The sequence below is a fragment of the Myotis daubentonii genome, chromosome 13 (assembly GCF_963259705.1).
Source record: "Myotis daubentonii chromosome 13, mMyoDau2.1, whole genome shotgun sequence".
NCBI lineage: Eukaryota > Metazoa > Chordata > Mammalia > Chiroptera > Vespertilionidae > Myotis > Myotis daubentonii.
Genome location: NC_081852.1, coordinates 6,410,960 through 6,535,167, shown reverse-complemented (window position 1 = coordinate 6,535,167; position 124,208 = coordinate 6,410,960). Strand labels below are relative to the sequence as shown.

The 124,208-nt window shown below is 42.6% G+C and overlaps 1 protein-coding gene across 4 annotated transcripts; it reads right to left on the bottom strand.

Moving 5' to 3' along the window:
* Positions 1 to 4,073: 4,073 nt before the first annotated feature.
* Positions 4,074 to 123,472, bottom strand: MAPK8 (mitogen-activated protein kinase 8). 4 transcript variants are annotated; one of them, XM_059662069.1, is made up of 12 exons: positions 123,304 to 123,442; positions 54,927 to 55,097; positions 49,504 to 49,633; positions 44,238 to 44,296; positions 44,010 to 44,148; positions 32,784 to 32,949; positions 29,661 to 29,732; positions 27,260 to 27,442; positions 26,848 to 26,972; positions 25,926 to 25,989; positions 22,095 to 22,172; positions 4,074 to 8,407 (listed from the first exon to the last, which is right to left on the bottom strand). In XM_059662069.1, the coding sequence occupies exons 2-12, from the start codon at positions 55,046 to 55,048 to the stop codon at positions 8,262 to 8,264; spliced, it is 1,284 nt and encodes a 427-aa protein (XP_059518052.1). In that variant the 5' UTR covers positions 55,049 to 55,097; positions 123,304 to 123,442; the 3' UTR covers positions 4,074 to 8,261. The 4 variants fall into 4 exon arrangements, with proteins under 4 accessions (XP_059518052.1, XP_059518051.1, XP_059518054.1 ...); XM_059662068.1 differs by lacking the exon at positions 29,661 to 29,732 and adding an exon at positions 29,238 to 29,309; XM_059662070.1 differs by lacking the exon at positions 29,661 to 29,732 and adding an exon at positions 29,238 to 29,309 and having other exon boundaries at positions 8,260 to 8,412.
* Between the last annotated feature and the right edge of the window lie 736 nt (positions 123,473 to 124,208).

Sequence of the window (124,208 nt, the reverse complement as noted above, 5' to 3'; positions counted from 1 at the left end):
CCTTTACTCAGAAAATTATAGGATGCTGAAAAAAGAGATAGAGGAAGATATAAACAAGTGGAAGAATACCTTTTATGCTGTGTTCATGGATTGGTAGAATTAACATCATTAAAATGTCCACACTACCCAAGGCAATCTATAGATTCAATACAATCCCTATTAAAACACCAATGACATATTTCATAGACCTAGAAAAAACTCTTCAAATATTCATATGGGATAAAAAAAAGACCCTGCATAGCCTCAACAATCTTGAGAAAGAAGAACAAAGTTGGAGGGACCACAATACCAAATATCAAGTTATACTACAAAGCCCCTGTAATCAAAATAACCTGATACTGGCACAAGAACAGGCATATAGACCAATGGAACAGAACAGAGACCCCAGAAATCAACCCAAACCATTACATTCAATTAATATTTGGCAAAGGAGGCAAGAGCATACAATGGAGTCACGACAGTCTCTTCAATAAATGGTGCTGGGAAAATTGGACAGATACATGAAAAAAAATGAGACTAGATCACCAACTTACACCATACACAAGAGTAAACTCAAAACGGACAAAAGACTCAAATGTAAGTCGTGAAACCATAAACATCCTAGAAGAAAACAGGCAACAAAATATCAGACATCTCATGTAGCAGAATTTTCACGGATATATCTCCTAAAGCAAGAGATAATAATGGGACGACATCAAACTATAAAGCTTCTGCCCAGCAAAAGAAACCAGGATCAAAACGAAAAGGAACCCACTGTATGGAGAACATATTTGCCAATGATACATCTGATAAGGGGTTAATTTCCAAAATATATAAAGTACTCGTACAGCTCAACAAAAGGAAGAGAAACAATCCAATTAAAAAAATGGGCAGAGGACCTGAATAGACACTTCTCCAAAGAGGAGTGTCTATTAAAAATACAGATGGCCAAGAGACATATGAAAAAAATGCTCAACAGCACTAATTATCAGAGAGATGCAAATTAAAATGATAGGGAGATATTACCTCACACCTGTCAGAATGGCTACCATCAGTGAATCAACAAACAAGTGCTGGTGAGGATGTGGATAAAAGGGAGCCCTAGTGCACTGCTGGTGGGAATGCAGACTGGTGCAGCCATTATGGAAAACAGTGTAGAGTTTCCTCAAAATATTAAAAATGGAACTCCCATTTGACCTAGAAATATATCCTAAGAAGCCTAACACACCAATCAGAAAGAATGTATGCACCCTTATGTTCATCGCAGCACAATTTATAATAGCTAAGATCTGGAAACAGCCCAGGTGCCCATCAGTAGATGAGTGGATAAAAAGCTGTGGTACATTTATACTATGGAATATTATGCAGCTGTAAAAAAGAAGAATCTCTTACCCTTTGAGACAGCATGGAGGGACCTGGAGAGTATTATGCTAAGCGAAGTAAGTCAGAGAAAGACAAGTATCACATGATCTCACTCACATGTGGAATCCAATGAACAAAATAAACTGATGAACAAAATAGAACCAGAGACATTAAAGCATAGAACACACTGTGGAATCTCAGAGGAAAGGGGGGTGGGGTGAGCAGGAAGGGATCCACCAAAGAACTTGGGTGGAGTGGGTCAGTGGGAGGGAGGGGGAACGGGACATGTGTAATACTTTCAACAATAAAGATAAATTAAAAATAAAATAAACTTCATGAAGTCAGTTTTATAAAACACATGAAGTCAGCCATTGCAATAGCCCTGGGAGGGACTATCGCCCACCTCACCCGACAGGAAGCAGCCTGGGTTTGCGAGTTGGACTTGCCCTGGAGGACCCAAACTCCCCTGAGCTCGGCTGACCTGGGTCTGCAGGAATCAGCAGACCCCGCCCTCTAGTCTAGGACCTGTCTGGCCAGGGCTTCTTATTCTCCTTTCAATCTGCTGACCCCTCAGCCACCCCCACTTTTCTCTCAAGACATTGTGATGTTTTATACTGCATGTCCTGCCCATGTTTCAAAGCTTTTCACCCCTGCCTCCCGGCCACTCAGTCCTTAGCCATCGGAGCTTCGCCCTTGGTGCAGGCGGCGCTAATCTCACACGGGCGACACCGCACAGGTGTCCCCTTCTCGTTTCCGCTGTCAGCGAACTGACACTGCAGGGCGCCCGCAGCGGCGGGACCTCACGAGGGGGAGTCGAGGGGGAGCCGAAAGGCAGGAGGAGGCTCTGAGCAGGTGACGCGCAGGTGCCTGCACAGACTGCACGCTGGTCCGTGACCCGAGGGGACATGGGAAGCCTTCTTCCCGCACAAGCCCTCCCAGGGCCAGCACCCCCTCCGCCTGCTAACTGGTGCGTGAGCTTAGCCAGGGCACCGAGCCCCTTCCCATCTCAGGCGAGGACCGCTGTCGGCTGGGCCCTGAGGCCCCGTCACCACCTTCCAGCCCACTGGCGCCCCCTGCCAGGCACCCTCCCAACCAGAGGTCTGCGCAGAGCACTCATTCTCAGGACTACAAGTTCCTCTACCTTTAAATGAAGACAATTCCTCCAAAACGTTTCATTTCCGGCCCCAGGTTTTAGTTTTATTTCCATTCTGTTCTCGCTGCACACTCCGTGCCCATGCTGGGCATGGCTCATTCCTTGCCCATCCACTTTGAAAACCCTTGCCTGTCCCTTAACCTGGGAAACGCCTCCTCTCCAACCTTCCGTAGCCAGAGGCTCCAGCAGCTTCCCGAGCGCACAAGGCGTCCCGTTAGTCCCTCCCCTCTCTGCGCAGGGCTGGGCCTGAGCGCGCTCACTGATGAGATGAGATTGGATGAGATGAAATGTTAGAAACCCAACATTTACAAAGTGCATTTGAAGTAACTTTTAAGTTTAAAATAAAGTCCAGAGACACACTGGTATATTAGTTATAAAAGCTAAAAAAGTTTTTTAAGCACAAACCAGTGCGATGGAACTTCATTCCCATAAAGCCAACGGGCCTTCCCGGAACACTAGCTAATGCAGCCCCGGAGCGAGACCGGTTCCTCCTCACTCGGTGCCGCGCCTCCCAAGGCCTGGCAGTGGCCGCCGCGGCCGAGCGCTCGGCCATGCCGGACGGTGACCTGGCAGTGGCCGCCGTGGCCGAGCGCTCGGCCATTCTGGGCGGTGAATTGGCAGTGACCGCTGCATCTGAGCGCTCGGCCATTCTGGATGGTGACCTGGCAGTGACCGCTGCATCTGAGCGCTCGGCCATGCCGGACGGTGACCTGGCAGTGGCCGCCGTGGCCGAGCGCTCGGCCATTCTGGACGGTGACCTGGCAGTGACCGCTGCATCTGAGCGCTCGGCCATTCTGGACGGTGACCTGGCAGTGACCGCCGTGGCCGAGTGCTCGGCCATTCTGGACGGTGACCTGGCAGTGACCGCTGCATCTGAGCGCTCGGCCATTCTGGACGGTGACCTGGCAGTGACCGCTGCGGCAGAGTGCTCAGCCATTCTGGACAGTGACCTGGCAGTGACCGCCGCGGCAGAGCGCTCAGCCATGCCGGGCGGTGACCTGGCAGTGACCGCTGCAGCCGAGCGCTTGGCCCCTGGACAGTGAGCTCACCGCAGGGCCCATCTGCCTTTGCTCAGCGCAGAGGTGCGAGTGCAGGGCACGGGGCAGCGCGGATGCGGGACCATCTGAGCAGGAGTTGAGGGAGATGGAGCGTCAACTCCCAGAGCCTAGGCACAGGCAGCGGTGACCCGCCAAGCAGCCTGCCCACTGGCGGCAGTGGGAATGGACGGGCCAACCTGAAGCCCGGGTTTGGAAAGAGATGCTTTTTAAGTATTTATTCCCACTAAGTGGTCATGATGGCTGTTCTCTTACATGATTCCCAAGAACTAGGGCAAGGATGTTGAAGCAAAGTCCCTTAAGCAAAGGTTTCCGCAGTGATTTCAAGCACCAGAAAAGCAAGCGCAGATAAACCAGGAAACCGGAAAATGGTTTAGGCTCCTCAGTCTACACAGAACCGAACCTAGGAAACCTGCCCCGGGGTCACCCTTGCATCCCACCTACAGGGCATCTTAAAATCACCCGGGAAAACTTTTCAGCAAAAATTCAGATAATTTTCAATGAAAACACTTAATTTCATAGTGTTCATACCACTTTTTCTTTTTTATTTAAAATATTGTAACCAATGAACATACTAGATAACATTGTCTACATCCAGTGGTGCATGTTTCATGACTAGGGCATGAATGATAAAAACCACAATGATCTCAGCATTCCCTACAAAGTGCCCCATTTGTTTGTCTAGAGGAGGGAATGGAACAGGGGGAGGAACGAGGAGTGGTGTTGTCCAGGGAAAACGCAAATGGCAGTTACCATATTTGGGTTTCAGGCGGTAACGCCTGCTGAACAGGATAAACTGTAATGAGAAAATAGATGTCACAGTTCAGGTAGACAGCTAGTTCAATTTAAATTCATCATTCGGCTAAAAGTTTAAGAGCTTCTCAAAAATATACCAAATATCGGGCCTACAAAAGTAATTTATTTCTTCGTAAAGTTTAGACTTAGTCCTTTTGTAAAATGTGAAGGATGGACTGATGTCAGGAGCAGGTTTCTACTTGCAAAACAGACAGTAAAACGTCCGACAAGCACACCCAACAATGCCGAAGCTACACAGCAGGAGGTCTGACATGGAGTCTCTTACTGATGCCAGTATGTATTTCACATACTTACTGGTATTGTGTCAACACTGACCATCAAGTGTTTCACACACACTTATACTCACACCCAGTAAAGAGCTAACAGCAAGGGCTACGGCTTACTTGGGAAAGCATAGAAAATTAGTGTGAGGTAGTTCAATACAAACCTAATTTGTACGTTATTGTGAGAATAAAACATTGTGCAAAACTAATCCACAGGTAATAGTTCTTAAAATTCAGTAATGAAGAGAATCTAAACCAGAAATGACCAAAAAGTGTTACTCTTACTAGACTCTCCTAAGAGCACTTAACTAAGAGCAGTTAGTTTGAAATTAATTAGGACTTGTTTTCCTTATGAGTTTTCTAATCATACCCCAAACTATACATTTCTGTTCAATGCCCTTTACCCCTTCATCTTTCTTGCTATTAGGAAAATTAGTTTTCCCTGATTCAGAAAAAAACCTAAGAGAGATGAGTGGAAACACACTCTATAGTAACAAGTAAAGGACAGAGTTGACATTGAGGCTGCTAATGACAAGATGGTGGCTTGTCTTCTACCTGTCAGTTTACTGGGACCTGGGGCTTCATGCGGTCATTCTACAGCTAATGCGACCAATGGACACTCACAAGCTACAACCGTGTTTCTGAGAACAGACTATGCTTTCACCTCAGTATGTGCAGGCTTTGCCTGGGCCATACCGAGTGGCTGGTGTGACCCATGCTGCCTGCGACCCGGAGCAACTCCCTGGCCTGCCGCCCACTTCACTCTGACACCGTCACCTTTTCGGGCAGCACAGCAGGGTGAGCATGGGGGAAGCTGGCTGCTGTACACACAACCCGCTTCTCTGGGCGGCCAGGGGCTGGGTGGCAGCTGCGTTTCTCTGGGGAAGTCTGGTGTGATGCGTGTGCCTCTACCCCCCTGGGAGAGTGCGTGCCAGGAGCCACAGCCACGGAGGGTGCGTGGCAAAGCGAGAACTGTTCAGCTAACAGTAGGAATGGGCTGAGATGCTCAATGTCTGTGTAGTGTAAGTAAGCAATCCCAACAATTATTTTACAAACGATCAATACACATTAGAGGGTAACAGAATAGTAAGCAGGAAGAAATATGTAGAGAGAATTATAATTAGTGTCTCTTTCCTAACCTATAAAGTTGAGTAATAGATCTTGGTCAAAATAACTCTGACAGTAAGAAGATGGTACATTAAGTGTATAAAATTGAAAAACCAAAGTTTAAGGTAAGGTGGCTTTACATGAAGTACTGCCGGAAAGAAATCTTATTTGTAATTTCTGTTAAACAAACAAACAAACAAACACAAATGTTTAAGATATTTTAAAGGTTCAAAAAGTTTTAAAAATAAAACGAACATGTATATCTATACCTTAACAAATTTAAGAGGGAACGCTGTGTATTTAGATACTGCATTTTAAAACCCTAGGCACACAACATTTAACAGACTTTGTTTTCAAGAAAGAATTTAAGCATTTTTGTCTCCATTAACTAATGAGTTCATTTTCTCTGGATCAACTGAAACATGCTGGTTGGCAAGTGGGAGCTGGCATTTACAACAAATGATACAGTAACAACACCTGGTTTTCTTGCTTAACCAACATCTGTATCAACAGAGATGGCTTGTTAGCAATCAAACCTAAACTATGGGGAGCTTCTGAAAGCATGTCAGTTGTTAAAGTGCAATAGTGAAATGGTCTATCCTAGAAAATAGAGCTAGTTAACTGTCAAACTCATATACACAAAGGACACACTCATGCTTAAACGTCTCCACACATCCAATCCTGTTTCTACAAATCAGGGTGTTACAGTCTCAAAACTCTAATTTGCTAAATGAAATTAATGCACCATGTTGTATGAGTATTAAAGGGACTGATACAAAGGTTGACAGCTTCTAAAGAGACTGGAAATCATGACTTTAAACCATCAAAAACAAACTTGCTATTTCAAATTATATAAAAAGGTTAATGTATTTGAGTCCTAAATATTGCACAGTAACAATGATCACTCAAAGGAATTTTGCACTAAATGTACAAATCACATGCCAGGCGAACTTGGAGACACTGTGTTGCGCTGCACCAGTGCTTGCTCCTGTTGGTCACTAACTCCAATGAGCTTTCTGCTAGAACCTTGCCACGTACCTAAGTGTGCACTTCCTAGTTCATGACATGAAATCCCTCTTGTTCCAAACATGACAAAAGGTCCTGGGGCATCACAGACAATGCATTCAGAGATGAGACTTCAATGACATTTTACTTAAGAAAAATTCCGTTGTAAAGAAATAATTCTGCAGATATAAAATGTAAACAGTTACATCACTTGTCAGGAGCAGCACCATTCTTACACTACTCAACATCCACATTGCAGTTTTACTGAAAATCAGATATAAACAATGACAGTCTCAGACTAAACAATCACCATTTATGCCTGCTCTGCTCAGTGTGGAGAAACGGTCCTGGGAAATGACACCTTGCATATGGCTGTGTGCTACTATTTTCAGATGAACGGTATATTGCTTACTGGATACCTCGCCTACAGAAACCTAGAGAGGCTCTGGAACCTCCGACAGCCAGTGGAGACAGATTTGCTACAGGTAGAAGCAAGTGGCCAGAATCACCAGGCTGGTGCTCAGCTGACTGCCACTCCAGCAGGAAACCGAGAGGCCCAAGGCCCCACTGCGAGAGAGGAAGGGCCAGCTCCAGGCCATCCACCACTGGACCTGCAGCCTGAGGAGCTCAGCTCAGTGTGTGCAAGAGCAGGCTCACAGCTACAAGTGAACCATCTGCTTATCTGCACTGAAATGTATTACTCATGAAGTATCCTTTTGACTTTATGTGACGGTGAGGTTTGAGCATGCCACAGACTTGCAGGAAACACCGTATTCTTTTCACTTTACTTCTGTTGGGTAAGGGGTGGGGGGAATAGAAGGGTGGTGGTGGATGCCCAGCATCTTCAAAAACATGCTCAGAGTTCTTCTGCCATTTAGATGATGGGGCTTTTGCCAAAATTCATGTAGGATTACTACCAATAGTTGTAACTAAATTAGGATTGGCAAGTAGCAATATTGGAGGTTTTTTTTTTGTTTTTTTTTTTAACACGTTCATCATTTACAGTAGTTATTCCTGAATATAACTGGCTATAGGTTACTTTCCCTCACTCCTCTGTGGTTATTTCATTGATAAGCACATAACCCTGAAGGATAGCATCATGAACAAAACATTTGAAATAATTTCTAATTAAAAAAAACTATAAAAATCTTAAATAATTCATGATATAGGCAAGTCACCACATAATAGTTGCTTTGATAAACAAAATCTTACAAATTCAGTAAAAAAATCAGCAGCATAAGATAAAGCAAATATGCAAAAATTTAAACCATGATAAAATAATTAGGTTTACATTATACAGTTAATTACAGCAAAAATACAATACAGTTTTGTTGCTGTTTTAAAACAACTTAAGTTTTAAATTACATCACTTGAAATTAAAAAAAATAAACTACTACAAAATGAATTCTACATTTTTGAAAAATCACTCAAAATAAGACCACTGACTTAGTTCTCAAAGTAGTTCTATCAATGACTAAACGAGTCCCCATCCCTCCCCTCCCACCCCCCAGGCCCAAGTAGTCATCTACAGCAGCCCAGAGGTCCAGCTGATGCTTCTAGGCTGCTGTCGGTATCCGAGGCCAAAGTTGGATCTGTTGACATTGAAGATACGTCGTTGACAGATGGCGATGACGATGGATGCTGAGAGCCATTGATCACTGCTGCACCTGTGCTATGAGAAACAAAACAGCAAATCAGTTGCAGACAGAGTTGCAGACCCAGTCACTTGTACTATATTGGCTACCTCCAGTGGTCAATGACTTTTCTCTTGGCTTTAAAAGGCCCACTAAAAATAATCACAAGTGAAATTCGGAACAACACTAATTTATGAGCTCTTTTCATTACAACTTATGAGGTGAGAATTTGAACATGTCTTGAAACCCAGTGTCCTGTCCTTTCCACAAATTTGTTTTCAGTTCAAGATAAGAACTGTTAAGTTCAAGACACATTTAGAAATGGTCCTATTGCAAGATTCATAAATGGGCTTCAGGCTGTGTGAGAATACTGATGTTGTTATTGTAGACAGTAAGGGAGCACCAGGGAGTCTCCCCGACTGCCCAAAATGGTGCAGGGGGAGATTCTTACACTGAGCACACCAAAAGATAGAAATATGAGTGGAGAAGGCCTGAAGGCGCCAAGAGCTAGAAATAGGAATGGGCAGGGCCTGAGGGCACCACACGCTAGGAATATGAATGGACAGGGCCTGAGCCACCAAAAGCTAGCAAGATGAATAGACAGGGCCTGAGCCACCAAAAGCTGGAAATACAAATAGGATCCAAGCAGCCAAAAGGTTGGGAAGATAAATGGATATGGCACCAAAAGATAGCAAGACAATTGAATAGAAAAATAATAATAATCCCTTCCCTTCCTTTCCTATCCCTAGAAGAACCACAGGCTTGAGCAGGAAGAGAGACGGTCTCTGAGATGGGAGTTCGCTGTTCTCTAAGGCAGTGTGGCTTCTGAATAAAACATCTTTTCTTTTGCACAAGCACCTGTCTCCTGAGTTTGGCTTTCATTGCAGTAGGCAGCAGAATCTCTGCTTTGTTATTTGGTTATTTTTTTTTTGGCAACTCTGGTGGGACACCATGGACCGCACAAGTCCTGGAGGGCCTGGGCTGAGGCCCCAGCTGCCTGGGGCACAGCAGGCTGACCCTGACTCAGGAACAGGTCCGTGGGGATTTTCCAGCAGCTACCAAGAGGTTTTCCTGGAGAATTTCTTTGCACTTCCTCTCAATGCATGTTACTAAAATGCAGGCTGGCGAAAGGAAGCTGGTTTTGGGGAGCAGATGAATCACTACAAGACCGGGTAAGTCAAACTGCATGCACACTGGGGTCCTTTTCTTCCCGCCACTTGGGCTTTATGCTATCTGGGTCCCGTCAGGGCTGCTTGTGCTATCAGCTGGCAGAGTATAAGACCTTAGGACTTGTTTGTATTTGTTTGTATTAATGGAATTATGGGCCCAAGCTTTGTTTATATGTTCCCATTTCGTCTGGGGTCTTGCTGTAGTTACAGTTTTGGCTTTGTACTTTTGTGCCATCAGGGGTTGTTCTGTTTCAACTCCTGAATGAAGGCCATTGGGTCCAATTTTAAAGATTAATCCATGTACAGCTATGATCCAATGACTAAGGAGGAGTTGGTTTTCTATTGTAATAGAAATACTTTCTATTTCTATAGTAATTACTATATATACTTTAAACCAGGGGTCCTCAAACTACGGCCCATGGGCCACATGCAAATACAAATATTGTATTTGTTTCCATTTTGTTTTTTTACTTCAAAATAAGATATGTGCAGTGTGCATAGGAATTTGTTCATAGTTTTTTTTTTTAAACTATAGTCCGGCCCTCCAATGGTCTGAGGGACAGTGAACTGGCCCCCTGTTTAAAAAGTTTGAGGACCCCTGCTTTAAACTATGGGGAAAAAATGTCCCCTAAATAGTTCCCTAAATTACTACACCATCATACAGTTGGAATTGTTTTGCCAAAGGTCAGAGAAATGAGATGAAATCCCTTACATCCAGATGTTTATGTCTTTACACAACAAGAATTTGGCAAAAAAAAAGGGGGTGGGGTGGGGGGTGGGGGGAGGACCTAATGACCCAGAGAAGGAAATTGGCTTCAAAATAGTAAGACACAGGGAAAAACGAGAAATGAGGAGATAAGTCTCTTTAAGACCCTGAACCCAGGAGACCCAGGATTAGCAAGAGGAGAATTTCGCCACCATTACCCCAGCTGCTGGATGCCCCTGAGATAGGTGCACATCCGAGGAGTGACATCCCCACTCCTATATGATGAAGGAATGGTCTCCCCCTTGAAGTCCTGGCAGGGCACCCAATTCGGCCGGGGAGCATCCCTAGCCAGAGAATCACAATTCCCTCTGAGGCAATGCCCTATAGATGGAATAAACCAGGAAGGCCAGCCTGCTGGTCACTATTGGGCCTACACTCCATTTTCAACTTCAGATTTACTGAATTGGAAAAATTTCAGCCCCTCATAAAGGGCGAATCCTCAGAAAATGGCAGATCTCAATACCTCCATTTTTTGTCACTCACCATCCAAACTGGGCAGATGGGCAGGCTCTCCTTAACATCCTGCTAACGACAGGTGAAAGGCAGCTAGTTACAGATAAAGCTAATGAAAAGGCTCATCGTCTGCATGAAGAGAATCCTAATGGGACCCCCAACCCAGCTGGGATGACTCCCTTGACAGAGCCCTCCTGGGAAGCACACAGCGGGCACCTAGCATCCCGGGAACATGACGGAAGGGCTGAAGAAAGGATCTGTTGGGCCTACCAAAAGCACACTGGTGCTGACCCACAGGTACCAGAAAATGTCCGGAGGGGAAGCATGACTTTTTCTGGGCAAAGTGCCCAGATATCAGAAGGAAGCACCAACATTTAGATGGGGTATTGGGAATGAATCCCTCCCAGCTGGTGGACACAGCCTTGAAAGTTTACCATGCCTGGACCCAAGGAAACTAAAGCAGGGCAATGTGTTCTTAGAAACAGTGTGGGAAATCAGAAGGGAAAGGGAAAGACCCACTAGCACAGGGGTGGGCAAACTTTTTGACTCGAGGGCCACAATGGGTTCTTAAACTGGACCGGAGGGCCGGAACAAAAGCATGGATGGAGTGTTTGTGTGAACTGATATAAATTCAAAGTAAACATCATTACATAAAAGGGTACGGTCTTTTTTTTTTTTTTTTTTTTAGTTTTACTCATTTCAAACTGGCCGGATCCGGCCCGCGGGCCGTAATTTGCCCACGGCTGCACTAGCATCAATCAATGTGCCTGCTGCAAAGTGGAAGGCCACTGAAGAAAGGACTGCCCAGAACTCAAAAAGAAAAAGGACAGAAACCCTTGCCAGGAAATGTGAGAAAGGAACGAGGAATCTGATGATGAATGAGGAGGTCCAGAGGCTCCCCTAGACACCTCCAGACCCATTACTATTTCCCTGCAGGCGCCCCAGGTACAATTAAGGGTAGGGAACAAGCTAACTGAATCACTGTAGCGACAGGAGCTACTTACTCAGCACTAAGTACAAAACTAACCAAGAGAAGCCCAGCTGCGGTGATGGTTGCCTGAGTGACCAATTACAAAACAGCTGTTCCTGCGACCTCTGGAATGCCAGCCTGAGGATCAAAAACTTGTGCATAGTTTTCTCTCCTGCCAGACTGCCTGGTTCCATGGCTGGGCCAACCTTTACTGTGCAAACTGCATGCACACATAACTTTCCCCCTGAGAAGCAGCAATTACGTATCAAAGTTCTGCTGGAACGTGCTCTCCAGCTCCAGGTGCTCCTGCCCTGCCCAGGAGGAGCCAGAGGTGAGCTCTTCCCACCGGAGATCCACACGCCGTTGATGGAGCCGTTTGGGCTGATGGAACCCAAGGTAGAGCAGTTAACATCCAACCATAAAAATTAACCCTAAAGAAAGGGCACGGATCCCATGGAAGAAGCAATACCCCCTGAAAAAGGAAGCTTTAGAGGGAATTCAACCAGTATTGCAGAAGTTGTTAAAATCAGGATTAATTCAGCCATGCCAGACCCCCTGTAACACCCCATTTTGCCAGTGAAAAAGCCTCACTCTGATGAATATCGATGTGCACAAGATCTTAGGACCATAAATGATGTTGTCCAGGACATTTATCCTACGGTGCCCAACCTTATACTTTGACAACCACAGGGCCAGGGACAGCAAATGATTCAGTCCTAGACTCGAAGGATGCTTTTTTCTGCATCCCAATAGACGAACAGGCTCAACTACTATTTGCCTCTGAATGGAAGTCCCCAGAAACTAAAGCCATGCCAACACTGTTGGACTGTGTGGCCACAGGGATTTAAGGATTCCCAGCCCAAACCTGGGGAAATATTAGCAAAAGATTGAAGGGATGTTCAATTTAAATCGAGAATTCTTCTACAATATGTAGATGCCTTACTACTAGCTGGTAATACTTACAAAGACTGTTTGCTCAACACCATCACAGTCTTGGGCAGGGGTCCTCAAACTTTTTAAACAGGGGGCCAGTTCACTGTCCCTCAGACCGTTGCGGGGCCGGACTATAGTTTAAAAAAAAACTAGTCGGCTGCTAAGCAACAGGCAGCGGCGGGCCGTAGTTTGAGGACCCCTGGTCTTGGGTCATTTGGCAAAAAGAGAATATAAAGTATCGCCTCATAAGGCCCAGTTTTGCAAACAGGAGGTGGCATACCTGGGATTCCAATTGAAACAGGGCACTAGGAGCTTGATGGTTGATGGAAACCCAGCCATTGCTACAATAAAAATCCTGGAGAACTCGAGGCAGCTTCATGGATTCTTAGAATTATGGGGTTTTGCCGAATTTGGCCTTAAAATGAAACCACTGTCTAATTCTTTGAAAGGACTGGACTCTGAACTTCCTGAGTGGACAAGAGACTGTCAGGCAGCACTGACACCTTAAAGGAAAAACTAGTTTGGCTCCTGCACTAGGATTGCCCAATTTACAGAAAACTTCTAAATCATACATTCATGAAAGGCAAGGAATTGAACTTGGGGTGCTAATCCAGACCCTGGGGAAACCACAGCCTATTTCTCAAAGAAACTAGATCACCAGACAAAGGGATGCTACCAGGCCTCCCGGCAACAGCAGCTCCCTGTGACATCTCACAGGAAGCAGAGACATTCACTCTGGGCAACCTACTTGTACTACACCAGGTCCTAAAAGGGATGCTTTCATGAACCTAATTAGACCACATTTGAAGGGTCCTCATTTATAAAGAACCAAGCCCGTAAATACCAGGCACTCCCTACGGCCTTGCTCCACATGAGAGTAGCACTCCGAAGGGGGCTTAAATTAAACCCTTTTGAAATAAGGGAGACCCTTCCAAGTTTCTGTTTTAGAACCTTCTCCTTTAGATTTAGAACATGAATCAGAAATCAAACAATATGTTCAACATTTAGGGCAAACACCAACAACCTTGCTCATTGCAGGTCTATCTACTCATCTGATGAGCTTTACACCCATTCCAGCAGGGAGACCCGTCTTACTAAAGACCTGGGAGACTCAAGATCCTGAAGAGCAGTGAGTTGAGCAATGAACCGCCCTGTGATGCCTCCTCAGAGCTCACGGGATCAGCCCTGGCTCCTCCACACAGAGAAAGCGGCCCGCCTGCGGAGGACTCGGTCCGGCTGCTGCTGCTGCTCCTGAAGGAGGTGTAAGTTCCCCGCTCGGAAGGGACAGCACCCCCATGGCTATGACAGTGTTACTTCTTCTTCTCTTACTATTATTTGAGTTGCTGTACTTTCTGCTCATGCTTGGACTGACGTCTTTGTCCACATTTCCCAGACAGAGGCTTCCTCAGCAAACTTATTCTGTTGTTGGGTGTGCCACCCCAACCCCACTCAGGATTAGATCATGGGGATACTTCAGTCTCTCGTTTCTGATTTAACTGCAATTCCCACTGCACTACTAGGCATACCCCTCACTGAGCACCTGATTGCTTGTCTGAACAACAGGTCTCACTCTGGAAGCCCATTGGCAGCACTGCCTCTTGAAACATGAAGCAGCCTACCAGCTTCGCTGGCTCAGCAGTGCCACCCTAGACGCCACATATGCCGCCCTCTGAAGCCAGCGATCCTCCTCCCTCCTGTGAAGGCTTCTCTCCATCCTTAACCCCCTTCTTCCCTTAGTAGATAGTAAGAGTCTCTGGACCTGGCGATAGGTAAGGCTATACACCCTCTGACAGCAGGAAGAAGCTACAGATGAGCCCTCCATCCATTCCAGGGGTCCTCAAACTACGGCCCCCGGGCCACATGCAAATACAAATATTGTATTTGTTCCCGTTTTTTTTTTTTTCTTCAAAATAAGATATGTGCAGTGTGCATAGGAATTTGTTCATAGTTTTTTTTTAAACTATAGTCCGGCCCTCCAACGGTCTGAGGGACAGTGAACTGGCCCCCTGTTTTAAAAGTTTGAGGACCCCTGATTTATTTACCCTGTATGATTACAAGGCTCCAGTGTTTTGAAGCGGGGACTTGTTACTGTAGACAGGGAGCGCTGGAGCAAGAGTCTCCACCATTGGCCAAATGGCTCAGGGGGAGAGTCTTACACTGAGAGCACCAAAAGCTAGTGATATGAGTGGACAGAGCCCTTGAGCACACAAAAGCCAGGAAGATGAATAGATAGAAAAATGCCTTCCCCTTCCTACCCCTATTAAGAACAGTGGGCTTGAGCAGGAAGAGAGATCGTCCCTGAGACGAAGGGGGGATGGTCTTTTGAGACATGAGTGCACCATTTTCCCAGGTCTTGTGGGTCCTAAATAAAACTTCTTTCCTTTTGCACCACCACCTATAATGAAAGTTTAGCTTTCATTATAGGCAGCTGAACCTCTGTTTCTTTGTTCAGTTACAATAATACATGCAAAACTGTCTGTCTTTCATTTTGTTGGAAAGAGGATTTCAAAGCGAAGTATGACTCAAAAAGGTAAAAACTACTGCCCTAAAAATAGTGCTTTATGATTATCTTCTCACTATAAAGTCCAGACAATACTTCTGGTACATCTTGTTTTAAGCAAAAGCCAAGACAAAGACTGAAATCATTTCACTTGAAAGGGTCTTTAGTTTGCTCCAATTTACTTGAGGTTATATGACTTGTAAACTAAGGTCTTATAATTTCTATTCTAATAAATACTTGATAAATGCAAATATGGATTTATTAAACAGATAAAGTTGTGGAAGACTGTTTCCTTTACTGAAAGTATAGCCTATCAAGCATTTCCTGAATTTTAAAAAACAATAGGAATACAGGCATGTCTTGTGTTACTGCACACTACTTTATTGCACTCCATGGACGTTATATTTTTCTTTTAACAAATTGAAGGCAGGACCCTCGACTGGCAAAAAGATTACAACTTGTTTTATTGCAATACTTCTTTTGTTACAGTGGTCTGGAACCAAACCCGCAATATCTCCGAGGGCTGTCTGTACTTAACCTACAGAAAAATCCTCTCAAGGCCAGGGGTGGAGTGAATGACACTGGGGGTAGGGAATGTGTTTCAGGTGATTCATACACTTGGTAAGTACTTAATGCCCTTCATGATCACTAAATAAGGGTCATTCCAAATTTAAGTATACCAAACCATGCAAGTTGTACAAAAATTCTTAAGAATACATTTATAGCCAAAACCGGTTTGGCTCAGTGGATAGAGCGTCGGCCTGCGGACTCAAGGGTCCCAGGTTCGATTCCGGTCAAGGGCATGTACCTGGGTTGCAGGCACGTCCCCAGTGGGGGATGTGCAGGAGGCAGCTGATCGATGTTTCTCTCTCATCGATGTTTCTAGCTCTCTATCTCTCTCCCTTCCTCTCTGTAAAAAATCAATAAAATATATTAAAAAAAAAAAGAATACATTTATAGATCAAAGCAATGGTTTCCAAAATTTCTAGGAGTCAGTTTCAGGCACCCAATGATGCTAAAAACTAAGTAGGTTTAAAACTGCTGCTCCAGAACACAGAATCTCTGTCTGAAATTAGCCCTCCATTCTGTCTAATGATGAACAGTAAAAACTTAAACATAAAAGGTTCTCTGAGAGCTTATCTTCAAATACAACAAGGCAGTAGCCAGGAGGGTCAGGTGCTGGGGCAGGGGCTGGGAGACAGGAAGGAATGGAACCACAGAGACAGAGCAGGTGACTAGAGGTGCAACAGGAAAAAGGAAAGCAGACTGATTACTTCAGGCCTTGACAGGAGAGAATAAAAGGAGAACTGCGATAATCTTTTAGACCCAAGAAAGGTCCATTAGATTCCCAGCCAGAGTGAAATGAAGATACTATTCTTTTAAAAAAGTTCAATCCATACGACACCATTGGATTTGCTGGTTGCGAAGGAAGAGAATACAAATACAATGGCTAGCTTTGAAGACTTGTACTGAAACATTCAATTCATAAAAGGGTTCCACTATATATATTTTTTCTTGCCTCTATTTTTTGATTGAAATTTCCTTTTGTCCAAATTTCTTAATGATTCATTTTTTTTTAAATCAAGTAGAAATGATATTGTGGTTATCTGATATTTTTACATCAAAGACTGTTCCTTCTTTCTCTGTATATAACTGAGAATAGAGTATCTTATAAGTACCGCATGCTAACTGATTGTGCCACTGGAGCTCCGAGAATAGAGTATCTTAATAACAGCTTCACTAAGGCTCTTCTACCCAAGCAATGAGAACCCAGAACACGTTCAGAAACCTGACATCCTGTCCTTTCCACTGACTTCTCTTGTAACCACACTTAAGTCGTCTAGCATCCAAATTTTTCACTTAACAATTAAGAACAAATACAACTGCTCTAATGAGCGTATTAAACTTACTCAAACATCCAACACACCGAGCATGGGTCACTCCCTAGGACAGTGTGCTGCGTGTGGAACTCACAAATTGTGGACTTTCCAATCCCACCTGAGCACTAAGTTATACCACTACTGTTTATCAATACAAGCCAATTAGCTGTGTTATTAAAGCATTTACAACATAGTTTTGCTACAAGTAAATTCTAAATAAAAGTCGTTGAAACCAATTTATGTTTTCAACAGGATCTATATTATAATTTTGAAAATTGCATTTCTAATCAAGGATTTAACAAAACATTTAAAAACTTTAAAATATAACCAAAATGTCATAGGAAGCTACAAAAATGATTTAAACAAGTATGTTTACAGCAAAACAAAATGGGCACCTGAAGCTATAGTTAAAATTTTTCCCCATAAACAGATATAATATACAATTTTTTCTTAGAATGTGGAAGAGTTTTCCAGGGATAACTAAAATGGCATAGTTTTAGTCAACTTTAAGACCCATCTATTAAAACACTACTCAGTCTTCAAGGCTCAGCTCAAATGTCACCTCTTCTATAAAACTGCCCTGCTCTCTATAGTCAAGAAAGTCTCTGTTCCTGGCCAGAGGGCATATGGAATGCTGGGGAAACCACTCCCTCCAAAGTTATTGATAAATGTGGCTTCAAGTATTACCTTTTCTATACAATAGATTTGCAACCTTATGTCACTTAATTTTTCTGAATTTTAGTTCCCTCATTTGTAAAGTGTACATAAAATCCCTCTTTGGGGTTTTGAGGGCTGAATGAAATACAAGTAAAGTACATAAACAACAGTATTTGTCATGTAGATATATACTTAGTATGTATATGCTGCCTGTCATTAACTGTTCCTTCATTTCTTTATGCTTTTACAAGTACTAAAATGAAATGAGCTTATCCTATATAATAAAAGCCTAATATGCTAAGTGTCCAACGCTTCGACCAGTCACTATGACGCACACTGACCACCAGGGGGCAGATGCTCTGACTGGTAGGTTAGCTTGCTGCTGGGGTCTGGCCGATTGGGACCGGGTGAGATGCCCTAGAGCCCTCCCGTGATCCCTTCCTGGCCCCGATTGTGCACCGGTGGGGTCCCTTGGCCTGGCTTGCGGGGATCAGGTCAAAACCAGCTCTCCAACATCCCCCGAGGGGTCCCGGATTATGAGAGGGTGCAGGCCAGACTGAGGGACCCCACCAGTGCACGGATCTGTGCACTGGGCCTCTAGTGATAAAATGCTTAAGTCCTACAGATCAGGTTCCTTCTTAGAAATAGAAGACTTACATTTGGTTCCACTGATTTTTTTTTTTTTTCAGAGAAAGTGGAAGAGAGGGTGAGAGAGAGAGGGCCAGGGATTGAACCTGCAACTGAGATATATCTCCTTGAGCAGGAATCAAACCTGGGAACTTTCAGTCTTCGGGTCAATGCTCTAATCCCTGAGCAAAACTGTCCAGGGCGAAACAGAACACTTTCTAACGGAAGTTTTAATGTTACTGCCTTTGATCAACAAATCAAAAATACCAAAGGGACAAAGAAAGACAATAACTTGGTATCACACATGTACCAAATTTTGCAATGACGCTTTAGCTTACTTATACAAAGTAAAAGACTGTTAAAATCATAGAAAAGTAAGTATACTGCATTGTGAGAAATTTCTTCTTTGAAGACAAGACAATAATGCCAACAAAAAACTTTCTGTTCTTCAGTGGAATGTCAGTACCATAGAAATCGATTAAGTCGTTTAATTAAGTCATTCACTCATATGTTAATATAGTATAGTGTTATTATAGTATAGTGTATTATAGTATAGTATCATGCAGTATAGTACTAGTATAGTGCATTATAACATAGTATAGTGCATTATAGTATAGTATAGTATAGTGCATTGTAGTAAGGTGCATTGCAGTATAGTATAGTGTACTATAGTATAGTGCAGTATAATATACTATAGTGCATTGCAGCATAATATAGTGAAGTATAGTATAGTGTATTATAATATAGTACTAGAGGCCCGGTGCACAAAAATTTGTGCACTGGAGGGGGGGGTCCCTCAGCCCAGCTTGCCCCCTATCACATACTGGGAGCCCTCAGGGGATGTCCTACTCCCTGCTCCCTGCTCCCCTTGGGGAGCGGGCCTAAGCCATAGTCTGGCCTCCCTTTTTGGGAGGCGACCGGGCTGGTCAGGGGAAGGCACCAGCCCCATCACCCCGCTGCTGCCAGTCACCGCAACCACCAAGGTGTTTTCATCAACACGGACTCCAGTCCCTTTACCGTGAAAAAATGACAACTTTCTTTAGGCATTTTCAAGATGTGTCTTTCATAGGATATGACTTTTCTTTATTATATTTTTTTATCCTCATCTAAGGATATGTTTCCATTGATTTTTAGAGACTGTGGAAGAGAAAAGTGAAAGACAGAGAGTAACATCAAAGTGAGAGGAACACTTTGATTGATTGCCTCCTGCATGAGCCCTGACCTGGGCCCGGGCCAGGGAGGAGCCTGCAACCTAGGTACATGCCCTTAGTCAGAATTGAACCCAGACCCAGCAGTGGGCAGGCCGAGGCATTATCCACTGAGCAAAACCAGCTAGGACAGGATATGACATTTCTTAACCCTCCAGCAGCGGACCTTCCTTTTTTTCTCCAGGAGTGTGGTAAAAAACCCTAGATCACCTATTTGGATTCTTATTACCCAAGTTACTAAGAATATTACCAGTGGCATACAGGGAGCTAAGCCAATGAGTGGTCAGAAAAGGTGTTTCCTCTGTAGTTCACACCAATTGCCGGCTTGGCCCCTGCCCAGGCCTAACGCCTCTGGCCGAGTCATTAGACCTGGGCAGGGGACCTCCAGCTCCCTCAATCCTTGGCTCAGCCCCTGCTCCCCATGATCACTGGCTCTACCCCTCTCCCCGCCATCGCCAGCTCCCTCCCTGCTCCCCACAATCGCTGGCTCTGCCCCTGCACAGGCCTAATGCCTCTGGCCAAGGCCTTAGGCCTGGGCAAGGGACCCCCAGCCCCCTGCGATCTCCCGCTCTGGCCCTGCCTAGGCCTAATGCCTCTGACAGAGGCGTTAGGCCTGGGCAGGGGACCCCCAGCTCCCACCATCGCCGGCTCCGCCCCTACCCAGACCTAATACCTCTGGCCAAGGTGTTAGGCCTTGGCAGGGAACCCCCAGCTCCCCACGATTGCCGGCTCTGCCCATGTCCTGGCCGACCGCCTCTGACCAAGGCATTAGGCCTGGGCAGGGGACCCCCAGCTCCCATTGCCGGTTCTGCCCCTGCTTCCTGCGATCACTGGCCCGGGGCGGGCAAAGGCACCCGGTTCTCCGATCACGGGGCCGCCTTTGCCCTGCCCCCTGGCTCTTGGCTGCCTCCTTGGTTTCTGATCACCGGCAGCGGCAGGCAGCTTCTTCCATCCTTCCCCTTTCGCCTCCCAGCATTGCGCCTATGTATGCAAATTAACCGCCATATTTGTTGGCGATTAACCACCATCTAAGTTGGCAGTTAATTTGCATATCGCCCTGATTAGCCAATGGGAAGGGTAGCAAAGTTACGGTTAATTACCATGTTTGTCTATTATTAGATAGGACTAGAGGTCTGGTGCACAAAAAATTGTGCACTGGGAGGTGGGGGGGGGTCCCTCAGCCCAGCCTGTGCCCTCTCGCAGTCTGGGACCCCTCGGGGGATGTCCACCTGCTGGCTTAGGCCCACTCCCCGGGGGGATCGGGCCTAAGCTGGCAGTCAGACATCCCTCTGGCAGCCCAGGAGCCCTCGGGGGATGTCCACTTGCCAGCGGGGAGCAGGCCTAAGCTGCAGTCGGACATCCTTAGCGCTGCTAAAGAGGTGGGAGAGGCTCCCACCACCACCGCTGTACTGGCAGCCGTCAGCCTGGCTCATGGCTGAGTAGAGCTCCCCCTGTGGGAGCGCACTGACCACCAGGGGGCAGCTCCTGCATTGAGCATCTGCCCCTTGGTGGTCAGTGTGTGTCATAGTGACCAGTCATTCCCAGTGGTTCTGCTGTTAGGGTTAATTTGCATATTACCGTTTATTATATAGGATAGAGGCCTGGTGCATGGGTGGGGGATGGCTGGTTTTCCCTGAAGGGTGTCCTGGATCAGGGTGGGGGTCTGGTTGCGGTGCCTGGCCAGCCTGGGTGAGCAGCTGAGGGCCGTTTTCAGGCTGGCCACACCCCCTTCAGGTGGGGGGTCCTGCTGGGGTGCCTGACCAGTCTGGGTGAGGGGCTGATGGCTGTTTGTAGGCTGGCCAAGCCCCCCAGCGGGGATCCTCACCCCATGGGACTGTGGCCAGCCTGGGTGAGGGTCTGATGGCCATTTTCAGGGTGGCCACAGCCCCTTCAGAGTGGGGGGCCCTACTGAGGTGCCTGGCCAGCCTGGGTGAGGGGCTGATGGCCTTTTTCAGGCTGGCCATGGCTGCGGGCTGGAAGCAGGTATCTGGGATTTATTTATCTTCTATAATTGAAACTTTGTAGCCTTGAGTGGAGCTATGGGCTGGCAGGGCAGGCGGGAAGCTTGGCTTCCTCCATTGCCGGGGGCAACTGAAGCCTCCTGCTCGCTCCAGCTCCGTGGCCGTCACCATCTTAGTTGGGTTAATTTGCATATTCGCTTCTGATTGGCTTGTGGGCATGGCTTGTGGGTATAGAGGAGGTATGGTCAATTTGCATGTTTCTCTTTTATTAGATAGTGCAGTATAGTATAGTATAGTATAGAGCAGTATAATATACTATAGTGCATTGCAGTATAGTATAGTGTAGTATAGTATAATATAGTGCAGTATAATATAGTGCAGTGCACTGTAGTATATAGTACAGTGCACAGTATAGTGCACTGGTACAACAACATACCAATGCTTCCAATTTAACCACCTCAACTGTACTTCTTATACTTATTAAACTTTGAATAGTAATGGTAGTAAATATGGAAAGAACTGCAGGTTTCAGGCCACTGAAGATTACAACACAAGAAGTAAACTGTAATTTTAACCAAGCTTATATTGTAACCAACCTAAAGGAGAGGGCTGCCCCCGTATAACTCCATTCTTGGTTCTCTCTTCCAAGTCCATAACTTCCTTGTATATCAATTCTGAAAAAGAGGTGAACAAAAACAAACTTTTTAAAGTCTGAAAGCCAACCTCACAAGACATCTGTTTTAAATAAATATTTTTACACAGATTAAGTACTTCAAATAGTATCCTCCAAAGGTAGAGGGTCTGTAAGTGTCAGTCTAAGATTCAAAGATGTTAAAAACAATTCTTTGATCCTCCGCCAAGAATTATGTTGTAAGAAACAAAATCTCTGCCTTAACTGGTGTTCCTAGAGGTGGATTAAAGATAGAACTGTGGTTAGAAACCTTGTCTTTCCCACTCCACCAGCACTCTGTACTATGCCATGTCAGACTACATTTCACACTGTACTGCATACACTTGTTTAATGCTGTCTCATAGAGGGCTCAAGTCATCTGTCTTATTAGCGTCTATTTCCTGATAGGTCCTGGAACTTGTAGGTGCTAACCCAGATACCTGTTAAAGGATTTAAATGAAAGAGTGTGTGGAAGAATGGTATAAAAATACATTTTTATTTAAAAAAAAAAAAAAGAGGCAGATGGCCACACCGGAAAACCTTAAAAACTGCAGCCTGACATGCTATCACTGTCACACTTTCTCCATGGGACCCTGCCCTTTGCTGCTATGGGCAGAGGGCTGCAAGGACGTCCACCCAAGCAGTTGCACCAGATGCTGCCCTGCATTCTCCTCAGTGGCCTGACATTGTGTGATGAGCCCTGTGACTGAACATCTACTAAAGAAGAACCTTCTGGTAGAAGCTACAGAGCCATTGTTCCTTATCATTTTGGGGTCCTGGAATAATTTAAGAACTGCATAAAAGCAATGTACCCTCTTCTGAGAAAATGTGCAAGCAAAAATGTAGCACAGGATTTTAAGGAGTCTTTAATTCTTTAAACTTCTGATAGAGAATCTGTGATTATAGGGTATGACAATGTTTCTGTTGGTAATAAGGTCAACAAGTGGATGTGTTGAAATGAACAAGCGCGAGAAACACCTAAATTTGCTGGCTATGGTGACCTTCTTGGACTTGGAAGGAGAAAAATAGGAAGTCTTGACAGAGGAAAGAATGGGAAAAGCTTTACTTCAAAGAAACAAAAAGGAATGATAAGCATTCCAGGTAGGAGGATTTTTTTAAAAACGAGAAAACAGCACCCCTTTATGAAAAGGGATTAGGTAGACAAGCAAGAGCTAATCAGCAGTACTAACTGGGCAAAGTGATCTGCAGTTAATGGCTTTGGCAATGGATTTCTTTGCGTTATGATGCTAAAACTTGTCAGCAGATCTTGAAAGAGGCAGTGAGCAGATAATCACGGAAAAGCACGTGGGGCTAAGAGGAAACGATGCAACATAAAGGCGAACCTGTCTAGAGTTCTCACAAATCCCAGGTATGTCCTTATGCAAACAAAAACACCACGTGCCACTGATTTTAAGATGCACTTTCTCTTACAGTTTAATGTCTCTGAAATTGGGTTGTATAACCAGTGGCACATTATGGTGTGTTTTACAATTGGTGGCCTACTAAGATTTCATGAGATATAAGAATATCAGTTTAGATATTTCTATACTACACACTCTGGCCCACAGTTATATCCTTGCATATTACCTATTACATGTAAAAATGTACTTGGTTCTACCCAATTATATCATTCTGGTAGATTCTACAGAGTTTAACTACATGTCTCCCAGATTCAACTCAGAGAAAACTAATCTCTGGTTACACTCCTAAGAAGAAAGAATCAAATTCATTCCTCCCAAATAAATTTATAGCTGGATTACCTGTCTGTTTATACCTCTGCAGTCCATTTTTGCTTTCCCAATATGTAGGCACATAGTTCTTAATTGCCGGGAGCCGGTCCATCCTTGCTGTTTCAAGGGACCTGGCATATATGGCATACGGTTCTTAATATGTTTGCTCACCTTCTTGGTGCTGTGTTTTAACCAAGGTCACCTCTCCGAGAAAGGTTGAATCCCCAGGTAGGGATTTTCCCCTGAAGTTAGGGAGGGAATAAAACCCCTCAACTAAGTGCCAGGTGGGTAATTAATCCCTTTAACTACGAACAATCATGCTTAAACTACATAATCTTTTCTCCCTGGAATGGAGATAAGAAACGCCCTAACCTTTGTAATAGAGATTGATAGGATTGAATCAACTGGTATAAATACAGTTGTAACAAGACAGAAACACTCAGAACTTAGAACAGAATCAAGAAGACAGAACCTACACGGAGCCTAGAGACAGAAGAACTTTGCTGGAGAGAGCATGCCGGAGGATCCTGGAGAGGGACTGGCCTCGGAGCCTAGAGACAGAGCCTAGCGGGAGAACATGGCAAGGGTTCCTGGACTGAACCTGACTACAGAGATTGGCAGGAGAACCTGACTGGAACCTGGACACTGAACCTGACTGGAGAGCCTGGACAGAACCTGGCTGGAGAACCTAGCGAGGGAACATGGCTACAGAACCTCGCTGGAGATCCGAAGCAGAACCTCTCTGGAGATCCGGGCTAGAGATCCTGGCTAGGCTGCTGATCAACTGAACGCTGTCTCCGTGTCATTCCTTCTTCGCCGACTCCGTCCACACCTTTGGGGACCCCTGGACCCGCTGGGGTTGGACCCCGGCATTAATAGCAAGTCTTCTGTGCCCAGTTATTTAAGTTCAGGTAAAAAAAGGGATCAAGTGACTTGCCCAAAGTCATGTAGCTACAAAAGTGGTCTAAACACCACATAACAACAACAGGGTCTAAAAATTACCTGGCCTAACTATCCCAGGGAAGCTTTTTTTTAAATTTGTTTATCCTCATCCGAGGATATTTTTTTCTGTTGATTTTTAGAGAGCGAGAAACATCGATGTGAGAGACACACATCAATTGGTTGCCTCCTGAATGTGCTCCGACCAGGGTTGGGTACTGAATCTGCAACAACTCAGGTGCATGCCCTTGACCCGGAATCCAACCCGAGACTTTCGGTGCACAGGCCGATGCTTTAACCACTGAGAGCAATACAGGCCAGGCGACCCCAGGGAATCTTTTAAAGAAAGAAATATTTCCATGACTATCAAAGCATTCTTATTAATGTTCAACTACCTTCATAAAATAAAACTACGATATTAGATTTGCAAAGATTACAAATGAACTCTCTCTGTTGGTGATGAAGGTGGGGGTAACGTAGACATTCCTATTCAGTGCTGACAGAAATGCAAACTGCTACAATTTCTTTGAGGGTAATCTGGAAATAACTGAAAAATATCCTTTGGCCCAGCAAATCTTATAGGACTTTTTGATTGGCATGTTCTCACATATGCCATAACAACAGACTGGACACAACTTGAGTGTTCTGCAAGTGGGAGCGGGGTCCAGAAACTGACACAGCCGGACCGCGGGTATCCGTGCGCCAGCATGCGGAGCAGAAGAGGGTGATCGCTAACACGGATTACACCCACAAAGCACATGCACAGCATGTACCACTGGCATCAAACGGGTGGGAGAGAGAAGGGGAGACCCAAACACACAGGCTTGTGTATTTGTAGACTATGGAACAACAAAATATTTTAAAAAGAACAAATGTTTCTGTGTCTGGAGAGGGGATGTGAGAGATCAGAATTAAGGGAGGAAAAGAGACCTACTTTCTATTTTTGCAAAAAATACTACTAATAATATTACCAAATATGCATTATGAATAATATAAAGTATCTTTCGTTTCCTCAACATGATGAATAAATCAACACAATAAGCCAGAAGCTCTCTCAGCTCCATCTCTCAGGATCTGGTGAATGTTACCTTTCCACTCTTCTATTGTATGTTCCCGTTCATCTAACTGCTTGTCAGGTATCTTTGGTGGTGGCTGAAAAACAAAAGGCAGCAATAATTGAGTCAGTTTACTGGGAGTATGCAAATCCATCACAATTATTTGAAATGTTATCCAAACATCAAGGGCTTGTAAAAATACATTATTAGACCAGAGTGATGAGTCATCTTTGATGTAGAGACTAGTTTTGGAAGAATCCTTCCTGACAGGAAAAAGATGTCTAACTATCTTTTTCTTTTCTTCCAGCTTTTGAAATGGTCAGTTTATTTACATCATAGAACTGGGCTATGCTTTGGACACAATAATTTGTATTATAACTGAGTTAGGATGTCCTCCCAAAGCATTCAGTGTCCTAGCTCATCAGATCAGATATCAAGACAAGAAGGCAAGAAGCTGAGAGAGGGAACTTTATTTTGTGTAGGAAGTGCTTGGATAAGCTCATTAACTTAAGGTACTTTAAATGCAAAACAGAAAAACAGCATCATCATTTACCTATATTTTTATTTAAAACTAGAGGCCCAGGGCACGAATTCATGCATGGGTGGGGCCTGGCCTGCCCACCCTGATGGTGGCAGATTGGGCCAGGTAGGCAGGGGAGAAGGGATGCAGGAGGTTGGCCGGCCGGCTCCACCCCTTATTGGGGTTGGGGGGGGGTGGGTGTCCAATTGGGGCGGGGCTGGCCAGGGGGCGGGGCTGCGGGCAGTTGGAGGGGGGCCAATTAGGACCCCCCAATCGGGTCAGTTGGCCGCCACAGTGCGCATCATAGCCACCGGTCATTCTGCCATTCTGGTCGCTTGGCTTTTATATATAGAGATTAAAATGTCTCCTCCAAACCCAACTTTAATTCTAACTGTAAGGGGTATGACTTCTTCAAACATGAAGAGAAGAACTTACAGCCTCCGCCTCGGAAGGGTCATACCAGACGTTGATGTATGGGTGCTGGAGAGCTTCGTCCACAGAGATCCTTTTGGATGCGTCAATCACCAGCATTTTGGATAATAAATCCCTCGCCTGACTGGCTGCAAAAATAATGATGTGAATGTACACGTACCTCATAAAGGTTTTTAAAATTAGCAATACATTTCAGAAACTTGAAATGCTCATTTTTTAAAAAGTATGTGTTTTATAAAAATATTTTACTATAAAATCAGGTCATACATATGATGAAAAATTATAGTTACAGAAAAAAATGACTAAAACCTTACTTTGTTCCACCACCCAGAAATAAACTTAGTGTATGCTCCATAATAATATGAAAACACACACACACACAAATAGGATTAAATAAATATATTTATAAAAGTACCTTTAAGTTTGTTGTGTTCTGAGTCAGCAGGAAAAAGCACATCAGGGAAGAGTTTCTCAAAGCTATATCCAGCATATTTAGGTCTGTTTTCAACGTAAGTCCTTACTGTTGGTTGTAGTTTCTTCATGAATTCAGGACATGGTGTTCCAAGCTGTTCAATAACTTTATTCCACTGATCAATATCTAATATCAAGTAGCTAAGAAAAATACTCCGTATCTAATGTTCAACACATAGTCATAGCCATATTAAAATAACAAGAAAATAACAATTATAAAATTCTAAGAAAGAATGTGGCAGTTACAAATCTTTTATCTTATAGCCACCTTGCAAAAGGTGGACAGAAATCTTATTGAGAGAGAGAGAGAGAGAGAGAGAGAGAGAGAGAGAGAGAGAGAGAGAGAGAGAGAGACTGTGTGTATGTGTGTGTGTGTAATATTCATTTTATCATATAAATGAAAGCTTAGCCCAACTGGTGCGGCTCAGTGGTTGAGCGTCATCCCATGTACCAAGATGTCACCAGTTCTATTTCCAGTCAGGGCACATGCTCAGATTGTGGGCTTGATCCCTAGTAGGGAGTGTGCAGGAGGCAGCAGCTCGATGTTTCTCTCTCATTAATGTTTCTATCTCTCCCTTCTCCCTTCTTCTCTTTCTAAAAAATCAACAAAGACATATTTAAAAAAGTGAACACTTAAACCAACAAATTCCAAATACAAATGACTCAAAGAATAATGATAATTACTACCCACAGGGACTCTAAATGTAAACTGTACACAATTCTAGAATACAAAAATATTTTTTTCTGGCTCATCTGAAAATGTGAATGCATATCCTAGAGTAGTGATGGCGAACCTTTTGAGCTCAATGTGTCAGCATTTTGAAAAACCCTAACTTAACTCTGGTGCCGTGTCACATATAGAAATTTTTTGATATTTGCAACCATAGTAAAACAAAGACTTATATTTTTGATACTTATTTTATATATTTAAATGCCATTTAACAAAGAAAAATCAACCAAAAAAATGAGTTCGCGTGTCATAGGTTTGCCATCACTGTCCTACAGGCTAAGAAATATTGCTTATAATCTGTCCCTTTTTTTGAGAATTTTCTACACTAACAGAAAATAAAAATGACGGCTCTGGTAAAAGTGGTGTTTTCTTTTGCCATGCTTTGTTTAACTTAGGTAATAAACTCTGTATGAAAGCTCTGAAACCTGTGAACATGAATCAGTGTTTGGTAAGTTGTGAGGTTAGAACTCCCTGTCTCCTTCCTCCTAAGTTTTCACACTGCCAGTCCTCCCTGGGACCAGAACCAAAGCTCTCTGATGAACCTAGTGCATATGGCTTTCCCATGCCTTCTCCTCACGTCAGTCTCAGGGTGACTAGCTGATAAACACATCACACATCACTCGCTGGTAATGTAAATATTAAAATAGATGAACAAAAAGCATGACTCCAAATCTACTTACACCATAATAAAACTATTACTGCTGAAATTCTCAGATGAAAAGATCAGTATGTTATGTTAAGAAATCAGACAACCCAAAGACACAAAACACAAAGAACATTAACAAAAAGGAAGGTGGGGTGGGGGGAGGGGGTAAAACAAAAGGATGACCAGAAGCAACAGACAATTCCAAAATTCATATTCAAGTCCTAAGTACTTCTAGACTGAATCAAGTGTATACTTATTAAAATTTTTTAATGTCTGCCATGATTTTTGATTTACATTAAGTAAATCTACTCAAAGCCAGCAAATAATTGTGGATAATTAACTTGAGCAGTTCTCAGAAATAACATGATACAACCAATACATGGGGGAAGGGAAGTCTATGTCAACTAGCAGGTGGTATTTTGAAAGAGTAGAGTAATTTAACAATATTATTAGGGAGAGACAGAATACATTATACTTGACATGGCTGAAGTGCTGTCATACATTTTGACCTTTAGAAACTACATTTTGGGCCAAAGATAAGGATACGATCTGTACCTGGGAACAAAACACCACCTTTGATCATTTCTCCCATGATGCACCCAACTGACCAAATGTCAACTGAAAACAAAATGCAATGACATTAACATAAAGAATTTGGTTAAAATAAAAAATAAAAAAACATTAAAAAAAATCACGCACACCATGTACACTTTAAAATTATAGAAAGCAGTACAAAATAAAAATGAGTGACAGTGAATGTGCTCTAACTACCAGCAGAGACTGTATTTCCTGCTGCCGGACGCAGCCTACGAACATTTCAGCTTCTCATCTCAGCAGTTTTTGAACTGTAATAGCCACAAGCTATCTGTTTAAAACCCCCTTGTAAGAATGAACCATCTTCATCCCCATTAGCGAACATAAGGAAGTCCATCACTAACTAATTTCACTGCTGCAGCAGCACAAGGATACAGTCCCTTCCTGGAAAGAGGATTTTGTGGCAAACCATTTCTCCCATAATGCACCCCACAGACCATAAATCCACTATATGTTTGCAGCACAAAAGAAGGAAAAGCAAAGCAAAAGGTCATTAAAATCAAAGAAGCATAATATGACTGCATTATATAAAAACTACAAAACATCACAAAAAGAAAAAAGTGATTTTAATTTTAGCTAATGGAATAATTTAAAACACAAAACATTTTTCAAAAGGCTTTGAATTACAAAAGCAAATGGTGAAGTGTGGCCTTTTAACTATATATCTAATTTTAAAGTGAGAGCCATGCACAGAAATAATGTAGTTAAAAATCCTATACATTTTGTCACTGAAAATTTGTTTATAAAATACAAAATAGCAGCAAACTTAAACTTTGTAAATAAGGTTGAAAAAGTACACGAGGTAGCAAAATTTAAAAAATGAAATCTTGACAATATTTTGAGTTTTAACTGTGCATTATGCTCTCTCTTTAAGTCAACAAAAAAGCATGAGCAGAAATAATTTAGCATGTTAAATATTTAACAGAAAGCATGTATTTCTATGAATAATTATAGTTAAGAATTAATCTGAAGCCCTTTAGAAATTTTCAAACTGGATTTCATAAATGTATTTGAGTAGTGCTATATCTATTTTGAATTGAAAATCATTTGTTCCCCAGCAATGCTGTGCTACATCTACCCTACTATCCCAACAGGAACAAGTGCATGGACAGTGGATAAATGATCAAGTCAGGAAACTCAGTAAAAAAGCATATATCATGTTTTCTACCTAAAGCCTTTAAACCCATAAAACTAAATGGCTTTGGTTGAAGACGTTTCGTTTTGGCTGAATACAGTCTGAGAGTTCCCACTTCAACGAGACCTCTAATCAATTCTGAAGAGATCTGCTAGACCAGTGGTTCTCAACCTTGGCTGCACATTAGAATCACCTGGGAATCTTTTTAAAATCCTGATTTCTGGGCCTCGTCCTCCGGAAATTCTGTTTCTTTGTTATGGGGTGGGGCCACAACATTAGTAACAAAGAAACAGAATTTCCGGAGGATGAGGCCCAGAAATCAGGATTTTAAAAAGATTCCCAGGTGATTCTAATGTGCAGCCTAGGTTGAGAACCACTGCCTTAGAAGCTTTCATTTTTGAAGCTTTAAGTTCTAAATTCTTTAAGGGCAAAAAAGGAAAAAGGTAGAAATTGATGTGAGAGAGAGAGACACCCTTTACCACACTGGAGGACTTAGGAAATGTCACTGTACTTTCTGGGACACACCCTTACAGGAGACTGCCAGTTCACCATAGACTCATAGGAGCTAAACTGGAAAGAAATTTTGGAAAACCTTTGGAATTAAAGTTTCTCTAAAATTTAATATTAAAATAAAGGCAAATATTTTTTATATGTATGGTAGGATTCAACTTTGAAAGACAAGAATTTAGGAAAAAAATTCCAGGGTTTTCATTTTTGGTAAAAATCTATTACAATAAAATTTCCCTATAGATTATAGAGAATGGCAAACTTTACTTAAATATCCAGGACACAGTTATGTAGAAAACTTTAAGAAATCACATAAACCCATTTTTAAACAGACTATGAAAGTCGCAAGCATGTGGGTTCGTGTCTGGGTCAGTGGTTCATGCATAAAACTTCTTTTAATGGGTCTATAGCCAATTAGGCAGCTTATATATATTCCAGTATATTATACTTTCTACAAAGCTTTGAGGTAGCTTGCAATAAGAGGCAACATTAAAGACAAAGTTGTTAAAACAGGTGAGGGTGGGTGGAGGAAGTTCTTATGTTTGCCCTTGATGGCTAATGCAGTTATTGTTATTAAGCATTACATTTGACTCTGTTTCCTGAGACCAAAAAAAAGAAAGAAAAGGTGATAAGGTCATCTGCATAACTCTTAATCTATGAGGAAAGCAAGTCAATTCTTAATATGTTTTTTTTTTTTTAGTGCTAATTTCTGGCAGGGAGCTATCTCCCCAAATCACATTTATAGGCCACAGAGTGACACATTACACAGTAGCTGGGAAAGTAAATGGTTTTATAGCAAATGCAAAAGCAATCTTCATGTTGGTCACTTGTATCAATTCTAAAAAAAAACCCTAAAAAACAACAACAAAATCTCAATGAGTCTAATACTAAATCGAACTCACTAGATCTACAGGGTATAAGACAATTTTAGATAGTAAGAAAACAAAACATCCTGTTTATTTAAGAACAAAAGAATAATAGTAAATGTTTAAAGTATTTGTTTTTAATTAGCTCAGAAAATAAAAGGAAGTTAAAATCCTCAGTTCAATATTATCTTTTCTAAAAATGATTCAAGAAGACTGACTTAATACAGTTTCTTAGTTCAAAGCAAACTGCTAGGAAAAAGTCCAGGCCCTATTCCAGGCAGTACTTTGGATGAAGTTACCACAAGTCAATAAAGGCCTGTGCACTTTCACCCCTGTCTGAAAGTCTACAACATTTCTTCTTAAATATATGTGTATGTTTAATTTTTTAATAATTCATGAACTACATGCCTGACAATTTTCTTCAACCTTGATTCTAATGCTGATATATGTAACTGAATATACCCACACATAATATGCCATCTCTTTAAGGCTGGACACAGGGCGTTGATGAAACAGCAGTTTCCTACAAACGGTCACCTTTATTATCCATCAGCTTTGCAGATGGCTTTATCCTGGCTCTTCAAGCTTACTAAGTGCTATTGCTGGTAACTCCTGTCTCAGGGGGTTGGAAATAGGTGCAAATGTCACTAACAGCAAACTAGGATTCATACAAAAGATAAACTGTCAGTCCACTATATATACTCCTTGAGCCCATGTTAGAAATATTCACTGTAAAGTTACAGGAAAGTAAATTTCAGGGGCCATGGCAACAAAGTCCTTATCCAAAGGTAGTGTTGATGGTTAGGTATTTGTAATTAAATAAACAGGTACCCTAATTTTCCCAAACATTTATGACAAAATTTAGAGTTACTTTAAAACTCTTGACACAACGTTTCAGTGACATATATTTAACTATGCACTTCCGCTTAACTATTTACATAAGAAATCTCATAAAACAGAACAGTATTTCAAGTAAATGTGTTTTCTGACCGTTTTCTTTGTAGCCCATCCCTAGGATGACTTCAGGTGCTCTGTAGTAGCGTGTCACTACGTAGGGTGTCATCATGAAACTAGTTCCTGCAGTCCTGGCCAGTCCAAAGTCAAGAATCTTCAAAGTGCAGTCTGATTTTACTACTATATTACTGGGCTTTAAGTCCTTTAAGAAATAAAAAAATAAAAGAATGCTATGACATATACAAATATTTTGCAGTTCACAAGTTATCAGATCACTGATAAAACAATTCATGCAAACTGTTTATTTTTCTCACCATAATCGATATCACGGCATAAATTCATTATATTGGGCACATTTGAGGAATTCACTTGATGGTATTTAACTTATGAATACATACAGTTATTAGAGAACTTAGTAATATTTTATTTGCTAGAAATTATGATTAGCTAGTAATTTTTGATCAAGTGGAGTAAAGTGATTTGGAACTACAACTAAAAGCTCACATAAGCCCTAGCTGGTTTGGCTCAGTGGATAGAGCGTAGGCCTGGAGTCTGAAGGATCCCGGGTTCAATTCCAGTCAAGGGTTGCGGGCTCAATCCCCAGTGTGGGGCATGCAAGAGGCAGCCTATCAATGATTCTCTCTCATCATTGATGTTTCTATCTCTCTCTCCCTTTCCCTTCCTCTCTGAAATCAATAAAAAAATCTATAATAATAAAAGCATAATATGCTAATTAGACCGGACATCCTTCCAGATGAAGCTGGGGCTGCAAGGGAAGCCAGTGCCAGCAGCTGGGGGAAGGAAGGCCTACTCTTGCATAAAGTTTGTGCATCAGGCCTCTAGTATTTAAAAATAAAAAAGCTCATATAAAACGAATATGGTAAAAGAAAGAGAGAATCATAAGTTAGCATTTATATTCACTTGTATACTAAATTACCAGCATAAGAAAACCTGATTTTAAAGACACAATGGAGTTTGTGTAGATAATACAGATCAATAATTGGCCATTCTATGTCAATCCAAGCAGGTGTCATTTGACCTCTCTCATTGGCAGATGGCCAAGTATAATGACGGAAACAGTCCTCAGTGGTCTTTCCATCACTGACTGCTGTCCCAAATCACACAAATTTGTCCGTAAAATCTCTGTCTGCTCACAGAGGTAGGACAGCATTGTCTTGGTGCCACTAATCTATATAATTACTTGCTGTTAATGCTACTAAATAATGTCTTCGTGAAGAATTTTCCACCTGATCCCAACTTTAAGCAATTCCATGCTGTGGTCATTAAAAGGAAGGCAGCAGCGTAAGCACTCATGGCTTCAAGTTCAACACATTTTGCCTGTTAGCTCCCATGAAACCTATTGTGAACCAAGAGACCATAGAAAGCAAACATACATCCATGACACAAACACACTCCGTTATGGCCTGAAAAGCATGACTGCTTTTTCAATGTCTCTATCCAGGAAAAATTGTATGTTGTCTTTAACATCTTTTCATAGGCAATCATGGATGGTTTTAGAAGATAAATAACCCAAGGGCTTTATCAAATTAAAAATAGAGATCAATAGGTGTAGCGAAACAGAAGATGAAAATTTTCATTATTGCTGTTCCATAAATATGATATTGGCACTATTTCCAAAACACAATACTCAGCCAAGTAACTTTGCATGTTCAAAAATATAGCTTACAAGCTTTGATACCATTTCAATGTCTACTCGGATGGGTAAAGGCCAATGGCTCTTTACACTACTGCATTCTCATCTAGAAATACAATTCTAATTTTAAACATTTTATTTTGGAAAATTAAGAGTAAAATACACTTAAAAGTAGATTTTTTTTAAAGAAAAAACTGTCCAAAAATGCCTCAAATAATATTACCTGAAATCTATCCTTCTATTTATCAATATGTACCTTTCTACCGGTGCTAGAACCATATGAGAAGAACAACTGAATTTGCATGAATTTGTAGCAGAGTGGAACTAAGCTAACATTATTCCATCTTCTCTCAGAGTTTCTAGCCTCCTCACAATTAGGTAGGTAGTCAGGCAAGCCTAACTGTGATTAGTTCTGTGAAGTGGGATGTGAGTGAGAACATATAGAAGGGCATCCTGTTGGTGACTGTAACATTCCAGATGATGGACCCTCTGTCAGTCTGGGTTGCTGAGCATTGAGGTAAAGCAGAGCCCTCACCCGTCATGACCTGCACTGGACATGCGATGCGGGAAATAAACCGTAGTTGGTGAGCCATGGAGAATTCAGGGTTTGGTACCCAGCATAGCCCAGCTGTGACATTGTGATTTATAATTACTATATATTTGGTCTTTGTCTCAATTACTGAGACAGAGCTCCAAAAACCTTAGAATTTCTTTCTTTTTTTTAAAAAAAATTTTTTTTATTCATTTTTTTTTTTTTTTGAGAGAGAGAGAGAGAAAGAGGAAGGGAGAGGGAGAGAGAAACGTTGATCAGCTCTCTCTTGCACATATTCTGACCCGGGATCAGACCTACAACCTGGGTATGTGCCTAACCTAGAATCAAACTTAATCCTTTGGTGCACAGGACAACACTCAACCAACTAGCCACACCAACCAGGGCAAGAATTCCTTAATTGATAAGAGCAATAAAGGTGACTGTTATTTTTAAAGCCCTTTTCACTGACCCTGAGTTTATGTTAATGAGCTGACTTGCAAAGCCCAAAAGGATGGGGCTGGTTGCCAAGGGAACCAACATTGTGATTTGAGCTTCAACTTTCAGCTCCACCCCCAGACCTCAGCTAGCTTTCAATTACCAATGGTCAATGATTCAATCAACATGCCTAGGAAGGAAATGAAGACTCCATAAAAACCACAAAAGACAAGTTTTGGTGCTGAACATGTGAAGATCTGAGGAGTGGCACACCCAGAAAGGGCATGGAGCTCCACACCCCTTTCCACATACCTTGCCCTATGCACCTCTCCATTTGGCTCTCCCTGAGTTAATGTCCTTTGTAATAAACTGGGAGTCTACTAAGTAAAATGTTTTCCTGAGTCTGTGAGAAGCTCTGGCAAATAAATTGATCCTGAGTAGAAAGATGTGGGAACCTCTGAATTATAGCCAGGAGGTCAGAATCACAGTAATAACCAGGGCTTGTGATCGGCATCTGCAGTGGGGGCAATCTTGTGGGGCTGAGCTTTTAACCTGTGGGATCTGAATCTGTCTCCAGGTAGAAAGTGTCAGAACTGAATTAAATTGTAGGACACCAGCTGAAGTACAGAAAACCTGAAAATTGTTTGGTGAGAAAAACTGACACACGTGGTGTCACAAGTGGTACTGTACTACAGTAAACGCCGAGCCCTGCTCTTCCTCGTCACCGGTCTATTCTGATAACCAGACACGCGGTGTCACAAGTGGTACTGTAGTGCAGTACACACAGCCTGCTCTTCCTTCTCACCGGTCTATGGTCTATTCTGATATCACTGAAACTGGTGCCAGGTAGGGTGCTACTCTTCCATACACACATGATCATAGCTTAGCAGTCGAGTAGCAGGCAGCAGGGAAACTAATACCACAGTTGGAAAAGTGATCCAGGTTATATAATAGCAACGCCTTCGAAGACACTGTCACTTGCAGGAACTCGGCAGGCACAGCCCTGCATAATGAAGCTGAGGCTCTAGAATAGGGTTGGCAAAGGAAGGCCTACCTGTGAAGAAACAGCCACACTCATTCAGTTGCTTATTGTCTATGGCTATTTTTGTGTTACACTAGCAAAGCTATAACAGAGCTTGTATCATCTGTAAAGCCTAAAATACTATCTGGCCTTGTCTTTACAGAGTAAGTTTGGGAAGAAGTGATTAGAAAGTAAAATTTTAGTAGTGTGTGTTGGTGGCTACTGGATAGATGTGAAAGAATGTAGTACAGTAAACGTAACACAGAGCACGTAATACAGTAAACACAATTTACTGCCACTTTACAAGCAGAAATGAAAGGGAACAGAGTTTAGAATATTTCAGGCCTTGCCATTCTGGGAAAACTAAAAGTTACTAGACACTTACAAAAAAAAGCAGTGTATATAGCAGATATCTCCTCCTCCCAACCCTGTATACCTCTATACCTTTTCACCTTCAGATGACTTGTCTCAATCAAGAGAATGTGAGAGAATGTGATGTCCACCAAACCTGAAGACGGCTGTAAATGAGCTTGCTTGATTTAGCTTGGTTCTCCTGTCTTTCACCATGAGAAAAGGAAGAGCCCAACGAAGACCAGCAATTTCCAAACTTTTTAATCTCATGACACACATAAAGTGGTTGCTAAAATTCTGCAGCACACCAAAAAAAGTATGTTTTGCTGATATGACAAAAACAACACCACCACCTAGGTGTAATTTTATACACAGCATGGACTTCCTCTTCTCACACATGGTGAGACCGACTACCCGACAGCGGAGCCTCACTCAGCCTGGGTCTCTGAGCGACCCTAGGGAAGCCCAGCCCCACCCTGACTTTCACTGAACCCCTACAGGACAAAAGTTCAGGTTATTTAGCAAGTAAGCACTCTCAGCCCAGCAGAAGCATTAGCTTAGGCTGCGGGGACTTTGAATGAGTACTAGAGCAGAGAGAGGAGTAAATTGTGGCCTCAAGACCAGCTACAGAATTGAGTGCAGTAGTTTATCCCATTAAACTTCTAGTAAGATACTCAAGAAAAGGAACAGACATCAAATAAAACCATGGAAGAACAGTTTCCAGAACTTACTGCATGAAGAAAGTGGGAACAAGGAGCACCAGGGGTGGCCTACCGTGGGTGCTGTGCTGCGAGCTCTGACTCCTGGGCAGCACGGAGCACTCATTCTTCCAGCTGCTGGCCCTGTAGGCTGCCGACAGCTTTAGCAAGTCTCTCCCCAGGAACTGCCTTCAGCGAGGTGCCTCGTTTTCCAAGGTCCTGCTGCCCCCAGGACAAAGGCCCAGTTGAGTTACCAGCTGAGGCCCCTGGAGTGACTGCATCCAATTCACTTTCTCCCTCTGTGCACTTTTACTTCCTTAACTCCCCTCAGAGACCCCATATAAATCTTATTAGTTCAAATTTATTATGTAAATTTTCTATTGTACTGTATTTTTAATACTTTATTGCCTATATACTAAAGGAATATGTATAGTATCCCAGTACATACTATTGTATTTGTGCAGTTATCCTATTTTTTACAATTTAAGATTTGTACATGGCAACTCTATTCCATGTCAAGTTCTTGACATTATTTATCCAAATAAGTGTATAATACCCTTCATCCTTATAAGTAACTCTTTTTCCCATTATAATCACTTCACTTGATTAAAAACTTATTCTTGTGTTGTTGTTTTTTTTTTAATTGATGCTTAGAAAGAGAGAAAGGGAGAAAGAGGGAGAGAAAGACCAATTTGCTGTTCCACTTATTTATGCATTCACTGGTTCATTTTCTGTATGTGCCCTGACCAGGGATCAAACCTTGGCGTATGACGACGCTCTAATCAACTGAGCTACCTGGCCAGGGCTCTTTTTTTCAATTTTAATTTTTATATCAAATCTATTGGGTGACATTAGTCAATAAAACCATATAGGTTTCAAGTGTATGACTCCAAAACACACCATCTGCACACTGCATCATGCACATACCACCCAAAGTAACGTCTCTTTCCACCACCATTTATCCCCCCTTTGCCCTTTTCAATGCCCCCGCCCCCCCCCCCCCCGACCTTTCCCTCTGGCTACCACCATGCTGTTGTCAGATCTATGGTTTTCTTATTATTAATCCCCTCCCCTTTTGAGAGAAAAAGCAAGAGAGAGAAACATCAATTTTTGTCATTCCACTTGGTTACTTCTTTTTCTTTAAATCCTTACCTGAGGATATTTTTTCCATTGAGTTTTTTAGAGAGCGTGGAGGGGAAGAAGAAATGGGGTTAAGAGAGAGAGAGAGAGAAACATCGATGTGAGAGACACATCAATTAGTTGCCTCTTGCACATGACCCTGCTGGGGCTGAGGATCAAGCCTGCAACCGTGGTATGTACTCTTCATCGGGAATTGAACCCAAGATCCTTTGGTCTGAGGGCCAAAGCTCTAACCACTTAGCAGCCCGGCCAGGATTTGGTTGCTTCTTCTGTGTGCCCTGACCTGTGATCAAACCCACAAACTTGGTGTACTGGGAGGACACTCTAACCAACCAAGCTACCAGTCAGGGCTCAGAAGTTGGTTCTTTAAAAAGAGCAACAACATTGATAAACCTTTACCTAGACAATGAAAAAAAAAAACACGGTGCAATTAACTAAAATTATAAATTAAAATGGGGACATTACTACCAACTTTACAGACACAAAAGGATTATAAAAAAAAACTATGAGCAAGTGTATACCAACAAATTAGATCATTTAGATGAAAAAAAGAAGTTCCTAAAAATACACAATATTACCACAACTGACTCAAGAAACACAAAACCTGAACACACCCAGAACAAGTAAAGAGAGCGAATCAATAATGAAAATCTAAAAAAAAGGGAAATTCTACCAATCATTTAATTAAGAATTGACATCAATCCTTCTTAAACTCTTTCAAAAAACAGATGAGGAAAGAACAGTTTCTAACTCATTCTGAGGCCAGCATTACCTTGATACCAAATTCTGACAGACATCATTAAAAAATAAATCTACAAAGCAGTATCACTTATGAACACAGATGTAAAAATTCTCAGCAAAATAATCCCAAGAGCATATTAAAAGGTTTATACATTATGACTAAAGTGGGATTTGATCCCAGGAATGCAAGTGTTCAATGTACAAAATGAATCAATTTAATGTATCACATTGATTCAAGGAAAGCCAAACATGATCACTTCAATTGATGCAGAAATGCATTTAACAAAATCCAACATCTTTTCATAATAAAAGCACTTAAACTTGGAGTAAAAGGTATGTGGTAAAAAATTAATCTTACTGTAAAGAGAGGTCTGGCTTTGGCCCTCAGTGATAGGTAACCTCTCGGCCCTGAATGTCCTGACTGATAGCAGTGTCTTTGTTCGCCTGGGGTTTTGGCCACAGGAAGTCTAACAATGTGAGACTAAAGGTATTAGTGTAAACCTTAGGAAGGTGGAGACTAAAGGTCCGCCACCAGGAAGGCAATATGTGATTGAGCAGCCAGGAAAACTCTGGATACCAAAAACTTGGGTGAGCTTTCCTAGCCAGCAAATACTCTGTACTTTCAAACTCTGAGGAAAGAATGACTGGCTGGAATCTCCATGTTTGGACCTCTCTCAGATTATGCCCAATGCATCACCTCCTTTGATTGGTTCAAATTTGTATGCTTTTACTATAATAACACTGTAATCATAAGTACAGTGCTGTTTGGAGCTGAGTCCCTCTAGTGAATTATTAAAACAGAGTAGTTTTGGGGACCACAAGTTTGTAGCCAGTTGACCTGAACTGAAGGCAGTCTTGTGGATCTGTACCCTCTGACCATACAATTTGCATATAATTCCAATGCAAAATGGAACTTCTTTAAAGAGATCAAGGGCATTTATGAAGACCCCACAGCTAATATCATACTCCTAAGATCAAGAACAGGGCACAGATTTCCACTTTGCCACTTCCATTCAACATTTTGCTGGAAGCTTTAGCCAGAGCAACTAGGCAAAAACAACAACAACAAAACAAACAAAAAAACCCCAACAACAAACAAACAAATAACAAAACACAACAAAAAACCCAACCAAAACAAATCGGAAAGAAAGAAATCAAACAATTGGGCAAATGAGATGATCTTACAAATAGAAAATTGTAAAAATAAAATAAAAAATCTCCACTATATTTGAATGAATTAAGCAAAGCTACATCAATACACAAAGACCAGCTGTGTTTTAATACTAGCCAGTGGGCAAACTACGGCCCGCGGGCCGGATCCGGACAGTTTGAAATGAATAAAACTATTGAAAAAAAAAGACCGTACCCTTTTATGTAATGATGTTTACTTTGAATTTATATTAGTTCACACAAACACTCCATCCATGCTTTTGTTCCGGCCCTCCGGTCCAGTTTAAGAACCCATTGTGGCCCTCAAGTCAAAAAGTTTGCCCACCCTTGTTATACACTAGCAATGAACAAATTAAAAACTAAGAAAATAATTTCATTTACACTAGCTTCCAAAATAAAAAATATCTAGAGAAAAATTTAACTAACGAGGTGAAAGACTTGCACACCGAAAACTGTAAAACACTGCTGAGATTTAAGAAGAACTATGTTATAGACCAGTGATGGAGAACCTTTTGAGCTCGGTGTGTCAGCATTTTGAAAAACCCTAACTTAACTCTGGTGCCGTGTCACATATAGAAATTTTTTGGTATTTGGAACCATAGTAAAACAAAGCCTTATATTTTTGATATTGATTTTATATATTTAAATGCCATTTAACAAAGAAAAATCAACCAAAAAAATGAGTTCATGTGTCACCTGACACGCGTGTCATAGGTTCACCATCACTGTTATAGACTGAACTGTGTCTCCCCCAACCCCAAATTCACATGTGGAAGCCGTAACCCCTGTGTGGCTGTATCTGGATATAGGTCCCGTATGAAGGTAATTAAGTTTTTAAATGAGGTCATAAAGATGGGGCTCTAATCCAAAATAACTGGTGTCTTTGTAAAAAATACCAGAGCTTGTGCACATGCCCTCCAACACCCCCTCTTTGGCACAAGCCAGGAAGAGAGGTATCACCAAAAACTGAATTTGCTGGTCATGCATGGACTTCTAGCCTCCAAAACTGTGAGAAAACAAATTTCTGTTGTTTAAGCCATCCAGTGTATAGTATTTTGTTATGGAGCCCAACTAAGACTAATATAATCTAAGTAAAAGAAAAGACACCCTGTGTTCATGAGCTGGAATATTAAATATAGTTAAGATGGCAAAATTACCCAATCTTTAGATTCAATGAAATCCTTATTAAAATTCCAATAGCCTTTCCTGCAGAAATGGAAAAGCTGATACTCAAATTCATACAAAATCACAAGGGGTTCTGAATAGTCAAAATGATGTTGGAAAAAAAAAGAATAAAGTTAAAGGATTCCCACTTTCCCATTTTAAAACTTACTACAAAGTTACAGCGATCAAAATAATGTGGTACTGGTATAAGGACAGAGATACACAGATCAATGGAAGAGCACTAAGAGTCCAGATAAAACAATATATGGTCAATTTTCAACAAGGGGGCCAAGACCATTCAACTAGGAAACAATAATCCCTTAAATCAAGTGCTGGAACAACTGGATTTCCACAAGCATATTACACATCTGCACTAATAAAAGAGAAACATGGTAATTGGCGTACGACCGCTACCCTTCCCATTGGCTAATCAGCGAGATATGCAAATTAACTGGCAGCCAAGATGGCGGCCAGCAGCCAGGCAGCTGATGTGAACAGGGAGGCTTGCTTGCCCCAGCATGAGGAAGCCAAGGTTCCCCGTCTGCAGCTGGGGGGCTCTGAGCTCCTGAAGCAACAACTCCAAAAGATACAATGTTTCAATTATAGAAGCTAAAAGATGGCGGTTAATTTGCATACTCAGGCTCCAAGCGGAGCGAAGCCAAACAGCCCTGAAGCGGCAGGGCAGAGAGGCCTCAGGGCCCCGGGAACAGTGGAGCAGACAGGCCTCCTGGCCCCGGGATCAGCGGAGCCGCGAGGCCTCAGGACCCCGGGATCAGCGGAGCCGCGAGGCCTCAGGACCCCGGGATCAGCGGAGCCGAGAGGCCTCCCGGCCCAGGATCAGCAGAGCGAGAGGGGTCCTGGCCCCGGGATCAGCGGAGCAAGGAGACCTCCCAGCACCAGGATCAGCGTGACAGGGGGCAGCGACCAAACCCCTGATCGCCCTGCAGCTCTGTGCATGACAAGAGGCGGTGCCCCAACTCCCCAATCAGCCCTGCTCTGAGCCCGACCAGGGGATGCACCTAGGGATTGGGCCTGCCCTCTGCCACCCGGGAGGAGCAGGCCTAAGCCAGCAGGTCGTTATCTCCCTAGGGGTCCCAGACTGCGAGAGGGCACAGGCCAGGCTGAGGGACACCCCCCCATCCCCCGCCCCCCCCGTGCACAAATTTTTGTGCACCGGGCCTCTAGTTTAATATATAAAAATCAACTCAAAATGGGTCAAAGACCTAAACATAAGAGCTAAAACTATACAACTCTGAGAAGAAAACCTAAGTGTAAATATTAATGATTTTGCATTTGACAATGGATTCCTATATATGACACCAAAAGAACACACAACCAAAGACAAAATAAACAGAATTTCATGAAAATTAGAAACTTTTGTCAAAGGATATCAAAAAAGTGAAAAGACAACATATAAAATGGGAGAAAATATTTACAAATCACATATCTGATAAGGGTCCAGTATCTGAAATATATAAAGAACCCCTACAACTCAATAATAAAAAGCAAAACAACCTAATTAAAAAATGGGCCAAGGACTTGACTAGAAATTCCTCCCACAAAGGTATGCACATGGCCAACAAGCACACATAAAGATACTCAACATCATTCGTCATTAGGGAAATGCAAATAAAAACCACAATAAAATACCAGTTCATATGCACTAGGAGGGTTAGAATAAAAAAGTCAGTAAACATTGGCAAAGATTTAAAGAAATTGGATTCTCAGCCATAAATTGTTACTAGGAATGTAAAATGGTGTAGCCACTATGGAATACAGTTTGGTGGTTCTTTAGAAAGTTAAATATAGGTTTACCATATGACTCAGCAATTCCACTCCTAGGTAGAATTGAAAACAAGAACTCAAATAAATACTTGTACATGAATGTCCATAGCAGTGTTATCCACAAAGCTAAAACTTAGAAATAACCCAAATGTTTATCCATGAACAAAATGTGGTAAATACATAAAACAGAATATTAGTCATAAAAAAGAATGAACTACTGATACATGCTACAACATGGATAACCTTGAAAACGTTATGCTAAGTCAAAGAAGCTGGACACAAAGGTCACATCATTGTGCGATTCCAAGCATATAAAATCCAGAAGAGGTAAGTGTATAGTCACAGAAAGCAGACTGGTATGATGCTTGGGGCTGGGAAAGAGGGAATGAGGAGTGACTACTTCATGGGTATGAGGTTTTCTTTTGGAGCAATTGATATGGGTGGTGGCTTCACGTTTTGTGAATGTACTAAATGTCACTGAATTGTACACTTTAAGATGATTACTCTTATGTTACATGAATTTCACCTCAATGGATAAAAACAGATTATGATGATAGTAGTTTCTACTAACCCGATGAATAATTCCAGCAGAGTGAAGGTGCTTGATTCCACACAGCATCTGATAGAGAAGGTAGGACATTCTTTCATGATCTAGTTCCATCTGAATCACTTGGCAAAGATTTGCATCCATGAGCTCCATGACTATGTAACTTCATGGGTGAAAAAAGATGACAGCTAAAGTGTACAGCAACAATCTAAGAATAAGGCACTAACATAAAATTTTAATTATCACACTTACACATCTTGAAATTCTTCTAGTGATTTCTGTGGTGTGAAAACATTCAAAAGGCCAATTATCTGCAGCAAAAGCAGAGAGATTAAAAAATTAGAAATTGCTACATGGGTTAAAAAAATCCAGTTTAAAATTTTCTAAATCTTATTTTCTAAGCTCAAGTAATTTCTTTTCTTTTGTGTAATTAAAACGTTACGGCCAGGGGCTGGGGATAGAGAGGGAGCCAGAACACAGAGGAACTTCAGGGCAGTGAAAATACTGTGTGATACAATAAAGGTGGACACATGTCATTATACATCTGTCCAAACCCACAGAAGGTATAACACCAAGAGTGAACCCCAATGTAAGCTACGGGCTTTTTTTGGGTGATATGGATGTGTCAGTGTAGGTTCACTGCTTGTAACAACTGTACCACTCTGGTGGCGATGCTGATAATGGGGGAGGCTGTGTGGGGGGGGGGGGCAGGAGCTATATGGAAAATTTTTGTACCTTCCACTCAATTTTGCTATGAGCTGAAAACTTTCTTGAAAAAACAAGTCTTTAAAAAATTATAACAGAAGACCTCCACATAATGCATTCCCAAACGAACACTATGCTATACAATCCTCAACATGAATTGAAGGCAAATCTGAAATCTCTTATGTTTGTTTATAGCCAACTCAGAACCTCTATATAATCTCAGCCTTTGCCCCTAAATTTTTCAGAATTCTGCACGTTCCCAGGTACACTCAGTCCCAGCATATTCCACTGGCCTGTCCACCGGCAGGCTTCTTTCCCGCTGTTCTTCTATCAGCCTCTTTTCTCTATCTGTACCTTTCCCAGAGTGACATTACCTATGGCATTTTCTCCAAACATCTCTATGTGGGTAATTTCTAAATATGAACTAAGAGTCCTTGCTTAGCTCATAAGTCTCAGATATACATTGCAACTTCACAAGGAAGTCTCACAAATAATATAAAATTGAACTCGTTATTTGTACTCAAACTCCGTACTTTTCCAGAGTGCCTTCTCTTTTACAATAGAAGACTCAGAGTGATTTTGTTTTACTCGTTTTTCAATATTTGCACTGTAATAAATATTTTAAACAATGTTATCCATTGCACTGTCAGTCTGAACTTCAGCCTCTTCTTTTCATTCTTTGTGCTACTACACAGGCCGAGGACTCTAATCATAATTCATATAATGACTAACACTAGGTTCCCTAACTTGATACTTTGGCCATATTAAAGTAACCATTTTAAAAACTTTAAATGCCTTTAAACAGACTGCTTCATATGCTTGTCATTTACCTACTGAACTTTGTAACCTTCAAGATAGACCTCTTTTTGTAGAGTCTGACAACCCCTTGTCCTTGAGAGAGCTGGATTTTCTCTCTACTTTGTCCCCATAGTGTCTTACATGTTATTATGGCACTTAACACACTGTTGTGTAGTCTTATTTTCACAACAGCCTTGTCCCAGCCACACCAGGATCCTTGTTAGAAAGAGCTGAGCCTTATTCCCTTTATAGGCCTGGCACAGAGAAAGACACCTGGCATACATTTTAAAAATGTTTGCTGACAATTATACTTAGGGGCAAGAATGTTCTTCTAGGCATAAACTTATTATTATTAGGGCAGAATCTATGTTATTCATCTCAGCATAAAGCTTTGCTTAATGAAGGCGTTAAAATATTTGTTCAGTAAATAAATTCAGAAAATTTTCAAACCAGAAAGGGTAAAACATATTTATGGTAGGGGGAGGTGCTGATAGGAAACATTTAGCTGCTCTAAATGAACTCAAGGCTCCTAACCAGTTGAACTGCACACTTGGAGACTTGGACAAATACTAACACTGCTCTTACTAAGATCTGGGAAATCCTAGAGTGGACGAGAGGTGTTAAAGATGAAAGGAATACAGAGACAGAAAGGGGACCAGTGTTTGTTCAGAGCTGAGGGGGTGGAAATGGGGAAATGAGAGCCATAGGACATATGGTTTCTTTTTGAGGTAAGGAAAAGTCACACACATCAGTGAGTAAACTAAAAACCACTGACTTATTCAGATTAAATGGATGAGTAGTATGCTATATAAACTGTATCTCAGTAAAGATGTTACAAAAAAGGACTGAAACAGTTCTCTGATTTTTCAAAAGGGAGATTATATCAATCATAAACTAGACAGCCAGACAAAGTCAAGGACTGATGGAGTGTGTGGCATATGACTACTGTGAGGGAAGTAACTGGAGCAGGAGCAGGTGAAATTCATTGAGAAACTTTATCTTCTTTTGTGAATAAAAACACAGTAACAAAGGACAACAGTAGTAAATCAGAGAAATGCATCTCGATATATTATATGAAGATTTAAAAAAGGCATTTAAAAAATATGTCCCGAATAATAATTCCCATGTAGGTAAGATAAAGAATTGGGGAGAGCTAGGTGATTTTTAGTTAGACATGTAATTTTCTCAGCAGACCCAAGGCTGCTAATGAATTAACCAGGGACCAGGAAGGCCTCCTGAGCAGAATGGGGACACGAAGCCAAGTAAAAGTCCGAACAAAGCAAGCAAGCCCCGCAGTCCAGGCAGAGCCAGATTTCACAGGGGAAATTTAATAGGGACAAACAGAAACTACTAGACTTATTCTCCAAAAACAAAAAAAAAAACAAACACAGAAAAAAGGGAAAGTAAAAAACAGGAGATGTGATGTGTTAGCAGGCCTGTAATAAAGAGTAACTTGTTTAGCCAATGTAAGTTATGTGGTGAGTGGCTTCCGCACAGGGGGGTATGACGTCCACAGTGAAGAGAAAATGACATGCCCATTCCTCTTGGAGGGTGCATCCAGGCATGCAGTGCTGTGCTCTAGGTAAAAGTGTGTTCAAAGATAAGTGAAAAAGAAACTCAATTCTAAAAAAAAAAGAAAGAAAGAAACTCAAAACCATCTATGAAAAGAGTGGGAAATGCATAATCACATGAATGTAGTTAATACCACTTAAAAATGGGTAAGATGCTAGGTTTCATGTTATATGTATTTTACCACACTAAAAACAAACAAACAAAAAAAACAAAACTAAAGAAGTGACTCGGGAAAGCCAGAGAGGTTGAGAACAATAAAGAGATGATTTGTGCAGAACATGAAAATGTTGAAAAGGCAAAACATCCACCCATCACAGAGTAAAAAGATTCCATTACCAATCCTGTTTCCTTTTATTTACTTTTTTAAAATCCTCACCTGGGGATATGTTTTTATTGTGTTTTTTTCTTTAGAGAGAAAGGAAGGGAAGAGAGAGAAACATCTATGTGAGGAAGAAATATCGACCTGGCCAGGACTCCTTATCTTTACTTAACATTTGTTCACTGAACAAATACGTTCAGCACCTCCTCTGTGGCAGCACTGTTCTAGGTGGCAAGGTTACTGCATGGATGGATCTGAGCTACCCCCACTACAGGATTAACCATGTGCAACCAACTTTGCATGCCTTTCCTTTAGTTGATGGAGCCATCTTTCTGTGCAGTTGCCAGGCTCAAGGGAAAGAGAAGCCAGCCATCTCCTCAATACAAAACTTAAGGCAATGACACCACCTCCATCAGGAAACAAGCTACCAGGGGCACAAGCAGCTCTGAGTGCAGGAGGCCACCAGCAACATGCCTGGCTCCCACCTAGAACAAAACTGGCTGACACAACTTCCCTATCACTGACCTTAATCTTCATCTCTGTGCCTTTTCTTAAATGCTAATTTTCCTCTCTGGGAGGTCCACTTCCTCCAACAATCCAATTTTCACCCATTATTTAAGAACTAGAGGCCTGGTGCATGAAATTCGTGCACGGGTAGGGTCCCTAGGCCTGGCCAGCGATCAGGACCGATTGGGGCCTTCTGGATGCTTGCTGGGGGCTCCCTTCCTCGGCTGCTGGCCAGGGCCTTCCTTCATTCTGCACCGCCCCCTGGTGGTCAGCAGATGTCATAGCAAGCAAACCGTCTCCCAATCGAACTCCCGCAGGGACAATTTGCATATTAGGCATATATATATATATATATATATATATATATATTATCTAGGTCCACTCTTCCCCAAAGCCTTTCCATTTCCTTAAGGCTCAGCAATTTCCTCTCCTGAAATCTCAGCATTTGTTTTTCATCCACATGATTTCACAATTAAACTTTGACAGTTAAAATTTATTGTTAGGTCTTTAACTCCTCATGCATTTGTTTTGTCTTCAAATTAACACTGTAAACCCCCAAATAAGGAGCCTAAATTTTAACTCCCATGAAACTTCCCCTTGGTGACACAGAGGCTTGCACACAGTTAACTCTTAAAATGGAGTAAACTGTGTTGTCTGCAACCAGAATGTGCTGAGCTGACTACATTTTATAAACTCCTTCGGAGAAACACCACAAAACATCTCAGGTCAGGTACTTTAGGTTTAGTCATTCATAAAAATGTTCCTTGCACAATTCAATCCCAGTTTATTTCCTCTCAACATGGAGACATCACTCTATTAAAATAATTATAAAATATCAGTATGCTTAATGTAAGCTTTAAAAAGTGTAACTATTTGTTCTCAACATGAGTGAAAGTTGTATGTTTAAGTCCTTATAATCATTAGGAAATAGAATCGGAATGTTTTTCTGCTCACTGGCTATCCTCACCATGAGGTGACCAGTGAGAATGGCATTACCTACAGAGAAGACAGTGGATGGGGAAATGGTCTGAGGCTACACCCAGTGTCAGTAAACAAAGCTCCAGTGTCCATGTGCAACAGAACATTTCCTGACCTGGCAGCTGACACAAACTAAAGCGAAGAGGGGATGAAGCCTAAATAGAGTCCTTCGAAAACACCTGCCTCTTTCAAAGTCCTTTTGCTCATGTCAGAAAAGTACACAATCTGAATTTCAGAAGCTGTTTTTCTTTTAATATAGTGAAGTTGAGAAAAAATTCACACTATAGATATATACACCTTCTATTTCTTTAAATATATTTATCATTTTATTTATTTATTTATTTTTTATTGATTTTAGAGCTAGAGAGGGAGAAAGAGAAACTTCAATAGGCTGCCTCTCCTAACATGCGGCTGACCAGGTATCGAACCTGCAACCTGGGTATGTGCCCTGATTGGGATGACGCTCCAACCAACTGAGCCACACTGGCCAGGGTGAAATATAAACCTTTTAAACAATGCTTCAATCCAGAAGAACAATTCAAAACATCTACTATTTTTAAAGTTTTTGATATTCATACATTCATGAACAAATCTTTATTTCATCTACACTTAAGAAACTTTCTAAAATGTCCCACTTACATTTTTGTGATTAACACATTTCATAAGAACCAGCTCTCTGTAAGCCCGCTTAGCATGGGTTTGATTCTGAAATGGCCGGCTTAGCTTCTTGATTGCAACATTTCTTTCAAGAATGGCATCATAAGCTGCACTGTAATAGAAATTAAAAAACAAAACTGTAATAAAAAATCTGCAAAACTGATTTTCTAAAACATGCATTCAGATGCCTCATGTTCTCCAAAGATAAATGCAATTAGACCAGTTTCCAGTCTCTGATGATCACCATGTTTCTTCTATTTATACTGCAGCACATTCCAAACAATGTACAGCACTAACTGCTTCTTACAACGCAAATGGACTCGAGAAACAACTGACTGTGACTGTGAAGACAGATTCTGCTTGTTCACTGGGCTCCTCCGAGATTCACCTATAATATAAATGGGCACTCAATGCACAAATGTTTACTAAGTGTTCAGGTTCAAAAGATAGCTTAAAGCCTAAATGAACACTCATCCTGCACCTCCACCAGGGAAAGAAACAAAGAATACACATGGTGATAAATTCTACTCAAAATATTTTCTGAAGAATTCTACATAAGTGCATCACTTCTATCCTCTTGGATACAAAATAAATACAAAAAGAGGAAGGGACATATAGAGGTATCTATACAAAAGATTATTATATGAAAAGTAAGCCTTAAAATTTGTTTTAGAGGGGGAATTAAAAATCAAGGTGTTATAATGATGAATTCCAGATTTCAGGCCATCAGAAGCTGCTTCATAATTGTTAATGAACCACCTAAAATTCTGGGAAATAGAACATCATACTCATTACTCTTCATAACTTCCTCTCCCGTGACCAAATGGCATCTGACGCATATTACAGGTAAGAGAAACACAAGCACAAATAAAGGAACATATCTTAAAATTATAGAATATTATAATTAAAAGAAACTTTAAAGTCATTTGGATTTACCACTGCCTGCTATAAGGCCAGAGGTTTACCCAAGTTAAGTCAGAGAGTTAAAAAGTTAAGATAAGACTAGAAGACTAAAACATGAAGTTATATCCTTCAGACTGTTTCTGCTTATGCGATATTTGAAAGTCAGCACATTCCTGATTACAATGGCTCTCACCTAACTGGAAACCTGAATTTGTTTTACAGCTCTCATACCATATCAAATATATTGCAGAAATATATGCATTAAAAATTGGTACTGCATAAAGAAACACATCTGTACATTCTATATATACTATAACTATAACTATATATATATGTGTATATATATATGTATATATATATGGTAGGGCAAAAGTAGGCTTACAGTTTTTTGTAGGGAAAATAATCACAGTAATTAATAAATAACACAAGAGTAAACTCCATGTTTTGTGTACTCACAATTGTGAACCTACTTTTGCACCACCCTGTATATACATGCACATACCAAAATATACGTAAGTATTACCGTCTTTACTTAGAAAGTGTCATATTTACAGATATATCCCTCCTAAATTAAAAAAAAAAATTGAACATTAGAGGTCATGCAACATGTTTAGAAATTTTGACTATTTCAGAAACGGAGTCTTCTGAGAAGGAGACAATGTCTTGTAAACCTAAATCAGACTGTAACACAGTTATAACGGTAGCTCCAGGCAGCACACCAACAGCTCACAAAGGAGAAAGAACACTCCCCAGGAGCAGAGTGAAGTAATTGGGAAACTGTTCATTCAAGGCTAACACTGCACTATATTTTGCCAAATTAAAGCCTCATTTGTTTGCCCTCTTTCTATTTCATCAGAAACACTGAACAGAGTTTATCTTTTCTAGTCCTCTGAGACTGCCTATTTAAACAGAGGAAAAAAGCCAACTCTGCAGACACCTTCAGAGTTTGGTTTCATAATAAAAACTGTTTGAATAATTAGGCCTTTACATTCCTGAAGATAAAATAAATGTAATCTTTTATATTATTTTGCTCAGGAAAAAAAATTAACCAGTAAATTCATTCTTATTCATTTTTATCTGCTAAATCAAAATAATATTTCAAACTCTCTAAGTTCAAAAATACCTGAGCAGGTTATACTATTTTATATCCAAGGAAATGAGACTTCTAATTGCTGCCGAGTAAATGTGCACAAATCAGAAACACCTGGGGCCGTGGGGTCCCAATCCAGACCCAACTGGGGCCCAAAATAATGCCCTTAAAAAATTAAGTTCTTCAGTTGATTCTGATAGTAACACAACAGTGAGTTAAAATTTATTTAATATGTTTGTTTCATAGTAATCTTTTATTAAAGAAGCAAAAATTTGAAGATATTTATTGCTAGGACGGGGCTAAGTTGGCTTAAGGTCCCTTCGAAGGCAATTTTTTCAAAACAGTGGTCCACAAATTTCAAAATACACCCACCAAAGGATAAGTGAAGGTACAGAAACATTACTATATTTTCCAACAGTATTAACTAATTTATAAAGAATACAATCCTCACAACTCTAATTTAATAATTTAGGAGAGAAAACAGGCTTAGAAGTATTAATTTGCCATGAGTCCCAAAGCTATTAAATCATAGAGCTAGATTCTGAACCAAGGGCTGCCTTTCAGCATACTTTCCATGTTGACTTTATCACACTATTTTCTTTATTTTTAATTTGTAGTTGGTTAAATGTAGCTGGTTAGAATGACAACCAGCCAGCCATAAATGCTTTATAAAATGACCCAACTTCTAGTTTTTAATATTATATATTACTTCAAGAATACAGAAGAGAATAAATGTTAGTGTTCCCATTACATAAACTTGTTAACTTTAATTTCTTCTATCTACACTAATAAACGAGAAAAATGGTAATTGGCGTACGGCGATACCCTTTTCATTGGCTAATCAGGGCTATATGCAAATTAACTGCCAACAAGATGGCAGTTAATTTGCATACGTAGGCACAATGCAGGGAGGCGAAAGGGAAAGCAGGAAGAAGCCCCCTGCCACTGACAGTGATCGGAAACCCAGGGGGGAGCTAAGAGCTGGGGGGCAGGGCAAAGGCGGCCCTGGGGCCGCCTTTGCCCTGCCCCCCAGCCATGATCGGAGAATCAGGTGCCTTTTCCGCCCAGTGACAGCAGGAAGTAGGGGTGGAGCCAGCGATGGGAGCTGGGCACGGTCGAAGCTGGCAGTCCCGGGAGCTAGGGGTCCCTTGCCTGGGCCTAAAGCGAAGCCCACGATCGCGGGGCCACTGCAGCTGCGGGTCCCCGCTGCCCGGGCTGGACGCCTAGGCCAGAGGTGTTAGGCCTGGGGAGGGGTGGAGCCTGCAACCGCGGGGAGCTGGGGGTCCCCTGCCCAGGCCTGACACCTCTGCCGGAGGCCTCAGGCCTGGTCAAGGGGCCGATCCGGTGATTGGTGATTGGAGGGTGATGAGGGTCAACTCCTCTGGCCGAGGCATCAGGCCTGGGCGGGGGCCAGAGCCAGTGATTGGGGGGAGATGGGGGTCCCCTGTCCAAGCCTGACACCTCTGGCGGAGGTGTCAGGCCTGGGCAAGGGGCAGAGCCAGCAATCGGAGGGGTTTGGGGGCAGAACCAGTGATGGGGGGAAATGAGGGTCCCCTGCCCAGGCCTGACGCCTCTGTCAGAGGCGTCAGGCTGGGCAAGGGGCTGATCCTGCGATTGGAAGGTGATGGGGGTCAACGCCTGAGGGCTCCCAGTATGTGAGAGGGGGCAGGCTGGGCTGAGGGACACTCCCCCCTACACACCCAGTGCACAAATTTCGTGCACCGGGCCCCTAGTATATATATAAAAGCCTAAGCAACCATTCGACAATTCGCTATGATGCACACTGACCACCAGGGGGCATATGCTCAACGTAAAGGCCTTGGAAACATGGAACAGACTGATAAATCTCAGAGGGAAAGGGGGAGAGGGGAGGGCAGGAAGAGATTAACCAAAGATCCTATATGCATACTAAGGGCCTGGTGCTTAGATTTGTGCACCAGTGCGGTCCTTCGGCCTGGCCTGCGGGGATTGGGCCAAAACCGGTTCTCCAACATCCCTTGAGGGGTCCCAAATTGCAAGAGGGCACAGGCCAGGCCAAGGGAATCCACCGGTGCACAGGGCCTCTAGTCTTACTATAATTGCTCTGATTTTAAAAAAAATGTTTTTATTGATTTCATAGAGGAAGGGAGAAATAGAAATAGAAACATCAATGATCAGCTTCCTCCTGCATGCCCGCTACTGGGGATCGAGCCTGCAACCCCGGCATGTGCCCCAATAGGGAATCGAATTGGGAATCAAACTGCGACCTCCTGGTTCATAGGTTGATGCTCAACCACGGAGCCACGCTGGCCAGGCTGATTTTTAAAAGAAATATATTGTTATAGGTAAAGCCCCCTTCTTTCTCTGTATTCTCAGTTAAGCACTATCCTGAGTTTGCTGTTTATGAATGTTTTCGTACTTTTCTACATACGTATGCACAATAAACATATGGTACTGTTTGCCTATTTTAAACTATATAAAAACTATATATAATGTAAGTATGGTCTGTATCTTGCTTTTAAATTCAATACTACACTTCTGGAATTATCCTTATTGATGCATATAGCTCTAGTTCATTTGAAATGTACAGTATTTCACTGTATGAATATATCACGCTTTCCCATTCACCTGTTGATTGATGCTGTTTTATAAACGGTGCTGCAGAGAACAGCCCTATGCATTTCTCTTCACGTACACGGGCAGGAGTTTTTCTAGAACTGGGAGAATCGCAGGGTCATAAACACATGATTTTTTAATAGATTCTAAAACAAATCCGGTTCAAGAAGAGGTAATGAAGGTATAACTGTGCTTGAGTGAGGCTTAGAAAATTTCCCCAATCACTAGTTATGTGCTAACTTAGTGATCTAAAATCATGAGTAGGACTGCCTTAGTTTATAAGGAATGGTGCTGATATATAAAGTCTAGGCCTTTTATAGAAATTACTTGTAAATTAAATTTTAAAAATACCTAAGAGTTTTGAAACACAGTTAGATGATATAGCTGACTTCATTCCCCAGAGTAAAGGAAGATTTCTGAACTTCCAGTTTCATTATAGTGGGAAAGTGATGATTAAGAAGCTTCTTAATAAACAATTAACTCTGGGAATGGATGTACACATGGGATCAACCAGCACCCACTTATTCTCTCCTGATACAGATATTTGTCTCTACATGGTTTATAACCAAGCATTTAATCATAATTTATTCTTGAAGATGGAGGTGCTGATTTATGGTTGTGTTTTATGAATAATAAAAAAGAACATTAATCCCTGGACAAAACAACTTACTGCGTCACAGCTTTCATTTAAATTATATAGTTTTTAATTAAATTTTTTGAGGCAAATTAAACATTTACACCAAGGTATCTATATTACAAGAAGAGAAAGTAATAGAGTTAATGATTCTTTGCCTAATTTTCGGAAGTAAAAACTTACCATACTATTCCTTGAGCTCCTGAGCCTATAGGTTTTAAATTCTGATATCGTTTCAGGACTGTGAATGTAGAATCTCCAATCTCTACACTATAAAAATTGCTGTCACGCTTACTTCTGCTCATGATGGCAAGCAATTAATTTAATGGCTTCATCCAAAAATTCACCAAGAAGCTGCAAATGGAACAAAATATATTGTTAACAAAATGAATTCATGCAATCTTAAAATTCAAGTTCTCACTCGTTCACTAAAGGTAACAACATTAACTGCTAGATCATGTTAAATGGGCTACTTCTTTAAAGAAAAACATTCAGAAAGAAAAAATATCACAGAGCCTGGTTAGCATCTGCTATACTTAAGGAAATAACTGATGATTGAAAAAAAAAAAAACCACAAATTTTTTACTAGAATAAACAGTATCTCCAATCTAGAAATCATTGCTATTAATATGCAAACTGGTACATGTCTTAACTTACTGGAAAACTGGAAAAAGAAAGTAAATTATAAGTAGACATATTTTCAAGGCCACTTCCACAGTATACAATTTGAAAACAGTCCTTTTCTTTTTTATAAATATATCTTTATTGATTTCAGAGAGGAAAAGAGAGGGAAAGAGAGAGAGAAACATCAATGATGAGAGAGAATCACTGACTGCCTGCCTCCTGCACATCCTCTACTGGGAATCAAGCCCTCAACCCAGGCATGTGTTCTTGACCCAGAATCAAACCTGGGACCCTTCAGTCCGCAGGCTGACGACACGCTATCCACTGAGCCACACCAGTTAGGGCTGAAACCAGTCCTTTTTATGTGTTTGTTAAAGAGTACTGAAACCTTAATTTTTGTGAGAAATTGAGAAACTTTCATTCGAAAATAATTCACAATCTCATTTAGTGTCACCCGGGAGGATGACAGATGCCCATGCTAGTAAGCTGGTTAGCACGTCTCACCCTGCCTAACACAGAGCAGCACAGCGCTGTCCCCACAAGAGCCTGTCCCCGCAACATCCGGTAGTGACACATGCGAAGTTGTAATGATTGAAAGAGGTAGAAAAATAAGAAGATATAAGATAATATTACTTTAAAAATGAGAAAATATGAGAGAGAGAAGCATCTACTATATTAGGGTACAAAACAAAACAATACTGTTCTGAACCGTTTGGGGCATCAAAAGCATGACCTAAGTTCTGGCCACAGCTCTTTCTCTCTACCTGATTAAAAGCCAAGGCAGTCCCTCTCTACCCATTTGAGTATTGGTTATTAATAAGCCTATTTTCCATCCTTACTAGATGAAAGTGGCCTAAAACAAAAGGCATGCCGTAAGTCAGCTCCAACCTATTCCCCACGTACCACAAGAAACCAAGGAATCAGTTAGGTCTACAGAATCACTGTGTGTGTGTGTGTGGGGGGGGGGGGTGCGGGGGCGGGGGGAGAGGAGGTGAAGGAGGAGTTGTAAAACAGTGCTAACAAAAGAAAAATAACATCCTGATAAGACTTACAAGACAAAGAATTAATTCAACAAATATGAAGTGCCTACCATATGCTAGGCACTTAGCACTGTGCTGTGCCTACCATGAGGAGGCTCATGAATGAAACAGATTCTAACAGCTGAATGCTGAGAGAAGGAGGAAGCCGCTGGAAGGTGGGAGTAAGAGAGTTGGAAGAGGGAAACTAGTGATCTATTGCAATAATCCAGATGATAGAGAATTTTACATTAGTGAGGATTCTTAGATGTGATGGAATTTAAAAAAAAACAAAAAACATTAAACAAAAAAGTCCAAAAAATATAGGCGTTAAAAAAAAAAAGACAAATTGCAAGCAACTGAAGAGTTGGACAAATTAAAGAAAGACCCAGAGAAACATTTCCATAATCAATAACTAAACTAGTTATGTAATACTCGAGAGGACTGTCTGGAATGGCAACACTCATAAATTCTGCCTAAGTGGGCAGACCAGAGGCTTAAAGGAGAGAGTTGGTAATGATTTCAACACTATGTTCACAGATGACCCAATATGGGTACTGGTCATCCAGACCAACTTCCACCTTAATTTGGATTCCCTCCTTATCTACCAGAAGGGAAATAGGGAGGAAGGCAGAAGTGAGAAGAGGAATGCAGGAAAGTATCAGGCTCTTCATCAAATATTCTCCATATTTATCCTGGAAACTGAGGCTGCCTTTGGCCCGGAAACAACTACAATGGTCTCCAGTGATCTACACATGAGCTCCAAGGCTGAGCCCAGAGCAGCTGATGATGTGTGAACCTCAAGTAGCCAGACTGTGTGCAGATCAGATTTTCTAAGCTCCATGGAAGACATGACCCCTTCTCCTTAGGGAGAGAGGATCAGAGAGAAGGAGGTACTCTTGGTGCCTCACCAGTTTACTTACTGTTACCAGAGCAGGGAATAAAAAGGCTGTGTTTCAGATTCCAACTTGCTGGAAATAAAGAAAAAGCATAGAGCCAGGGTCATATGCAGGACAGGTCTCCCTGTCTGTTAAAAGAGTAACAATAGCACAGAGAGGCTTCTTTCTCAGAAGAGGGGTCTCAGGAAAGGGTGGTCCGACATCAGGAGTGGGGTCCATGGTGCTCACACAGAAGTCTGGACAGACCTGTGACAGCAGCTGTACAATGACAGCCACCAGACCCTCCAGGCACAGTGCAGCAGCAGATGGATGACCAGGTTAGGGAGCAGCCTGCCCAGGAGCCACAGCTGCCACTCAGGACAGGAGACAGAGCACGTGACTCACTCAAGCCCAGGTGTAGAATGCTTACTGGGTGCCTGAGTCAAGCTCTGGGCTGGTACTGTGAACACAGCAGTAATCCGCATCTGCCCTCCAGACCATGCAGTTAGACAAAGAGAGGCATTCGGTTGTGTAGTAACTGTCTGGCTGAAACTATGGCATGAAAACAGCAATGAAGGCAATGGAAGCAAGCCCACACTAGTCTGGTCTCAGGAAAAGATTCATTCCCCTAATGAGGTAATGCAAGATCTGAACACTGAGTATGAGGTAACCAGGCAGGGAGAGAGAAGGGAGCTTTCTAGGCAGAAGAAAAAGCACATGCAGAGGCTCTAAAAATTCACCCACTTTCACAGTGCAACGGATGAGTTTTGATAAATGTGTACAGCCCTGTAACCACCATCAAAATCATGACATAGAATATCTCTATTCCTGCAAAAGCTTCCCTGTTGGCCAATCCCTGCCCTCTATTCCTAACCATCCCTGGCAACCAATAAGTGGCTTAGCTGTGCCTTTTCCAGATCTTGATACAAGTGAACATCACACAGCATGATTTTTTTGCCTGGCTTCTCACTTGCCCAGATGTGTTTAAGAGACACCTATGCTGTGCTTCTTTGTATTGCTGAGTAGCATTTCATTGTGAGGACATACCATTTGGACACACGGACTGTTTCCATACATACATATAGATGACACAGCTAATTAATTCTCTTGCCCATATTGTCTTCTTGTTGTTCAATTATAATATTTATATATCCTGGATATACATCCTTTATCAGATGTTTTGCAAGTATTTTCTTCCAGTCTATGTGGCCTGCCTTTCCATTTTGTTAACAGCGTACTTTTTAAAACTTTTTAGTTGAAATAATTTTAGACTCATGTACAGGTTGCAAAAATACTTCTGGGTTTTCTTCACCCAAATGACAGCATTTGACATAACAATTGTACCATTATCAAAATGAGAAAGTCTGCACTGGTACAATACTATAAGCAAACTTTATTCAGATTTTATGCATACATTGATTTTCTGTAAATTTATCACATACACATATTAATGGGAACTACATCTCAGCCAGGATACAGAACTCACCCCAAAGAGAGTCCTTCATGCTACCTCTCTATAATCATATACTGCTGCCAATTATGTTCTCATCACTATAATTTGTTTCAATTAAAATTTTATATAAACAGAATCACATAATATGTAATCTTGAGACTGCTTTTTTCACTCAGTATAATGCCACTGAGATTCTCCAGGTTGGTGGAATATTGATAGTTTGTTCTTTTTCTTACAGAATATTATTCTGTTGTATGAATGTAGCTTTGTTATTAATTCACCCTTTGTTTTGCCCATCCTATCTAATAAAAGAGAAAAATGGTAATTGGCGTACGACGATACCCTTTTCATTGGCTAATCAGGACTATATGCAAATTAACTGCCAACTATGATTGGCAGTTAACTGCCAACTATGATTGGCAGTTAACTGCCAACAAGATGGCGGTTAATTTGCATATGTAGGCACAATGCAGGGAGGCGAAAGGGAAAGCAGGAAGAAGCCCCCTGCCACTGACAGTGATCGGAAACCCAGGGGGGAGCTAAGAGCTGGGGGGCAGGGCAAAGGCGGCCCTGGGGCCGCCTTTGCCCTGCCCCCCAGCCATGATCGGAGAATCAGGTGCCTTTTCCGCCCTGGCCAGTGATAGCAGGAAGTAGGGGTGGAGCCAGCGATGGGAGCTGGGCACGGTCGAAGCTGGCAGTCCCGGGAGCTAGGGGTCCCTTGCCTGGGCCTAAAGCGGAGCCCACGATCGCGGGGCCGCTGCAGCTGTGGGTCCCCGCTGCCCGGGCCGGACACCTAGGCCAGAGGCCTCAGTCCTGGGCAAGGGGCCAATCCTGCGATTGGAGGGTGATGGGGGTCAACGCCTGAGGGCTCCCAGTATGTGAGAGGGGGCAGGCTGGGCTGAGGGACACTCCCCCCCACACACACACACTCACCCAGTGCACGAATTTCGTGCACCGGGCCCCTAGTTACAAATAAAGCTATTTACTATGAACCTGCCTACAGATTTTTCTGTGAAAATAAGCTTTCATTTCTTTAGGGTAAATGTCCAGGAGAAGGATATGGCAGCTGCATGTTTAACATTTTAAGAAACTGGCAAACTTTTCCTAAAGTGGCTATTACAACTTTGCATTCCCACCGAAATGCATGAAAGATCTAGTTCCTCCACATCCTATCAACTCTTATTTAAGACAGTGTAGTTTATTTTAGCATTTCTAACAGGTTTTGGATAGACAGATAGATAAATGGATTATATAACTATCTCATCAGGACTTTAGTTTTTTATTTCTCTAATGGATAATAACATTAAACATCTCCTTATGTAACTTTCCCAGCTGTATGTATATTTTTGGTGAAGTGTCTGTTCAAGTGTTTTGCTCATTTTCTAATTGGGTTGCTTGATTTCCTATTGTTAAGTGTAGAGAGTTTTTTGTGTTTGTTTTTTTTTTAATGTTCTGGATATATTCCTTTATCAGACACACAATTCGCAAATAACATTTGGCCCCTAAACAACATGGGTTTGAACTGTGCATGTTCCCTTACATGTGGATTTATTTTCAATAAATACCTATATTGTTTTGGATCGGAGGTTACATGGTCCTGGATACCAAAACAAAGATGTTTTCGGGGAGTCAAAAGTTATATGCACCAGCCCCGGCCAGGTGGCTCAGTTGGTTGGAGCAGTGTCCCATACACCAAAAGGTTGCAGGTTGGAGTCCTGGTCAGGGAGTATATGGGCAAGGATTGAAAAAAGTTATATGCTCCCAACCCCCACGTTATTCAAGGTCAAATGTATTTTCTCTCTATTTGTGGTTTCTCTTTTCTTTAAAAAATTTTTTCAATTACAGTTTACGTTCAATATTATTTTATATTAGTTTTGGATATACAGCATTATGATTAGATAGTTATATATTACAAAGTGATCCCCCCAATATGTCTAGTACCTACCTGGCACCATACATTACATTATTAACTATATTTGCAAAGTTGCACTTTATTTACATTCTTGTAACTATTTTGTAACTACCAGTTTGTACTTTTTAATACCTTCACCATTTCACCCAGTCCCCCAACACCTGTCTTATCTGGCAACCATCAGTTTGTAGTTGGTATCTATGAGTTTGTTTTAGTTTATTTTGTTGTCTAGATTCCACATCTAAGTGAAATTATATGGTATTTGTCTTTCTCTGACTGGCTTATTTCACTTAGCATAATACCCTCTAGGTGCACTTATTCTTTTACTAGAGGCCTGGTGCATGAATTTATGCATGGGTGGGGTCCAGCTGGCCTGCCCCAATTGGGGCCAATCTGGCCTTGCTCCCTGGTTGAATTCCTGGTTGAGGGGACAATTTGCATATTAGCCTTTTATTATATAGGATTTCCCTTGCACAAGAGGTATATTAGAAAAAATATTACTGGCTGAAACCGAATCCACCTGCCAGCACATGCCCTGCATCTTCACTACTCCTCTACCTTCTCCAGTCTACACCACCTTCACTAGCCTACACCACTTCCAGCTCGCTAAGGGTGACAGTACTATGTGTACCGGTTAATAATAGCGGATTTTATAATCAAAGAAAACACGAGAATTTCAAGAGAAACATCAAAACTGCTTTATTCAAAGTAATGTCCATTGCTAGCTACACATTTCCCCATCTTTTAGGTAATTAGTGGATACCATCCCAATAGAACTTTTCTTGTTTTGAGGCAAACTATTCAGAGACCCAATTTTCCACTTATTCATATGTTTTGAAGTGCTGCTCAGAAAGTGCGTGTGCCATCGATCGGAACAAGTGGTAATCTGAAGGAGCAAGGTCTGGTGAATACAATAGGTGGGTTAATACTTCCCAGGCAAGATCTTTTTAACGTGTCTTTAACTGGTTTTGAAGTGTGTGATGGTGCGCCATTATGAAGCAAAATTATTTTGTCGTGTCTTCTGGAACATTCTGGTCATTCTGGTTCAAATTGATTATTTGTTGATGGCAGTGATCAGTATTAATGGTTTCACCTGGTTTTAAAAGTTCATAATACACCACACCTTCCTGATCCCACTAAACACAGAGCATTGTCTTCTTTTCCAAGCGATTTGGCCTTGCAGTCGATGTTGATGGTTGACCTGGATCAGCCCATGATTTTGTGCATTTGGGATTCTCAAATTAAATCCACTTTTCATCTAAACTTACTGAACATTTAAATATGCAGATTTTACTACCAGACTGTGGTCTTTCAGAACTACCTCCTACACCTTAGGTTTCCAAAACATGTCAGCTCTTTGCAGCGTCAGAATTTAATAAATAACTGCTAAAACAAAGATAAGTAGAATGTGAACTTTTAAAAAAAATTACTGATTTTAGAGAGGGGGGAGAGAGAGAGAGAGAGAGAGAGAGAAACAGAGAGAATTGGAGAGGGAGAGACAGAGAGAGAATTGGAGAGGGAGAGAGAAACACTGATCTGTTGTTCTATTTATTTAAATATTCATTGGTTGCTTCTTGTATGTGTCCTGACGGGGGATTGAACCCTCAACCTTGCGGGACGATGCTCTAACCAACTGAGCTACCCAGCCAGGGCCCAGAATGTGAATTTTTTAAAGTAACAAATTACATAATAAACTGTCCTGTTTATCTTCACCATTGTTTTCCTTCATTAGCAGAATAAAGAAGAGAGTGAATTAGGTTTTTGGGTCCAGATTTACTTCTGTGATGTGCATAACAAGGAACAAGACTTTGCTGCTATCAGCTTGGCCCGTCCAGAAAATGGTGAGCCTGAATTCAGGATGAGCCTGAATGTGGAGACAAGCAAGTTAAACTAAATAGTTATATAAAAAGTACTTGGAGAAAACAGAGTGAGTTTAACGCAGCCATAGAGTCAGGCCTCACATCAGGCAACACAACAAAGTTTAGACATCAAAACCGCTGTAATCACCAGTAACCTTGGCAGGAAGCCACTGGGGTGATGTGGAGCTCCTGTCTATCTTCACCCATCCTGCGCTTGTGGCTGGCCACCAACAGCTCCCCCATCCTGACAGTAAATTCGATGTGCCAACCTGACTGGTGTTTTTGGATGACTTAACATTTAAACAAACAGAATAAAGCACACTGCCTTCGGTAATGTGGGTGGGATTCATTCAATCAGCTGAAGGCCTGAAGGAAACAGAGGCTTACTTATAAGTACAAGGGAGCTCCTACTGCTTGCCTTAAGGCTAGGATATTGGGGTTTTTCCTCCCTTCAGACTTGAACTGAAATATTGGCTCTTCCTGGGTCTTCAGACTAGAACTTCCACCATCAGCTCTCCTGAGTGCCAAGCCTTTGGACTTGGACTGGAACTACATCACCAGTTTTCCAGGGTCTCCAGCATGCCACCCACAGAGCTTGGGGCTTGTCAGCCTTCATAATCATGTGAGTCAATTTCTTATAATAAATAGATATTTCCATTCATCGTGGTGGTACTGTTTCTCTGGAGAACCCTGACTAAAACATCATCTCACTCTTTACTCGAGGTACTTCTTCTCTATCACTCGCTTTCTTCTACCTCACGATGGTTCCCTGCTGTCTTTCCCCGCTTCATCTTCTACCTAGGACTCTGCTCAGATGTCACCTTCTCAGAAATCCCTTACATACACAGTTTCTCTAAAACGGGTCCTCTAGCTGGAGCGGCGTGGCTCAGTGGTTGAAAACTGACCTATGAATCAGGAGGTAGGGCATGCAGGAGGTAGCCAATCAATGATTCTCTCTCATCAATGATGTTTCTATCTCTCCTTCTCCCTTCCTCTCTAATATAAATAAAAACATTTTATTTTTAATTATATATTTTGTATTTTATATATTATATATTTTTTATTGATTAAGATATTACATGTGTCCTTATCCCCACGTTACCCCTTACCCCCCCCAACCCCCGCTCATGCCCTCACCCCCCCCCCCCCCCGTTGTCCATGTCCATTGGTTAGGCCTATATGCTTGCATATAAGTCCTTTGGTTGATCTTTCCCCCTTACCCCCACCCTCCCCTACCTTCCCTCCAAGGACCGACAGTCCAATCAATGCCTCCCCGTCTCTGGATCAGTCCTTGTTCATCAGTTTATGTTGTTCATTATATTCCACAAATGAGTGAGATCATGTGGTATTTATCCTTCTCTGACTGGCTTATTTCACTTAGCATAATGCTCTTCAGTTCCATCCATGCTGTGGCAAATGGTAAGAATTCCTTTTTCTTCTCCCTCTTCTTAAAGAATACCTTTCAGCATTTCATATAATGCTGGTTTGGTGGTGATGAACTCCTTTAGCTTTTTCTTATCTGTGAAGCTCTTTATCTGACCTTCTATTCTGAATGATAGCTTTGCTGGATAAAGTAATCTTGGTTGTAGGTTCTTGCTATTCATCACTTTAAATATTTCTTGCCACTCTCTTCTGGCCTGCATGGTTTCTGTTGAGAAATCAGCTGACAGTAGTATGGGTACTCCCTTGTAGGTAACTGGCTGTCTTTCTCTTGCTGCTTTTGTCTTTTGCTCTTGGCATTATAATTATGATGTGTCTTGGTGTGGTACTCTTTGGATTCCTTTTGTTTGGGGTTCTCTGCACTTCCTGGACTTGTAAGTCTATTTCTTTCACCAGGTAGGGGAAGTTTTCTGTCATTATTTCTTCAAGTAGGTTTTCAATATCTTGCCCTCTCTCTTCTTCTGGTACCCCTATAATTCTGATGTTGGTACACTTGAAGTTGTCCCAGAGGCTCCTTATACTATCTTCATATTTTTGGATTGTTATTCATTTTTCTTTTTCAGTTGGGTATTTTTTGTTTCTTTGTATTTCAAATCTTTGACTTGATTCTTGGGATCCTCTTGTCTGCTGTTGGATCTCTGTATATTATTCTTTATTTCAGTCAGTGTATGCTTAATTTCTAGTTGGTCTTTTTTCATATCCTCCAGGGTCTCACTAAATTTATCGGCAGTTTCCATAAAATTCTTGAAAAACCTTATAAACGTGGTTTTGAACTCTATATCCAGTCGTTTGCTTTCCTCCATTTCTGTCATTTGTGACCTGTTTCTTTGTCTCCGCATTTTTTATGCTTCCCTGTGTTGGTAGAGTGGTTTTGTGTGCTGCGTGTCCTGTAGGGCCCAGTGGCTCAGCCTCCCCAGTTACCTGAGGTGGACACTCTTGGTGCACCCCCTTGTGGGCTTTGTGCACAGTCTTGTTGTAGTTATGCCTTGATTGTTGTAGGATCACTGGGAGGAATTGACCTCCGGGCCAATTGGCAGTGAGAATCAGCTGTGTCTGCAGTGGGAGAACTTCTGTGCTGAAGACACCCTTCTGGGGCAAGACTTGCTTCCATGGGGCTTTGGTGCTCACTGAGTCTGCCCCCTGAGTGTGTCCCTTATGGATCTGAGGAGTTGTAATCTGGATGGTCCCAATCTGCCCACTGGGTACACTGGCTCTTGGATCTAAGGAGGTGCTAATTTAGCCTCTGCCTGAGGTTACCCAGCAGGAGCTACGAAGAGAACTGCAGATTCCCTTTCCTTTTTTGGAGTTTGGAGGTGCCCACATGAGGCCCAGCTGTGAAGCAATGCAAGCTGCTGTGGGGCCTTGGGCCTTCTCTTGGAAGTTCTGGGTCTGTCTGGCCCAGCTGCAGTTTGTTAGGTAATTTTCAGGTTGCAAAGGGCCAGGGCATTCATATGCAAAAGCCTCTGCCGCAGCCTGGGTGGGGTGGGGTCTCAGGGAATCAAAGGGCGGAGCAAGCAGCTATGGCTGATCCTCAGCCCTGCCCTAAGGGGCCCCGCGTCTTAGCGTCCCGGTAATCACTGCAAGCACCTTTGAGGGAAAGCCGCCCTCAAGTTCCAAGATCTGTCCGCTGCCAGACAGTCCAGTTTTTCCCCCGTATGAGTCCTGGGTCCCCAGAGACTCTCTCAGAACCGGAGTTCAGAGCAGTCGGGAGCTTGTGACTCCCTCCTGATTCAAAAAGACAGCCGCGTCCTCAGGTGCCCGCCCTTTCCGCGTGCGCCTCTGTACCTCTGCACTTCCGCAGCTCCTTTGAGTCTCAGTGTGCTTTTCTCTTTCCTTCTAGTTGTAGAATTTCCACTCAGCCAGCCTTCCTGTAGTTCTGGATGATGTCCGTTTTGTCTTTTTGAAGTTGTTGGGGGGGCAGCAATTTCCGGTGTTTACCTATGCCGCCATCTTGGTTTCTCGAAATAAAAACATTTTAAATAATAAAATAAAATGGGACCTCTAGTCACACCCTCCCCATCATTCTGTTTCATGTTTCTTCAAAGCACTTACTACTTGGATATTTTACTACATTATAGTTTTCTGTCCTAAATGTAAATTCTAAGAAAGCATGAAATTTGGTCTGTTCATGAATAAATCACCAGAACCCAGACTAGTATTTGGCAAATAGTAGGCATTCAAATAGATGTTGAATGAAGAACAGATGAATAAACTAAGTTCCCATTATAAACTGTCCATCATTCTCCTCCTCTCAAAGATTATTTGATGGGAGAAATAGAAATATGTGATTGACTAGTTGAATCTCTATTATTGCTGTGTAATTTTTACACCAGTTATGGCCAAGATGGCAGAACCACATGCCACGCTAAGGAACTGCTTAGGGCTACTTTCTAGCAGGTATTTAATAAGCTTCAAAATGATATTTCTGTGTATAGTGGGCATGCACTCACTGTAAGATTAGGTCTAACTAATGAAGTTGGACTACTTTCAGAATATGGTAAGAGTTTCTTGGCCACACACTAAAACCAAGTCATTGTTTCAAAATTCACATTAAATTTACCATCCCTTAATATCAGCCCTTAACTGGCTTCTAGAGCAGATCTCAGCTGCCACTAAGTAAATGCATCTATTAAGTTCCATGTATTTTTCAAAGTTCACTCTTCACTTATATTTGAAAGAATTAATACAGAAATGGGATCTGTCCAGAACTAAGTTGACATAAGTAGAATCAATATCCTAAGTGTAAGGTGCATTCTAGGGCAACCTCCTCCCACTCCTTTCCAAAAATGTTGTAGCTGACTAGCTATTTCAGTGTCTAACAACACAAGATTTTCCTTTCCTCAGGAAGGAAGAGTCCTACTGGGTGGTGTGCAAGCAGTACAACACTTAGTGGCTCTCCTGCAGGAGGGAACAGAGCCTCTGAGCAGCGAGAAAACCCAGGTCTGAGCAACACACTGCAGGCCCACACAAGGCAGGCTGCATGCTTCAGTCACTGCAGGCACTAGCACCAATTGAGAAAACCAGAATTTTACTCTCTTCTCACTCATGGTATACTGCCAAAGGGAAATTCTTCTATGATTTTGCAATTGAGATTGCACACTGAACAGACAGATAATGGGTAAGAGCACTGGTTATCTTCCTAAAACTGAGGCGGGAGAGTGGGGAGGGGGGTATGTTAGATAACAAAAGAGCTCCCAAAAGAAAATATCTAACTGGGAAATTCCCCCATTTTTACACTCTGACTGGGATTTTTCTCACTGATTCCTATTGCAACCATAAAGCTAGAGGGCCATGTTACTTCCCTTCCTTTCCATTCAAGTTCAATAAAAGGACCCATTAACAAATCTCTTCCTTTGCTCCCTTTAACACAGATGAGAAGCAGGACTTCTCAAAAGAGATGTTATTAAAATACCAAAGGGAAAGAAAAGGAAATAAGGAAAACTACAACATAACAAGGTTGCAACACAAATCTATATAATGGCTAACCTTAAAATTTAAGCAACTGACCTCATAAGCTATCTTATTATAATCCTCACAACAAATAAAATACTAATAAGTATTAAGATTTAAGAAGCTGATTATTAAAACAAAATGAAGTAAAGCCAACAGGCAAGAAGAAACAAAATTCTCTACTTATACACCAAATTACTGCCATCATACTTTTCTTAATGCCGTGTTTTCTAGTTTAGTAATTCTCTAACTTAAATTTGCATAAGAATTAATGTTCTTGAGTGTGTGTGTGAGTATGTGTGTGTGTGTGTGTGTGTGTGTGTGTGTGTGTGTACACAAAAGATTTCATAGTGTCTTTTATGAGTTAAGGAACTCTCAAGATGATTCTGGCTTTTGTTTTACATACTGACCTTAACTTTAGTATACACCAGATTCCATTCTTCTAAACAATTCACAAAACTTGCATAGTCAAAATCATCCCTGAAAATTCCTTAAATCGTAACATATGATCACATTCAGTACAATAACATTTAAGTCTGCCCCAAATATGAAATGCTCACCCTACGGGAGACAATGCAGGAACTAATACAATAGAGTGAATAGTAGGTTCCTGTCTCCAGGGGCCTAAACTCACTGTGATGGGCAGATTTGTCAGTGCCACTAAAACTGTCATCTGTCTGCAAGACCTGCATAGCTGGAGACTAAAGCTAAACTTTTACATGAAAAAAAAGTTACTACCATAAGCATTCAAATAATGAAGCTTCAAGAAAGAGGTTAGAATCTTATAAAAACTAACTCATCTGACTCAATCTTTATTAAAGAGCCTATGTGAGGGCTGAATAATGGCCCTCTACATTTGAGACTCCTCCTCCTCTTTCCTTCTGTGCACTAATCTCTTCTGAAAAGGTGAGGATCTACTCCCACAGATCCTTTATAAAAAAAAAAAAAAAGTAAAGAACAAATCCTTTAAGTATCAGTAAAATTAGCCTGTTTCTTTAAAGTTACTCATGAGAGCAGAAAATAAATTATTCCAGCCAAGAGATTACCTCGATGTCCAGGCTACCACCGGTTCCTTCTGCTATATCACCAATCATACCTAATCTGCCCTCTCTTCTAGAGGAAGCTGACCCTGACAAAGGGGGTGGGGAGGAGACGGCCTGGTTTGTACTTCTGCAATTGGACTTTGTAAGATCTATCCATAAACAGGTTTAATTGAGCTTACTTTAGTAAAATAAGCCTACTTACTTATTACATCCCAACCATATAGGACAGGTGTCCTTTCACAATTTCTATATTTTGAGCAGGATGCATTCAGTTAAAACAGTGGCCGCCACAGAAAATCACTAAGCCTTAGAACTGGTTTCCGAGGCTTCAGACATTCGTTTTAGGCAGTGTCAACAATACAGTGACATGCTTCGGACACCTTTTAAACAACAATGATAACAAACTTTAAATAATAGAACCCAATATGGGTATGGTATTTATCATTAACATCTCAGTTAGTTCATATCCAAGACTCTAAAATACTTTGTACTCAAAATGGCAAAAATCTCAAGATATTAGAAAGCTGGCTCTGGGCTTCTCAGCTGAAGCTAGATTATTCATGGTAGTGGTTAAATGCAATGCCAATTTTCTCCATGACACTCTATCTCTATTCGCCCTTTCTCTATAATAAAAGTGTCAGAGATTAAAGAAAATTAGTAAAACATATATGAAAATAATATATAAATTAATAAACAATAACAACATGATATAACAAGACATGATAGAAAACAACAAAAACATGATATAAAAACATTGATAAAAACAATGACTAGTAAATTGATTAAACTTGTTCTAATATCTCCCTGTACACCACATTAAGAGTAAAAACACTTTCAGAGTGCTTGACTAATTTCCCTTGTGATGAAGTATTTACAACTTTAACTTTAATGTCATACGCTCTTTGAGCTCGAGAGAAAGCAACATATAACTGACCGTGTCCAAAAACAGGTTCAGGTAGGAATATTCCTACTCTGTCTAGAATTTGTCCTTGTGATTTATTAATAGTCATGGCAAATGCTGGCATCACGGGAAACTGTCTTCAAATTAATTTAAATGGGAGGTCAGTGTCAGATGGGGACAAAGCAACTCTTGGAATCAGAACAACCTCTCCCTCTGCAGATCCTGTTAATACTTCAGCTTCGATAATGTTAGGTCATAATCTTTTGATAATAAATCTAGTACCATTACAAAGACTCCATTTACTATTAAGATTTCTCAGTAGCATGATGATTGCACCTACTTTCTTTTTTTTTTTTTTATTGCTTAAAGTATTACAAAGGGTATTACATATGTATCCAATTTTATCCCCCCGCCCTAGACAGTCCCCTAGCCTCCCCTATCCCCCAGTGTCTTATGTCCATTGGTTATGCTTATATGCATGCATACAAGTCCTTTAGTTGATCTCTTACCCCCCTACCTCCTGCCCCCCAACCCTCCCCGGCCTTCCCGCTGCAGTTTGACAATCAGTTTGAGGCAGCTCTGCCTCTGTATCTATTATTGTTCAAAAGTTTATAATGGTCTCTATTGTCCATGAATGAGTGAGATCATGTGGTATTTTTCCTTTATTGACTGGCTTATTTCACTTAGCATAATGCTCTCCAGTTCCATCCATGACGTTGCAAATGGTAAGAGTTCCTTCCTTTTTACAGCAGCATAGTATTCCATCGTGTAGATGTACCACAGTTTTCTAATCCATTCATCTACTGATGGGCACTTAGGCTGTTTCCAGATCTTAGCTATGGTGATTGCACCTATTTTCAATTTTAATTTATGACACGGCATTCCCGTAAGAGTAATACTATTAAGAAATTCAATGGGAAAATTTTCCTTTTCGGCACCATCCATTGAATGGATTGATTCATCACTCAAATAGTACACTGTGACAATAGTTGATCTTCAGATACATTCTGTTGACAACACCAGCTTCTTTCAGCTTCAGAGGTACCTTGTGCCAATAGTTGGTCTTCAGACATATTCTGTCAATGCTGCTGCTTTCTTTCAGCTTATCAATGTCAACAAAAACAACCAAATTCACAATAGACAATGACAGATCAAAACACTTGTGTGCAATTGGTGCCAGTGAGAGCTTTATATGTATCGCACATGCGTGAGTCAACGTTTATTTTTAAATTGCCAGTGTGCATCATTTGTACCAACCGGTTGGTCGGTCATACATACGGTTGGTCACTTAGCCTTTTATATATAGATACTATTTCCCAAGGTACTCAAAAGATATTTTCATTTTAAAGCTAAGAAAAATTCCTACTTCTAAATTCCTACACGTTTTTAATGAGTTCTTATGTAAGAAGAAATACCTACATAGCTTTAAGGGCAAGTACCTTTGATTAACTCTTAAGCTATCCAAAAAATTGATCATATAATCTTTCTTCTTCGAGAATGACATTTTCGAATAACAACTTTTGCCAAGTCTTTTAGTAATAAGATTCTCAGGCTCACAAGAAAAGAAAATGTTGATCACATTCAACCACCACCAGAGATACTTCTAAAACCACAATTAGGAATAGCAAATGAGAAGTGTCCCAGATACATCTCATAGGGAATTTTATCTGTATTAGTTAATTCCACATATAATTACCACAGTTTATCTTGCTGGCACTGTAATTACGATCAGAATTTTTAAAAAGTGCTAGGTATGTATTAGAAGAAAATGTTGCCATGACAAACAGCTTTCTGTAATTAAATGTGCCTGCTCCCAGCAGGAAAAAAAAAATCACCACATTTCAGAGTATATTATACCATGTTTCAGAATCTGAAAGCTCAGCAGGATGGAAGACAGCACTTCCATTTATTGTGGTACCTAGATGTGACAAATCTGAGTTGAAGACATGCGACAGTAGTAAAAAGGGTTAGCTGTTCAGCTACAGAACCATAAGCCATCACCCAGGATGAGCTTCAGTCTTAAGCTCTAGCTCACCTTCAGTCACCTTCACTGAAGAAGACCTGTGCTTGGACCATACAAATCTGTTTTCAATACCAACACAGGAGAAGCAACCAGGGCCAATATTTTTCCCTGCACAAGTCCATAGAAGACACTAAGTGCTTCTCCTCTAATCCTCTGTCCCCTCACCTCAACCGCCCTGCCCCCCCCCAAAAAAGAGTATGAATTTCTGGAAAAGTTTAATAACCTCCGTACAGAAAAGCTCATGAAATCACTTAGAAGATGATTTAACCATAACATGGGTATCCAACATGCCAACTGGCAGAAGTAAATAAGGCTTCCTCTCCAGTTTGGATTTTTTTAATTCATGAATGTCAACAGTACTAATTCCCTTAAATGTATTTATTTGTTTCTCAAGGGGCTTTTACCAATTTTAAACTATAGCAGAGTGAGTAGTTTGAAAGGGGGAAAAAAATCCATGGATAATGTCACATCACTTTAATGCAACAAATGACACAGAGAAAGGCGGCCTCAAATATATGCTGGAACCACACAGCACAAGGACAAAGGTCCCAACTGCAGTGTTAAGTACCCCGAGAAACAACCAATGATTATGATACCCCTGAGGCATGAAGAAATTAAACAATAGCGCACTCCCTGTTACAAAGCAGAACCTGACTAAGACACTTTCATAAAGAAGCTAATCAAAGTTATGTTTTTTAAATGTTAGTATATTGTGGAGATAAAATAACTTATAAGGTGACATGAGAGGAATAAATTTACTCATGGTCATGGCAAGATGACATTGTAATTAAAATGACAGCAATGGGTTCAAGTCAGTAAGCAGTACTGATTATTTGTTTCAATAGCTGGGAAGGTACAACATCAAGTTTGAAAACTTTGAAAACTTTGAAGGACTGTTCCCATCAACATAGTGAAAAAGGAAAAAGACTGCAGAGCCAAGAAAGTAATACCACAGCCATGGAGAAATTAAGTATCCCTTTTAATAAGTTTTTAAATCATTTCTTTTACTACATTTCCATTTTGTTTCCTTAAGAAATGTAGATAATGACCACATTTCCTCTTTTACTCCTCTGCTACCAAATCCTTAAACAAGAAAATACAAGGGACTTTATGAAAAGAAAGTGTTATCTAGCCTATCCTATCTAATAAAGAGGGAATATGCAAACTGACCAGCACACCATCACAAAGATGATGGTGCCCACAGCAGAGACAGGGTTTCCGTAACACAAGATGGCTGCACCCACTGTGGAGGATGAGTTCCCGTAATGAGCCTTAACGAGCAATCAGCAGGGATCTGAGGCTGCGTGGCGCTGGGCCGGGGCAGTGGACCTGAGGCCGCGCCCCCACCTGGTGGGGCTTGACAGGGGACCTCAGGCCGCAGCCCCCACCCAAGAGCTGGGCCAGGGGACCTGAGGCGGCACCCCCGCCCGGCGAGGCTTGACAGGGAACCACAGGCCGCAGCCCCCGCCTGGCGGGGCTTGACAGGGGACCTCAGGCTGCTCCCTCCGCCCTGGGCCGGGGGACCTGAGCCTGTGCACCCCACCCAGCGAGGCTTGACAGGGGACCTGAGGCTGCGCCCTCCGCCCCGCGGGGCTTGACAGGGGACCTCAGACGGCAGCCTCCGCCCAGCGGGGCTTAATGGGAGAATCTCAGGCCACATCCCCCACCCAGCGGGGCTGGATGGGGGACCTGAAGGCGCGCCCCCGCCCCAGCGCAGGCTGGAACCTCACGCCATGCATCCCGCCAAGCAGGGCTTGACAGGGGATCTCAGACAGCGCTCCCTGCCCTGGCGCTGGGCCGAGGGACCTCAGGCCATGCCCCCCACCCCGGTGCCGGACCAGGGACCTGAGGGTGCACTGGGGGATCTGAGGCTGCACCCCCTGCCTGGCAGGGCTTGATATGGGTGGGGCCGGCCGGGTTTGGATCTTGCCCAATGGCGGTGGGGTCGGCTGGGTCTGGGTCTCGCGCGATTTTGAGGTGCCGTGGGTGGGCGGGGACTTGACTCTGGGTCCCGTGTTGCACCCCAGACTCTGACAGGAGGAAGATTTTCATATACATTTTACCAATTTTCTTTCATCGCTGACACTTCTATTATAGAGAAAGGGCAAATACCAATATTAAAATACTTCCTCTAATTAATCCCCTTTTAATATGCACAAATTTCGTGCACCAGGCCACTAGTACTATTAATATCTGTGTATATTTTATATCAGTAACATGCCTTTTTTAAGTAATATACTATATTTTTGAACTGATGGAAGTGATTCATAGTTATCACTATGTGTACTGAATATAAACATATAAAAATACAAATACATATACAGACACACTGCCTGAATAATTAATGTTAAGTGCAGTTTCTCTGGATAAATCAATTTTTACAGAAAGTTGAAGGTTATTATTCTAAGACTAGAGGCCCGGTGTACAAAATTCATGCACTCAGGGGGTGTCCCTCAGACTGGCCTGCATCCTCTCACAGTCGGGAGCCCTTTGGGGACCAGGCCTAAACCGGCAGTCGAACATCCTTAGCGCTGCCACTGCACTTGCCAGCCATGAGCCCGGCTTCTAGCTGAGCGGAGCTCCCCTGTGGGAGCACACTGACCACCAGGGGAGCAGCTCCTGCTTTGAGCATCTGCCCCCTGGTGGTCAGTGCGCATCATAATGAGCTGTTTTTCCACTGTTTGGTCGATTTGCATATCAGCCTTTTATTATATAGAATTACCTGTTAAAGAGTTAAAATGACTGACTGCTCTGGTTTGCCAAAAACACTTCTTTATATCAAAGGTCTTTTAAAAAGCAACTGTCATAGACAATCACTGTTTGGAGTTTACTGCCTTTAGGATATGAAAGTATCCAACCAGAAAATCATTATTAAAAATGGTTCTGACACTTCAGGAAATTACGGTTTTTCTCTTGGTCAAAAGAACAAAGCAATCCTTGATATCCCAAAGAGGCCAGGTTCCCTCTGCGGAGCACAGACACTACCTCCCCAGGAGACGCCATGGGCTAGAGAAAGGGGAGCTTTGAAGCAGGTCTGAGCAAGCCCTACATTTTTCCCTCCACTTGTTTAATCCTGCAAAGCTTACTCAACCCATTTGATCCTTCAGTTTCTTCACCTGTAAAATGGAGATTTTTGTATTTGTCTTCTAGGATCTTGTGAAAATCAATGACTATATATTAAATGAGAAACTGGCATAAATGAGCCTTCAACCAATCTCAGTCCCCCTTCCCTTCTACGTAAGAAGGCAAAACAACCAACAATGAGCACAAAATATTTCTAAAGAACAGTTTTAAAAACGTATTATTTTCACACAGTATCAACAAAGACAATGTGAAAAAAAGATAAGATTCTCCTGAACACATGATTGATTACAACATAACCTCCACCAGCCAGTTCAGTTTACCCACCACTCAAGGAAAAATATTAATGCAGTGGATTCCTTACTGATCAGTATGTCCTGTTTATTCATCTGGTATCTCCTCCTCCCTCCTAATACAGTGCCAAACACATGAATACTCAATAAATATTACTACCGAGATGAAGCAAACATCCCTAACATGTCTCAAAAAACTCCCAACATGCTACCATATTTTGCAAAATGACTCAAAATGACTGTCAGGAAGAAAAAAACGATTTACTAACTATATGCCCAGTTTGAGGGAATCTATATACAGATTACTCTTGAAAGCAAAAAACGAAATATTCTAAGCATTGTAAAACAATGTCTTTCCTTTTATATGAAGAATACTTTAGCTGATTTTTACATTTGTAAATAATCACAAAATGCAGGGACACTTGCCCTCACATATATGAAGGAACTAAAGAGCTGGTTCAGGGAGAGCTAGCTCATCCAGACACCTGAGAAGCACACAGTATTCAGAAAGCAGAAATCCCAGGCAGAGCAGGCAAACAGTAACATGGGCTGTCAAAGTGGTGCACTTGAGCCATCTAGTGGACACGAGAACAAAGTTTAATTCTGTAAGGAAAATGTCATACTGTCTCCTCTATGAAAACAAATAAGGTCTGTGTATTGGGAATAGTAAATTGCAATCTATACAAGATAGTAGAGGACTAAGACGTGGGTATTGGGGAAAGATGAAGGATAGAGTGGTGACAAATTTGGATGGAATTAAGAATTTTATGGACAACTAAAGATAAACACTAAAGACAAACCCTCCTTATATATTTTTTTAAAACCACATAATCATCAAACTAATACAGTGTCAAACATGTAAGTTTGTAAGACATTACAGGAAATAAGATTTCATACCAGCTACAAAGGTCCGAGGAAGGGCTATAGGCAGTGAAAAAAGGAGGCAGCCTCTTATTAGAAAGCAAAAAAAAGGAAATGAGAATAAAATGAATTTATATAGGACTAAATGAAGAAAATGATGATGCCACCTCTCTGCCTGAGGAGTCCCATCCAGTTAGGACTGTGACAACCCCAGCTCACTCAGGATGTAGCCCCTCCCACTGCCATCCCACCATCCAGCAGAACAGGAGGTCCTGGGAGAAGGCAGCAGAAGAGTTTTAAACTCTTTGAAATACTCTTATCATTAGCTTGGCTTCTGAAAGTCAGAATGTGAAATTTAAGAATTTCAGAAGTCACGAAGTACTTGCGCAGTATAGTATTGGTCAATTTCATTTAAATTTTGGAAGCATATTTTTCTCATCCATAAAAGTATGGTCTTGGAATAAATTACTGGCAAGACCACCTCATTCTAAAATTTAATAATTTTTAAAAGACAAAAAAATTTAGAGGACTCACACTTTCTGATTTTAACACTTACTATAAAATTACAGTAATCAAACACTATGGTACTGGTATACAGATCAAAGTCAGAAATAAACCCATACATCAATGGTCAATTGATTTTCAACAAGAGTACCAAATAATTAAATGGGTAAAAATGGTCCCTACAGTGACTGGTGCTGTGTAAGTAGATATCCACATGGAAAAAAATTTTACTGAACTCTTAACTACACCATACTAAAAAATTAACTCAAGATGGGTCAAAAACCTAAATATAAAAGCCAAAACACTTAAAATAAAAGAGAGAAATAAATCTTCTTGAATCCATTTTTGGCAATGTCTTTTTAGATATGATACCAAAAGCACAAACAAAAGAAAAATATGGATGACTTAACTTCACTAAAATTAAAAACTCTTTCTACATCAAAGGACATTTTTAAGAAGGTAAAGAAAGCCCACAGAATAGGAGAAAATATCTGCAACTCATATATCTGACAAAGTACAGGATTCAGGACATATAAAAAACTATTAAAATTCACCAGAAAAAAGATAAACAACCTAACTTAAAAATGGGCAAAAATATTTCTCCTAAGATATACAAACAGTCAGTACGCACAAGAAAAGATAATCAACACCATTAGCCATGTGCAAATCAAAACCATGAGATACCACTTCAGATCCACTTGGATGACTCTATAAAAAAGACCATGGCATTGGTGAGGCTGTGGAAAAATTAGAATCCTTGTATATTGTTGGTAAGAATGTAAAATGGTGAAACTGCTGTGAAAAACGTTTGGTGGTATCTCAGTAAGTTAACCACAGAATTAACATATAACCCAGCAATTTCAGTCCTGATCTTATATCCAAAATAGGTACTCAGAAACTTGTACACGAATGTTCATAGCAACACTATTCACATAGCCAAAAGGTAGAAACAACCCAAATGTCCAAATGTTGATAAATGAATAAACAAAATGCGGTGCATACATATAATGGAATAGTATCCTATATAATAAAAGCATAATATGCAAATTATCCTTCGACTGGGAGTTTGACCACTCGCTATGATGTGTGCTGACCATCAGGGGGTGACGCGGCACTGGCAGCGGGCGACAGTGGAGGCACTGCTGGCCCCTATGGGCCCCGACAAGAGTGGGACTATGGCAGGATGGTGGGTGTGAGCAGGGGCCCAATCGCCCCGCCAATCGCCAGAGGGAAGCCCGGGTCCTGGGTGCCAGAGGGAAGCTGGTGTCAGCAGCCAGGGGAAGGAAGGCCTACTCTTGCACAAATTTCTTTCATCAGGACTCTAGTGTTGATATATATGTGATTTGATATGTATACTATTTTGTTGTATTGACAAGCTTCAGAACTTCATATGTCAAATTTGTTGAAGGTGTGAACATCATAGATATTTTTACGCTTAAAAATGTTGAATTTCGTGCCAAAAAAAGAGCATTTGCATGAAGTTTTAATTCATTACTTTATTTTGAAGAAAAGTGCTGCTGGAAGTTATCAAATACTTCAGGAAGCTTATGGTGAACAGGCTCCATCTCAAGATCCTTGTGAAAAAAAAAAAAAAAAAAAAGATCCTTGTGAACGCTGGTTTAAACACTTTAAAAGTGATGATTTCGATGTGAAAGACAATGTCCAGGGCAACCGAAAAAGTTTGAAGACCAATAATTACAAGCATTATTGGATGAAGATGCATGTCAAACTCAAAAACAACTTGCAGAAAGATTAAACGTTGCTCAGCAAACAATTTCCGATCATTTACAAGCAATGGGAAAGATTTTAAAGGAAGGAAAATGGGTGCCACCTCAACTGAACAAAAGACAAATGGAAAACCGAAAAGTCATCAGTAAAATGTTGCTTCAACAGCATGAAAGAAAGTCTTTTTTGCATCGAATTGTGACTGGTGATGAAAAATGGATTTATTTTGAGAATCCCAAATGCACAAAATCATGGGTTGATCCAGGTCAACCATCAACATCGACTGCAAGGCCAAATCGCTTCAGAAAGAAGACAATGCTCTGCGTTTAGTGGGATCAGGAAGGTGTGGTGTATTATGAGTTTCTAAAACCAGGTGAAACCATTAATACTGATCGCTACCGACAAAAAATAATCAATTTGAACCACGCTTTGATGGTGAAACGACCAGAATGGGACAGAAGACACGGCAAAGTAAATTTGCTTCATAATGACGCACCATCACACACTTCAAAACCAGTTAATGACACCTTAAAAGATCTTGCCTGGGAAGTACTAACCCACCCGCTGTATTCACCAGACCTTGCTTCTTCAGATTACCACTTGTTCCGATCGATGGCACACGCATTTTCTGAGCAGCACTTCAAAACATACGAAGTAGAAAATGGTCTCTGAATAGTTTGTCTCAAAACAAGGAAAGTTCTATTGGGACGGTATCCACAAATTACCTGAAAGATGGGGAAATGTGTAGCTAGCAATGGACATTACTTTGAATAAAGCACTTTTAATGTTTCTCTTAAAATTATTGTGTTTTCTTTGATTACAAAATCTGCATTATTAACTGGTACACCTAGTATTTGGATTTATGTCCACCTTTTTTTATGATTTCTACACATTCTGGACTGCTTTTGTTTGTTTTTCTTTTGGATTTCATACTTTTCCTTATACCATTGTTTACACTATTTAAGGGGTTTATCCTTTCTGTTTCTTTATAGTTGCTAGTCTTTATTATAACATACATGCTGTTTAATTTATACTCTGAAATTAATTTAATTTATACTTTATTCTCTTTATCAAGTACCTGAGAATACTAAAGCCATTCATCCCTCTTTGAGTTATATGTTATTATTATCATATATATTAATTCTGTTTATAAAAGCCCATGAGCCCTGGCCAATGTGGCTCAGGTGGTTGGCTGTTGTCCAGTCTACTGAAAGATAGAGGGTTCAATTACAGGACAAGGACACATGCCCGGGTTGGGATCCCTGGTAGTGGCTGTGCATGAGGCAACGAATCGATGTATCGCTCTCACATCGATATTTCTCTCTCTCTTTCTCTCCCTTCCTCTCTTTAAAAATCAATTATATATACCCATGAGACATGATCACTGATTTATATAAATCACTGTATTGGCAGCGGTCAGCCTGGCTTGTGGCTGAGCAGAGCTCCCCCTGTGGGAGTGCACTGACCACCAGGGGGCAGCTCCTGCATTGAGCATCTGCCCCCTGGTGGTCAGTGTGTGTCATAGTGACCAGTGATTACCAGTCATTCTGCTGTTAGGGTTAGTTTGCATATTACCCTTTTATTATATAGGATATTTACTTGATATATTTAAATGCCATTTAACAAAGAAAAATCAACCAAAAAAAAAAATGAGTTTGCGTGTCAGAGGTTCGCCATCACTGGAATATATCAACAATGAGAACCTAGCTACCAAGCCTGTCAGTTTAGAAATATATGCTGACAAGGGCTGCCAACAAGATACTCAGTTTCTGACAAGTTTATCTAAACTGGTGTGAAACTCATCAAAGCAGGAATGAATAGTTTGGTTAAGTATATAATGAAAAACTAGTACCTAGTTTTGAAACAACAGCAGATGGTCAATTTGGCAATGATTTTAAACAGGGTGTACCTCTTTAGGAATAAAGACAAAATCCGTAAGCTCAAAACTAGCTCACAAAATCTGTGCTTTAAAAATGTATATAGAAAAGCAAATTTGTTAGCCTAAACTTTCTAAGCTTCATATGAATCATATTTTACTTAAAATAATTTTCAAAGGTGACAAAATGCAGTTGTCTCTAATTTATCTGTTGTCACTGAAGAACCCATATCATGTGAACTTTTCTTTACTCTTATGTTGCTCTATTTACCATTTAATTTGCATTCCTTAAATGTACCCTGGCTAAATGGGATTGGGAGAACAACACAGATGTGCTATGTTCAATGGGTAACCCACCTAGTACTCAAAATACTACAAACCCACACAGCGAATCATCCAGTCTTGTAATAGATAACTTTACCGCACACATTTCCACAGATGTTTAGGTTGGGCACCACCTTCTTTTCTCTGCCTCCTTCCCTTCTGGCTTCCTGCTACCTTCTCATGAAAACAGCAGGAAGGAACCCTCTGAAAGCTGCAGCACTTGCCTCCTGAGGCAGGTAAGACTGCCACCACCTGAAGCTTTCACTTCAGGTCAAGTTAGTCAATTATTTTGGGAACTGGGCCTACTGGCCATCGCAAAGAAAAGAACGAGACAAAATTAATCTTGGCTCTCATTCCTCATTTATTAAAAAAATGAATGATTGATAAATAAATAAATATTAATGCCCAACCAAATGCCACACTTCTGATCTTGACCAAGGCCTTCACTCCTCCTTAACTTCCTAAATCTTTCTATGGAGCTACTAGAACTGCAGCTCCAAATTTCCCTATAGCCTCAATCATTTTTCTCAGTATTTGCTTTGCTTCTTTTTTTTGAGTTAAACCTTGTCTTTTCACTTCGCATGCTGCTCTCTCATACGGTGGCATAGGTAACTTGCTTACTCTCCAATGCTACCATCCTTCCCAAACCCATATAAGACATATATACACAAAAACTTGCTCCTTTAAAGCTCATGTTATTCAGCTGTCCCACCCAGCTCCCCTCTTCGTTGCTATAAGCCTTGCAGTCACACCCTCATTCACTGAGGACTGTCACCCTAGTTAAAATCTTCCCTTCACCCTAAGTCCTGCTATCATTCTGGGTGATATCAACATCCCTGAGAACAAACTTTGACAAATTCTAGTTTCCCAGTTCCTTGACATACTCATCTACAATAATCTACCTCTCTACCTAACCCTAGCCACCTAGTCTCCTGGACACAAACTGGATCTAGTCATCACTTGAAGTTGATTCACTAATAGAAAACATATTTCAGGTATCTCACTCTAACCACAATCTCTTCTGGTAGCTTGCTTATAAACAAACCACCCTCACTATGAGCACTCTACAACTTCAGATGGTCTTCTATACCTTAACTTTCTACCTTCCCCATCTACCTTCCTTTTACTATATGCACTTATTTTCTTAGGCTACTTAAAATCCCACGTTCCAATCTGTTGAAAATACTTACAAATATCGTAACATTCTTAGATTCTTGTCTTACAAAATTCCAAGCCCAGATCAATCCAGATATTTGCTTTCTCCATACCTATGCCCAAGTGCAAATAGAAAAAATAACACAGGACAGAAAAAAAACCCCCACTATCATTTCATTATCAACTTCAATAAGAACACAATGATGCCCTTTACTTTCCACTCTCTACAACATGTATTTCAAATCTTCTCTATTCTCTTGAAACATCTAATCCCTATCACTTCCTTCTCCTCACAAGAGAGGCTATCAAACAAGAATTCTTGCAACTTTTAATTACCAAACACCCTATACATTCTTAACACCCTCCAATCTCGCTTCTGCCTCGAACAAACAGGTCTAAGACTACCAAGGAGACATTTTAAAAAAACAGGATTTTATTGATTTTAGAGAGAAACGTCAATATGAGAGAGAAACATCGATCAGTCACCTCCCATATGGATCCCAACCAGAGTCCAACCAGTAACCTGGGTATGTACCCTAAACAGGGATTGAACTGGAAACCTTTCGGTGCACGGGACAATGCTTAACCAACTGAAGCATACTGACCAATGTTCAATGGAATATTTTTCAATCTACTTCACTAGATCTTTCAATGATCAATTAAATCCTTGAAACATTCTCTTCCATGTGTGGAAAATTGAAGAATGTTTCTCTGAAGACATCGGGCCATAATCCTTGGAACTTATAAATATTATATCTCCAAAGTGACACATTAAGAAAAATATATTTGGTTTAGTCCCTGGTTTCTGAATATAGCTCCTGAAATCCCTAAAATCTCTGGAGTGATAGAAAAGTATCTTTTCAATGCTAATGAGATGACTGGTGGCCCATAGGTAGCTTCAGGAGGGGTGCTGGTTGCCACAAAGACCAAGGCAATATTTGAGGAATAGAACTTTCAACAGTACCCCGGACCTGGCGATTGAGCTGATCTCCAATGTCCAGTGATTTAATCAAACCTGACTCCATAGTGGCACCTCCATAAAACCCCTAAATGATGGAGTTCAGAGAGCTTCGAGGCTAGCGAACACATCAAGGTGCTGGGAGGGTGATGTGCCTGTACAGGGCACGGAAGCTCTGCACCCCTCCTCCCCATGCCTTGTCCTATGCATCTCTTCCACCTGGCTGTTCCTGAGTTGCATCCTTTACCAGTAATCTATCAACACTAATAAAAGAGAAAAATGGTAATTGGCGTACGAGCTACCCTTTTCATTGGCTAATCAGGGCTATATGCAAATTAACTGCCAACTAAGATTGGCAGTTAACTGCCAACAAGATGGCGGTTAATTTGCATATGTAGGCACAATGCAGGGAGGCGAAAGGGAAAGCAGGAAGAAGCCCCCTGCCACTGACAGTGATCGGAAACCCAGGGGGGAGCTAAGAGCTGGGGGGCAGGGCAAAGGCGGCCCTGGGGCCGCCTTTGCCCTGCCCCCCAGCCATGATCAGAGAATCAGGTGCCTTTTCCGCCCTGGCCAGTGATAGCAGGAAGTAGGGGTGGAGCCAGCGATGGGAGCTGGGCATGGTCGAAGCTGGCAGTCCCAGGAGCTAGGGGTCCCTTGCCTGGGCCTAAAGCGAAGCCCACGATCGTGGGGCCGCTGCAGCTGCAGGTCCCCGCTGCCCGGGCCGGACACCTCAGCCAGAGGCGTCGGGCAGGGGCGGAGGCTGCGTGATCGCAGCGCCCCCCGCTGCCACTGCAGGTCCCCGCTGCCCGGGCCGGACGCCTAGGCCAGAGGCATCAGGCCTGGGCTGCGGGCAGAACCAGTGAGGGGGGGAAATGAGGGTCCCCTGCCCAGGCCTGACGCCTCTGTTAGAGGCGTCAGGCCTGGGCAAGGGGCCGATCCTGCGATTGGAGGGTGATGGGGGTCAACACCTGAGGGCTCCCAGTATGTGAGAGGGGGCAGGCTGGGCTGAGGGACACTCCCCCACACACACACCCAGTGCACGAATTTCGTGCACCGGGCCCCTAGTCTATATATAAAAGACTAATATACTAAGTGTCCCTCTGACTGTCCAACCAGTTGCTATGGTGTGCAATGACCACCAGGGGCAGGCACTCAACGCAGGAGCTGCCATGAGGTGCACTGGCCATTTACAAAGAAACAGCATCACGGCTCTGGCGCCGACAAAGCAACACTCAGCTTCCCCCAAGTGGAACACAAGCCCCGCCACCAACCCAGAGCAACAGCCCACCAAATCGCAGCCAACACTGGCAAGACCCCAATGTGCAAAATGCGGCCCACAGCCCAGCCCCGAAACAGTTGCTGTGGGCGCCGGGTTATGACGTCACAAAGCAACACCCAGCTTCCTCTCCCTGGCGACGAGCCTCCTTGGAGTTTGTTCAACCCAGGAACACAACTTGCTTTATAGCCAGGTGCAAACATTTTACAGTTTAACCAAATGTCTGTGAAGCGTTTTCACGTGCCTCATCTCATTTGATCCTCACAGGAGTCCTGGAGTAGGTAGATAGGAGACTCAGTGGAATCCTATTTTCTTCTCATTAGCCAGAAAACGAAGGTTTACAAAGTTTAGAAACTTGACCCGGCTGAAAAGAAGTAAGAAATGGTGACCTTGAAAATGACTTCAGGTTTTTTCACTGCGCAGAATATAGTCACACACTGCTGCAGTTCAATATTTTACCTTTGTTCTCCCTGCATGATCTACAATAATAATCTGCTTTGTGTTGATATTTACTGCTGTATTGCTGACAATTACCTGAAAGAGAAGTTGAGGTGCTTCACTGGGCTGGAAAAAGTTTAGCTCAATCAGAAAGCAGGTCTAATTAAGAAAGTTTATTCTGTACTATAAAAGGCTAAGTTGACTCATGCATGCGTGATACACATAAAGCTCTTGCTGGCGCCAATCGCACGTGTTTCGATCTGTCATTGTTGATTGTGAATTTGGTTGACACTTCTATTATAGAGAAAGGGCGAATAGCGCTATTAAAATATTTCTTCTAATTAATTTCCTTTCAATGTGCACAAATCCGTGCACCAGGCCACTACTACAACTAGGTGCACCGGTTAATAATGCAGATTTTGTAATCAAAGAAAACACAATAATTTCAAGAGAAACATCAAAACTGCTTTATTCAAAGTAATGTCCATCGCTAGCTACACATTTCCCTCATCCTTTAAGTAATTTGTGGATACTGTCATAATAGAACTTTTCTTGATTTGAGGCAAACCATTCAGAGACCCAATTTACTACTACTTTGTACGTTTTGAAGTGCTGCTCAGAAAATGCGTGTGCCATCCATTGGAACAAGTGGTAATCTGAAGAAGCAAGGTCTGCTGAATATAGCGGTGGGTTAATATTTCCCAGGCAAGATCCTTTAAGGTGTCATTAACTGGTTTTGAAGTGTGTGATGGTGCGTCATTATGAAGCAAATTTACTTTGCCGTGTCTTCTGTCCCATTCTGGTCGTTTCATCATCAAAGCGTGGTTCAAATTGATTATTTTTTGTCGGTAGCGATCGGTATTAATGGTTTCACCTGGTTTTAGAAACTCATAATACACCACACCTTCTTGATCACACCAAACGCAGAGCATTGTTTTCTTTCCAAAGCAATTTAGCCTTGCAGTCAATGTTGATGGTTGACCTGGATCAACCCATGATTTTGTGCATTTGGGATTCTCAAAATAAATCCATTTTTCATCACCAGTCACAATTCGATGCAAAAAAGACTTTCTTTCATGCTGTTGAAGCAACATTTTACTAATGACTTTTCGGTTTTCCATTTGTCTTTTGTTCAGTTGAGGTGGCACCCATTTTTCTTCCTTTAAAATCTTTCCCATTGCTTGTAAATGATCGGAAATTGTTTGCTGAGCAACGTTTAATCTTTCTGCAAGTTGTTTTTGAGTTTGACATGCATCTTCATCCAATAATGCTTGTAATTATTGGTCTTCAAACTTTTTCGGTTGCCCTGGACATTGTCTTTCACATCGAAATCATCACTTTTAAAGCATTTAAACCAGCGTTCACAAGTATCTTGAGATGGAGCATGTTCATTCACCATAAGCTTCCGGAAGTATTCAGCAGCACTTTTCTTCAAAATAAAGTAATGAATTATAACGTCTCACAATGCTTTTTTTTGGCATGAAATTCGATAGTTTTAAGCATAAAATATCTTTGATGTTCACACCTTCAACAAATTTGACATATGAAGTTTTGAAGCTTGTTGTCATTACAACAAAATAGCATACATATCAAATCATATATATATATATCTCAACATATGTGTAACTCTATTTAAAAAATCCGCATTATTAACCGGTACACCTTTCTGAGTTTTGTGAGCTATTTCTAGTATTATCAAACCTGAGGGGAGAGGTTGTGGGGAATAGCCATTTGGCCAGAAGTATTACTGGCCCAGACTTGCAACTGGCATCTGAATTGGAGGTAATCTTGTTGGACTGAGACCTTAACCTCTGGGGTCTACACAGAATTAAATTGTAGGATACCCAATTAGTATCCAGAGCTGGAGAATTGGTTGTTATGAGGGGGGAAAAAACCCACATATTTGGGTTAGAAGTGCTGTGTAGATAAAAACAGCCCAGAGCAAAGCTTTGGCAGAAGTGATTAAATTAAGGTTCTTGAGATTATTCAGAATTATCCAGGTGGATCCTAAATGCTATCACAAATGTCCTTACCAGGCAGAGGGAAATTAAACAGAAAAAGCGAAGGTAATGTGACCACAGACAGGACCGGATGGAGTGGTGTGGCCATAAATCAAGGAATGCTGCCAACCACCCCAAGCTGGAAGAGGCGCTGGAAGGAGCACGGATGGCACTGCCGCACCTGGATTTCAACCCTTGGCGCCCGAACAGGGACCCCTAGGTAAGCGCCCCACACTCGGGACGGATCGGACTCCACCGTAGGAAGAAGGTGGATAGTCTTCGCCGACTCCGTCCACACCTTTGGGAACCCCTGGAACAGGATTCCCCTAGGTAAGCCCCCCCCCCCCCATTGAGAATCCCCACACTCAGGACGGATAGGACTCCACCAGGGTGCTACAGACCCCCCTATAGAGGATAAGTAGGGTAAGAAGGTGGATAGTACAGAACTTAGATTGAGAAGATGTGCCATACTGAGTCCAAAGAAAGAAGACTCTGTATTGATCTTTAGATTAAGAAGATGTGCCATACTGAGTCTAAAGAAAAGAGACTCTGTATTGATCTTTAGATTAAGAAGATGTGCCAAATAATTGTAGGGAACCAAGATGGCGGCGATATAGGCAGACGTGTCCCAGGTCGTGTCCCGGAGCAAATGGAGCCAGCAGCTGAAGCTAGTAACACTCACACCGAATTGGCGAAATTGCTCAGCTGGTGAGAGGGTTTGCAGCCGGGAAGAGCAGAACTCCCCTGGAAAGGTAAAAAAAACCAGGGATTTGGGCAGGAAAGTTTGCCAGACCTCTGAGCCCAGAGAGTCGGAGGGAGACCGCGTGGCAGACAGCCGCGTCCCTTGGGACAGGCACAGCCCCTGACGGGGGAAAGGAGAACCGCGGGATTCCTGGCGCCGCCAGGGAAATTGAGAGCTGGGTTCTGTGATCACGGAGGACTGAGCCTAAAGGGGGCAGCCTGAAGAGCTGACCTGACCATGCAGTCCCGGTAAGAGAAGAAGCTTACAGAAACCAAGCCTTCCCCGTTTCTGCGGCCGGCATTTGTTTGTTTACACTGAATCCTGTTCATGGGACATTTCGGATACAGACACTCACCTGTGCTGAAGAGAGGGAGAGTGTGCTGAGGAGTGGATTCTGGGGAGAGACTGGGGAGAGAGGGGGAGCTGGGAGAGGTGGCAGTGAATTGAGTGCTGAGACACCCCTGAGCCCAGGACTGGGGCAGCCACCCGCTCCTTAGAGTGAGTCTCCTCCTCCCAGCCCCCAGGCAAGGAGCACAGCCACACCCAGATTCCACCCTGTACGAGATCAAGGATTAAGATAACCTGATCAGTCCCTGGGAGTTAACAGGGTCTGGCCTATAGGGGGATTTTCAATCCCAGCAACAACATAGCGCCGGTAACTAACTATTACGCAGCCAGCTCTGGGCAGTGAACTTCCACTGGACAGAGAGGCCCTATAGCCTCAGAGGCCAACCCCAGAACACTGCCACCCAGAGGCTGACCCACAAACTGACTCTTTGCTAAACACAAAATAAGGCAGTCTGGGAAATAAATGCGGCATGCTTTAAAATAAGGACTGTGGTTTACAACACAGAGGAACAGTATATCGCAGGGAAACTCAACACTCTCCTGAATACCTGGAAGGTCTAAGGCGAGCCACACTGAAGAACAGAAGAAACGAAGGACCTCCACTACTGCAATTTTTTTTTTCTTTTTTCACTTTTTAACTAAGAAACCAATTTTTTTTTCATTCTTTTTTTTCTGTTCCTTTTTTTTTTGTTTGTTTTTTTCTTTCTTTTCTTCTTTTTCCATCACCTGATTTTACCCTTTTAATTACTACCTTCTTATTTTTAACCAGTATTATTACTGCTACCATTTTACCATTTTTTAAAGTGCCATTTTATTTTTTCTTTATTTTATTTTGGGATTAGTGTTCACCATTCTATTTTCATCGTTATATTATTGGTTGTTTCTAGTTTGCATTTATATCCAGGGAGCTGTTGCTGGAATTTGTTGGGATTAATGGCTGTTCTATAGGAGTATTCTCCTCATATAAAAAGTCTCTTCCCTCTTCCACTTCATTCTCTCTTTTCGCTCTTTTTTTCTTTTCTTTTCTTTTCTCGCTTTTATTTTCCCCCTTCCTTTTTCCCAATTTCATTTTTGCACTCCCTTTTTTTGGTCCCTACTTTTCTTTTCCTTTTTCTCTTTTCTCTTTTTCTCTTCCTTCTTCCTTATCCCCTAATTCTCTTAATTCAGGTGGTCACCTTTAATTGGGGTTATTAATATCGTGAATATATTTGTGTATAGTGCCTGGTACGTGGTGCCTTGTTGTGTTGTATTTTGTGCCTTTAAATCAACGCAGCAGATCCAAGCAACAGCAACCTCCTGAGCACCTCATCCTCTGCTGAGGAACAGCAGCTGTACGTGAAACATCGCCCCACCAGCCGGAAGAGCCACCACAGCTGTGAACAGCACCCACCAGAGGAGCTGCTGACAACTGAAGAGCAGCTGCTACCGCAACCGCCTGAAGAGCAACCACAGACCAAGGAGTCACTGCCACCAAGGGAGCAACCACTGAACAACTCAACGTCTAGATATGTCAGTGAGATCAAACATGGGTAGACAAAGAAACCCCCAAAGGAAAGAGAAGGAGGACTCTCCAGAAAAGCAGCTAAGTAATACAGAGGCATGCAACATGACAGATAAAGAATTCAGAATAAGGATCCTAGAGTGCATAAACCGGATGGAGGAAAAAATCGACAACCTCTGCAAGAAGCAAGAAGAAACAGATGAAAAAATCGATAACATATGGAAGAAGCTAGAAGAAACAGATGAAAAAATCGATAACATATGGAAGAAGCTAGAAGAAACAGATGAAAAAATCAACAACCTAAGTAAGACCCAAGAAGAAATGAAGAGTGATATAGCTGCAATGAAAAACTCCATTGAAAGTATCAACAGTAGACTAGGAGAAGCGGAGGACCGAATAAGTGAATTAGAAGACAAGGAAGCAAAACACACCCAAAATGTACTGCAATTGGAGAAAAAAATTAAAAGACAGGAGGAGAGCCTAAGGGAGCTTTGGGACAACATGAAACGAAACAACATACGAATAATAGGAGTACCAGAACAACAGAAGGATGAACAAGGATTAGAAAACCTACTCGAAGAAATAATATCAGAAAACTTTCCTGAGGTGGGGAAGAAAAAAGTCACACAAGCCCAGAGAGTCCCAAACAAGGTGAACCCGAAAAGACCCACACCAAGACACATCATAATCACCATGGCAAATGTTCAGGACAAAGAGAGAATCTTACAGGCTGCAAGAGAGAGACGGAAAGTTACATACAAGAAATCTCCCATTAGATTGTCAAATGACTTCTCAACAGAAACACATCAGGCCAGAAAAGAATGGACTGAAATTTACAAAGTGATGCAAAGCAAAGGACTGAATCCAAGAATACTCTATCCAGCAAGGCTATCATTCAAACTTGAAGGGGAAATAAGAAGCTTCACAGACAAAAAAAGACTAAGGGAGTTTGTCACCACCAAGCCAGCAATGCAAGGAATGCTAAAGGGACTGGTATAAAAATAAGAAATAAAAAGCTCAGAAAGAAAACAGCCACACACACACACACAAAGAAATGGCTACAAACAAGTACCTTTCAATAATAACTTTAAACGTAAACGGACTAAATGCTCCAACCAAAAGACATCGAGTGGCTGAATGGATAAAAAAACATGACCCATACATCCGCTGTCTACAAGAAACCCACCTCATTAGAAGGGACTCACACAGACTGAAAGTGAAGGGATGGAAAAATATCTTTCAGGCAAATGGAAAGGAAAAGAAAGCTGGGGTAGCAATACTTATATCGGACAAAATAGACCTCAAAGTGAAGGCCTTAACAAGAGATAAGGAAGGCCACTTCATAATACTAAAGGGATCAATACAACAAGAAGATATAACCCTGGTAAACATATATGCACCCAATGTAGGAGCACCCAAATTCATAAAAAAACTCCTGGAAAATATCAAAGGAGAGATCGACAACAATACAATCATAGTAGGGGACTTTAATACACCATTGACAGCACTGGATAAGTCCTATAGACAAACAACCAGCAAAGATACAGCAATCCTAAATGACTCACTAGATCAGATGGACTTAATAGACATCTTCAGAACACTTCACCCCAAAGCCAGAGAATATACGTTCTTCTCAGGTGCTCATGGTACATCTTCAAAAATAGACCACATATTGGGTCACAAGCAAAGTATCCCCAAATTCAAGAAGATTGAAATCATAAAAAGCGTCTTCGCAGACCACGATGGCATAATATTAGAAATAAACTACAATAAAAACAACCCAAAATACTCAAACACCTGGAAGCTGAATAGCATGCTATTAAATATTGATTGGGTTACCAATGAGATCAAAGAAGAAATTAAAAACATCCTGGAAACTAATGACAATGAAAACACAACAATCCAAAACCTATGGGACACATTGAAAGCAGTCCTGAGAGGGAAGTTTATAGCTCTACAGGCCTATCTCAAAAAACAAGAAAAAATGGTAGTAAATCATCTAACTCTACAACTCAAAGAATTAGAAAGAGAGCAACAAGAAAACCCCAGAGTGAGCAGAAGGAAGGAGATAATAAAGATTAGAGCAGAAATAAATGACATAGAGACCAAAAAAACAATACAGAAAATCAATGAAACCAAGAGCTGGTTCTTTGAAAGGATAAACAAGATTGATAAACCTCTAGCCAGACTCACCAAGAAGCAGAGAGAGAGGACCCAAATAAATAAAATCAGAAACGATAGAGGCGAAATAACAACAGGCCCCACAGAAATACAAATGATTGTTAAAAAATACTATGGACAGCTTTACTCCAACAAACTAGACAACCTGGAGGAAATGGACAAATTCCTAGAAAAATACAGCATTCCAAAACTCAATCAGGAAGAATCTAAAAATCTCAACAGGCCAATAACTATGGAAGAAATTGAAGCAGTCATCAAAAAGCTTCCAGCAAACAAAAGCCCAGGACCAGACGGCTTCACAGGGGAGTTTTACCAAACATTCAAGGAAGAACTAAAACCTATCCTCCTCAGACTACTACAAAAAATTCAAGAGGAAGGAACACTTCCAAGCTCATTCTATGAAGCCAGCATCACCCTAATACCAAAACCAGGTAAAGACAACACAATGAAAGAGAATTACAGGCCAATATCACTCATGAACATAGATGCCAAAATCCTCAACAAAATCTTAGCAAATCGGATCCAGCAGTACATCAGAAAGATCATACACCATGACCAAGTAGGATTTATCCCAGGGATGCAAGGATGGTACAATATCCGCAAATCAATAAACGTGATACATCACATAAACAAATTGAAAGAAAAAAACCACATGGTCATATCAATTGATGCAGAAAAAGCATTTGACAAAATTCAACACCCATTTTTGATAAAAACTCTCAGCAAGGTGGGAGTAGAAGGATCATACCTCAACATAATAAAAGCCATATATGACAGGCCCACAGCCAACATCATACTCAACGGACAAAAACTAACACCATTTCCCCTAAGAACAGGAACAAGACAGGGATGCCCCCTCTCACCACTCCTGTTCAACATAGTACTGGAAGTGTTAGCCATTGCAATTCGGCAAGAAGAAGAAATAAAAGGCATCCAAATTGGAAAAGAGGAAGTAAAACTGTCCTTATTTGCAGACGACATGATATTATACATACAAAACCCTAGAGATTCCATCAAAAAGCTACTAGACTTAATACATGAATTTGGCAATGTAGCAGGATACAAAATTAACCCCAAGAAATCTGAGGCATTTGTATACACCAATAGTGAACTTTCAGAAAGAGAGATTATAAAAACAATCCCATTTACCATCGCACCAAAAAAATTAAGCTACCTAGGGATAAACTTAACTAAAGAGGTAAAAGACCTCTACTCAGAAAACTACAGGACGTTGAAAAAAGACATAGAGGAAGACATAAACAGATGGAAGAACATACCGTGTTCATGGATTGGTAGAATCAACATCATTAAAATGTCCATACTACCCAAAGCAATCTATAAATTCAACGCACTTCCCATTAAAGTACCAACAGCATACTTCAGAGATCTAGAACGCACTTTCCAAAAATTCATCTGGAATAAAAAAAGACCCAGAATAGCTGCAGCAATCCTGAAAAAGAACAAAGTAGGTGGGATCTCAATACCAGATATCAAGTTGTATTACAAAGCCACTGTTCTCAAAACTGCCTGGTACTGGCACAAGAATAGGCATATAGATCAATGGAATAGAATAGAGAGCCCAGAAATCGGCCCGAACCAATATGCTCAATTAATATTTGACAAAGGAGGCAAGAACATACAATGGAGCCAAGATAGTCTCTTCAATAAATGGTGTTGGGAAAATTGGACAGATATATGCAAGAAAATGAAACTAGACCACCAACTTACACCATACACAAAAATAAACTCAAAATGGATAAAGGACTTAAATGTACGACAGGAAACCATAAAAATTCTAGAAGAATCCAAAGGCAACAAAATCTCAGACATATGCCGAAGCAATTTCTTCACTGATACAGCTCCTAGGGCACTTGAAACTAAAGAAAAAATGAACAAATGGGACTACATCAAAATAAAATGCTTCTGCACAGCAAAAGAAACCATCAACAAAACAACGAGAAAACCCACTGTGTGGGAAAACATATTTGCCAATGACATATCTGATAAGGGCCTAATCTCCAAAATTTATAGGGAACTCATACAACTTAACAAAAGGAAGATAAACAATCCAATCAAAAAATGGGCAAAGGACCTAAATAGACACCTTTCAAAAGAGGACATTCAGAAAGCCAAGAGACATATGAAAACATGCTCAAAGTCACTAATCATCCGAGAGATGCAAATCAACCAGCAATGAGGTACCATCTCACACCTGTCAGACTGGCTATCATCAACAAATCAACAAACGACAAGTGCTGGAGAGGATGTGGAGAAAAAGGAACACTTGTGCACTTCTGGTGGGAATGCAGACTGGTGCAGCCACTATGGAAGACAGTATGGAGTTTCCTTAAAAAACTGAAAATGGAACTCCCATTTGACCCTGTGATCCCACTTCTAGGAATATATCCCAAGAAACCAGAAACACCAATCAGAAAGGATATATGCACCCCTATGTTCATAGCAGCACAATTCACCATAGCTAAGATCTGGAAACAGCCTAAGTGCCCATCAGTAGATGAATGGATTAGAAAACTGTGGTACATCTACACGATGGAATACTATGCTGCTGTAAAAAGGAAGGAACTCTTACCATTTGCAACGTCATGGATGGAACTGGAGAGCATTATGCTAAGTGAAATAAGCCAGTCAATAAAGGAAAAATACCACATGATCTCACTCATTCATGGACAATAGAGACCATTATAAACTTTTGAACAATAATAGATACAGAGGCAGAGCTGCCTCAAACAGAGTGTCAAACTGCAGCGGGAAGCCCGGGGAGGGTTGGGGGGCAGGAGGTAGGGGGGTAAGAGATCAACTAAAGGACTTGTATGCATGCATATAAGCATAACCAATGGACATAAGACACTGGGTGATAGGGGAGGCTAGGGGACTGTCTAGGGCGGGGGGATAAAATGGATACATATGTAATACCCTTTGTAATACTTTAAGCAATAAAAAAAAAATAATAATTGTAGAAAAGGCAAATTTTTATATCATTAAGTAAATAAAGAGCACTATCCCAAAGAAAAAAAAAAAAAAAAGAAGATGTGCCATACTGAGTCTAAAGAAAAAAGACTCTGTATTGATCTTTTAACACATATGCTTGCTAGCAGAGGAATTAAAGTTACTCCCAGTCAGACAGAACATTTTATACAAGAAGTATGTCCATGCTTTTCTGAGGAGGGAAAGGTAAATGTAATGGCATGGGAGAAGGTAGGCCCAAGGAGCCTTATCCTTAACCCCACTGCAGCCTTTCCACCCCGGGAAAGTGCAGGATTGGCAAGCTCTAACTGGGATGATAGATCAGGACTCAGGTAATAGCGGAAAGCGCCAATCCTACTCTTAAAATGGATATAAGAGAGCATTTGAGGTTTTTCTTTTTAATGCCTGCTTTTAAAAAATAAAAAAGGGGGAATTTGCCGGGAGCCGGTCCATCCTTGCTGTTTCAAGGGACCTGGCATATATGGCATACGGTTCTTAATATGTTTGCTCACCTTCTTGGCGCTGTGTTTTAACCAAGGTCACCTCTCCGAGAAAGGTTGAATCCCCAGGTAGGGATTTTCCCCTGAAGTTAGGGAGGGAATAAAACCCCTCAATTAAGTGCCAGGCGGGTAATTAATCACTTTAACTATGAACAAGCATGCTTAAGCTACATAATCTTTACTCCCTGGAATGGAGATAAGAAACGCCCTAACCTTTGTAATAGAGATTGATAGGATTGAATCAACTGGTATAAATACAGTTGTAACAACACAGAACTCAGAACACAGAACTTAGAACACAGGGCTTGGAAGACAGGACCAAGAGAGACAGAGCCTAGGCACAGAACCTACACAGAACGTTCTCTAGAGACAGAAGAACTTCGCTGGGGAGAGCATGCCGGAGGATCCTGGACAGGGACTGGCCTCGGAGCCTGGAGGCGGAGCCTGGCGAGAGAGGGGATCCTGGACTGAACCTGACTGCGGAGATTGGCAGGAGAGCCTGACTAGAACCTGGTGACTGAACCTGACTGGAGAACCTGGACAGAACCTGGCTGGAGAACCTAGCAAGGGAACATGGCCACAGAACCTGGCTGGAGATCCGAAGCAGAACCTCTCTGGAGATCCAGACCAGAACTTGGCTGGAGATCCGGGCTAGAGATTCTGGCTAGGCTGCTGATCAACTGAACGCTGTCTCCGTGTCCTTCCTTCTTCGCCGACTCCGTCCACACCTTTGGGGACCCCTGGACCTGCTGGGGTTGGACCCCGGCAAACCCTCAGTACTACTGATTTCAGACTTCTGACTTCTCCATTTCCACTGGTTCAAGCTACTACATTTGTGGTAACTTGTTAAAGCAGCTATAGGAAACTAATTCTCTGTAGTTTCTTTAATAATTAATTGAACTGGTTTGCTGAAATCAGTTCTTCTTTCGCTTCTTTAATGATTCCTCATCCTTTCTACTTGGACATTAAAAAGGGGAACATCTTTTTCTATGTTCTTTTGCTCTAGCTAATTTCATCCACAGCAACTACCACCTCAACAAAACAGATCGAAATGAGTATTTTCAACTCTGATCTCTCCTACATCATATTTCCATTTGAATGTTCCAAAGGCACCTCCAATTCAACATCTGCAAAAAACATACCTGGTTGCCTTCCAGGGTTCCTCTTTCTGCAAATGGCACTCTGCTCTCAGGTCCTTGGAACATGCAAGGCCCTCTCCTGATAGCTTCTGCATATGCTTCTCTCAGCCTAGATTGCTCTGCACAAGTTCTACTCATCCTACTTCTTCTCCTTATGCCTAAGTTCCTGTTCATCCTTCAAATCTCAAGTTTCAGCTTAGCTGCCAGCTCCTAAGGGGAACTTTGCCCAACTCTACAGTCTAAATTGTGTGTCCTTATAAATTTTCATGACTCCATGTTCTCCACTGTATTTATCAGAGTTCTAACTATTGACTTATTTTTATAATTAATGCTCTTCTCTACTAGACTATAAACTCCTAGAAGGCAGAGAATGCTTGTTTTATTCATTCAGTACCCTGAAAGCCTAAGCCTAGTGCCTGACCTATAGGAAGCACCAAATAATATATGCCACTTGAACAAATGAAAAATGAAATCTATAACTTCAAGAATGAATGTCCTGGAAGGACATTTCCTTTACTTTTTACATTTAATTACCAAAGCTATTAACATGTTTTAACCCAGATCCACAGCAGTTAGCAAATTTTTCCTTAATTTCATTATCCATATTATACATTATATTCTAAATAGGATTCAGTGTTTCTAAAACAATAGTTCTTAAAGCAACTCTAAAAATAAAAATGGATAAAGCTGACTTCTGCTTCTGGTATGGTGGATAACTGGGATTAGATTTACCCTCTTTCGGTGATTAGAAAGTGCAGAAAATATGATACTGTTATCCGACACTGGACAACAGAGATTAGGTCTCAACTCCTAAAACAGGAAACAAATTAGATAAGCCCTATTACTTTCCTGCCATTCTGACTGGGGGTCCTTTGCAGAAAGGGTTCCACTAAACAGAGCATAAACACTTCACTGAGTTAAGAAGGAGCCAGATGAGGAAGATGAAAGCAACTGGAATTCTGAGGGCAGAGTTGGGAGAAGAAAAATCCTTGGAGAAAGAGCTCCAGACAAGGACACATGCCTGGGTTGAGGGCTCGATCCCCAGTGTGGTGCATGCAGGAGGCAGCCAATCAATGTTTCTCTCTCATCATTGATGTTTCTATCTCTCTCTCCTTCTCCCTTCGTCTCTGAAACACACACACACACAAAGTTTGAATGAAAGGAATAAACAATTATGTAAAATTAAGACTGAAACCAATGTCCTAAAGAAATGGAGTGTTCCAGGCTGAGGCAGGGCAAGTACAAGTTGAAATGCTGCCATCTTGTTCTGCAAGAAAGCACTCAATGACCAACCAGCTCAGATAGAAATGATAGAGCAGTCACCTCAGGAAATTCCCACTGGCCAAACCTGGGACAATATGATCAGCACAAAGAACAGAATAATGACACCTAGAGCAGGCAGCAGGAAAAAAAATAAGAATTAGAGCAGAAATCAATAAAAATGAAAACAGGAAAATAGAGAAAAATAACCAATGAAAATGAAAGCTGGTTTTTTGAAAATATAAATCGATCAACCTCTAGCTAAACAAAGAAAAAAAAAGAGAGTGAAAGGAGACAAATTGTCAATATATAAAAAGTAAAATAGGGACCCATCATACCGACTGCAAGTACACTAAAAGAATAAAGGAATATTATGAAAAATTCTATGCCCACCAATTTGATGTTACTGAGATGAAACCAACTAATTCTGTGAAAGACACAATCTACCAAAATTCACACAAGTAGAAATCATCTGAATTGGCCTATATCTATTTTTTAAAATGGAATCAACAGTTATTAACCTTTCCAAATTGAAAGCACCAAGCCCAAATAGTTTCACTAGTGAATGCTAACAAACATTTAAGGGGGAAAGAAAACTGATATGGTATCTCTATAACCTCTTCCAGAAAAAAGAAACAAGGAAACATTCCCTACCTCATTCTATAAAGTCAGCATTATCCTAATACCAAAATCAGATAAGGACATTACAAGAAAATTACAGAACAGTATCTCTTATAAATGCAAAAATATTCAAAAATATTAACAAACAAATCCAACAATGTGTAAAAGTAATTCTATACCACAACCAAGAGGGACATATATCAGGTATGCAAGGCTGGTTCTCAAGTCTATTAATGTAACCTAAATTACATTATAATATCAATTGAAGAAAAAGCATTTGACAAAATCTAAAAGCCATTCATTATAAAGCCTCATTAAACTAGGAATAGAAGGGAACTTCCTCAATTTGAGAAAGAACACCTACCAAAACAAAACAAAACGACAACCCCAAACCCTAGAGTTAACATTATCCTAATGGTAATAAAGTTGATACTTTCCTTCTAAGTTCAGGAACAAGACAAGAATTTAAACAAAACCCTCTCACCACTCCTACTCAATATCATACTGGAAGTTCTAACTATAGCAGTAGGACAAGAGAAAATAAAATGTATACAGATTGTGAAAGAAGAAACAAAACCCTTTTCATTTGCAAATGTCATCATTTTGTCTTCTCCTGAGGTTATGCTTTTTATTGATTTTAGAGAGAGGAAGAAAGGGAGAGCAGGAGAGAGATTGGTTACCTCTCATATGTGCCCAGACTGGGGATCAAACCTGCAACCTTTTGGTGTAGGGGAAGTTGCTCGGCCAGGGCTCTGTGGAACAAATTTTAAACTTTTACTCAACACTAAAGGCACGGTGCACAGATTCATGCACAGGTGGAGTCCCTTGGCGTGGCCTGCGGGGATTAGGCCAAACCGGCAGTCTAATGCTGCCTGCTGTTCCTGCCTGCCGGAGTGCTCCTGCTCACACCGGCCCTGCTGCACCTGCCACGGCCCATGCCCAGTCAGTCCTGATCGGAAGAGGCTTGCACTGTCACAGCGGCACTTGCCAGCTGTGAGCCCTGTGTCGGGCACATGTCCCAAGGGGGAGGCGGGGTTGGGGGGAGGTGGAGACCAGGACGCAATTGGCCCACTGACGTTTGTTGTCGGGAGCCAACTAGCAGCTGCTTTTATATCATTTCTTCTTGCAGAGCATCTAGGGAGGGGAAGCAGCTGTAGTGCCCAAGGCTGACTTCCCGGAGGCCAGCGGTGCTGTCAGTATCTTGCCAGCAGCGCTGGTCCTGGTCTGTCGGTGTCTGGCCCATTCTCCAGAGATTGGACTTGCAGGACTACTGATGGAGTAAGTGGCTGCTGCTGGGCTGGTGAGCCGCCAGGACAGGTTGGTCAACTGAGCAGTCGACCGGTCATTCGGTCGCTTAGGCTTTTATATATATATACTAGTGGCCCGGTGCACGAAATTCGTGCACGGGGGAGGGTGTGTTCCTCAGCCTGGCCTGCACCCTCTCCAATTTGGGACCCCTCGAAAAATGTCCTGCCAGTTTACAGGGATTGGGCCTAAACCAGTAGTCGGACATCCCTCTCATAATCCGGGACTGCTGGCTCCTAACTGCTCACCTGCCTGCCTGCCTGCCTGATTGCCTCTAACCACTCTGCCTGCTGGCCTGCTTGCCCCCAAATGCCCCCCCCGCCAGCCTGATCATCCCCAACTGTCCCCCTGCTGGCTTGCTCACTCCAAACTGCCCCCCCCCCCCGCTGTCCTAATCACCTCCAACTGACCCCCACTAATGGTCTGCTTGCCCCCATCTGCCCCCCCTGCTGGTCTGCTTACTCCCAATGGCCCCATCCCCCACCGGCCTGATCACCCACAACTGCCCTCCCCTCTTGGCCTCTAACCACCTCTACCTCGGCCCCACCACCATGGCTTTGTCCAGAAGAACATCTGGAAGGTCTCCTGGAAGGTCTCTCAGTCTAATTAGCATATTACTCTTTTATCAGTATAATATATTTGTCTGTAAATATGGTTATGATTGCAGATATGAGTAGGACCAGGTAAAATTTTATAGAATGGGCCTTTAATTATAGATGGTGCGCCATGTATGCATTTTTTCTGAAGAAGTAAAAATTACTTTAAAAAGTGTTTCAGGAAGACTTTGAGAAATTTACAGTATCTGCTTTTCTTCCAAGAAAGTTGTCACTTTTATGCCAGAGTGAGAATTATTTGTATGCTTTGTATGTCAGCATTGGGCCACTGTGACTGGGGGGCACTTAGCTTGACTTGAGGGTAATTATCTTGCTCACTGGCTGGGAGGGAGGGTGTGTGGCAGAGGAGATAAATACTGGGTTCTGGATTATTCATAGATTGCTGACTTTCTGGATTGATTTTGCAAGCTCCTCCTTTTATTGATGTCCACCTTCTGTTGACAGACATCTACCCTGGGAGAGAAATGAGATGAAACTCTCTTTCTTGTCATTGTAAAAAGCATTTGAATTCCTAAGGTGTGATAAGGCCACCCAGCCATCCACAGTCAAGGCACACATTTTCATGGAGGATGTTCCCACTCTTGAATAAATTAAAACAATTTTTGTCTTTTAATTTAAAATTTAAAATTTCTTCGATAACTGTTTTCTTGTTACTTAAAAGCTAGATTTTTTGAAACTGCTTCCAAAGCTTTTCAAGCTGTAAATGTCCTTGGAATGAATTTATAAATAAGAATTGAGCCTGGCGAGTGTGACTCAGTGGTTTAGCATCGACCTATGAACCAGGAAGTCACAGTTTGATTCCTGGTCAGGCCACGTGCCCAGGTTTTGGCCTGATCCCCAGTACGGGGTGTGTAGGAGGCAGCCGATCAATGATTCTCTCTCATCATTGATGTTTCTATCTCTCTCCCTCTCCCTTCCTCTCTGAATCAGTAAGAATATATTTGAAAGAGAGAGAGAGAGAGTGTATATGTTTGTAAATAAGAAAACATGTATTTGATGCTCTTAGAAAGTCTTATTTTCTTTCATTAAAACTTGTGCAGTATAGGGAACTTCATAGAGTCTCTCAATTTGAAGAAAGTTAGAGGGAAAGGTACTAATTCAGAGTTCCTTGGGAAAATGTATCATATATATATATTTTAAATATTCAGAAAATATATTTGGATCTAAATATCTTCTAACCCTAAAATATCAATTTAAATATTTTAAAAATGGTTGGGATGTTTGTTTTTTAAAATAAGTTAGGTTACTGGAGTTCTACATGTTACTGGATCACCTGGGGTAATTTTCTGGTTGGAAAATTAAGAATTATAGTCAGAGGAAAGGACATTAGAATTTTAAAAGAACATATTCAATTTACTTTAGAAGCCAAACCTATCTTATCATGTGACTTGTTTTGTATGTCTGTTAAACTATATTATCACATAAGCATTGCTGCTATTGGAACAAACAGTGACAGTTGATTCGGGTCATTTGAATGTTCACTGTCTGTTTTAATTTGTATGTTCGTTTTGACTCTGTCATATGCTCAATCTTCAGTGGAAGTCATGAGAACCTATTATTTTTGCCTGCTCCCTCCTTTACATTGGAAATATTCTTTTTTACCCAGAGGGACCTTAACTTTGATGTAAGGGATTGTTTCCATTGCCAACTGTTTTCTTCCTTGCCAAGTAAGAGAGTTGTTGTGAACTCTTCAGTGATGCCTTCCCCAGGACATTTGCAGATGTGGTTGGGAAAAGTCATTCCATCCCCGACCTTTGCATGTCAGGTGCTGGGGTGCCCGGCTCTCCCGCCCTCCGATCACCATGGCCATCACGGGGCCACAGAGTTTTATTTGTTTCAGAGGAGTATAAATTATTTAAGAATTAAATCTATGTGCACACGGCCAAAAAAAAAATCGGCTCCACCAGTCCCACCTGTCCCACCTGTCCCGGCAGGAACTGACAGCAAAGCCCCTCTCCATCCTGAGCCCTCCAGCGCTGTACAGACGGAGCCCCCCCACCCCTCGGGGGGAGAGCCGAGCAGCGTGGACCTGAGGGCTGTGCACCTGGAGCGACTGCAGAGGGAGAGGGGCAGGCAGGAGCAGCGAGCCAAGGAGAGCCCATGCCCCGCAGAGAATCAGCCGGCAGGCAGTGCTGTAAGCCGCCAGTGGCGCCAAGGACCGGTCCCTGGACCCTGCCAAGAGGGCCCAGCTGCAGAGGAGCCTGGATAAGAAGCTGGGCGAGCTAAGCAGCCAGAGGAGGAGCAAAAGGAGGGAGAAGGAGATGTGAGCCGGCCCTCACACCCTCCGGCCTTGTCTTTGCAAATGCAGGTGGGGGCAAGAGGCTGTCCCTGGTGCTTTCTGTGCCTTGTAGCTGCTCCGGTGACGTGACCAGGGCTGCATGAGCAAGCGAGGGGCCTCTGGGAGGGGGTGGGTCCTCGGGCCCAATGTGCCCTGCCTTGTGCTGGGGTGGGGGCGGGCTGCAGTGGCTGTTCCCTGGACCTACCTGGGAAGAGCCGCCCCAGGTCTCAGTTATGCTGGCACCAGGGCCCTCTGGGGCTCTCCGAGGTCTCTCGCCAACTGCTTTAAGAGAACCTTTAAGAGAGGTTCTGGGAGTCCAGGGTTGACACCTGGCCCTCCCGCCCTCTGATCACCATGGATCGCCATGGCGAGGACCCTGGTTGCCTCCTGGCCTGCGCCCGGGCCCTCCCGCCCTCAGATCGCCATAGCGATCACGGGATGCAGGCCAGCCTTCAACCCCGGCCCCGGGGGTCCGAGGTTGCCGCCTGGCCTGCGCCCTCGCCATGGCGGGGACCGGGTTGCTGCCTGGCCTGCGCCCCAGCCCTCCCGCCCTCCGATCGCCATGGTGGGGGTCCTCGGATGCCACCTGGCCTGCGCCCCAGCCCTCCCGCCCTCCGATCACCATGGCAGGACCCGGGTTGCCTCCTGGCCTGTGGCCCGGCCCTCCTGCCCTCAGATCGCCATGGCGGGGACCCAGGTTGCCTCCTGGCCTGCGCCCGGGCCCTTCTACCCCCCTATCGCCATGGCGATCGCCAGCCGCAGGCCAGCGGGCAACCCCGCTTTCCAATGGCGATCACCGGCTGGAGGGTGGGGAAAAGTGGCCTTTGCCTACCCCCCAGCTCTTGCCTGCCGCCTGGGTTGCTCATCACCATTCTTCAGTCCTTCCTCTATCGCCTACCATCATTGCGAGTATGCAAATTAACCGCCATTTTTGTTGGCGGTTAACCACCATCTTGGCTGGCAGTTAATCTGCATATCGCCCTGATTAGCCAATGGGAAGGGTAGCGGTTGTACGGCTAATTACCATGTTTCTCTTTTATTAGATAGGACTAGAGGCCCGGTGCACAAAAATTTGTGCACTCGGGGGGGATGGGGGGGTTCCTCAGCCCAGCCTGTGCCCTCTCGCAGTCTGGGACCCCTCGGGAGATAACGACCTGCTGGCTTAGGCCTGCTCCCGGGTGGCAGAGGGCAGGCCCAATCCCTAGGTGCAGCCCCTGGTCGGGCTCAGAGCAGGGCTGACTGGGGAGTTGGGGCGCCACCCCCTGTCATGCACAGAGCAGGGCGGATTGGGAGGTTGTGATGCCACCCTCAGTCACGCTCAGGGTAGGGCCGATTGGGGGGTTGGGGCACTGCCCCCTGTCAAACTCAAGGCAGGGTCGATGGGGAGGTTGCAGCGCCACCCTGTCACGCACAGAGCAGGGCTAATCAGGGGGTTGGGACGCTGCCCCCTGTCACACACAGAGCAGGGCCCATCAGGGGGGTTGGGGCTCCTTACCCTTTCACGCACGGAGCAGGGTCGATCAGGGGGTTGGGGCGCTGCCCCCTGTCACACACAGAGCAAGGCCCATCAGGGTGGTTGGGGCTCCGTACCCTGTCATGCACAGAGCAGGGCCCATCAGGGGGGTTGGGGCTCCGTACTCTGTCACGCACAGAGCAGGGCCCATCAGGGGGTTGGGGAGCTCCCCCCCATCACACACAGAGTAGGGTCGATCAGGGGGTTGAGGAGCTCCCCCCTGTCACTCACAGAGCAGGGCCCATCAGGGGGTTGGGGAGCTCCCCCCATCACACACAGAGTAGGGTCGATCAGGGGGTTGAGGAGCTCCCCCCGTCACTCACAGAGTAGGGCCGATAGGGGAGTTGGGGCACCGACTCCGTCACACACAGAGCAGGGCGGATCAGGGGGTTGGGGCGCCGCCCTCTATCACCCACAGAGCAGGGCCAATCAGGGGGTTGGGGCGCCGCCATTGTCAAACTCAGGGCAGGGCCGATGGGGAGGTTATGGCTCTACCCCGTCACACACAGACACACAGAGCAGGGCCCATGGGGGGGGGGGGTAGTTGGGGCGCCGCACCCTGTCACGCACAGAGCAGGGCCCATCAGGGGGTTGGGGAGCTCCCCCGTCACACACAGGGCAGGGCCGATCAGGGGGTTGAGGAGCTCCCCCCTGTCACTCACAGAGCAGGGCCCATAGGGGAGTTGGGGCACCGCCCAGTCACACACAGAGCAGGGCGGATCAGGGGGTTGGGCGCCGCACCCTGTCACACTCAGGGCAGGGCTGATGGGGAGGTTATGGCTCTACCCCATCACACACAGAGCAGGGCCCATGGGGGGTTGGGGGGGTTGGGGCACCGCCCTCTATCACCCACAGAGCAGGACCGATCAGGGGGTTGGGGCACCGCCACTCTCACACTCAGGGCAGGGCCGATGGGGAGATTATGGCTCTACCCGGTCACACACAGAGCAGTGCCCGTGGGGGGGAGGGGTGGGGTGGGGGCGCCACACCCTGTCACACACAGAGCAGTGCCCGTGGGGGGGAGGGGTGGGGTGGGGGCGCCACACCCTGTCACACACAGAGCTGCAGGGCGATCAGGGGGTTGGGGAGCTCCCCCCATCAGGCACAGAGCAGGTCTGATCAGGGGGTTGGGGCGCCTTCCCCTGTCACAAACAGAGCAGGGCAGATAGGGAGGTTGTGGCCCCGCCCCATCACACACAGAGCCGCAGGGCGATCAGGGGGTTTGGGCGCTGCCCCCTGTCACGCTGATCCCGGTGTGGGGAGGCATATTACCCTTTTATTATATAGGATAGAGGCCTGGTGCACGGGTAGGGGCCAGCTGGTTTGCCCTGAAGGGTGTCCTGGATCAGGGTGGGGGTCCCCACTGGGGTGCCTGGCCAGCCTGGGTGAGGGGATGATGGCTGTTTGCAGCTGGTCACACACCCTTCAGGGTGGGGGTCCCCACTGGGGTGCCTGGCTAGTCTGGGTGAGGGGCTGAGGGCTGTTTTCAGGCTGGCGGGTGACTGAAGCTCCCAACCACTCCTTTTTTTTCTTTTCTTTTTCATTCTGGGCCAGCTTTAGCTCTGGCTCCAGCTCTGAGGCCTCTGCTGCTGAAAGCAGGTATCTGGTTTGTTTGGGTTCTATAATCGAAACACTGTATCAACTCCAGCTCTGAGATCCCAGCTGGCTGGCTGAAAGCAGGTTTCTGGGGTTTTGTTTAGCTTCTATATTTGTACCAATGTTTCAAACTGCAAGCTCAGAGGCAGGCAAGGCAGGAGGGGACCATTGATTTCCTCCGTCACTGAAGCAAGCAAGCCTCATGTTAGCTTCAAGCTGCCTGGCTGCCGGTCGCTATCCTGGCTGGCAGTTAATTTGCGTATCGCCCTGATTAGCCAATGGGAAGGGTAGTGGACGTACGGCTAATTACCATGTTTCTCTTTTATTAGATAGGATATAGATAACTGAGTATATACTTCTCAATGTCCCCTTTACAATATCTAGGATTCTATAGCCTTATAAATATGTCCACTCCTTTTATGTGTAACTGCCCTTCCTCACTCCTGATAGACTTGAGAATGTTACTTTATCTTTGTCTCTCTCAAACTGCAAAAATACTTTTTACTCTGCCATTTGTTTCTTCATTTCTATTCCTAATCCTATTTTCCCTTCTCTAATAATTGCTATAATGTATATTAAATAAATATATAATGCTATATAGATAGTGGTACCAAAATTTCACCCTGAAAATAAATGAAAACTACATATATGAGAATTTCAAATAGGGAATCTAATGGGATATGCCTTAATTAAGCTAACAAATTCCTTCCCCTTAAAATGGCGAGCTAGGTAATTAGGAGCAACTCTCTGAGAACAATGAGAAAGACAGACACCCCTTCACCCAGGCAAATTAGAAACAGATAATCAAGACAGCTCTTTGAAGACAACAGAGTGCTAACAGGGCAATAAAAAATGGAGGCTAACATTTTGGGAGAACAAGGAAATCCTTAGAGGTGAGGGAGGCATCTGGGACCTTTTTCCAGGGGTCATCTGTCAGATTCATAAAGGTGGCTAAGAAATTGAGTTGAACTGTTCACAGATCTATAAGGCTGGGTGGGAAGAGGGACTGGGTTTTAAATATTGAGAGTAAGGCCCCAACAAAGTATGGGGATAGGGAAATGGGTGGGGTGCTGATAACACCCTGGTTTTATGTTGGCACTCCAAAGGGTTATATCCCCAAGAGTAAATAAAACATAAAATAGCCCAGTCTTTGCAGACTCTGAGTCTAGACCCAGCTTTGAAACATCTTTGTCTCTGACTAGGTTAAGATGATCCGAGATTGCAAGTGTCACTAGCTAGCCTCCTTCCAACAGTAAACAAAGTCCCTTTTTGGAAGGAGATGACACTCTTAAACCTTAAATTATCTCTATAATTTTTCATAATAAATATCTTAATAAAAATATACAGTATATGAGACCAACACAACATAATAAAAAATTAAGTGACACAAAAGCTACAGGAAAACACAGAGGATCAAGAGAATGAGATTATTCAATACAGACATGCTTAATATATTTTTAAACAGTGTTTGAGAGTCATTAAAGACTGTCCCAGTACAAAGTCCTGCTAATTTCAAAATTTCAAATCATACTAAATTTCCTAATTCTTAAATTAATCTCTGATTGCTTCTTTAGGAATTTCCAAAGTTGTTCTAAACCCTCCTTACTCCCCTTAGGTACATACACATCAAAAAGAACACTTCACCTACTAAACTAAGAAAAATCCAATCTGAAAGGAATTCAGTACACCCACAGACAGGTTCTCTAACCTGCCTATCAGTTTTATTTCCCAAGAAGGAACACACCTCATTAGATCACCACAAGAGAGTGAACCATGTTGCAGGGAGCCACCCGAACTCAAATCAGAGGTCTTCAAGCATTTTACATCACAACCCATTATACACACACCTTCGTTTGTAATCTAATACATAAGTACACAATTTAAATGAAACACAAATTTTAAAAATCAATTCTTTGCTTCAGTAATCAAGACAGGATGAGGGGCAGCTAAAGAAGAAAGAATTTGTTCAAGATGGAACCAAGATGGCGGCACAGGTAAACACTGGTACTCACCACCTCCCATAACCACATCAAAATTACAACTAAAATACAGAACAACCATCATTCAGAACACCATGAAATCTGGCTGAATGGAAGTCCTACAACTAGAGAAGTAAAGAAGAAAGCACACTGAGACTGATAGGAGGGGCGGAGGGGGAATGGGCTGGTCCGACACCCACATGTGGCATTTTTTTAAAATTGGGAGGATATCTCAACTACAGAGGCCTCCCTTGAGAAGCAAGAAGTCCCAGCCCCACACGAGACTCCCAGTCCAGGGCTCCAGAGCTGAGAAGATAAGTCCCCATAACTTCAGGCTATAAAAACAAAGCAGGGACTGTGGCTTAGTGACTCAGTGGCTGCTAAAGACCCAGGAGTTCCTTTGAAAGGGCTGGCACATGAACTTACATGGTCCCGGCTCCCTGTGAGCTCCAGTGCTGGGCAGTGGCTTGGGGGGAGGGAGGGGATCCAGGGACACACAAGGGGGAACTAGATTGTCTGACATTGGTGCAGAAACTCAGGAAGAGGCTTTCTCCCAGACTGGAGTGCTCGCAGGGGTCACTGTTTCTGTGCTGGAACCTCCTCTATCGCAGGGCTGACTGGCAGCCGTATATGAGTTTCCATCAGTGTGGCACACACTGTTCACTCTAACCTAGTGATTCCCTGAGACCATGCCCTATCCAATTTGCAGCATCACCTAAGTTGTTTGCAGTGGCTTTTCCATATGAATAGCATGTCCTGGCTTAGGCTTCAGACTTTGCTAAAATCTCTCAAACAAGCATTAGATGGCATCAGTAAAAGGCTCAAGACCTGGCACTAACAGGAGCCTGCCTTGCTTCACAGCTGTGCTTCGCCATGGCCCTTCCAAGCCCAATACAAGTAGCAGCCATCTAATGGGTCATGAGTGGCAATTTGAAAAGCTGCCATAGAGTCCTCTAGTATAACTGATGCCTAGCATCTTCTATTATCAGGACCAATCCCATCACACTTCACGTCTCAGAAAAAGTCCAAGTTTTCCTGGTAATCTATCATTCTCTCAGTTCTCATTGCCACTCTGCTGTATATGTCCTTCATTTTGCCCAAGTCCTCATCCCTCCCCTCCCAAGTCCTTTATTGGGCCTTCTGAAATTCCTAATTGTGATAAGCAAACTTAGCTGATTACACTACCTTTACTGTTCCTTATCATCTACCCGCCTGCCAATTCTCCCTCACTAAGTGAAAATGTTAACAAATGGTTCACAGTAGTATGTACCCTTACTTCCCTCACCATTCATGCATACTGCCTGACTCCTTTAATGCCTAAGCATCTTTAATTCATTGGCCTCATTTTCCTAGGCTTTCTCCTCAATTCCACCTCAGCAACCCATTCCCAAGGCCATCCTGGGTATTATCAACACCAGAAACTATTATACCTGTCAAATCTCTATTTTAAGCATTCCACTCTGACCACCATATTCAATTCTTATTTCACTTCATCCTACCCAATCCCCTACAATTTTAATTAAAATTCCCAATGCATTGATGTTACCACTTCCTTACTATTCATCCTTACTTCACCTACTTTCTTGCCCATGTCACCACTCCTCAAAGCATTCCCTTTAAAAAGCCCTCATTTCCCTGCCCTCTTTCCTTCTTTTATATTGACTTAGTTTTATGTGTCAACTTGGTTGATACAAGTCCTGTTTACTAAACCAAACACTAGTCTAGGTGTTGCTATGAGAGTTGTGTAGACAGAGTTAACATCCACAATTAGTTGGCTCTCAGGAAGGAAATTATCCTCAACAATGTGGGGGGGGGCCTCATCCAATCAGTTGAAAGGCCTCAAGAGCAAACCTGAGGTTTCCCTAAGAGAAAATTCTGCTTCAAGACCGCAGCATCAGCTCTTGCCCAAGTTCCTGCAAGTCTGCCTTACAGATTTCTGACTTGTCAGCCCTCATAATTGTGTACGCAAACTCCTTGAAATTTCTTTATATACACAATACATACATATATATTTCCTATTGATGCTGTTTCTCTGGAGAACTCCAACTGATACACCTAGCAAAAACTTCACAGCAGAGGAACCAACCATCTGCCTTATCTGTGCATATATCTAACCAGTTCAATAATGCTGGGGAAAAAGAAAATAACAAAAGCAGGCTGACTGATATCACTTTAAATTCAAGATTTCAAACCCTAAATTAATAATCAATAATTCTTAGCAAACTACTTCAAACTTCCCATACTCCCAAGACCTTTGCCCATGCCAGTATCAAACTTCACTGAGAAAACAGAAACCACAAGATGAAAGCCAGAAGGACAAGCCTTATCATATAGTAGGCACTGCCTACTTCCCTGCAAGCGCACACAACTCCTCGGCATTCCATTTCCTTCTGCTCGATGGAAGACACCTCTCTAGCAAAGGCCTCTCTCTCTACTTGTGCTCTCCATCCCCTTTCCCGCATATTATCCTTTTCATTGGCTGGACCCCACATGTTCCTTTATGTACCAACCCACTTCTCTGTTCCCTTCACAGCTAATCTTTAAAAAGTTGTCTACATACACTGTCTCTGGATTTGCTCATTTCCCATTCCCTTAATTTTTTTTTTCATTCATTGTTTTTTACCTGACTTCAATTTGGCTCCTTTTACTTCACTTTAATAAAACTCATCAAGATCACCAACAATTTCCCACATAATCTCTTTGTACCTGCTTCCTTATCTATAAAAATTGAAGTAACAGTCCAATAGTACCTACCTCATAATGTGTGATGTTTAAACAATGTTAATAAATGTGAAGCACCACAGCAGTGCCTATTATGATAAGCACTGAATAAGCATTAGCTATTATATTAGGATATTCTGGATTCTTGTTTCCCCTTCGTTCTGGTTTTTATTTCTAGCTTATTTGACAATGTATGAGTCCTTGAATAGTAAACTGCTTCAGATTTGGGGGGGAGGGCAAAGGTAAGTGGAAAAAGACAGAAAATAAATAAACTATGATATAGTCATCGAACAATGAGATCCCTATTAAATTTCGACCAAGTATCTTCAATCAGCTACCACGTAATTTCACAAGGATGAGCTACCTCAAACCCAAAACTCAAACCAAACTCCCTCCCTCCACTCCCTTACCCACCCCTATGCTTTCTTGACTTACAGATTTTTGCCAATATCATTTTTCTAAGCATAAGTCTTTCCTGTCCAAATTCACTCACTTTTCACTTCTATACAATTTGACCCTCTACCTTAATTACATACTTCTGGGAAACAGACTAACATATTTCTGGGAACTACCTCTGGGTGTTACACACATAGAGAGCATTACATGCATTACTAAATAAGAGACAAGTAAGTCAATTACTAATTCTGCATTTGCTGTCAAAAGATCACTAAGTTGTCTATTTGACATTTTGAAAACTACAATTTAAGTTTATTCGCATCAATGTTAGAGAGAAAACTTCACACTATTCGAATTACTCCCATAATCCCTCCTCAAGTTCACTGATTATTCAGTTTTTTTAAAATACTCAGTAGGTTCACAGATATTTTAGTTCTTGTTTTACAGGCTGTGCAGGAAAGTGACAATGTTTTGAAAAATCACTGCTGCTAGTGCAAAATGAGAAAAAACTAAAAATTGGGAAGAGGTAAAAACTAAAGTAACTTGAACAAGGGAAACAAACAATAAACAAAAGAGACCATATCAAACTAAAAGGTTTTTGCACAGCAAAGAAAACCATCAACAAAATGAAAAGACAACCCCACTGAATGGGAGAATATATTCACCACAGATACAACTGATAAGGTGTTAATATCCAAAGTTCATAAAAAAACTCATACAACTCAACACCAAAATAACCCACAATCAATTAAAAAAAATGGACAAAGGACCTCAATAGACACTTCTCCAAAGAGGACATAAAGATGGTCAATAGACATGAAAAGGTGTCAAAATCACTGTTTGTCAGATATACACCAATTAAACCACAATGAGCTATCACCTCACACCTGTCAGAATGGCTATCATCAATAAATTAACAAACAACAAATATTGGTGAAGATGTGGAGAAAAGGGAACCCTTCTGCACTGTTGGTGGGAATGCAGACTTGTGCAGCCATTATGGAAAACAGTATGGAGTTTCCTCAAAAAATTAAAAATGGAACTGCCTGATGACCCAGTGACTCCACTTCAGGGTATATATCCAAAGAAACCCAAAACACTAATTAGCAAGAATATATACACCCCTATGTTTACTGCAGTATTATTTACAACTAGAGGCCCGGTACACAAAAATTTGTGCACTCGGGGGAAGGGGGGGGGTCCCTCAGACCGGCCTGTGCCCTCTCGCAGTCTGGGACCCCTCGGGAGATAACGACCTGCTGGCTTAGGCCTGCTCCCGGGTGGCAGAGGGCAGGCCCAATCCCTAGGTGCAGCCCCTGGTCCGGCTCAGAGCAGGGCCGATTGGGGAGTTGGGGCGACCCCTGTCATGCACAGAGCAGGGCAGATTGGGAGGTTGCGATGCCACCCTCAGTCACGCTCAGGGTAGGGCCGATTGGGGGGTTAGGGCACCGCCCCCTGTCACACTCAAGGCAGGGTCGATGGGGAGGTTGCGACGCCACCCCCTGTCATGCACAGAGCAGGGCCCATCAGGGGGGTTGGGGCTCCATACCCTGTCATGCACAGAGCAGGGTCAATCAGGCGGTTGAGGAGCTCCCCCCTGTCACTCACAAAGTAGGGCCGATAGGGGAGTTGGGGCACTGCCCCCTGTCACACTCAGGGCAGGGCAGATCAGGGGGTTGGGGCGCCGCCAATGTCACACTCAGGGCAGGGCAGATGGGGAGGTTATGACTCTACCCCATCACACACAGAGCAGGGCCCGTGGGGGGGGTGGGGGGGTTGGGGCGCCACCCTCTATCACCCACAGAGCAGGGCTGATCAGGTGGTTGGGGAGCCACCACTGTCACACTCAGGGCAGGGCCAATGGGGAGGTTATGGCTCTACCCCATCACACACAGAGCAGGGCCCGTGGGGGGCGGGGGGGTTGGGGCCCCGCCCCGTCACACACACAGCTGCAGGGCACGCTGATCCCGGTGCCGGGAGGCCTCGCGGCTCTGCTGATCCTGGTGCTGGGAGGCATATTACCCTTTTACTATATAGGATAGAGGCCTGGTGCACGGGTGGGGGCCGGCTGGTTTGCCCTGAAGGGTGTCCTGGATCAGTGTGGAGGTCCCCACTGGGGTGCCTGGCCAGCCTGGATGAGGGGATGATGGCTGTTTGCAGCTGGTCACACACCCTTCAGGGTGGGGGTCCCCACTGGGGTTCCTGGCCAGTCTGGGTGAGGGGATGATGGCTGTTTGCAGCTGGTCACACACCCTTCAGGGTGGGGGTCCCCACTGGGATGCCTGGCCAGTCTGGCTGAGGGGCTGAGGGCTGTTTTCAGGCTGGGACTGAAGCTCCCAACCGCTCCTTTTTTTCTTTTTTTATTCTGGGCCAGCTTTAGCTCTGAGGCCTCTGCTGCTGAAAACAGGTTTCTGGCCTTTGTTTACCATCTGTATTTGATACAATGTTGTGGTCCGGCTGGCTGAAGCCCCGCTGAATAAAGCAGGTTTCTGGGGTTTTTTTAGCTTCTATATTCACAACATAGTTGCTTAGAGTTGCAGCTGAGAGGCCGGCAAGTCAGGGGGGAACGTTGGAGTTCTCCGCCACTGAAGCAAGCAAGCCTCCCTGTTCGCATCAGCTGCCTGGCTGCCGGCCGCCATCTTGGCTGCCAGTTAATTTGCATATCTCGGCCCTACTCTGTGAGTGACAGGGGGATTAGCCAATGGGAAGGGTAGCGGTCGTACGCCAATTACCATGTTTCTCTTTTATTAGTGTAGATAGGAAGATTTGGAAGTAACCCAAGTGTCCATCAATAGATGAGTGGATAAAAAAAGATGTGGTACATTTACACAATGGACTACTAGTCAGCCATAAAAAAGAATGAAATCTTACCATCTGCAACAGCATGGTTAGACCTAGGGCACTGATGGCAAACCTATAACACGTGTGTCAGAGGTGACACGTGAACTCTTTTTTTTCTTTGTTAAATGGCATTTAAATATATAAAATAAATATCAAAAATATAAGTCTTTGTTTTACTATGGTTGCAAATATCAAAAAATTTCTATATGTGACACGGCACCAGAGTTAAGTTAGGGTTTTTCAAAATGCTGACATGTTGAGCTCAAAAGGTTCGCCATCACTGACCTACGGGGTAGTATGCTAAGTGAAATAAGTCAGTCAGAGAAAGACAAATACCATATTACTTCACTTATATGTGGAATCTAAAGAATATAAATGAACAAGACAGAAACAGACTCATAAATACAGAGAACAGACTAATGGTTGTCAGAGGGAGAGGGATTGGGGGACTGGGTGAAAAGATTAGAAGTACAGATTAGTAGTTACAAAACAGTCATGGGATATAAAGTACAGCATAGAAAATACAGTCGATAATCTATATTAATAAAAGGGTAATATGCAAATTGGTCACAACTCCCTAACAGTCACGACCAGATATGCTAATTAGTCATGGCCAGTATGCAAACTGCCATCACTCCAACACACAAGATGACTGCCCCCATGTGGTCAAAGATGGCCACCTCCATGTGGCCACAAGATGGCCAGCAGGGGAGGGCAGTTGGGGGCGATCGGGCCAGCAGGGGAACAGTTAGGCGTTGATCAGGCTGGCAGGGGATTGGTTAGGGGGTGATCAGGCTGGCAGGCAGAAGTGGTTGGGAGCCAGCAGTCCTGGATTGTGAGAGGGATGTCCTAGATTGGAGAGGGTGCAGGCTGGTCTCAGGTACCCCCCCCCGCCCCCCGCGTGCACAAATTTTGTGCACGCACTGGGCCTCTAGTAGTATAATAACTATGTATGGCGTCAGATGGATACTGGAAATATCGGGGGAACACTTTGTAAAATATATGATTGTCTAACCACTATGCTGCACACTTGAAACTAACACAAAATAATACGGAATATAAACTGTAATTGAAAAATATTTCAAAAATAAATATTTTAAGCAGGAAAAGAAATTAAAATAAGAGGAGGGCAGGAGGGCATGATTTATACCTGAAAAATTCCATTACAGAGCTATTATGAGCCACAACAGAATTCAAAAAGAGGATTTAATATACAAATGTTAATTAAGATGTAAAATAAACAGATTTCTTAGCTACCACCAGCTAGAAAATAAATATACAACTATCAAGAAAAATAAGAAGTAAAAACTCAAATATAAAAAAAATTAATGGCAAAAACCTTAAAAATGCTATTAGGAACTCAAAAAGACACTTGAATAAATAAAAAGGCAAAGTTTTCCATACTCTTGGATAGAAAGACACAACACCATAAGCTATCAATTCTCCTATAAATTCAAAGTAAATCCTAATGGCAAACTGAATCTATGTGATATAAATTAATTAAGTGGGGAAGAGATATTAACTTGAAAAGGGCATAAGAAAACTTTCTGGGTGATGGTAATGTTCTAGATGTTATCTGGGTATTATACAAGTGTTACATAGGCAAACTTTGATTGGGCTATAAATTTAAGGTTTGTTCATCTTACTGTACATAAAATTTACCTCAAAACCTGAAATGATCCCAACAGAAATGGCAACTAGACTAGATGGATTGATCTAAAAGTTCATATAAAAAAAATGGTTAAAAGCCAGAAAAGATTCTGAAAAATAAGAGAATTAGCCCTGATAGAAATACAGTATAAAATACAATAATTAAAACACGATGGTTTGGTTCCCAAGTGGACAGAGGAATGAGTAGATCAGAAACGGTGCCAAATAAGCATGCAATTCAAATTCACTAAAACAGAAAGGTACATTTCCAATCTGTAAGACAAAAATGGATTATTCAGTAAATAATGTTGGGACAATTAGCTGGTCCTCTAGAGAAAAGAAATAAGGTTGGATTCATACTTTATATTTTACACCAGAATAAATTCCAAATAAGGAAAAGAATTAAAAATACAAAAAGAGAAGAAACCATCAAAGTATTAGACAAATAACATTTGAGAATTCTTATATAATCTTGAATTAGCAAAAGACTTTCTGACCATGACATGTGACTTAGAAGTCAGTAAAGATTGGTAACTACTGAAAAAAAAAAAAATCAGCATGACAAAACCATGATAAACAAATTTAAAAAGCAAACAGTCAACTGGGAAAAATATTTCCAAAAATAGCACAGAGCTATTTTCCCTAACATAAAAATAAATCCTACAAATACAAGAAAGAGTAACAAAGAGATAGAAAACCAGACATGGATATGAAGTGTTAACAATAAAGACATAAAGAGCCCTTAAAAGGCAAAAGATGTTTAATCTCACGCATAATGGTGATGAGGAAGGAAGCAGGCATCCTCACACAGTGCAGGCGAAAGTAAGCTGGAACAGCCTCTACTGTGGCACCTTGGCCATATCTATCAAAATTATAAATACACATGCATAGCAATTCCATTCCTGGGAATGTATCCTATACATTTCTATACAACTGTGAAATGAAGTATGTGCAGGTATGTGCAGCACCACAGCTTTTGACAGCAAATACTAAAAACAATCTAAATGTACATAAAAAGGGGCTAGTTAAATTAATGTCACACCTCTATAATGGTATTACAGACTGAATTTTTGTGTCTTCTCAAAATTCATATGTTGAAGCCCTAAGGCCTGGTAGCTGGAAGTGGGTTTTGGGAAATAATTAGGTAACAAGATGGGGCCCATGATGAGATCAGTGTCATGAAAAGGGGAAGAGAGAGGAGAGCACTCTCTCCACTGAGGACACAGTGAGAAGGTGACCTCTGCAAATCTCTAGGCATGTGGATCTTGGACTTCCAGCCTCTAGAAGTGTGAGAAATAAATGTCTGCTGTTTCAAACCCAGTCTATGGTATTTTGTCACAGCAGCACAAGCTTACTAAGACAAATGGTATGCCATGAAGGTGTTAAAAAAAAGCATGCTATTTATGTACTGACATGATTAATGTAAGTCATCTCTAAGCTATATTGTTAACCTAACAACAAAAGGTAAAGGGTAATGTGCATAGTATACAACAAGATGTTTAATCTCACTCATAACTTAAAAAAGGGGAGGGGGCAGCCTGCAGAGGACATACACTATACACTATATACTATGTAAGACACACAATCCCTCACTGGCAATCTGAACTCCATAAACCTCCGAAAAGTAATCTAAAAAAAAAAATAAGTTTAGTACAAACCTATTTGGTGTCAAAACCTGAGAAAAAACTCCATGTAACCCTTCATAATCTTAATTTAGCCTACTTATTTACTACTTATGCTTTTCATACGTAAGTATTAATGTGTTTGATTATGGGATGCTAACCCAGTTCCTGCTAGGGATTTTGGGTAATATAGTAAATGCACTTATATTACCTTTCTACAGTCACCTGCCCCTCCCTCACACAAAAAAAAACCCTTAATTCTGAAATACAGCTGGACCAAGGGTCTGGGCAAGGAATTATCTATTTACTTGCACAGACATAAACCATCTTTGGAAGGACTCACAGAAGCTTAGCATATTTCCATGCAGAGGAACTGGGTGGCTGCACAAAGTGGAAAGGAAAGTTTTTAGTGTATATCTTTTTAAATCTTTAAAATTTTGAATCAAAGTGAATACACTAGTCAAAAGATAAATAAAATAAAATCACTGAAATTCTTTCACTCTCAACAATAACAGAAAAACCCAGATGCCTTTTTGTTTGTTGCGACCATAAAGTGGCCCTTTCTCACGTTACAGGGAGATCTATACAAGGGTGGCTTTCCTTTATCTCTCCATTGACCCGAATGGTGTTTGAGCCAGTCAGGGAATGAGTCTCCACTCCCATTACAGCTTTTAGGAAATAGCAATATCAATGTTTTGGAGGCCTTGTGCCAAACAAAGCAGGTGGGCTGGGCTGTTCCTCTTCTTCAGCAGCCCCAGAAATACACTGGGGCTTGGGCCTGTCAGCAACAGGAAGCAGTGAAGCCCACTCTTCTCGTATAAGAAAAAGGCTTAAGAAAGTGCTACCAGCATAGACCTGGTCTTATGTGTTCAGAGCCTGGACACTGAAGAGTGTGAGATCTTGTTAGTGCTTGAGCAGCATCTTTTTTACTATGTGCTCTTCATACACTTATTGTGATACCTTGTTGTGTTCCAAAATGGATTTGAGGTGACCAAAAGGTTTGCCTTTTCTTATTATTTAGATTTTGAGTAATCTGTACCACACTCGCAACTTGAACTAGAAATTAGGAGAGAATACATAGTTTTTTGTGGTTTATCTAGTGAGTATACTTCAAAAGAAGGAGCTGTGTGTTTTTTTTTCCCTTAGTACCCCAGAAATAGTTTGGGGTTTGGGCCTCTCAGCAATCAGAAATGCATAGTTTGACATCCCAAATGCCCCAAAGTCCAGCCATCAGTCCTGATGACCAAAGAAATTCCTAACGAAATCAGCTTTTAGGAAACAGCAGTATCAATGTTAAACCTCACAATATTTGGTTCCTTTTGTTAGGACATAAAGGCACTTATGTTTGTCCTTAACTCTCATCAAGTTACACTCACTGAAAGTAGAGACTGGCCCTCACATCACTTAATACCTGTGCATACTTATTCTCAATAAGTATCTCCTGTGCAAAGCCAGCATCATTTCAGTTATCTCAAAAGGAGCAAGAAATTGGATGTATCACTATAACAATAGAAACACCACACAGAAAACTTAAAAAAACTGAGAAGGTAGTTCCAGATGTTACTTATAAATAACTTCCCTCACTTCTCTAGACCTCTAGAAAATGCTTAATTAACTGCTGTGGTTATGAGGTCTCTGACAAATTTGTGATCTTCACATAGAATCAAAGATCCCAATACGATTAATTTTAAAAGATGAGACAGCATTCCATTTTCTTCAAATGTGGGCACATGACAAAGCTATTCCAGCTCCTGGATTCCCATTCCTTTAGATATCTATCAAAATAAACCGAGGAAAGCTCAAGCAATTCTCTGCAGTAGGGAGAGGTAAAGTGGCAGAACAACTTTGTAACAGAGAATGTGGCAAAAAAAGTTCCCTTTTAATATATGCTTTTGGAACATTTCCAAATTTTTAGGCAGAGAGGATTACTGGCCCAAATGTTAAATCATTTCAGTCAATTTAGATAAGATAATCAGATTTAAATAAACTCAGAGATGCAGAGGGAAACAACTGAATGTGAATGTATCCTGTACATAAAATTGGTTTTAAATTTACTTGGCATTTTGCATTTGTTCCAAGTTAAAAATAATAAGTGATAACAATAGTTAAATTTCCTGAATACTTACATCTAGTGTTCCAGGCATTGTACATGTAGTACCTTATTCAAACCCCACAGCCTGTGAGATTATGTGCTATTATTATTCTCATCTGACAGATAATAAAACAGGTCAAAAGATGTTACATAACCTAAACTAGCTTATCCTATGTAGTTAGAGTTGGAGCATAGGTTGGAACTCAGGGCTGACCCTAAAGCCCATGCTAGCAACCACTATTAAGTTTAGGCTCCTTAATTTTCTAAAGAATTGGCAGATTTTAACCAAAGGGTAACAGATACATAGACAGATATTTGTGCTACATTTGCTATAGTGTGATATAACCCACTACTCTGAAACAGAATGGCAGCTAATGATTTTTGGAAAAGGCCTTATCACACTCACCTATGATTTTAAACACTGGATTTCAATGAAATTTGGCCTGCCCAGAGATGTGCAGTAGATGTTTGTTTGGGGGAAGACCTCTCATAAATCTTTTCAAAGAACCTATATTCCCTGTTTAGCTGTGCCTAAGTCCCATCCCTGATCAGAAGCTCCTTGAGGCTACTAAATTCTTCATTTTCACATCTCCCATTAAGTAAGTCTCTGAGAACAGTCTTGTTAGTGGAAGGCCTCAAATGTGTCCTTGAAAGAACTCCTAGCTTACAGTGAAGCATTCGATTTGCTTTGTAAGTATAAATATTATAGAAATATTTGACTCAACAATTTACTCAGCTTCTAAAAATTACAAAAAATCCAACTTTCATTGCTGTTCTTGACAAGGGATTCTGATTATCACCTAAATAAGGCTCTTTTTGTCCCAATATGTTTTCTGAAGAACCACCTATCTGGGGAACAATCTATTAAAAAAAAAAAAAAAAAAGTTCCAACAGCCTCAGTTAGAGTTCTAAATCCAAAAAGGCTAAACAACTTGTCTAAGGCTCTAGACTTGTTGATGACAAAGTCCCGATGACAGAACTGAGAAGTGAACCTAGATCTGATTCCACCTACCACCCTGAATGATAGAGGGGCTCTTATTTCAATATTCCTGTAACCTTTTTGGTAGTCAAGTCTGTTGACTCAGAACTCATTTCTGAAATCAAAGTTCAAGTCAATCTGCATTAGAATAAGAAGACAAACATTTCTAAATGTTCAGGTAAAGAGATCATAACAGGCAATAAGCACCACAGCACTGAAATAGGCCAATCATTCATGTCTAAAGCTATGTGGCTATGACTTCCTCGCACACACAAACAGACAGGCCACTATCCATACCACTGACTTGACCTCTAGAGAGCTGGCATCTTAATGTCAGATGTTATACTTCTACAGGTGCCACTAAGCATTTCAACTTATCTACATGACTAAAATATGTCAAAACTCAATTTAATGACAAAGTAGACTAGCAGGAATGACAACTAGGATAGTTTGACTAGTAACTTAAATTACTTTCTTCAAGCTGTTTCACTGAGCATTTAGTATCTTTCACAAGGTTATTTCCATAATAGTGAAGATTCTAACCTTATTAATTTTGATATAATTTATTCTTAAACTAATTTCCTTTTCAAGTGGCCTTTCTCCCAGGATCTAGTACCTCAAGATGTCCATCCATTATTTTAATAAAGTATCATTTTCTTCTTTATTTGTACTCTACGTTAGATAATAAGCTCACCCCAAATCCTTTCACATCCAAAACAAATGCTAAAATTTATTACACAGTGACTGCAAATAAAATGTAACTTGGCTAAATTGATATTATTTTGAGTTTGAGGCCCATGGGTTTCACCAAAGTATTAGTAAAAAAAACTTAAAATTAAACATTTTTAAAATATTGTTGGAAATTATACAGCTTGTTTCCTTTGTACCAACTCTTCCACTTAAGGGAGTCACTGGAAACTTTTCACAAAAGGATAACTGAAATCACTTTAGACCCCTACTGAAATATCATTGTGTGTGTGTGTGTGTGTGTGTGTGTGTGTAGGAGAGAGATGGAGAGAGAAAGAAAAAAAATACACAAAGACATACATTTTAGACAAGGTTTTATTTTAGTATAGTAAATGGTTTAAAAGTAACAAAAAGATAACTGATAGTGAAGTAATTCAAAAGCCACTACTGCCATGGCAGTAAATATACGTGAACTGATCATTTAGTCATTTGAAAGTGACAGGTTGCATGAGGCTTCTAAAACTTCACGGAGAACATTCATTTTTTTTAAGGCTTGTTTTAAATACTACTCATTGTAAAGAGCTTTTCACCACTCTGGCTTTTACTGGACACTTGCTAAGATCCCAGGCCAATGGAGTCACAAATGCAAGGAGCTGTCCTTAAAGAAGCACCACTTTGACTGCTTGCTTTTGTCAGGCACAGAACCAAACTGTTCACGGACAGCATCTGACCTCCTAGGCTTAATCCACTGCAGGAAAACCTGAGGTCAACATTACAAATGACTGTAAGGCTATAACACTGAAAAATAAAATTTGGAAATAAATAAAAGCCATTGTATTCTTAGACACAACCTAACTCAACTTTCCAATATAACATTATACTAGAAGTCCCAGATCTACTACTAAAAAAATAGTAAAATGACCCAGAGTAAAACTCTATCTTCTTTAATACACATCACTTACACGGGGGGGGGGGGGGGGGGGGGGGGGGGGCGGCAAAAATAGGTTTACAGTTGTGTGTATGGGAAATAATAAAGAATAAACTATGTTTCGCATACTCACAACTGGGGCGACAGAAGTGGGGTGAAAGATCATTGAATTTCAGAGGTAAAAATACTAATGACCCTGTAAAATCACCTTATTTACAGGTGCATCTATTGTGTAAATGTACCAGAACTTTTTATCCTTTCATCTACTGATGGGTATTCAGGCTGTTTCCAAATCTTGGTTATTATAAATAAAGCTGCAATGAACACTGGGGTGCTTATATTTGTTTGAGTTACAATGGAATATTACTTGGCCGTAAAAAAAGAGAAAATCTCACCTTTTGTGACAGCATGGAGGGACCTGGAGAGCATTATGCTAAGTGAAATAAGCCAGTCAGAGAACGACAAGTACCACATGATTTCACTTATATGTGGAATCTAAAGAACCAAATGAACTAATAAACAAAACAGATCCAGAGGCATAGATCCAGAGAACAGATTGACAGCTGTCAGAGGGCAGGGTGGTGTGGGATTGGATAAGAATGGTGAAAGGAATAAGCAAAAAAACAAAAACTCAGACACAGACAACAGTATGGTGATTATCAGAGGGAAAGGGGGCTGGGGAGGTGGAAGAGGAGAAAGGGGAGCGAAATGGTGATGGAAGGAGACCGGACTTGGCGACCATACAATAGAATATGCGGATGATATTATAGAATTATACACCTGAAACCTACATAGTTTTATTAACCAATGTCACCCTAATTAAAATTTTAAAAAAGGCACATCTGTTATATTTTAAAGCATCCTCTCCAATTAAAGGATATTTCTTTTTACCCTTGAACTCTGGTGAATCCTGAGAAAAGAAAAGACACCTACTAAGAAGGGATCCTGGTGGCTAATTGGGCTCAAACAATAAAAGTAGAAGCCTCCCGCAAACTGCACTTCAGGGAGAGGCCTACACTGAACTGCCTGCCCTCTGAGCCAGCCCTTACACAGGAGCTCCTGGAATCCTGTTCCAACCAATAGTACTGAGACTCTCCCCATCCAATAAGAGCTTCGAGCAGTTCTATTTTGACCTATCAGGACACTGCCTTCTGGGCCAACCATCAAAGGTTCTGAGACCTAATTTGCATAAGGACAGACAGGGACTTCTGTCTGCATGAGTGAGCTCCCCTCCGGCTCAACACTGACAACCTAAGGTGAGCTGGCACTGAGTGGGGAGGGAGCCCACCATGGTGTGGAGCAGCACAGGGCAGAGCAAGTGGCACCGGGAGCCCACCATGGTGTGAAGCAGCACAGGGCAGAGCAAGTGGCACCGGGAGCCCACCATGGTGTGGAGCAGCGCAGGGCAGAGCGAGTGGCACCAGGGAGCCCACCATGGTGTGGAGCAGCACAGGGCAGAGCGAGTGGCACCAGGGAGCCCACCATGGTGTGGAGCAGCACAGGGCAGAGCAGGTGGCACCAGGGAGCCCACCATGGTGAGGAGCAGCACAGGGCAGAGCGGGTGGCACCAGGGAGCCCACCATGGTGTGGAGCAGCACAGGGCAGAGCGGGTGGCACCAGGGAGCCCACCATGGTGAGGAGCAGCGCAGGGCAGAGCTGAGTGGCACCGGGAGCCCACCATGGTGTGGAGCAGCACAGGGCAGAGCGAGTGACACCGGGAGCCCACCATGGTGTGGAGCAGCGCAGGGCAGAGCGAGTGGCACCAGGAACCCACCAGCACAGAGCGGACCAGCCAGATCAGCCGGAAAGGGGCCTGGCCCCTGAGCTGCTCCACAGCTGTGTGCTCTCACCGCCTGCTGTAGCACCACTGAGCTGCATGCACTGAGAGAAGTTTCCTTCTTCACTGCACTCCAAACTGAGGATTCCTTCCTGCTGCGTTTAAATTGGTGCCACCAATCATGGCTGACACTCTCCACCAATCATGGCTGACACTCTCCACCAGGGTCCAGTACTGAAGAGTTGCTGAATGAATGAATGAATGAATGAAATAGGCAGATGCTCTAATTGCCAAGAGGGTACTTGTTAAAACACAACGGGCTGACAGATCAGAATTGTACTGGAAAGATCACTGAATTTCAGAGGTAAAAATAGTAGGGACTGGACATTACCTGGTACTAGGCACTCAGTATGTAAACATCGGATGAGGAACTTTCAGAAATTAAAATGAAAAGTGTGAATCAAAACACTTAAAATGGACTTGGATCTGCCACCTAAGGCTGGGGAACCCAAGTGCAAGACAAAGAGATGGGAGGCTGGGGTGAAAAAGTCAAAAGGTCACCAGTGAGTGACCTCAAGAGAAACACGCGCCGTCCACGGAAGCTGCGCCGCGCTGGATGGACACCTCCGCCCAGCCCAGGGCCGCTTCCCCGCGGCCGGAGCCGACGGCCCCCAGCCGTGCCCGCGCCTGCTCGCCCGGATCGTCAGCACAAAGAAACCACCGAGAAACAAAACACGGTCCCTGGAGGGGGGCGGCGTTGGGCCGGGTGGCCCGAGCGCGCTCCGCGGGCGCCCACCGCGGCGGTGCAGCCAGGGCGCGGCGGGGCCCCCGAGGCGCCTCGGGCCCGATCTTCCTCCAAGTGTCTCAGAACTTGCCACCCCTCCCCGCCCCGCTCCATTTTCCCCTCTCGACGTGGACGTGGGACCCGCGCGAGGACGGGAGGGCGGAGCTGGGGCGGCCAAAGGAGGGCGATGGCCGGGGTGCGCAAGGGTCCCGCCGCCACAAGCCGCAGGCCAGCCCCCGCCCCCCGGGCCGCAATTGTCCCCGCGCTGCCCCCGCCCGCCACGCACCCCCCTGCCCCGCGCGCTCCCGCCCCCACTCGCGGGAGGGGGTCCCGGCGGAGGGGAAGGCGGCGGAGGGGAAGGCGGCGGCGGCACAATAACATAAACACGGCGGGGCCGCCGGCCAGGGCCCTGCGGCGTCCCCCGCGCTTACCGGCAGCACAGCGAACGGCGACAGGGGGGCCCGGCGGAGGGACCGGCGCTGTCCGGGCGGTCGCCGCAGCCGTTACCCAGCACTGCCCACGGCTCGGCTTCTTGGACCGCGTCGTCCGGCCTCGGCCGCTCCGCTGAGTAACAGGGACGAGGGCCGTCACCGCGCACGCCCGCTCACGTCATCGCGCAGGGCACCGCCCCTGCGCCTCGCGAGCGGCCGGCGGGGCGGGGCGGGGCGGGGCGGGGCAACCCCGGGGCCCGGATTGCGGGGGCGGGGCCTGGATGCGGGGCGGGGCCTGGATGCGGGGCGGGGCCTGCAGTTCTGGAGCGGGGCTCCTTAGGGGCCGGAAGACGTGCGAGGTCGCCCGGGGGCGGGGCTGAAGGAGAAGCTCCGGGAGCCGGGGGGAGGGGTTGGGTGGGGAGCGGAGGGCGGGCCCTGCTCCGGGCCTTGCCAGGGGCGACCTGCGAGGCCGAGCCCAAGCCTCAGGTGCTGGCTTCCCCGGGTTGGGGGCTGGGTGTGCTGAAGCCAAACCGCCCCAGGAGCAAGTGGACACTTGAGAGATGAGAGCTCATTACCTCGATTGACATAGGTTGCATTCTGAGGACACCTCCCCAGGCTCAGCAACCCGAAAGCAAATAAATGGTCTCTTCAGCCTCCTGAAACAGCTGCCTCCTGTCTTCCCAAAGTCCACCTCCTACCAGAGTCTATGCATTACCCTCTTTCTCTCTGGGCCCTCACAGAGCGTTTATATAGAAATGACAAAGTGGCCGTCCTTGAATATCCAACAGTGAGTGGAAAGATGTCTAAATGACATACATCCATGCAGTAGAATGCATTTTAGCGATGTAAATGCAAAGTGCTCCAGGAATTCTTAACACAAGGAAATGTTCATAATAGATCATTAA

Bases quoted from the DNA above. Each gene is read 5' to 3' on its own strand.
- MAPK8 (XM_059662069.1), bottom strand. From the start codon at position 55,048: ATGAGCAGAAGTAAGCGTGACAGCAATTTTTATAGTGTAGAGATTGGA. The intron at 25,990-26,847 runs GTAAGTTCTTCT...TTTGTTTTTCAG, and splicing joins ACCCTTCCGAGGCGGAGGCT to CCACCACCAAAGATACCTGA. The intron at 8,408-22,094 runs GTTGGTTACAAT...CTCATAGCACAG, and splicing joins GGGGCAGCCCTCTCCTTTAG to GTGCAGCAGTGATCAATGGC.